The sequence below is a fragment of the Sciurus vulgaris genome (genome assembly GCF_902686455.1).
Source record: "Sciurus vulgaris genome assembly, chromosome: 4".
Classification (NCBI taxonomy): Eukaryota; Metazoa; Chordata; class Mammalia; order Rodentia; family Sciuridae; genus Sciurus; species Sciurus vulgaris.
This window is the reverse complement of record NC_136464.1, coordinates 142,143,840-142,288,018: the sequence shown is the minus strand read 5'-3', so window position 1 is coordinate 142,288,018 and position 144,179 is coordinate 142,143,840. Positions and strand designations below refer to the sequence as shown.

The following is a 144,179-nucleotide window of genomic DNA, read 5'->3' as shown; positions in this document are numbered from 1 at the left end:
GAGTGTACCTTTTTCCCCACATCCTCACCAACACCTGTTGTTGCTTGTATTCTTGATAATTGCCATTCTAATTGGGGTGAGATGGAATCTTAGGGTGGTTTTGATTTGCATTTCTCTTATTACTAGAGATGTTGAGCATTTTTCCATATGTTTGTTGATTGCTTGTAGATTTTCTTCTGTGAAGTGTCTATTCATTTCCTTAGCCCATTTGTCGACTGGATTATTTGAATTCTTGGAGTAGAGTTTTTTGAGTTCTTTATAGATTCTGGAGATTAGTGCTCTATCTGAAGTATGATTGGCAAAGATTTTCTCCCACTCTACGCTCTTTCTTCGCATTGCTGATAGTTTCCTTTGCTGAGAGAAAGCTTTTTAGTTTGAATCTATCCCAGTTATTGATTCTTGCTTTTATTTCTTGTGCTATGGGAGTCCTGTTAAGGAAGTCTGGTCCTAAGCCGACATGTTGAAGATCTGGACCTACTTTTTTTTCTATAATGTGCAGGGTCTCTGGTCTGATTCCGAGGTCCTTAATCCATTTTGAGTTTAGTTTCGTGCATGGTGAGAGATATGAGTTTAGTTTCATTCTGTTGCATATGGATTTCCAATTCTCTCAGCACCATTTGTTGAAGAGGCTATCTTTTCTCCATTGCATATTTTTGGCCCCTTTGTCTAGTATGAGAAAATTGTATTTATTTGGGTTTGTGTCCATGTCCTCTATTCTGTACCATTGATCTACCTTTCTATTTTGGTACCAATACCATGCCGTTTTTGTTACTATTGCTTTGTAGTAGAGTTGAAGATCTGGTATTGCAATACCCCCTGTTTCACTCTTCCTGCTAAGGATTGCTTTAGCAATTCTGGGTTTCTTATTCTTCCAGATGAATTTCATAATTGCCTGCTCTATTTCTGTAAGGTACGTCATTGGGATTTTAATTGGAATTGCATTGAATTTGTATAGCACTTTAGGTAGTATGGCCATTTTGACAATATTAATTCTTCCTATCCAAGAACATGGAAGATCTTTCCATCTTCTAAGGTGTTCTTTAATTTCTTTCTTTAGTGTTGTATAGTTCTCATTGTAGAGGTCTTTCACCTCTTTTGTGAGATTGATTCCCAAGTATTTTATTTTTTTCGAGGCTATTGTGAATGGGGTAGTTTTCCTAATTTCTCTTTCTGAAGATTCATCACTTATGTATAAAAATGCATTGGATTTATGAGCATTGATATTGTAACTTGCTACTTTACTGAATTCACTTATGAGTTCTAAGAGTTATAACACACTTTTTCAAACTGCCTCTCCACTATTGCTTGTGCAAGTGTTTGTTTCCCTATTCGCCAACTCATTTTGGTGGAAATAACAATGGAAGTGAAATGAGTTACACCCTGTAAATAACTGGACAATATTTGCATTCATCAGCTCCAAATCCAACATGTAAATATTTCCTCTGGGGGCTAAAAGCTGAAAGGCGGAGCTCCATTTTTGTTCAAGATATGTTAATCTTGTCATTGCTAAAGGTTGCTATGGTTCCTGTTTGAAATATTTTCTTGGTGCTTCTAGGACTTAAGCCTCTACTCTGAACCAGTGGAAATGACCCCCTTTGATTGAGACAGGGAGACAGGGAGGATGGGATTCTTGTGAGATAGACTGTGCTGGAGCTAGAAATACAAGCCAGGGTCTTTGTGTCTCAGTCACAAACTAATCCTTGCTATACCAACATTGCATATTTTCATCTTAATTTTTTTCCCTGGTAATTGGGAGCAATTTATTTTGCAAATGAGAGAAAAGGACACACAGAGCGAGAGAGAGAGAGAGAGAGAGAGAGAGAGAGAGAGAGAGAGAGATTGTCTTTTTTCTCTCCTGACCACAATTTAAATAAAAAAATTTAAAAAGCAAACATTTCTTTGTAGTTTTGCTTTAAAATAAAGGCTCTTGTCAGCAAATTATTAGAGGGCCAATTATTTTATTAGAGATGGAGAGACGTCATTAAAATATAAAGATAGGCAAATTTTAACCTATAAGTAAAGATTGAGCCAATGAAAATTAAGCTAATTAACTTTGACAATTCATATTCTTCTGTCAACTTTATAATCATTTTTAATTTCATAATGATAGAAGAGTTTCTTGAACAGAAATGAAAATTGTGCTTTTGGGAGACTCACTAACATCCTTTAATGACATCTGTGTCCCTAAGGCTCAACCTTGGTTTTTGTTCAGCTGTTAGGGACCAGACATAATATGGAAATTGTGTGAATTGCTCTTGATTGCTTAAAAATGATCACGAGATTTCATGATTTTATGCATTTCATAAATCATTTTAAAAGATTTTCTTTTGCAGAGTTAAAGAGAAAGGATACTATTATCTTTTTTTTAATCACTCTAAGTTGAATTCAGATAGACCATCTAGAAACACAAATTCATTGGTGCTTCATCATTTATTATCCTTGCCATCGGTATTTTATTGATACTCGTTGTCACTTTATAAATATCCCTAAGACGTATGATAATAAATCAACTGCTGTAAGGTGCACATTTGTATGTTTTAGGAATATTCTCTTTCCTCATGGGTAAATGATTTGTGAAGGGTTGTCCCATGTGAGCTGTGCTTTTCGATACCAAAAATAAATTGAGAGATGAGAACATTTTAATGTAAACTAGAAAATTTGGAGCCCCTTAGGTTAGGTTTTGAAAATTCTTATTCCCTTGGCTTTACGGAGGGTTAAACAGAAGGTATTTAGGTGAGAAGAGAGTCTCCAAAACACATAGTTTAGTTTCAACTGCTTAGTCCAGTCCCGTGTTCACCTCACCCAAATAAATACCATTGCTTAGGATTCATCTTCAGGAAGAATTAGAGCACAGCTCAGTTTCTCTTTTAGATAAATTCTTATGAACCAAATACTAATCCATGGCTAACCTGGATTTCCAGTTATTTTCCTGCTTATTGGTATCTTGGTTAATTTTAACATATTTGCCTGCTTATATCTTCATGGTACCAAAGTCTTGGATAGTAGACAAGGACATGTTGCCAATGAAAAGTTGCCAAATGCAGGTTGGGACTGTTCTTAAAATAAGAAGGTCATATCCAAAAAGGGACCATAAGCCAGTTCCCAGGACCCTCTAGTATGCACTGGATACAAGTGATTAAAAATAAAAGCACAACTGCTCCTCTCCTTTGCTCCTTTGATGCTCCTTGTCATGTCTTCTCACAAGACTTTCAAGATCAACCAATTGCTGGCCAAGAAACAAAAGCAAAATGGTTCCAATTTTTGGATGGAAACTGGCAATAAAATCAGGTCTAATTTCAATAGGACACCATGTTGGGTCTATGGGAAATTTACACGAGCTGGCACACATATTTATGCTGTTATCGAAGTCACTAATATCTTACCACATCAAGCTGAAAGTGTCACCAATGTCTGGACAGTTGGGCATGTTTAATTGGGAATATGATTTTTCTTTTTCTATGATCTGCACTAATGGGTTCATTCAGTAATAAATACATGAAACCTTTTGGAAAAAAATTAAACTAATACTGAATATCAGACTTCAGAGTTCAAAAATTTCATCTGATAATGGCACCTTCTGTGGGTTCAATACTACAATGACTGCAAGCACAGAAGCTGCCAACTCTTCAATTAAGAGATTGTTTGACGAATATATTGAAAAATTGGGCAGTTCTCAAGTGGTAATCCCACTAATGGATATTATGCTCGCTAAATTAATTCTAAGCCCTTAAATTTTACGCAGAGTGGAAAACAATTCGAAAATAAAAAGACGAGTGCAAGATACACTTTTCACAGAAATGGGCTATAGCCCTTCATACAGAAGGGCATGAGGAAAAACAGACATGGTGGAGACATGGCATGTGACAGAAGACCACCTCATTAGTTCACCTCAAGGGCTTAGTGGCAAGGAATGCTGCCTTAGGCCGGACTGTGCACGTGCTGTGAGTGCAAAAGCTTTTTGTTTGTGATTTTACTGCTGTCTATGCAGGACTCACTCAATGACATGTGATGACCACGTATTTTTTCCAAAGCAGTGTCTACAGGACTGTTTGATTTGGATGTTCCAGAACATCAGTGCAAGGTCCGGCGTGGCCTCACATTCCTTCCCACCAAGGCTGCCTGATTATGGTTGATAACTGACCTGTAGGTTTAATACTTCCCTAATTTCTTTACTTTTTCTTTTGCTACTTTCCTTCTCTTCCAGCTACTTGTTTTAATCCAGATTGGGGTTAATATGCTTCACAAATTATTTCTGGCCTAACATTTCTCATTTCCAAATGTGCTATTCAGATTTTAATTAAACTTAGTCTCCCTGAAGGCTGACAAGGAAGCACTGTATTTTTCTGTTTCAAGAAGGGGACAATGAAAGTGGAATAGTGAACACAGACACTAAGAGTGAAAAGGTATCATCAAAAGAAAAGCTTTCCTGACAACCTGAACTTAGACGCTTTCTTCCTTTCCTCAGACCTAAATTCACATTATGAAGCCCTTTGGGAAAATCTGTTACCTTGAGGAGGTTAAAGGTCATAGTATTCTATTTGAAAATACAAGAAAAAATTAATGAATTCTTTGGAAGCATGACATTATATATAGTCTCAAACACAAAACATAAGAGAAATGTTCTACTTTCAACTAATTTACTGAGATGAAAAAATTACTTATTATTAAATAAAATTATATTTTTAGGCAAAACTCATAATTTGTCCAAATGATCTTCCAGACAAATAACATGATAAGTTTACAGAATTATATTTTATTGAGACAACATTAGATAAAATGACTTTGTCTTTAAAATCCACACATAAGTAGATATGAGAGTTAAACAATGAGACCTCAGTGAGGTAGCCACTGGTTAGTTTTACCCACATTAAGCGAGGCCAAAGAGTGTATCCTATAGTGGTATACACAAAATAACCACAAGCAACACTTTTTAAGGGGGTAATGAAGTTGATCCTTGAGGTGGCACTTATCCTTTTTCCCAAATTCCACAGAAGGGCAAAGATTATCATTTCTAAAGGCAGATGTTGTGAGCCTGTGTTTTCAAAGAAGGCATTAAAATAGTTTCTTTCCTTGAAATTTTAGTGCTGCACAGATCTTTTAAACAGCTTATAGGAATAAGAAACTAGTTACAGAAGTCAAGTCACTAAAGATACTCTCACCTAAAGTTTGCATTTTTAATAAATGCAGACAAAGTAATGAGGATAATAGGACTTTCCACAGATATTAATGTGAGAAAGAAAACACGCCAGCCTGAGCCAGTTGGGAATGAGTGGAAGAGTAGAAATGACACAGAATGAAGGGGCAGAGGAAGCAGATATGGGCAAGAGCACCTGAGAAAGTTTCCTCTGCATACAATTCCCAAGTATGACATTCATGATGGTTGACTTCTCCTGATTCATTCCACCCACCATATGACCCATCTGAGCTAATTGTGGCAATCCCATATGGCTTGCCAGTAATTTGTTTAGGAATGGGCATGTGATCCAATGAGAAAAGTCTACCGGAGAGTTTTATGAAAGGCTTCCTTTATGAAAGAGAGGAAGAAAGGGACTCTTTCCTTCATTGGGTACTTACTGAACCAAACCTATAGTCAGAAGTTGGCAGAGTGGATGAACAGAAAGAACATTAGTATTTGATGGTACTATTGAAATTTTAAATCAACCAGTCTTGAATCCTGTCCTACCTCTGGAGTTCCATTTATGTGAAATAATGTTATCTATGTTTAAGCCAGTTTAAATTAGGACTCTCTATTAACTATTAACCAATACTATTCTTGGTATAGTTAATTGATACTATTAATGAGGAAGATTGGGAATTTGACCAAAACTCTCACATGGCTATATTTTAATTACAGTTTCCATAATATATTTATACTTAAAAACATTAACTGAGTCTAGTTCATTCCACAATATGAGCTCTTTTCTCAACTCTTTCTGAAGTTTTAGTTAAAGAATGTCTTTATATGTTTTTTTAGTAGGAAGGTACCTGAATAACAGACATTAAATGTCTTTGTGACCAAGATTTTGGTGTTCAGAATTGGAAAATAAGCAAGCATCATCACTTATATAGATGCTTGAAACATTTATGAATGTGTCATGTTATTCCTTCTATATTAAATAACAAAAGCTAACAAAGATAACACAAACTGACAAATTCAATGTTCCTAATAACATGACCAGAAAGAACATGTAGAATTTGAACAGAATTTACTTATTCTTTCTCTCACTTTTCCATAATCTGATGACCGTCTTATTTGTGGTTTAATATGTTCTTCATCCTATGATAGCAATTGGGAGATGAGCATTCACTATGGGTACCCATGTTCATGTTCTGGAACTAGGAATAATGAGTATTAAAGAAAAAGCCCTGGACTGGGGATGTAACTCAGTGGTAGAGCACTTGCCTAGGATTTATGAGGTCCTGGGTTCAATTCTCAACACTAAAAAAGTTGGATTATTTTAAGGATCTGCAAACCACTGCTTCTGAAACTGAATATGTGAATGACCTTTCAGAAAGAAAATCTTTGGGTTGAACTTTGACCTTTTAGAGTAACATGGTAACAGCACCACTACAGTGAGTACAGCCTGGGGGAGATTTGAATAGTAAAGTGAGATGCCTATAGCCTGAGGTATCTTACATTCTGTTGAGACCTTTTTCTATGAATCTTAGAAATCTGCCCTTTGCCAGAACTTATTTGTTCTTAATCTGACCCAATAATAACATATAGATAAAAGAAAAAGAGGGAAATATGGTGGAAGAGATTTTAATTCCTACACCTTGTATTGTTAGGAAAACTTATATTCCTTTTCTATTGATAATCTTTCTGTTGCTAATAACTGAATGCCACAGACTAATTTTGTAAAGAATAGAGGTGTATTTTATTTTATTTTAATTTTTTAATGCAAGAGATTTTATTAAGCAGACAGGCAGAGTGTCTCCCTGCAGGTTGAGAGAGAGAGAGAGAGAGAGAGAGAGACAGAGAGAGAGAGAGAGAGAGAGAGAGAGAGAGAGAGAGAGAGAGAGAGAGAGAGAGAGAGAGAGCGCAAGAGAGGAGGAGAGAGAGTGAAAGCAAGGAGGAGAGAGAATTCAGAGGCTTATTTTAGCTCACAGTTCTAAAGGTCTGAAGTCAAGGTGATTGTCTTTCTCACTGGCAGAGTCCCAGCGTGATCCAGGGCATCAGGTGGGAAAAGAGAGAGCACACATCTATATGTGTCCTGGTCTGTTGCCATTTACTTATAAAGTCACCAGGATTCAATCATGGGGCTTTGCTCTAATGACCTCCTCTAATCTTAATCACCTCCCAAAGGCCCCATTCTCTAAACATAGTTAGATTGAGTTTCTAACCTCTAATTACCTCACAATGGGGATTAAATTTCAACACATGAACATTTGGTAGGGGGACTTGGGGAAGGGCCTTTTGTGTTGGCTCCTTGTTTAATCTTTCTCCTCTGTCTTAAATAACATCCCCTTTAGGGTGACTTTGGGAGGGCTTAGTTTTGATAATCATTAAAGTGGTCTTTGGGGGACACACTCAAACCATATTCCAACCACAACATGCACCTAATAATGCATCTAAGTTATCACAATCTCTTCTTGGCTTTTGTTACTTCCTGTTTGAAATCAATGTCATGCTTCTGTCCAAGTTGCTGTTCTTGCTTGTAGTTCTGATTTATTAACCTTTTGACAAAATGATTCTTCAACATTTGCATGGTATATCATTTTCCATCATCTTACCTCAACCTTTCTGTGTCCTTATATTTAAGATATAATTCTTGTAAGTGGCATATAATTGGGATTTCCAGTTGAAGATTTTTTTTTGTCTTTTAATTAGAATATTTAGTCCACTTACATTTAGTATAATTGAGATATTCTGGGCTAAATCTACCATAGCAATATTTGCTTCCTATTTGCTTCTCCTGTTTTGTCTTGTTTTCTCTCACTTCCTGTCATCTTTTGCATGAATTTTATTAATATTCCAGTTCTCTTCCTGTTACCTTGTAAGTTATATACTCATTATTCTTTTACTGCAGAGATTATAACATTAACTTATCCATAATGACAATTTAGTTGTTATACTTTTCAGTTACATAATTCCTATTTGATTCATTTTTATATTTCTAGTTTGCTTCCAAAGCCTCAGTCTTTCTTTTATGACGTTAAGTATAGCTATTGTGAAGTCTGTGCTTGATGGAGTCACAGGGAGTCTGTTTCTATATTCTATTGCTTATCTGGGTTTACATTCATGTTGTCCTATCTCCTTGTGTATTTGGCTATTAAAGGTGCTACATATTTTTTGAGAAACCTGCTACTATAGGCAGCAAAGGGTTCTAGCAATTCAATTTCATGATTAGGATAACAGAAAGCTGGGATTCAGTTCCTGTGTAGGTCATGCAACTCCTTACTACTATACTGCCGTCTATTGGAGTATCAACCCAAAGCCTGGATAGTTTACTAGGCTTACTCCTTTGTGATTTCTATTTTTGTTCCTTAGCTCCATAAGCCTGTCAATATCATTAGTTTCTCAACTTTCGAGCCACTTCTTCCAGAGCTGGTAAATAGCCCTATAGGAAAAGTTCCCCAAAATGCCATGCTAACTTCTATAGGTTTTCTTTTCCTGGAGCTTGGCCCTGTAATTCTTATTTGACTTGTTAGTTATCTAATACATTTATGGATTTTTTTTAAAAAAAATTTCCCTTCCTTCCTTCCTTCCTTTCTTTCTTTTTTTTTGTCCAGGTTTGGTGTTCTTATTGTTGTTCTCTGTGGGAATGTTCATTCAAATTACCCATTCTACCATGTCAGAAGTAAAACAACCAATCTGTTAGAAATATAATCAACTTATGCCACTCGACTTCCCAAAAATTTCCACATGTGGAATAAAAACAATTTACAATGGTCCAGAAGATCCTGAGTGATCTGGCCCCAGGCTACTATTCCAATTTATCTCCTTCAATTCCTCCTTACCTCCAGCTGCACTGACTCCTTACTAGTCTATACGCATACCAGAGAGTCCTAAATCGGGTCGTTGGCATTTGTTACCACTACTTAGAATGCTTCCCCTGGCCAAATATCTACATGGCTCTCCAACTGCTCCCTTTAAATTTCCATTCAAATGTCCAATTATCACAGGTGACTTCTGTAGTCACTCTATATTAAATAGTAGCCACTTGCCCCATTACTTTCCATTTTCCTTATTCTGGTTCCTTGTCTCATTGAGGGTCTCTCCATACACACCCCCTTCTTGCTGTCTGTCTATCTCTCTCTTTCTCTCTCTTACACACACAAATAATTTGCTTTGGTTCACTCCACTTGAATATATGTCCCATAAAGACAATGACTTTGTTTTGGTTGGTACTATATCTGCTACATAGAACAGTGCTTTCCCTACAGCAAGTATTCAATAAATATTTGCTGAATGAATAAATAAAAATATAGTGATCATTATTTTCTTGTTAAAGTCCCTTAGTTTTAGAGACTTGGAATTGGTGAAGGTATCTCTAAGTGTCTTAGGATCCAAAAATTCTTTTACCATCATCAAATCTTCTGCAGATTAAAGGAGTTTTATGTCTTTTTACTTATATTTAGCAAATTATTTGGATGAGCATAGGGCATTACTTCAATAATCAATAATAAATAAGCAATAAATATTGCTTGGTAATGGGATATAACAATGAATATGACCATAGTCTCTGCCCTTGAGATCCTAGAGTGACTTTCCATGCCTAAGGATAAATATACACTTCTAGAATAAGGAGATCACATGCAATGTTTATTTTATAACCTCATGGCATTTAAATTATTATCAAAGCAACATGTTAATGATTAAATTGAACTACATGTTGAGAAGATCCCAGGAAACAGTGGCTTCGACTAGACATTTTTTTCTTGCTTATATGGAAGGAGTCTGGAGATTGGCAGTTGAGTGCTGATATGAAAGCAGCAAGTATCAAGACCCTAGGTTCTTTCTATCTTATTATTATAGTGGACATGGCTTCTACTCACAAAGTCACCTATGGTGAAAGTTAAAGCTCCTGCTAGCAGTAAGGAGGAAGAAGGCAGTAAAAGGGTGTTCTTCTTTTAGGAGACTTTTTAGCAGTATTACATAAATGTATGCTTTCTTCTCATTACTTAGTCACGTTCATGTAGCTGCAAGGGAAGCTGGGAGGTGTAGTATATTTTGCTGAGAAGCAGTGAGCCAAGCTAAAAAGTTGGGAGTACTTTTATTAAAGGGAAACTCAGGTTCTAGTATGCAAGTAGCAATCTGTCCTACAAACACTAAGCACTTTTTCTTGAGAGTGGGGTTTCTTATATTGTCTTTTTTCTTGCTCTAGGTTTCAGCTACTACTTATAGACTAATTCATCCAGTGCCTACATCATTCAGGTGCACTATTTCAATCTTCCAAAGGTTCTTCATGTAAACTTCTACAATTGAAAGTTTTCCAACAAGCAAAATGATGCCTCTTCTTTTTCTTACACAAATATGGAATATTATCTCTTTAATACAAACCTTGGACTAAGTGAGAGATGGGACAGGGCACCCAGAGTTGTCAGTCACATATCTCCAGTGAGTTCACTCTGTGAATACTTCCCTTAATTAATTCATATCTATATTTAATTTATTTAGTGTGATTGTCATTATCTGTGAACCTCTACATCTATAGGTTCCAGCACTTTCTATAATAGATTTTGACTAATGTGTCTTTCCCACTAGAATGTAACCTGTTTGCTCTCAATTTCCTTCTGTGTGGTTTAGTGTGGGGGATAAATAGGTGTTCTTTAAATATTAGAAGGAAGAATTTCAACCTTACCAAACATTCATTATGTGCTAGGCAGTAGGGTAAGTGCTTTGCAAATATAATTTGATTTTCTTTTCATAACTAAATAGCATAAGAATTATGCCCCCATTTTGCAGTTGAGGTAAATAAAGATGAGGGAATACAAATAATTTCACTAATAATTTATCATACAGAGTAGGAAAGAAGTATATCAGAGGTCAGACCTATACCTTCTACCCCCATAGTAAATACTGATTTTACTCTGCCACATTTATGGTGGCCAGGTGAGGTGCTCCCTGGCTTCTTGATAGTATAGGTAATGGATTTGTTTTAGTCAGCTATTTTGCTACTGTGACTAAATGATCTGACCAGCACAATTACAGAGGAGGAAAGGTTTATTTGAGGGCTCACGGTTTTAGAGGTCCATAGAAGTCCGGCTCCATTCCTAAGGGCTTGAGTGAGGCTGAACATCATGGTGGGAGAGGGTGTGGAAGGAAGCAGCTCATATCGTGGTGATCAGGAAGCAGAGAGAGACTCTACTCTCCAAATACAAAATATATACCCCATAGCCACGCCCCAGTTCCCACCTCCTCCAGCCACACCCTACCACTTCAATTAATCCCATCGGGAATTAATTCACTGAGTGGGTTAAGACCCTTACAACTCAATCATTTCTCCTCTGAACCTTCCTGCATTGTCTCACAGGTGAGCTTTTGGGGGACACCTCACATCCAAGCCATAACAGGATTAGTATCTTTCAGAGGTAAATTCCTTAGGTACCATTGTTTTAACCAAAGGAACTAATTTATAATGATTAAATTCTAGACATAATGCAAGGCAGTAAAGTGAGCTGGTAGTGGAAGGAATAAGTTCAGGAATATCTCTTCAAGAATCCTACCATGTAGACATTTACCTACCCAGCCAACACCAATGGTCCACAAAGATTAGTGCTACAATTTTGACATTAGGGTTTCTAGTAAACAAGCAGGAACGATGACAAGAACTCCAGTCAAGACAACAGATAAAATTTAAAGAAAATAGAATAGGCGAGGGAAACATATACAAAAGCAGAAGAAAGGGTGAAATGGAAAGGGGATGAAGTAATACCTACTGATTGTTTTATTACTTTTTGTTTATTCATTTAGCTGTTCAGCTCTTAGTTCACCTTTGTTCAGGGTAAATTCCCCCATTTACCTTTTGGGAATTACATCGCACTATTTGCATATTATCTGGTGGGACTGTTGATAGATACCCTGCCCTTCACTAGTTAATCCAATCTAATGCTCTCTTCCTCATTTGTTTTAAATTGGGCTGTTGAGAGGTTCATGCTGTGGAGAGCCATGTCAGGTGCCTGGTCTTGTTCTTTCCAACTTGGTTCTTCAACTTTCTTTCCTTAATACTTTGAATTTCCTGAAATTTGCCCAGTAAATTCCCTTTTTGTTTAAGTTTGCCAGGGACAACTAAAGAACTCCAACTCATACAGCCAAGGAAGAAGAATGTGAGTGGGACTCAATGCAAAATCAAGGACTGGAATGAGATCCATCAAGAACATATTTTCAGTTCTTAAAACAAACACTGGGAACAAACAATTTCAGTTTAAACCCAAACGAAAGTGCAAACTGGTGTTTAATCATCTCAGTACATCTCTAGGAGCAAACGCTATCACACCATCAGGAAGCAAAGGACTTCAAAAGACAAAAGCTATATTATTTTCCAAGAATGAACCATGGAGGATTGACAACACTATCCTGAATACTGAAAAGAAAATGTGCTTCCTGCAAGGCAGAGATTTTCCCCTGTTTTTACAACATAAAAACTTTGTTTCTTTGATAACTTCATATCTTTGGCTTGACTATGCGATTTTTTAATTCAAATTACACTCCTTCAACTCGACCAGTCCCTCCCCGCCCCCCCCACTGATTTGCCCCCTTGGGATTCTTTCTTTTCACTGCCAAGGATTAAGTTCTCTGTGAAAGCCTTGAAGGCAATAGACATATGCTGGAAATGAGATACAAAACTGTCCAAAAAGAGAGATGTAATCTCTTAGGTTACATGAGAAAATAACTGAACTCTTATTCATATTGGGGAAAATTCTGGTTGTAAGCCTTACTTTTTTATTGACATTTTTGGTCATTAAAAAAATCGTTTATATCTAACAAGAAACTGTGCTCCTTTGCCAAAGATGCCAAAGTTTGGCATGTTTTAAATACCAAACATCTCAATAGACAATGGCGTGGAGCCAATATCTGGTGTGTCCAGGAATCCTAAATGATCTCATATCTAAAGCTCATCCTCACATACCAGACTCTTCACTACTCCAGCAATAAACATGATTGGATCTAATGTCTAAATGTTTTTAAAAGGCAAAGTGCCTGTGATTTCACCAAATTATAATGTGAGAATGGAATGGCTCTTTTTTCTTTCATAGTCTACAACGTGATGTATCCTAAGCTGTCCCTATTAAGGGCAAGAGAGCAATTTTGAATAGAATGACCCTTCTTCATGCACATGGTGAGCTATTAGAACAGTTCTGTGCTGGTGGATGAGGGATTCAGTCCTAATCCTGTTTGGGGTGTTGGTTTTATTGGGTCATGTCTTAGTGTGACCCCAAGCTCACTCCTCAAATCACACACATGAATGGCCCTGTGTTGTTAGTAATGTGCAAACATCGGAAGTAATGAGTACAAATGAAGTATATGCTGTAGTTCTTAACTAGTATATTGTTATTTTATCAGCCCTTAATCTCTCTGCCCTCATATAAAAAATTCTTACAATAATTTTATATCCTGACAACTGTTGTATAGAGTCGTAGGTAGTACCAAATTTAATTGATGGCCAGTTTAGATGTAATGATAAGAGGGGGTCATATGAGAGTGATATAGCAATGGAACTGTATCATCTCAATTGTAGTGGACTGTTTGGTCTAATCCAAAAACTCATGAGGAGCCTGAGCATGGATTTGTGGGGCTGGGGGTTGTAGGGGCGGGGGTTATGATTCAATGGACACAAACCAAGTTCTAGCAATTAGCTCTTGTAATAGCACCTTGAAAACATCTTTTCTTTGTGTTTATTTGCCATGGGAAATGACATCAATTTTTGCTATGTGAGAAAATTTAGCTTGGGGGAAAATCACTTAGGTTATTGTGTTAGGACTCCCAAATGGGTAGATGACCCTTCAATGAAAGAAACTTAAGGGTCCTTTGCTTTTCTTATACTTGCTTGGGCTTTATTTCTATTAAAGGACTGGGAAAGTCATTCTATGAAATGACTCGTTAATATTTGATGAATGATTCAGTCTTATGGGCCTATATGGTCATAGACTGCCTCTGTTCACATGGGATGGTCATGAAGAAAACCTCTCAAGATGATGGGAATTCAGTTCTTTTGTCTCCTCTCCCAGAAAGAATAGGAATGGATACAATCTTCAGAGTTAAAAGGAAAAGGAGAGGGTGTGCACACAGACATAGGTGTGCATACATGCAGACACATATGTGCATGTATACGAGTCTTTATAACCTAGAAAGGCAACATAATTTAATGGCAAAAAAACACATTTAAGGTGCAAGATTAATAGTAAACACATATTCCAAAGTCCTCATGATACTTTCATGAGATAGAGAAAAATATTCTGAGGGCCTTTATATTTGCAAAACATTAAGGCAAAGGGATGTTGAAAAATAGGTTAAATATTGCACTATTAATTTGAACTAAAAGACCAGAAGTTGTTCAAATATCCTAGCTCAGAGAACTGAACCTCGAACTGGAAAGTAAAATGAACACAGATACTGGATATTGAGTGTCCCTCTGGATCCAGATGTTATTTCCAGTCTACCCATAATGAGATAGCACTGCTTTTAACCATAGACTTGGAAAGCTCTGGTCTCTCCCTAGAGAAGAGAGACTGTCAGACTCTTCCCAGGATTCCTCCTCCCCCACCACACTCCCACGCCCCAGGCCCTCCACACATACCTACCAGCTGCCTGCAACTACTAACTCCCACAACACAGGGCTGTCAAGGGAAGCCTTCCTATGGAAAGACAGAATTTGGCAAAAGCAGGAGCTTTTCAGCAAAACTGTCCCTTTGGCCTCTTATCTGGCTTTTGGCTCTAACCTAAGTCTGGCAGAAGATAACAAATATCCATTGTAGAAAACATGAAAAAAAAAAAAAAGATATATTTTTAAAAAATCACTCATAATTTCACCACCCAGATAACCAAAAAGTAAAAGTAAATTTTTAAAATCTAAATAAAACTTGTTTAGCTAGGTTCATGAAGTATATGGAATTTTGAATCCTGTTTTATTTCATGAGCATTTTTCCATGTTATAAAAACATTCTTCATAATCAGCACACACACTTTTCTATAAAAAAAATTATAGAGATCAAGAAGAAAAAAATGGAGAAGATACATGTATAATTTAAATATCGAAGATGGAAGGATGATCATGTCATCCCAATTATCAAATTGCAAATCCTAAAGATTAGAGGGGGAGAATGCTCAATTGAAAAACTAGCAACTCGTATAAGACCAAAGCTTTTTTTTGGGGGGGTACCTGGGATTGAACTTTGGGGTGCTATAAACTACTGAGCTATTCCTAGCCCTTTTTATTTTTTGAGATAGGGTCTTGTTAAGTTGCTGAGGTTGGCCTCAAACTTGTATCCTCCTGTTTTAGCTTCCTAAGGTCCTGGGATTACAGGCTGGTGTGCACCAGGCCTGGCCCAATGAAACTACTGTGATACATTTGCAAAATATGCAAAGATAGTTGCTAGCAAAGGTATAATATATAATATTTAAATACCAAGAAATCAATCGTCATTGTGCAACAAAAATATATTGGCAAGATTAATGTAGTTTTATTTAAATAATTAAAAAGGAAATCCCTAGATTTTTCAATGATGCCTGGAGAATATATGTCCATAGGCACTCATACTCACACTTAAGTAAGTATTGTATTTTAACATGGTACAGTATTGTACTTTCTGACATGAGATTCTTTATGTCAACAGTTTTAGTGAGGGCTTAGAAAAAGAGGTAAGCGATATGATAATGGTAGAATGGCAATTGCTTAGACAATTGTTCTCCCCTGACAGATTATTCTGAAGGACAAGAAAAATAATAGGTAGTACTTAACCTCTAGCAAATTATTTTGTTTATAGGAGGCTGATCCTGATACCACCAACCCCTCTCTTTGCTTTGGACCTATCTCCCAATTCCCAATTACAGTTATGGTGGGAGTGGATAGAGGGGCAGACCTGAGCTAGAGTGGGATGATAATGGCCCTGAGAGAACACGGTGATTTACTGCATGACGAAGGACTATGGAGTCAGAGGTTGCATTCCAATCCAAAGGTGATCGACTTTGCATCACCTGGCCAAGACAGCTTAGGTGCAAGGGGTCTGGGGTTCTCTTTAATTGTACAGTGACAAAACAAAACCTATTTCTCATAGGAGAGGTGTTCTAGGCAAGTTGGTTGTTAATATTTATAATTCATTTTTTGTTATTTCATATAGTTCTACTCCTTTCTTTTTTTGATCATAGAATTACAGTTCTCATTTCTTCCTTTCTGTCATTAATCTATGGAATTTGTGCCCCAATCATTCAAATATTCTTTTCATCTCAGTACTTGTCATTTGAAGTTTAATAAAACTCATATGGGCACTGATTTATACTCTATAAACATTCATTAAACAAAAATTCCCTCCATAGTTTTTTATTTTACTGAGAGTTTAATATGTGTTAAGCACCATGCCAAATGATATGTTTAGAAATTAGTAAATCCTGAATGAATAAGAAAGTCAAAAAGAAAACTTCCTCAGTATACTTAGGCTTAGGATATATTTAAGAGTGAGATAGAGCTAAGAAAAATACTGAATTCTAGGTGCAACATAAAGACAATGTTGGTTTAATTTAAAGAGTTGAATAGGGAAAGAATAAATTAAGAAATTAGAGGGGGCTAAGGATATAGCTTAGTTGGTAGAGAGTTTGTCTAGAGTACACAAGGTCCTGGGTTCAATCCCCAGTACCACCAGCACCAAAAAAAAAAAAAAAAAAAAAAAAAAGAAAAGGAAAGTCAGAGGGCAATAGTAATTAGGAGACAATTTTCAAGCCATGAGTTAGCAATACAATTTTAAGCAAGAATTTTTTTGGACTTTCTCTGTAAAACAGAATTCAGGGGTTACAATTTAAAAGGACAACAAACCCACTCTCCAACAGAATTAAGAGTTCAAGAGGAAATCACAATGAAAATTATAAACTATTTCTATATGTACAGCATATCAAACCTTGTGGGTAATTAGAAAGATAATAGTAATTATTGCTAATTAGAATGAAATGCATTCATTTAAATAAGTGAATTTATTTAAATATAAGACAAATTGAAAATAATGAGCTACATGTACAATGCAAAAGGCTATTAAAAAGCAAATTAAGTAGACTAAGAGAAATTATAGAATTAATAGTGGAAATTAAGGAAATAGAAAAATAATAATAAAAATACAGATAACCATCAAAACCAAAAGTTTACTTTTGGAAATAATCCAGAGAAGGCAATTTATGGAAAGAAAATTATGGACTGATTCACTTATGAATTGAAATGCACAGTTTCTAAATTAAGCACTAACAAAATCATTTAGTTCTGACTGTGTCAGACTACTCAATAGTGTATCAGGGTCATGGTCATTAGGAAATCTCCTTAGGCCTCAGTAAAAGATGATGGTGATGTAAGATGATGTTCAGGAGTCCAGATTCTATATGTCTTGGCTTTCTTTTTGTTGGAAGAAGGTGTGCCTGGCTCCAAAAGTTCAAATAAATAAAAATTAGAGAGTCAAGTCAAAGACAAAGGTGGATCTTTAAAATTCAAAAAAGGTTAGGCCAGTGGTAGGCCATTTGTTCTTTAAGAGACCTCTCCCAGCTGTTCTCCAACTAACCTCAGGCACCTGAGATTCCTGTGTTAATTTTTGATGTTATCCTTGGTGTAGCCTTTAAAGATTTTCGAACATTCCCTCAGTATCCTGAATAAAATAATGTTCTACAACTGACTTTATTGCCTTGCCTTTTGTGTTCTTTCTATAATGACTGGATATTCCAGATGACTGGGATTGCATAAGTACAATACAGTACTGAAATATATGGTTATAATCATTGTATAATGATCTGTTATTAGATAAATAGGAACAAACTGGGCTTTCTGCTTCATATTTAAAAAGTGCTACCTTTAGGTGAGTCCTTAGTAGAAGTTTGTGGGCAGAGCAGCCTCATTAAAACAACGGCAATCAATTCTTCGTTAACTTTGCTGTTAGAAGAAAGCATTGATGGATTTCTTCCAAAGTAGTGGATAAACTATAATAGACTTTGAATTAAATTTAATGGATTCTTCCCACTCAGTGGGTTTGCCTGCTTAAACTCTGTTCTTTTGGTCTAGACTGAATTTTGAATGATTTCACATCCTTTGTATACACAGGGTGGGGATGGGAGAACTGGTGTTGAGTGAGAGGTTCAAGGTGGCCAGGGAATGCAAACCACCCATGGGAAAAATTCGCATGCAGATAATAAAGTGGTGGTTATAATGAAAATGCTGATCAAAATGCAGTTCAATTTGTTCATGGGACTTCCACAGTCAAAGTCAATGTAAGAGAAGAAGCAAGTTTAAGTTTTATTTATTTATTTATTTTGGTACTTAAGATTGAAACTGAGGTACTTTACCACTGAACTACGTCCCACCCATTTCTGTAATTTATTTTGAGACAAGGTCTTATTGAGTTGCTGTGGCAATCCTTCTGCCTTTGTCTCCCCAGTTTTTGGGATTACAGGTATGATATTTAGGTTTTCAAGATCGTACCTATGTTCCTTGTTGACAATATGTTTAGGTTTACCAATAACTTATTATAGTTATTTATTTTTGAAATATAAAACCATTTTCTCCTTGTGGGCTATTCTGTTACTATATAGATAATGGCCTGCCATGGAATAAAATTGGTGAATACTAAATATATGAAATAGGGATATAATTTTATTCTTTGTACAGTTGTATGCTGTCATGTTAAGCAGCCTCAACTAGTCCTTTAGTGTGCTGTCACTGCTTTCTTCTAAGATTTGTATATTTTCCTGGTGTTACTAGTAATATTGTTAAGTTAGTTATACCATGAATATAATTTTTCTTTTGTTGGGATTTTCTCTTTCCAAACATCTGCCATCTACAAACAAACAGCAAAAATTCAACAACAAATTTATACAGCTAACAAAACTCATACACTTATTTAAAATCATTTGTCTTATTAAGAAATCAGGCACTAACCATATGCTCTTTCCCAGCAGATGTATGCATCATGAGGCCTTACCATCATGATTCCCAGACCATATTGTTGCCATTATTTCACATCAAACTGTTATCTAATTTCCGAAGATCTGTATGTTATTGGTAGATTAAAAAATTTGCAATGCTTTAAAAATCTCCGATTACCTTCAACCTGGAGGAAAAATGTCTTTTGGTGAAATATGAACCAAATTGTTCTACTGTTTTCCACCTGTCTTCTATTTTCAATAATGCTATGTAAAGACACCTTTGGAAATAGGGGGTTAGGAAGGCTGCCTCCTTTTGTGCCTTCATTGATAGTACACATATATAGATATATATAGTTATCTCTAGATATCTATATATTGATATAGATATCTCTATAGAGATATAGATATCTATTTATCTAGATATATTTTTCTCTATATAATAATTTAAATATTAATATATTTATTATATTTAATAAATATACGCTATATTTATCTGTATATATAATTTTTATCTCTATATAATTATCTATATAGACACATAGATATATCTATTTATCTATGTATAATTTTACCTCCTAAGTAGGTATTCAATTATTGACACTGAAATTGGATCAATTTTATCTTTCCTATTCCTAAGTTTTCCAAGGAGAAGAAAATCCCACATTTTCCATCTTATAGCCTTTATCACAAATTATTACATATTCTTTATTAATTCTACTTTCCTTTCAGGGAACAATGCATTTCAACCTAATGAAGAATATCTGCAATATGACTCAGAGGCGATCAGCCATTATTGTTAACATGTATTTGTGAAATGTGGAATGTTCTCTTTTTTTTTAATGAATAGATGTCCTTTTGCTTTTATCCCCTGTTTTTGTAGCAGTACTCTTCATGAAGTAGAACTCATTATGCAGTTGGAATGAACAGACTAGCAAATGGTGTCATAAGTTGACTTGCTGCACAACTGTCACAAAGAAGAAAATATTACAATTTTGGGGTTTCATCAAAGTAAGGATGCTTGCAATTTCACTTTCTGAGGAACAGTAAGGAGACTAGGAGAGGAGGGAGGGGTAGGGTTAGGTAGTGAATAGGAAGGGAAAAGGAGGGATGGGGATTGGTGTCCATCATAAAAATCTCTCTGGAATTCGAAAGACTGACTTGTGGATCAAGGCCATTTGAAAATATGTTAGGGCCCAAGTCTTACTCATCTGGTACAACTAGTCATAAGATGAATTCTAAATCAATGTCTTATTAGAACAGAATCATTGAAAACAATGCCAAAGGCTACATTCTCTTTGGACACTTCATTAATGCAGAGCTGGGTAGAAATGGCAGTTGCCTGCTTTGAAGATTCTACAGATCTGAGAAGCTCTAGGGTTAAAATCTTCCTGTTTTTCCAAAGAAAGAGGTGGCAATGAAGTTCTACTTTGAGTTAACTAATATATTCACTGGAAACATATTCAGACTATAGAATTATTAACAAAAATAATTGATGGGATACTTGTATACTCTTTTAAATATTATGTACTTAGTTTTGAAAACAAATCCATCATAATCAGCAAGACATCACCTTTATTTTAACCTGAGTTTGTAAAAGAAAGTGGTTTTTAATATACTGATAATCCAATGAGGAAAAAAATAAGAGTTTCATACCAAGAGCAATGCAAAATAATAGCAGAAACTTCATTTGATACTAATACTCTAAAATGGAAGTTTGACCCACTAAATATTTAATATTAACTAAGTCAGACTTTTAAAAATGGGTCATTATATCCATTACTCTATCAATAGGCTTTGTGTTAGCTTTGTGACTAGTCATGCCAAAGATCACCAAGTGAGTCTTAGAAAATAGTTTTGAAGCTCATCTGACTGGAAAACACACACGAATTCCCCATATCCTGAGGCTAGGACGTAAGGAATGCATTTCCAGAGTCCATAAAAACTAAGGATTCCAGGTCTAATCTTTATTTAAACTAATGCACTGTCTGTAAATGAGTGTAAAGCTATCAGGAAAGGAGAAACAAATTTGACTCCTATCTTACCATTTTCACTGAACTTTGTTTTTTACCAAAACAAACAAACAAACAAACAAACAAAAAATGCTTAGGGATGATATTCCATGAAAAAGAGTAGTAAGCAAGCTATTATGTTGTTAGGTTGGGCAAGGAGAATTTTACAGAGATCAAGTAAAGAACAGAGAAGGAAACTTAATACCATTGGATGTTCAGACCAAAATTTTAATAATGAGTTTGTTTTCTAATACTGTAATTTCCAGACTTGATGTACTCCAGAAACATCTGAAAAGTTTAGTAGTAAGGTTCATGTGATAAATTATGTTGACAATGTTACTACATAATGCAGGATTCAAGAAATTCTTCATAAGTACTTTAAAGTTTCTATCCTATGCCTGACAAAATGAAGAAAACTTGGTACCTTTCTCAAGAAGCTTTATTATTTATCAAATAATTTGGAATCGGCATTGGGGTAACAGTATTATTTCCTTCTCACTCAAAATAAACAATGAAATAGTTGCAATTTAATGACTTTTTGTGTCAGTTATGATTTGAATCAAGAAAGTCTTTTAAGATACTAAAGTTATACCACGGTCATGTGGTCCCAATTCTTATCTATAAATAACTGGGGCAAGAAAGCACCTGGATTTTCTCTTCCAGTTTTTGATGGAAAGCTCTGCTGGCATTTGCAATTAACTTTATATTTAACTCAGTGAAGAGGCAGAGGCAGTCACATATTGAATTTTCTCAGGTTTGATATGTAGGGTGTGTGTGTGTATTGCAGACAATAAAACAATCCATTTTGTTTGGCTTTTCCCCCTAAATCTCACCATAAATTTTTTCTCTGAAATTCCAATATTTCTTCTTGAATCATTCTAATTTGTCATTTTATAGAAAAATTCTATAAATATCCTCTATGTATAAATGGTAGTGTTACATTTATATTTTTTGTGAACGTATATTAACAGTTTCATTGAGTGTTTCTGAGTTCAAGTTAGCATGCATACATTAAGACTTTCTTCTTTTTTTAAAGGCACTAAAATCAGAAATGATTTTGGCCTTAAAGACTAGGGATTTTGTTTTTCTTATACAATGCAATTAATTTGAAATATCAATTTGAATATAAGCTACTAAATATTGATCTTTTTTTTCTCCTGAATGATAAGTTGGAGCAGAGGAGAAAAATGAATGACCAAAGGAAAATTTCATACTAAGGAATGACCTCAACAGGCATTCCTTTTTCCTTGAGCTTTGAGACTTGAGATACACTTTAGTGTTTGTGAATCTAATCTTTAAATACAAAGGGAAACTGGTTGCTTTGATTTGTTTGTGCTGCTCGATGGGAGTTCTTATTCACATTGGACAATTAAATACAACAAGTATGTTTATTTCTATAACTTTAAGTGTTCGAAAAGATGTACAAATGCAAATGAATCCTTAGAACATGTTAGAAAGACTGGTTATTATTCTCTTTATTCTGCAGGCTCTCGTGTTCAATAAATGCTAATTGCTCAAATAGGAAAGCATTTATCTCGTCCTATACAGATAACATTTCTCACTTAATGTGGGATTAATGCCTTTTTTTCAAGCATTTGGCACCTATTTTGATCAGTGAAGGATCATCCAACCTAGTCAAATTACTGTTCTATTTATTTACACCCAATTCCTATGTGGCCACAGTAGGGTTTCTAAAATGTACATTCTTTTTGAGAATGCATCTGCATCATGAGAAAATGGTGCTCATAAATTCTTTGGAGATTATCTATTCAGAAAAATTAAAAAGGGGGTCTTCTGTAGAAATTTAACTTGGGAGGCTGAGTTGGCAGGAACCTGAATTAACATGTTGGAGGTAGCTGTGAAGGGGTGGTTAGACTGCCAGTATTTCCCTCTTAGCCCCACCACTAGCCAGGCTGGAAGACCACAACCTCTCAGCGCCTGACTTCCCTCACTTATAACTCGGGACAATGATAGCTCCTGATTTACACAGTTGTGTGGATTAAGTGAGATAAAACAAAGCACTTAGAATGATGTGTATTACATAGTAGGCATTAAATAAACATTAGCTGTCATCAGAGAAACTTGGAGGGCTATTTGATTATAGCCTTTAAATAACTAAAATTAATAATTATTTTTTCAACGTCACTTCACAATTCCATTCAAGTTAGAAATGATTTTTTTAAGTTGTGAAAAAAGTCTCCAAATTAACACATTCCTAAGTCAGAAGAGACTACAGAAGAAAATCTATGACACGTACCTTGGTTCAAGTGGGTAAGTCTGATCCTCTTCATATAGAAATGATGCTTGCAAGTGGTATGTGTGTGGCATCATCCGTCTGACATTCAAAACCATTTAAAGAACATTTATTAATTTCAATACATTTTTGGAACATACTTGTCCTTAGAGTTCACTTTTTTCAGAAAAATCCCCCAACACAGAGGCACTTAATCTGAAGTTAAGATGTAGTACCCAGATTTAGGCATCAACTTGGAGCAAATTTTTTAACCTCTCTGTGATTACTTACTTCTAAAATGAGAATAATAATGTCATTTCCCTCAAAGGATAGAATTAAATGAATTATTTAAATTTCTGTGCTTTTCCATTTTATAAGCATTAGCTCCTTTGAGGATATAGAATTATCTAGCTTTACAGAAATATATTGAAAATATCACAAATGCTACACAAATAAATCAGTTATAAGCTAAACAACTTAGAATTAGTATTTTATGATATTTTTAATGGTCAAATCATACACTTCTGGTCTAGGAAATTTGAAATTTTTCTAGAGAACAAATTGATTAATATCATGCTGTAATATACTGGGACCCGCATACTTTTTTTTTTACATGTGAAAAAATATGATTTCTTTCATGTCTATAACTTATATTTAAACATTTGACTCTTGGGGCTGGGATTGTGGCTCAGTGGTAGAGCACTCACCTAGCATGTGTGAGGCACTGGGTTCGATCCTCAGCACTGCATAAAAATAAATAAATAAAGGTATTGTGTCCATCTACAACTAAAAAAAAAAAAAAGGATTATTTTTAGATGATAAAGTTACAAATAAGTAACCACAATAATTACTGAAATGGAATGCTGACATATTTTCTGCATACTTTTCTCTAATATCTACTTTTGCTGTCACTCAAAATTATTCTGGGTGTAGGTATTTCCTTCCTGCTCTTTGAGGGCATTATTATTGGCAAATTATTTGGTTTTAAATATTGACCCATTTTGCAGTTCTCACAAATAGGTAAACTGCATCACAAGATTCAGTAAATTTTCTATTTTATGGAAGAATATATATTAAAGATAGCAACAATTCTTATGTGAACACTGAAGTACAGCAAATCTTTTAGTTAATGGGAAAGTAACTTAGAGGTACATCTTCAGAATGAAAACAGATTAAATTGTCTTTCAAAAAGCAAAGGAGAACCAGGCATGGTGGGACATGTCTGTCATCCTAGTTACTAGAGAAGCTAAGGCAGGAAGACTGCAAGTTTGGAACCAGGCTGGGCAAACTCGATGAGACCCTGCCTCAAAATACAAAAAGAGCTGGGGACATAGCTCAATGATGAGTGCTTGCCTAGCATGAGTGAGGCCCTGGGTTCAATCCCTAGTACTGGGGGGAAGGAGGGGAGGGAGGCAAAGGACGGAAAGCTCTAAGCACATTGCATTCAAAGGCTTTAATGACTTTATACACATAGAACACATTTAATATTAATATAAAAAGAATCTGGGCCTTTTTAATTAAAAGTTGATAACATAATAAAACCTGGCTATTCAGAAGGTTTTTGTTTTTAATAACTTTTATTTACTTATTTATTTATGTGGTGCTGTGGATTGAACCCAGTGCCTCACATGTGCTGGGCAAGCACTCTACCACTGAGCCTAATGTACACTAAGCCCTCTACATTCATGGGTTCCATATCTCTAGATTCAACCAAGAACTGAAAACATTCAGAGAGAAATTGTATCTGTAGTGAACTGTTACAGATATCATTATTCCCCAAATGATACTATATAACAACTATTTACATATCATTTACAATATATTAGGTATTATAAGTAATTCTGAGATGATGGGAGAATTTGCCTAAATTATGTGCAGTACTGCACCATTTTATATGAGACTTGAGCATCTATGGATTCTTCCTAATTGAGGAGTGGCTTGGAACCAATGCCCCATGGAAATTGAGGGAGTACTGTATTCAAGTTCACGTATTGCGGGTTATAGAAATTAAGGTGAGAGAAAGAGACGGGGAAGAGAGACAAAGTTTTGAAATTCATATTTCCCTAATAACAGAATTGTTCGTAAGTTAGTGGAAACTGATGCAGCCTTAATAGGAGTTTGAAAGTTTTATGGCAGGCAAAAACTAAATATATTTGAAAAGACCAAATTTCTTATGTTATCCTGGAAGGATTTTTTTAAACTTTTCTTTTAAAAGGAGTAACAGGCTCTAAGCCTACTCTCTCACCAAAATAGCCCAAAACAATAAATATCTTTGGTACTGGTTATTGAAACAGTATACTTTTTTGGGCAGGGGCTGAAGGTTACCAGGGATTGAATTTAGTGGCACTTGACCACTAAGTCACATCCCCAGTCCTATTTTGTATTTTAATTGCTTAGTGCCTCTGCCTTTAAGCTTTCCATCCTCCTGGCTCAGCCTCCCAGCGGCTGGGATTACAGGTATGCCCCAACAATTATGCTTCTTAGAGGTTTATCTCAACAACTCCTTTTATTCTGCCAACTTTTGGTAAGACTATTTATTTTATATATTTCTTCATTCATAACAGTATGAATATTGTGGGGACTTAGGTGGCCCAAAGGATGGAAACTGCTATTTGGGGTAATTTAAAACTTGAACTTAAGGCAACATTTTGAGAGATCAATAGCATTTTCTTTCACTCTATATTCCACTGCATTTAATTTTTAAAATTTTAAATTTTTTTAAAGCCATTGCATTTTCATTTAAAATAGTGTCTATTTTTCATTCAGAATCTGTTGAAAAGTATGTCAGATTTGCATTTCAACAATGGTGGCAGTCATTATCCATGCATATCCCTTTCAACAAAAGTTGCTGGGGCATTAGAAAAGAAATATTTATTTTGACAAAATACACCAATGGACATTATTATTTAAAAACAGTCATTTGCATATTAATCAAATTGATATCACAAAACAAGAATTAAAATCTTCTCAAACGAATTTAATTTTTATTACTATACCAATCCAAATATTTTTGAGCACACTTTGTACTTAGCACTGAGCTCGACATTAGCAATTTAAAGTAAAAAAAAATACAGTTTTGCCTTTTCCGTTTCCTGGGGGAGACCACAGATAAAGCAACATGTACCAGAGTTTGATACAGGCTAGACAACGGATATCTAAGGCGGGTATTTCTATTCAATAAGTAAATGGTGACATTTTTAACTTTTTAAACATTTTTAACTTTTTGAGGGATGGAATGAGGGGAAAAGTTCAGAGAAAACCAAAGGTAACATGTTGAATGGACAACTAGAATTCTATCCAAATCCTACAACTTGTTTTTGTGTTAACCTCCTGAAATAGGATTGGAGATTTACCAAAATCAGAAGTCTCTATCTATAAACATTTATTCTCCCAACAATTTTAATAAAAAAAATTTTTTTTCCTACGGTCTTTCGGCTTCCTTTGTTGTTTTTTAACTCCTGCACAAGAAGTACATTCTCAGTAGTAAGGAATGTTTAGAACGAGGTTTTGTCAGGGAAGCAAATTCCGGTAAATTGGCTCCAATCAAAACTAAAATTGCTTTTGTAGAACTATGCTCAGAACTATAAAATATATGTTTAAACTAGAATTTCAGATGATCCTTTTTCTTTTCTAGCTAGCCCTAAAAGGAATTCTTCATTTACCATTTCACCTGTGTTGCCACCACGACCAGGCCACCTTGCCTCTTATGTCCAAGCTGCAGGGTCACAGCTTGGACAAAAAAGCCATCACTGCTAAGCTCCACCTGTTGAGGTCAGTCGGTTTACTGGACTAGCCTGCTCCAGGTACCTCCCTCCAGGTACTTAGGGATTGCAACAACTCCCTTTATAGAGAAGAGCCTACCCTGGAGGAGCTTAAGCAGTTAACTGCAAACATCTGCACCATCTGCTGGCTGCCTCGCCCCTGCCCGTCGAAGGGCGAGGGGACCGCATGGCTGCCATAACTGCACTGCACAAAAGGCAACACCTATCGCAGGAAGCCACCGCCTTTGATGGGGCTCCACAGCTCCCGGCGCTGGGGTATTCTCTGAAGGGGCGAGGGCAGCGCTCGCCCGAGGCGAGCCCAGGTGCAGCGACCGGGAGCAGGGCTCCGCCACGAGCCAAGGAAGAAAGCCTGACTCATGTCGTGGCAGCGGCGGGGCTCCTGGGAACTAAAACTCGTGATGCTGTTGCTGCGGAGAAAAGCCTCATTAGCCATTCCGCAGGCGGGGGACACCACCCAGGGCGCGCATACTCGAGACCCGCGCTCCGGCAGCCTGGCGGGCCCCTCCCGCCGCGCCCCCTCCTCGGCCCGCTGGTCGCGCGCGCCGGCCGCGTGTGAGAAAAGAGCGGACACACCTAACCGGCGCGCGCGGCCGCGGCCGCGGCCCCGCACCCTGCCCCACCAGGCAGAATCACACGGTGCGACCCGGATCCGCTCCCTCGGCGAAGTTCCCCACCCCCACCGCCCCCGGCGTCGGCGCCTCCGCTAGCCTTCGGCAATTTCCGTGGACAGACCCAAGCGCTCGGCAAGGTCCGAAGACCCGCCGCCTCCTTCCCTGCCAGACCGGGCTTTATGTCTGCGGCGCCGGAGCGCATGCGCAGACGCCATCTTCCCTCCGTCTCCTCCGGCTGCCCCCTCCCCCCTTCGCCGCCGCCGCCGCCGCCGCCGCCTCCTCCTCTCGCCGGCGGTCGCCCCTCCTCCTCCTGCGCTCGGGCGCTGGTCCCTCCTCTCCCGATGCCGCGAGAGGCTGGGGGGTACGGTGGAGCCGGAGAAGAGCACTAGTAACAACCACCACAGCCCCCACCCCGCCCGACACCCTCCCTCGGCACCCACCCACTCCCCCGCCCCGTGTGCCGACACCGACCAACCCCACCTCTCGTTCCTTTGAACGGCGTCGGCTGCAGTCGCTGCACCAGCCCGTCTGGCCACCAACGCCGCCGAGAAAGAAGCCGCCGCCGCCACCCGCGGCCCCCTCCCGCTCGGCCGCGGGAGCAGCGGGGTGACGAGCCGGCCGCGGTGAAGAGGACGAGAGAGGCTCGCACCGTCCGCTCCCGCGCACGTCCCGCCGCCCTCCGGGGAGGCTCGGGCGCCGGCCCCTTCCTCCCCGAGGACGAGTGCCGAGCTGAGGCGCCTGCCCTGAGGGAGGAAAATGCTCGGGCTCCATGGCTGCCAGTGATGGAGCGGTCCCTGGGCTCCCGCTGCCACTGCCGCCGCCGCGCCCCGGCCGTGCTCCGCGAGGACCCGGCGTCTCTGCGCGCCCGCCAGCGCCTCGTTGCTGGGCTCACCGTACTGGGCGCCCCGCCGCCGCCCCGCTCACAGCCGCGCCGCCCCGGCCCCAGCCGCGGCCAGCGTTTCCTCCCGGAGCAGCCGCTGCGAGCCCAGGGGGTTTGAAAGGGTCCGCGGGGCGCGGGGGGTGGGCCGAGCGGGGCCGGCCGGGCTGGCAGGGGAGGTTTGAGCGACACTGAGCTCGGGGCTCGCCGGCGGCAGCGGCGCCGGGGGTGGCGAGGGCAAGGCGACTCTCGCTCCGCTCTGCCTTCGTGCAGAGTGACCGGGAGGGCTTTGCAGCGGCCGCCGCCGCGGCGGGAGGAGGGGGCTGAGGTGGCTTCGGAGTTGGCCAAAGAAGGTGGGCATTTCTCGCTTTTCTCCCCCCGCCCTCCCCTCCCGGGCTCCCCCTCCCTCCTGCCCCGCACCCACGTGAAGCGGAATATAAAGGGGGGTGTGAGACTAGAGGGGAGAGTGAATGGCGAAGGACTGAAGGGGGCCCCCCTTCGGGTCCCCGGCCGCCCTGTTCACCCTCGTTCATCCTCCCTTCCCGAAGCTCGCCCTCGAAGGCAGGAGCGGCCGGCGCTTTCCGCCAAGCAGAAGGAGGAGGAGAAGGAGGAATCGCGCCGGGAAGAGCGTCAGGTCCCGTTTTCTTCTTCGGCGTTCCGAATACAAAGATTACGGTGCAGAAGGAAATTGCACTCACCGCCTCCGCCCCCCGGTACCCAACACAATGCACCAGCCGCCTGAGTCCACCGCCGCGGCGGCCGCCGCTGCAGACATTAGTGCTAGGAAGATGGCGCACCCGGCAATGTTCCCTCGAAGGGGCAGCGGTAGTGGCAGCGCCTCTGCTCTCAATGCAGCAGGTACCGGCGTTGGTAGCGCTGCCACCACTTGCGAGGATTTTCCGCCTCCGTCGCTGCTCCAGCCGCCGCCTCCTGCAGCATCTTCCACGTCGGGACCACAGCCTCCGCCTCCACAAAGCCTGAACCTCCTTTCTCAGGCTCAGCTTCAGGCACAGCCTCTTGCGCCAGGCGGAACTCAGATGAAAAAGAAAAGTGGCTTCCAGATAACTAGCGTTACTCCGGCTCAGATCTCTGCCAGTATCAGCTCTAACAACAGTATAGCAGAGGACACTGAGAGCTATGATGATCTGGATGAATCGCACACGGAAGATCTCTCTTCTTCCGAGATCCTTGATGTGTCACTTTCCAGGGCTACTGACTTAGGGGAGCCCGAACGCAGCTCCTCAGAAGAGACTCTGAATAACTTCCAGGAAGCTGAGACACCTGGGGCAGTCTCTCCTAACCAGCCCCACCTTCCCCAGCCTCATTTGCCTCACCTTCCACAACAGAATGTTGTGATCAATGGGAATGCTCATCCACACCACCTCCATCACCACCATCATATCCATCATGGGCACCACCTTCACCATGGGCACCATCATCCATCCCATGCTGCTGTGGCCAGTGCATCCATTCCTGGAGGGCCACCCTCAAGCCCAGTGTCCAGAAAACTCTCTACAACTGGAAGCTCTGATGGTGTTATGCCAGTTGCACCAGCTTCTGCTGTATCATCGAGTGGCTCACCTGCGTCTGTAATGACTAATATCCGTGCACCAAGTACTACAGGCGGTATAGGTATAAATTCTGTTACTGGCGCAAATACAGTGAATAATGTTAACATTGCTGCTGTGGGTAGTTTCAATCCTAATGTGACAAGCAGCATGCTTGGTAATACTAATATAAGTACAAGCAATATTCCTAGTGCTGCTAGTGTAAGTGTTGGGCCTGGAGTTTCCAGTGGTGTTAATGTGAGTATCTTGAGTGGCATGGGCAATGGTACTGTTTCTTCCTCCACTGTTGTTAACAGTGTTCCTAATGCAGCTGCAGGGATGACTGTGGGATTGGTTTCAAGTCAGCAGCAGCAACAACCAACAGTTAACACATCAAGGTTCAGAGTTGTGAAGTTAGATTCCACTTCTGAACCTTTTAAAAAAGGTAGATGGACTTGCACTGAATTCTATGAAAAAGAAAATGCTGTACCTGCTACAGAAGGTGTGGTGGTAAATAAAGTGGTGGAGACTGTAAAACAAAACCCGACAGAAGTGACTTCTGAGAGGGAGAGCACTAGTGGGAGTTCAGTGAGCAGTAGTGTCAGCACACTGAGTCACTACACGGAGAGTGTGGGAAGTGGAGAGATGGGAGCCCCTACTGTGGTGCAGCAGCAGCAGCAACAACATCAACCACCACAACCAGCTCTTCAAGGTGTGGCCCTCCAACAGATGGATTTCAGTAGCACTGGTCCACAGAGTATTTCAGCAGTTAGTATACCACAGAGTATTTCTCAGTCACAGATGTCACAAGTACAATTACAGTCTCAAGAACTGAGCTATCAGCAAAAGCAAGGTCTTCAACCAGTACCTCTGCAAGCCACTATCAGTGCTGCAACTGGTATCCAGCCATCACCTGTAAATGTGGTTGGTGTAACTTCAGCTTTAGGTCAGCAGCCTTCCATGTCCAGTTTGGCTCAACCCCAACTGCCATATTCTCAGACGGCTCCTTCAGTGCAAACTCCCCTTCCAGGGGCACCACCCCAACAGTTACAGTATGGACAACAGCAACCAATGGTTTCTACACAGATGGCCCCAGGCCATGTTCAATCAGTGACTCAAAATCCTACTTCAGAGTATGTACAGCAACAGCCAGTTCTTCAAACAGCAATGTCCTCTGGGCAGTCCAGTTCTGCAGGAGTGGGAACAGGAGCAGCAGTGATTCCTGTGGCTCAGCCACAGGGTATCCAACTGCCAGTCCAGTCCACAGCAGTCCAAGCACAACCTGCAGGGGCATCTGTCCAGCCTGTTGGCCAGGCTCAAACAGCAGTGTCTGCTGTACCTGCTGGCACTCAAATTGCAAATATTGGTCAACAGGCAAATATACCTACTGCAGTGCAGCAGCCCTCTACCCAAGTTACACCTTCAGTTATTCAGCAAGGTGCTCCTCCGTCTTCACAAGTAGTTCCACCTGCTCAAACTGGGATTCATCAGGGAGTTCAAACTAGCGCTTCAAGCCTTCCTCAACAATTGGTTATTGCACCCCAGAGTACCTTGTTAACTGTGCCTCCTCAGCCACAAGGAGTAGAACCAATAGCTCAAGGAGTGGTTTCTCAGCAGTTGCCCGCAGTTAGTCCTTTGCCCTCTGCTAGTGGTATTTCTGTTACGAATCAGGTTAGTTCAACTGGTCTTTCTGGAATGCCTTCTGCCCCAACAAACTTGGTTCCATCACAGAATATAGCACAAGCCCCTGCCACCCAAAATGGTAACTTGGTTCAAAGTGTTAGTCAACCTCCCTTGATAGCGACTAATATAAATTTGCCTTTGGCACAACAGATACCGCTAAGTTCTACTCAGTTCTCTACACAATCGTTAGCTCAGGCAATTGGAAGCCAAATCGAAGATGCCAGGCGCACAGCGGAGCCCTCCTTAGTTGGCTTACCTCAGACTATCAGTGGTGACAGTGGGGGAGTGTCAGCAGTTTCAGATGGGAGTAGCAGCAGCCTAGCAGCCTCTGCTTCTCTTTTCCCGTTGAAGGTGCTACCGCTGACGACACCCCTGGTGGATGGCGAGGATGAGAGGTAAGATGCCATATTTCTGCAGATGTTCAACAAACTCAAAGTTAATCTATTTGGTAGGAATATATAAGCACAAAGTTAATGTCTTAAATTGTTTTCAGTTTGGGTGAAAATGCATATTCATGGTAAGTTTTCTAAAGCATGAGTGTTATAGAATGATTTCAGGGGATAGAAGTAGTAATATATAAATAATAATCAGAATAGTTAGGTTGAGCATATATTTACATTAAAAATAGGTTTTGGGGACCAGGTGGTTTTTATTATTTATAAAATGCTTTTTAGAAGATTACTTATGAAGAAAAAGGCCTAAATTCTGCTAACCCACATAATTATTCTTTTGAGTCACTAAAGTCCTTGTGATCATCTCTTAGGTTGTTCCCACATTTGTTCTCCCTTACAAATGCAGCCCTTTTTTAGTTCCACTGTGTTTGATCTTAGGCTGTAAAAGATACTGTTACCTGCTTTTCTTAGTCAGACACTATAGGAAAGATGACCTAATCTGGGTTATATAGATTGCCCACATACTGTAATTGACCAGCTTTTGTAAACTTAATGGTTACTTTATCAGAACAAAAAACTAATGGGAATCTTAAAAAGTGTTTTTTGAAGGAGGAAGGCATACACTTCCAAAATAACTTGATTATCTTTGATGGTAGTATGCTGTTCATTTTTCCTTTTGCATAGTAGATCAAGGTGGTAGCCATTTTAAAGAGTAAGTCTTGCAGGGTTGAATTTGTACAGGCATGAAAATAAGATGTTCTGCTAAATCATCTGTTCCTTTACAAAAAATAAAAATACAGAAAACCTAAAATATATTACTAAACTAGCATTTTTTCAGTTAGATTGGAAATAATGTGCTACTGAATTTTACTGAATAAAATTTTATCTGAAGCTGACTGGCTAGAAAAGTCATGAAATCTTTCATGTTTCTACATTGCTTTAAGATTTACTTGATTTTTTTTTTTTTTAAGGGAATGTTCTTTTCACAAATGTGTCAGTCTGTGACTAACTTTGATCCAAATATCATAGGAGTTATGAAAAGACTATTCATTTTCACTGTGGAATTTTGAGTAAGCGTGCAAGATATTTAATTATTTTAGTATTAGTTGGAGATTTTTGAGATTGCAATTCCATCAAACCAGTTGAAGCATTTATATTATATACATTTATTTGTGGGGTTCACTTTGAAACAACCAAGCAATTAATTTAAGAAAAAGAAAACAAAGACCCAATGTTTGAGGTTTTCTTTCTTCTTTTTTCTTTTTTTTAGTTTAAAAAAGTTGTAAAGACATGGTTAATTGAAACAGGTTAAAAATCTTGTCTTTCAAAATTTTAATTCTTTCTGATAGTCATATAATTAGTCTTGTTACTAACCAAATATATTCTGCATCTTTGTACTTTAAAAGATAGATATTTCCCTAATAGTTCTCTTGAGTTATTGTTCAGTCTTCAGTTTTATCTTTATCATTCTGATTCTGATCATAATTTTAAATATTTACTCCAATTATTAATATTCAATAAATCAAAAGTGCCTGTAGAAACAGGTAGTTCGTATAAATGCTAAATTTAGAGAAATGAAAGACAAGGGTGACACATACAAGTGAAAACCACACATTGTGATTTCAGACCTCCCATAATTTTGTTAAATACCATTTGTGATCTCTTGCTTTGACTTTCTTCTCTTTCTCTACTGTTGATAGGGCAATGATAGGGATTTCCCAAACCTGATGTTCCACACCAAGTCAAAAGATGCTGCTTAAAACTAGGTTTTTTTGCTGTAGGGATACACTCCTGGTTTAAGGTATGAGCACAGAATTATTTTTTAGATGGTAACTGAGGTATAGATTAATTAGGGGCAAGTTATGTAGAAAAGTTTTGGAATTCTTGAAAGGGATAAGAAGAAATGTGAAATATTGGCCTAAAGTAACAAATTGTTTTCAGAATGTACTTATTTTGAATTTACTATGTATTTGAGGTTTTGTTAGTTGACATCAAAGTTGAATCATCAAACCTGGAAAACTTTTGATTCAAATTCTGTGAGATCAGTGTTTCACCCTTAAAAACCTATAAGGTCAGACAGGATTTTTTAAAGTGTGTGTGTGTGTGTGTGTGTATGCCTTTTTTATTATGTTACTCTAGATAATTTATTTTATCACTGTAGTTTGGAGAAACAAGTGTTATTTAAATTTGCCCTTGGAAGAGGATTCAAGGGAACAAATACCTATAAGAGAAAAAAAATCAATCTTCAAAAAATTTAGTTTTACCTATCTTCTCAGGTTAGCTTCTGTGTCACTGGCATCTTTTAGGCTTGGTCATTGTCAGTCAGTCACGGGATAAAAGGGTACATTATCATTTCAGTATTATAATGCTAACTGTAAATTTTTGGTGGTAGAACAAATGAGAGTGGTTATTCTCTAATCATCTTTTGTAATAACACCCTAACATTTTAGATGTTAAAATGTTTTAGTAGACAGGTAGAAAGTGCTTTCAGCTGGCTACTGTAGACTATAAAGATTAGAAAAATGAATGAAGGCATTAAGATTATATATCTTATTTTTAAAACATTATTATTATTATTTTATCTTGTGCTGGGAATTGACTGCAGGGGCACTCTACCACTGAGTGACATCTCCATCCCTTTTTATTTTTTGTTTTAAGACAGGATCTCACTAAATTGTTGAGACTGGCCTCAAACTTGGGATCCTCCTTCCTCAGCCTCCCAAGTCACCAGGATTACATGCTTGTACGAACACCTGATCTTCAAAAAATCATTCACATTGAAAAGCTCTTGACCTCTCTTAGCCTTTAATGTGAACCCATCTTCATAAGAATGGGAAAATGTAGTTACTTCACTCTGATATATAGGATATCAGAGTGTTTTGTGTTTTGTGATTGTTAGTGTAGCCTCTTATGTGAAATTGATCAAACCTATTCACCCTTCAAGACTCAACTCAGATGTTTTCTCTGAAGGATTCTTTTTCCCCAGGAGATGTTGTTTCCTTAGCACTTTTTAAATGTTCCTCTATTTAAACCCTATATACATTTGATAATTATGTTTACCAGTCTTTCCCATAAGAGTAGTTCCTTAAGGGCAGGCACTAAATATTTTTTGAACAAATTAATGAGCAAACCTTTCTCTGCGTTTTTTAAAATCATGATTTAAAGTTTATATTGTCTGTCATCTTAAGCACAGCTGTTAGAGATGTAATGTATAATAATTTATGCAGTATGGATTGAAATGATAAAATGACTCCCTAACCCCTCCATTATTCTTTGAGGTGAGTTGATGTCTATCTTCTAAATATAGTACTCATTTTATAGTAGGTCCTCAAATATTTATTAAAAAGGAATGAGTGTTTTCTTATCCATAAAATAAGGGTAATATGCATTTTGCTTACATAGCATCAGTTAAAACCCTTTGTTTAAAGGGTTTTTTTTTTAAGGTGTATATTTGCAATTTAAACAATGAAATAGTTTACATGGTTATCCAAAATAAACAAATGAAAAAGCTTCCTGCTTCCTTGCTTCCCAAATTTTCTTTCCTAGAAGCACTTTTACCTCTTTTAGATGATGATTGTGATATTACCTCCTAGTCTCCAATATGCTGGTCTAGTAGATGTGCAACATATCTTAATGGTTAGGAGCGTGGAGACTCTGGAATTAGACCTTCTAGGTTTGATCCTTCCTGTCATTGACTAGTTTTATGTAACTTTGGGTCTCTTAAGCTCCCTGTGGCTCCGTTTTCTTATTTTTTAAAATAGTATATCTCATAGGACTGTTATAAGAATTAAACGAATTTGGAAAACCCTTAGAATTTTTTCTGACTTACAGTGCCCTAAATAAATGTTTGTTAAATTAAATACTCCTTGCTTTGCTTTTGACTTTATTAACTTCTTGGATAGAAAATGAAGATATGCCCAGTTGGTAATCCTTATCAGTGCTGCTTCCTTCCAATAGGTACATGAATCTTGGTTCTTCATCATTCTTGTAAAAGATGATTACTTTTCTTATCGAGAAAATGTCCTGTGGTTGCCTCCCTCCTTCTGCCCATCCTCAGCTATCTTATGTAGAAATGTTGGGGAGGTCTTCCCTCCCAAGTTTTCATTTATCTGTATAGGTCCTTTTTCTCCAAGTTGCTCCACACCCCCATTTTTGTATGTTTTGGGCTCTACCTTGATAGAGATCTTCCTCAAACATCTGGTGTGTGCTTGCACTTAAGTGTAAGAGGACCTTAGAAATTTTCCATGCAGCTTGACTGTTAGCTTTAAACTACAGTGAAATGGCTGGAGGCAATTGCCTCTCCCCATTTAGTTTTTCTCTGTATTTATCACTAATTCTACATTTTATTAGGTGTCTTAATGTTGACATCAGGTATTATTACCAATTATATCTTCCTGAGGAAGTCTTTCTCATAACCTCCATTCTGGACTGATTGCTTTCTAGGCTTGGTTTACCACTCTTGTAGGATTCCCTTCACTTTCTCCTGGGTTGAATCCCTGTCTTCCAGGGATCAGTGTTCTTTCTTGATTTACTTGGTGTTTTAAAATGGCTTCTGTGTATTCTGACACTTGTTCAGTTCTTTGGTTAGATAAAGAGTATAGGTGGGGAAATTGTCTTCCAGTTTTGTACTGTTACTTTCCAAAACCATTTTGATTTCTCATATTGTATGTGACCTGTATGTTTGATTTTTCTTTCTCCTTTCTTTCTCTACCCTTATTTTAAAAAAATTTGTGAAAGCTCTTAAATCCTTGTTGTTCTGAAATTTTACCATGATGGGTCTTTTCGCAGGTCAGTTTTCATTCATGGTTTTGAGTATTTGGTGTGTGTTCTTTCAGTATGAGAACATCATTTAGCCCTGGGACTTCTTGTTGAGAATTGTTGATTACTTTCCATTTTTCCATCCCAAACTTATTTGTACAATGGACCTCTTTGACTAGTCTTCAAATTTTCTAGTTTCTGTCTTCTTCTCTCTTTATTTCTATTGAGTTCTCATTTTTCTTATCATATATTTAATTTCCAATAGCTTTTTTTGTTGGTGGTGGTCTTTGCGCCTTTTCGTGTATTGTTCTAGTTTAATAATGATAGTAATTTTCTCTTAGCTCTCTGAAAATATAAATGTTAGTTTTTTTGTTTTTAGTTTTCTGTGTGGTTTTTAGTTTTCTGTTTTCTCCAGATTTTCTTTTTTATTTTTGGCTTTGATCTTTATCTTCATGTTATAATCTTTGGATAGCTGGTAATTGTGTGTAAGAATGAAGAATTAAAATACTGATTAGAAATTCTTAGTGAGGCTTGTCAGTTGTTGACTTCACTCTATGGTAACCTGACTGGGCTATTTGGTTGGGAGCTCCTGATATCATGCATACATTTCCTCCTAATTGATTCGGTTGATGTATGAAGACTTTCCTGATCTTGCCTGAAGTGAAGGCCTGTCTTAAGCATTTTTGGTGGTGGTAGAGGGAGGGGTTGAAGGGGAAATGGAGTGAAAGGTCTTGGGGAGTCTTAGTATCCCCAGATATGTTTCTTCACTTAACCTTTTCATTACAATCTTCTATCTTGGTCAGGTTTTCTTAGCCCTGAGATCTTGCGTTTTATTTAGACAATATACTTTGGTCGGTTTTTTAATTTATTTATTTATTTGAGTTGGGAGAAGTAGTTGGGATCTGTGGGGCTGGTTACAATCTTCCTTATTTTAGGACCCCTTCCCCCACCCACATCCCATTTCCTGTGAATGTGGTACTGCCAATTCTTGAGCCTTTTGTGGATATTGCAGTTTAAATTGAGTTTGTTCTTGGCTTTCTCCACTGTTTGCTAAAGATTTGATTTTCTGGTGTTTGCTAAGTCATTTGTCACTCAACCATCTGTTTTCCAGCTTCCAAATTTTTGTTACTATTGCCCCCCCCCCCCCCAAAAGCTCCTTTTCTATTTTAGTGAAGCTTTTGGGGGGAAGCAGTAAAAAAAAAAAAAAAAAAAGAGAGAGATGTGTGTTTATTCTCGTTACATATCCATTTCAATGGTAGAATACTGTGCTATTAAATGTAAATAATAATCTAATGAAGCCATTGCACTAAGATATGATCTGTAATGAGTAGCATACATGAATTTTAACAGTGGAATTGCTTGGCTAACATCATTAATAAGGATAGTGTATAACTCAGTATTTCTATTCATACATGTGATTAACAATGTTAGATCAGTAAATATTTATTACATTGAAACACTCAACCTTGTAAATTAATTTTTTTTTTGTATTTTATTGGTGAATAAAGTGAAATTTACTGAGTTTATTAGTGAGGTCAAATGAGTTGTCTAAGGTTGAATACATAGCAATAAAGCAGAGCTAGGGTTCAAAGCCATCTTTCCAATTCAAAATCTAGTGCCATTTCTACACCTACTTATAAAGCCAACAAGAAGACTATTGCCCAGAAATAATATTAGAGTAGTTGAAAACTTGAAAAAAGGACAGGCTTGATTGCCTTGTATAAATGATGGAATTGTCATAGGACATAACATTTTCTTGTAAACCCTTGGTCAGAAAAAAGTTGGTGGGTAAAGTTATCACAGCCTGCAATAGACATGAAAATGTGGAGTTAATTTGGACATGTTTTTTCTTTTGAAATTTGTATGGAAATTGTCCTTTTAGGAAAATCATTTAAATTTTCTAGTAATTTAAATTCTTCTTTTTTTTTTTTTTTTGGTAACAATGGCTTCAGACTTTCAAAACAAGTAGGTGTTATTTCTTGTTTAGAAGGTTTAAAAATATGAAACTGGAAAGCATAACCTGTTCTGATGCTGTAATATCAGAACCCTGGTGGATGGTTTTTTTTTGTGTTACTATTGTTAAGGTTGAGTATGTCATGGTAAAAATATGTTTCAATGGCTCGTTAAAACAGCTGTATGAGGGGAAATATTGAAAGTATCTTTATACTATTTTAAAAGGTTAATTTATACTGAGTTTGAGAGTCTAAATTGAGCTGTTTCCTAGATTCACAAGTGGTTGAATGCCTTTCCCTCCACCAATTCTTCTTTTCCTGTTAGTTTGACCTAGAACTCTTGATTTTTCAGTAGAGTCATTAGGCCTAGTTGACTTTAGTTCCTCCTTGAAAATTCTTTCACTTTCTGTAATACCCTTCTTTGTTTTTTCCCCACCTTTTTGCCACTTCTCTTTAGTCCCTCTTTCAGCTTCTCTCTCACACTCTATTAGTTTCTTTGAATGTTTGAGTCCTCTTCCCACTTACTATCTTTTCCATGTGGACTCCTGAATGCATACCAGTCCAGCCTTTTCTTTTTATCCTTAGATTTTGTAGTCATCTGTCTTTTAAATATCTCAGCATTCTCCTTGTCCTCTCACTCTCAGTTAGTGAACTTATCCCTTCACTGCCTAACCCATTACATTTTCTACTTTAGTAGTCTTTATTGTGCGTGCACTCCCCCCACCCCCCACCCCGTCTTTTTTTCCATTTTATGTTGAGACAGGGTCTTGTGTTGTTCAGTCTGGCCTGGAACTTGCCTCAGTCTCTGGTGTAGCTGGGATTACAGTCATCTGCTGACGCACTGGACTAGTTGTCTTGATTTTGAACATCTGTTCTTCACTTTAGAAACCTGAGAGTCTTTCTTCATAAGTACTTTATGTCAACTTCCATATCCTGATCATTTCTTCAAATTCATCTTGAATTTACCTTTACCCCCATTCCTACTGCCACAACTCTAGTCTAAGATAATACTAGCTCTCACTTAAAGTACTGCATGCAAATATTTGTGCAATAATTTCCTCAAAAAGTCTTCTGCATACATTTTGCCTTTTTCTAACATGGTATTAGAAACGTTATAGTAATATAGTATGTTGCAGTCAGAATGATATAATTGGGAGATTGAATCCAGGGGTGCTTTACCACTGAACTATCCCCAGCTTTTTTTTTATATTCTGAGACAGCATCTTGCTAAGTTCCCTGGACTGCCCTCAGCCTCCTGAATCACTAGTATAGTTAGATGTGTGCCACCACACCTGGCTCAGAATGGTATTATGTGTGAAGTGGAAATCTCTTCATGTAACTCACTTGCCCAAGTCCCCTTGAAGGCTTGCCATTTATTTTAAGGCAATTATTTTCTATCTTTATTTCAGGCGTCATATTATGCTACTTTTCTCCATTCTATTGTTCAGTTGCACTTGACCTTTTTTCAGAAAGCTACTCACCTTGCCTGCTCCTCTGGATCTTTATACATGCTGTTCTTTAGCCAGAACATTCTTTGGCTCATGCCATCTCCCCTCCATTCATGCTTAAAGCTTAACTGTCACTTTTTGAGAGGACCTGCACATAGCAATCCAAACTTAGATTCATATTAAAAGTGCCTTGTTCTTTTGTTTTGTAGTGCTTATTACGGTTTGTAATTAGTTTTTGCTTTTTGTGATATCTGATTATTTAAACTTCATGAATTGGGGCGTTTGGAGGTCCAAAGCCTATCTGAGTGCTTAACCGATAGTAGATACTCAGCAAAACTCTGGTTAATGAAGAAAATTTATTGTTAATATTGGCATAAGAAAAGCAAGGGAAGCATCCTTTTAAAAAGATTATCAATGGTTTTTTGAAAGATGAGTTTTTTTATAAATGATCCTATGATACCATCATTTTCTCCTTTAATAGAGATACATTTATTTTTTCCTGTTGGCTATTTTTAACAAGCATTTTGTTTTGTTTTGTATTTATTTATGCTTATGCCAATACAAATTCTGTAACTTGAATGAAATTAGAAATTCTCCATTTATTTTAAGATTGGAATTAGTAATCTTTCTGCTTTGTACACAGCCACATAATGATTCTTTTTTTCATTACTATTTGTATTTATTAATATATTCTAAACATACAATGATTTGTAAATAAGTCTTACCTTGGAAGTCCTTTTCTGCAGTTTCAGCTGTTAAAAATAATGTTAAAATTTATTTAAAAAATTTTAACTTGTAAGATACAACTTTTAAAAAATTTATTAAACATTTTGTAAATATTGAGTAATTGTTTAAATTTTTTTGTAATATGTTTTACTTATGGTTATTTTAGTAACTTGTTAAACCAGTAAGTTAGGGATTTTACAGAGGTAGAGGTAAAGGTTTGACAGTGATCAGAATAACCACTAAACTTTATTGTCTTTGGGTACTAAATAAGAATAAGCATTAACAGAGAGGGCCTTCACTTTTAAGGTTGAAATAGTTAAAATAGAAAGGAAATGATATTGTCATGCAGTTATCATCAGAGGCTAGTTCTGAGAGTCTAGAGCTTTTCCCACCTTTTTGTGGACATAATAGTGTTAAACCAGATAGCCTGTTATAAAAATAAAATAGTTGATTGGAGAGGTTTACTATGATTTGATTTTTTTAAGTCTTAATTTTAGATCATGGTGCATGGTACTGGCCTCATCCATGGAACCAATAGAGTAAAGGGTTCCTCTGAACTTCATGTAGTTAAGACAGATGAGATAGCATCTTCTTTTTCCAGGCTTCCCAGATTATTTTTGTAATATCAGCTGTCTACTTAGGTTGAGAAACTTTTAATGTCCTGTGTACGTTCCTGTGTATTCATTTTTGAGTGAATTATAAATAACTTGATTCATAAAATTGCTTATTGTTGATAAAACTTAATTCTCTCTCACCTCATCTAGTTATCTGATTCCTCTGGCTACTAGACTTTGCGTATATTCACATTGGTAACATAGCATATTGATTAGTTAGGTATGCTTCAAAGGTATAAATATGTGGTTGAAATTCTCTCTCTCTCTCTCTCTCTATACACACACACACACACACACACACACACACACACACATATACACCCATGTAATTTCCCCTATGTGTATTTTAGTTCTGATAGTATTAACAATAGTTTTGCATGAATTCTTTGGATGGTTTTTAACAAAGCATTTTTTTAATTTATTTTTTTGTAGTGGTAGATGGACAGAATAACCTTATTTTGTTTTTTCTTCGTGGTGCTGAGGATCAGACCCAGTGCTTAGGCAAGCACTCTACCACTGAGCTATAGCCCCAGCCCTTAACAAAGCATTTTGAAATAGATTATGTTCTTGTGCCCAGCAGTCTTGAAGTTGATAGGATATTTTTGTTCAAGTTTGACAGAGGAAAAAACTGAGACAGAGGTTTGTTTATTCAGTCTATAATTAAATGACAAGTTCCTACTACATGTTTTGTGCTGTTTTGTTTGTAGACTATAACAATTTAGCAATAGTAAAAGTAGTAGGAATAGTGATAATAAAGAATAGAATAGTTGAAAGTCTCATTGCTTACTATTCTCCAAATTGTTCTAAGCATGTTATATGTATTAACTTACTTAATTTTCAGAGCATCCTTATAAGTTGTACCATTCATTATTATCACCATTTTTACAGGTGAGGAAACTGAGGATAGAGAGATTAAGAATCTTATTCAAGGTCACATGGCTGTTAAATAGGAGCTGGGATTTAAATCCGGGCAATCTGGTTCCAGAGTCTCATAATGACTTTGCTCTTTTGCCTCTGTAGCATGTGATCAGAACCAGGATGTTCTGTTTCCTCAAGTCAGTTTAAGTGCTCTGGGAAGCACTGGGAAGTGCGGTGGTGACTTAGACTATTCTCTGTTGGTAGAATACCTGACACTGGGTAATTAATAAAGAGAAGAGGTTTATTTTGTTTCATGGGCCAGAAGACTGGGAAATCTAAGATCAGCAACGGCATCTGTGAGGGCCTGGTGCCGCTTCAACTCATGGTGGAAAGCAAGGCAAGCAGGTAGAAGTCAGAAGAGGTAAAAAAACAGGAGGGGCAGCTTCACTTTGTAACAACCCATTCTTGTGATAATTAACCCAGAGAGTGCTAAGAGACTTAACCCAACCCAGAGATAAGGGCACTAATCTTTCTTAATGATCTGATCACTTCTTAAAGTTTCTGCTTCACAATACTGTCACAGTGGCCATCAGATTTCAGCATGAGTTTTGAAGGGGAAAAACCTATTCAAACTGTAGCATGTAGAAGTCATTATATTCTCAAAATACTTCTTATTTAGATTTTGGAGTCCAGAAGGTGATGCTACTCTTATTCCTATACTCAAGTATATAAACTAACAAGAACATGACCTTACCTGCTATATAATATGGCAACTATTTACATATCATTTACCTTTTATTAGGTATTATAAGTAAGCTAGACATGATTTGGAGTGTCCAGGAGGAGGTGTATGTGGGCTGAAGGCAAATACTCAGGTCTTGGTATCTGCAAGGTCCTGCAACCCCCATGGACACTGTGGGTGTAAACAGATTGTCATTGCCAGTCTTTTCTAGGAAGGGGAAAAGGGGAGGTGTTACTTCTTCCTATCCACTAGGGACTCCTAGGTCTACCAAAAAGGAAGTGGTGTAGACCTCCAATTATTTGAAATGTGGCAGTATTAAATTACCATAAAATGTGAGTTATATGATGATTTTATTGATACTTAAAGTGCCACAAAACTTTTAGTCATTTTGAAACATAAGGATCTATATGAACACATCTTAAGTGTATGTAAGCTGCTTTAAATATTTTAAGGAATGACGGGATAGAAATTCAATACATGGGAAAAGTACAAGTAGGGAGTGATATGTTAGGAGAGATACTAGTAAAGATACTAGTAAAGCAGTATTGAGAGTCAGAAAGTGTAGGATCACATGCTTGCGGAGGAGACATTCGAGAGTAGTTTGAGAGCACTGAGGGATTAGTAAATTACTGTAGTGAGAAAACAAAATATATAAGCAGAGTTTATAGGAAAGAATATAAGACATCATCTAAGTTGGTGGGAGATGGCATTTTTATAAGGCAACTTTGAAGAGCCTTATGTAGTTTTGTGGTAGAGCACTTGGTCAGCATGCATGAGGCTGTGGGTTCAGTTCTCAGCACTGGTGGGGAAAGGGAGGTAAAACAAAAGATTGAGAGGTTTGGACTTTATTGAACATGGAATCATGGAATGGAGGTTGGTTCCTTTGTTTCTGTGCTTTGCAACGGCCTGAGCAGTGCTGTGTTTTAGGAAAATTCTGACTTGGAATGCCTAGTTTGCTTCCTTTCTGGAATGGAGAATGGGATAAGAGAAACTCAGTAAATCCCTTTTCCTCAGTGATGGAATTCACTTTGTTGTTGCAATCTGAGATAATGGTTTGAATTAGTGACCTTGACTTCATCAGGGAAGGTAAAGGGTAAGGAACCAGTTCTTACATGGTAACATTACTTAACACTGTTAACCTAATCATTTGGAACATGACTCTGGAAAGTAAGGGTTTCAAAAACTGCTTAAGGGGCTAGGGATGTAGCTTAGTGGTAGAGTGCTGGTCTAGGATGGGTGAGGTCCTGGGTTCAGTCCCTAGCACTGCAAAAAAGGAAAATAAAACTGCTTGAAATTGCTATTATAAAATAAAGCTGTGTGGAACACCCCCTCTCCACAGTTTTGCATAGCATTTCTGATCCTTTTCTGAACTTCTTCCATCTCTTTTTTTGACAGTTGTCTTATATTTGCTAGCTTTATCATCTTAGATGAAAGTAGGGAGGGAAAAGAAATGAAATTCTGAGGTACTTCAGGTGACATCAAGAAACTAGTTGTATAGTCTGACATGAAGGTAGTTATTAGAAATTTTAAGGACACTTCAAATAACTATATGTTACTGAATGCTTGCTAGTTGAAAGGTGACATTTGGTTTATTCTTTCTAATATGTATGGATATCAAAAATGAATTCCAGAGCTGGGGTTGTGGCTCAGTGGTAAAGTGCTTGCCTGGTGCACATGGTTCGAGGCACTAGGTTCGATCCTCAGCACCACCTAACAATAAAATAAAGGAATTGTGTCTACCTACAACTAAAAAATATATATTAAAAATAATAAATTCCAATATTGTTAATTACCAAGCCATGCATAAGTATGAAGAAACTGTTTTAGTTGTATCTTCCTCCACAGTAGCATTTAAGGGGATGAATCACTTTACTTGTCTGTATTGTGTTTTTCCCATTCTAAATATGGGAAATACTTCACATTTTCCTAGCTTTTAGGGTAGTAAGGTGTTCCATAAGATATTTATAATATGTATTATAAATAAGAGCTAGATTTCTACATGTAGAAATTACAAAGAATATTTGTAGTAATATTCAGTAGTAAAATTAGACATCCCTAATAGGTGCAGTGATTTAAATATTTATTCCTTTTGAGATGTGGTCTTCCTTTGTTGCCCAGCCTGGCCTCAAATTCATAATATTCCTGTCCTAGCTTCCTGAGTTGCTGGGATTACATGTGTGTGACGCTGTACCCAGCTGTAGTTTTAAATAATTGTTAATCATGATTTTTACTTTTAGTTAAGTTACTGATGAATAAATGACCTATCATTTATTACCTATTCTGCATAGGATTTTTTAGTTTCCGATATAGATATTTTGTTATTTTTTTTTCCTTTGAAATTGCCATTTTCAACACATTAAATCAAATACTGTATCAAGGGGAACTGATTTCTCTCATGTTCTTAATCCTTTTTCAAGAATTGAACAACTCATTTTCTTTTGTAAGGAAGTTTTCATTTATGCTTAATACTACATTAATTTCGTTTTTTTTTTATAATTTTTGTTATGGTGTTTTTGACAGTTACAACTATTCTCTTTTTGTTGTGGAAATAGTCTCATGTTTTACAGGGACTGTTGCTTTTTGAAGATGGTGTTCAGCTACCCACGTCATGGTATATTTATTTTAAAAAATATGCTGCTTTGTAAGTTATCTTTTTTTCATTTGATTTTTATTTTTCTTCTAATGTCTTCCTATGATGAGGTATGTGAGTTAACAGAATTCCTGGTTTTGCTTGTTACAGTGCTGTGCACTGCTCAGGTGCTGGTAACCCATCCACTGACTCTTTCCTTTTCCTCTTTTAACAGATGGGTCCTTTTTTTTTTTTCTTTTTCTTTTTTTTTTTTTTTTGGCATGAGGGTTGGGGAGCTTTAGTTCACCATCATTTTTCTCTTAGAGTCAAGTGTAGTGCCATATCTTTTGTTGCTCTAGTTTTTTGTAGAATCTTGAAGTAATGGAGTGACTGACTCCCAAGCTGTTCCTCTCCATTGTGTATTTTCTTTCATGGGAATCCACCAAATATCAGTTATTCTCTAAGATGACAGCAGAATGTGTATGTTTGTTCAACTGGTATGTTCTTTCATTAGGAATTGGATGAATTTTGAGGTTCTGGGCAGGAAGGGTGGGTCCACAATGAATAGATGGTGATGAGAAATTTTAATATACCATACTGGTTTTCTACTTACATCTACTTCCATGGATCTCATAATAATAAAAGCCCATTTCACATACTGATTTTTTTAGGAACACATTTAATGCTTATTGAAGTTATTATAATATTTGAATTAGTAACCAGTTTGGCTCCTTTCTTTTGTAAATTTATATTAAGATGTAATAAATTCGTAGGGGACCTGAGATGCATAAGAGAGGGGATGCTTCTAAGATTTCTTTTACAGTATTAAAGTGAAGTTAAGATGCCTTGATCACATAACTACCAAGTAGAGCTGGTTAGTATTTCATTAGGCAGTTTGAGTCTGAAGCTTGCACTCTTAACCATCTTTTGGAGATTTCCCATGTCCTTACCCTATGAGTGTGGAGACATTTTGACCCTGTAGACTTGAGTAGTTCCTTGGTGTGCTACTATTTTTATAGAGTTCTATGGTGATTGATGTTTCTGATGATGATTTCTTAATCTCAATTGTAATTTGTTTTGTTAGTACATTTCTAGTCAGTTTCTACTCCATATGGTTACAGTTTCCAAATTTATTAAGTGTAAACTTTAACTTTGGAAAATTTGCTTAAGTAGAATCAAGTTTCAGAAGAATAGATAGCTATAGAGTCCCAAAGTTTTATGACACAGACATTCAATAAATCAGTTTAGTAGCTTTCTCTTGGTCTCACTTTTTACCATAAGCTGTCCATACTTAAGATATTTTCTTTAAGCTTAAAGTTGTCAAATTACATTAAAATATTTTAAAAAGCAGAAACCTCCCTTTAATTAGTTGAATCATAATAACACATTTTATGACTCAGATCTTTAATTTTGAGTTGTTACAGCTTATATTCACATCACATGCTTGTTATTGGAATAAGAAAGTGCTAATTTATATGAATGCTTTAATGTTCAGTTGAAAAATAGGATTTATCTTGACTTTTTGCTCATTATCCTGGAAAGGTAAATTTATTATTATTTTTTGTCTAAGATAATTACATTGGTATTTTAATGCAATTAAATGTTTATAGTAGAGCTCCTTCCCTTCATTTTCATTGTTTTTCCTGATTCATTTATAAACACTAGTTATTGAAAGAAGCAATTGGAATTTTTTTTTGTTTTTGCACTATAGTTGACAGTAAAGATCTGTCTTAAAAGATATAGTAGCTTGGTTTATCATTTAATAGTAATATAGTATATCTTATTTACATGTTTCATGATTTTTATTTTCTACTAATATGAAATAGCCAAAAGCTACTGAAAGCCAGTAATTTTTTTTAACCTATAAGACAAGTTGATTGCATTTCCAAACATTGTATTTATTGGTTATGTTTTTGACAACTTAAAATTGCTGTTCTCCCCAATACATTGGCAGTTGTAGAAAAGTGAGAATGTTTTAACTGTGTTTCCTTTTGCAAAATGGACAGGCTAAGACTCACTTTGACTTTTTTTCTTTATTTAGAGATTCAGTAATCTTTCTAGTTGTACTTGGATTCTTGGTCCATGAGGATCATCTACAAGTGGCTTATTAGAAGTTGATTGAATATGTAAAAACAAAAGCTTTTAACAGGTGGACACCTTGGTCTAAGAAAACCAAATTGTGCTGTATTCAAGCTTATGAATGTGGAACTTAAGTACCATTAGTCTCTGTGAAAGGTCGAACATCTGAGTAGTACAGAAAACCTAAGAGAAGTAGAAAGGGAGTAGAAGATCTTAAAAGGTGCAGAAAGGAAAGAAGTGAACTGATAATTTATTAAACTGTTGGTACAATCCATCAGGGAACACTGTGCCCTAATTGCCTACATCTATAAATTTATCAGTATAAATTGTTTTAGCAAAAGCATCTGCATTTTTCTGTTACTGTGATGGTGTATTTATTTCATATATTTTTATTGAATGAATGTTATTTACCCAGCACTTAACCAGAGGTACTAAGGATACCCACCCAAAAAAAGAGAGAGAGTTTTGACCTTCAAAAGTTTTGTTAAGTACCTTGAAGAAACATTATTTAAGATCTTGGTATGTCTTCTGAATAATGCAAATCAAGTTGTATCATTCACAGTTTTTACTCTGTATATATGGCATACATAATAGCTTTTCTATTCAGATTAGTTGATTGAACCAAGCTGTAGATTAATGAGTATAGCGCATAATGAGGTAGAATTTAATGAGCATTAGCCTTGCTGTCAGACCTGGTATAATCTTGTTTCTTCTACCTCTTCATTGTATGGCTTTTGTAAATGAGTTAAAATTTCTTGCCCAGTTTCCTTACCTGTTATGTGGGAGTACTAGCTGCCCTTGCACTGTTTGGGAGGATCAAGGGACAGAAGGTGTGTAATGCATTTAATTCAGTTGTTCTTGGTAGCTCCTGTAAATGGTATGGTTACTCTTACTGTGCTAAAGAAGAGTGGTTCCTTTCTTCAGCACCGTAAATTAAAATGGAAAGATTGCCTGCATGTCCAAAGACTATAGCCTCCTAAACCAGTGATTCTGTGTCTTTGTGACATTTTTAGTATAGCCTTTCTTAGCTGGAATTCCATAAGATACTTAATCTGTATAGAAAAAGAGTGGCTACTTTCTCACTTAAAAATAGATATATCTAGGACCATCATTCTAGATGCATAAAAGGAAAGTGAATTCATTATATACAATGGAGGCATTAGGAATTCTTTTGCCAAATTCTTTGCTGCTAGGGCTATGTTATATCTATTTGAAAATTATTTTGAAATTTCTAAATTCACAAAAACAAAGTTGTATACCTTTCCCTTTTTCTTAATGGGGAAAAGGGGACAGTTTGTTAATGTTCCAGAATAGAACCATTGCCTGAATCAAGTGATTTTCAAACTTTTTCATTCTAAAGATTGTTTTAGATGGGCATAATGCCTTGAAGACCATCTGTTCCATGCTCAGTCCCATATGGGACTGAAAACTATCTCCTTAGAATGAATGGGATTAATCAGTTTGTTTTTAATAAGATAATGAGTCAGTATCTGGTATTTTAAGTTTTAAAGATTCATTGAATTGGATTTTGAAATTGAGTATAAAGTTTCAAAACCAGTGCTTCTGTAATACTGGTTCTTCAAGTGGGGGAAAAATGTTTTAGAGCCCAGGAATTATCATACATGATCTTCGAGAAGACACATGAGTTTATTCAAGACTAAGGAATTCTTCAGAAGAAAGACAATTTTATTTTGTTGGCTCCTGCTTTTTTTCATCACTTAACAGCTATTTCTGACTTAGAGAACTAGTTCCTTGAAACACACACTGGAAAATGTTAATTTATTTCATTTTATGTCTGAGAGGTGTCCCAAGTCATGTAGTCAAGTGATGGCAGGCCTCAACTGTAAAGCCCATCTTTACATTTTTTATTCCACTATAACAATTCCCTTTCTGTGTACCTCCATTTTTCGTAAGTATATATAGTTCATATTAGAAATAAAAGTAAAATTGTTGTCATATGAGAGTGTACCAAGTAGACATCTGGCAGACATTTAGGAACATGTTTTGAGAAGTACAGCATTACCATATTTGCAGGCACAGTTAATTGGCCTTGTCTTTGTAGATGGTTTGTAGTTGTTAGGGAAAGACTTTGTATGTGATAGTATATTCCTGTGGGAAATCTGTAGAAGGAACTAGCGTAGAATGATAAACATTCTAAGATAGGGAAACGAAATCTAAGTTTGTTTTATGTTCCAATTGTCACCAATAGAGAACGTTTTACTAACTTTACTTTCTGTGTTTCTTATGTTGGAGAGTTAAATCTTGTTATTAACTAATAAAGGAGCCAGTTGAATCTTCTGATCTACTATTTATTTCCTATGAATGCTTATTTAAGACATGAAATATGAAAGGAGTACAAAAAGGTATGTCAAATTCTGAGGAGAAAAATTGAAAAAGTCTTGGGGACTAAGAGATTTATTACAGGTAAAAATGATGATTATTTGAGAGGTTTCTGCATATGTACTGAATTCTTGACTCATTTGGGAATGTCTTTTAAGATGGACCCCCCATAAAACTACAGAAGTTTTTAAAGTACTAGCAGAATTCAAGTTTTGAAAAGGATTGAAAAGAGTTTGTTTTTTCCTCATTAGAAGTACCATAAATATGGTATTACATTTGAATAATATGTAATCAGTGACTTAATAAAACATGGGGGAAGATACATTAGGCTCATTTTTTTAATGGAAGCATATCTGACTTGTTAAGAATGTGAGCTGGGCACGTGGCACACACCTGTAATCCCAGCAACTTGGTAGGCTGAGGCAGGAGAGTTGTGAGTTCAGAGCCAGCCTCAGCAACTTAGCAAGGCCCTAAGTAACTCAGTGAGACCCTGTCTCTAAATAAAATATGGAAAAAGGCTGGGGATGTGGCGCAGTAGTTAAGTACCCCTGTATTCACTCCCCAGTACCAAAGAAAAGAAAAGGTTGTGAGTTCTAGTTGTACTGGCATTTTGAAGAGCTTATACCATAACCGTTTTGGCTTTTACAGTTTTACTAATAGCCAGTGCAATGTTAACTGAACTCCACATCACTCTTACATTAAATCATATTTCTTAAATTATTAGTTTGGTGTGGTAATGATCTGTTCCCTTCAAACATTTTCCACCATTTTCTTTTTGGCAATATTTTCCCTTTCAGACATGGATTGTAACTGTCAACATTTTTTTCCCTGAAATATTTGGAAAGTGGGAAAAGCCATGAGACTATGACTAGTTAATTAAGACACCAGGATCAAATGTTTCTCCAGAGTTTAAATTTGGAATACGAAGTTGGACAATTCTAATAATTCTGGTTTGTAGACTCACTGTCATGTAGAAATAAACTACCCGTTAAGTAGTTGAGAGACCCAGACTTTCTTATAGTTTGCTGACATGGGCTCTAAGGTTCAGGATGCTCTCTCTCAACCTGACATTTTGACTTTCTTCTTTGTCGCCTGAGGCTCAATTGCTACAGAATTGCAATAGAATAGATTAAAAGATGTATTTATAAATAAATTTGTCATTTAAGAAATATGTCCTGTTTTATTTTAAAAGTACCGAGCAGAAAGCACCCTGTTCTTATTTAGTTGTGTTAATATCATTTATATTGATTTTCCCCCCCTTAGGCTCAAGTTGAGATGAGGAAAGGGATAACATTCTTTTGATCTTTATATACAGAATAACTTAAGTAGATATATAATAGACTATCTGTAAATAATAATCAATATATATTACAATTTAGATCAACCACAGTCTTCATCTGTAATATCTATTCTGTAACAAACTAAAGAATGTATTTTGGATGGCAGAGTTGATCTTCGAATTCAGTTTGTTATTGCCAGATTATTATTGTAATTATGATTACGTTTCTTATTATTATTCAATTATTCTAATTATAATAGAAATGATGACTAGTTATATTTACATTAAGACAATAAAATTTATTAATCTTTACATTTTCATATTTAAAAGTTTACTGTTTGTAAACAAACTAGAAATCCTAATTTAAAAAAAACATTCTGTATCTTTTTGTAGATATTTTTAAATGAGGCAGCTTTCTTACTACTATTTTCACATTCTTTCAGATACAAACTTTTCAGGTTCAATATAAACATCTATTCCTAGATTATTTATGTTGCTGAGTTGTTAAATTTTGCTGCATTTTATTTCCAAGTTTTATTGCCTTGTCAAATTTTCATAGGTTAATAGAAATGGCAAAGCAAGTAACTGTCAACTGATATGTTTCAATGAGATGGAAGGAAAGAATTTCAGATTCTACTTAAAACAATGTATTTATTCTAGCGTTTTCATCACATACTATTTAAAATGAAGTACTTAATTGTTAATCAAAATAATATGATTTGGAAAGGTATATATATTGATTATACTCAAGATCCTGTAGTCAAACTAGTTTTGAATTTCTTCATTTGTGATCTTCATTACTTTGTACCTTAGTTTTCCTTTTAGTGAAGTTGTGTGATGATGCTAATAATACTGCATATATTATGGGGTTATTGTGAGGATTGAGTGAGTCAGCATATATAAAATGTATACTCCATCACTTGGGATATACAGAGCTGTCAAATATTTTAAAATAAAGAGTTATGAATATTTAAACTAACTTCATGAGAAAATGTAAATTATTTATTTTTTGAATTTTAATTTAAAACAAAGTAAGGAATACCTATAGCACAAAACTATTTCCTGTGGAAATTTATAACAAAAAAGTTTTCTTTTTTAATAATGTGGAAATAAAAATGCATACATAATAATGTAAGTTGGAAAGACCCTTTAATTTTTATTTACCTGTCATATTCTTGCTATAGTCTAGTTAATTTCTACATTTGTTATTTAACATAAACATAATTTGGTTTTTCTTTTTGTGGAGGACATTTTCTCTTTTGATCTCTTACATAATTTCTTCTGAATAAAAGTTGTCTCCTATAGAGAAATTTACCAAAGAAAGAAAAAAATAAGCCTCGTAGCATATGATAAGTTTTCTAAAATTAATTTAGAACATGATGTAATGCTTTTCATTTCTATTAAGTTTTCATTTCTATTAAGATTAGTTTTTCAGGAGATTGGACTAAACTTTACATCTAAATAAAAAAATGATAGATATATGTTTCTTCTCAGTAGATGTTCTATAGGTGTGGAAATAGGGTATTTTGTTTTTTTTTTTATTTATAAAAAATAGAAAACATCTTGGGAGCTTATTCAGGAACTTTCATTCTATTTTTATTTTATTTTGGAATAATTTTAAGACTTACCAAAAAGTTACAAAAATATAGTACATAGACTTCCTTTAAACTGTCACCCAGCTTTGCCTGGTTTTCATATATCTTATATAACTATAGTACAAATGTAGAAATCAGGAAATTAATACTATCTAATTGATATACTTTTTTAAAAATTTTGACATTGTCTACTGAATGATCTTTTTCTAGTCTGGAATTCAGTCTAATATCTCATATTGTACAGTCATGTCCTGTCTCCTTAGCTTTTTTCAATTTTTAGGCCAGTTATTCATTCTTTCTTTGCCTTTCATGACCTTGACACTTTTGAAGAGTATTGATTTGTTAGGCTGACTTTCAATTTGTGTATGTCTGATGTTTTCTCATAATCAGATTGCAAATATGTATTTTTGGCAAGAATTCCATGGTAGGGATGTTGTATCCTTAGAGTGCATTGTATCAGGAGATACATGCTATTCATATGTCCAACGGTGTTGTCATCTTGATCATTTGGTTAAGAAGGTATCTCTCTGCTGGCTATCTCTTTCTGAACTGTCAAAATACTGGTTTTCCTTTTGTAATTAACAGGTGTGGATAGGGGAATATTTTGAGACTATGTAAACATTCTATCTCTCATTATACTTCCACACCTTAATTTTGGCATCCATTGATGATTCTTGGCTTGATCAGAACCTTTTAAATGTAATTCTTTTATGTCTGTTTGTTGACTGATAAATCATTTTTCTTGTCATATATGGATAGAGATCCCAGAAGAATTAGTGTAAAGGCTGTAGTCTTGTATTCACTTTTTCTGAGTATACTTATGAATGCAGCACAACCCATGAATAAAAAATACAGTAAAAAAAAGGAAAAAGTTATCTTTAAAAATAACATATATATGTCATGCTAGCCTTTATAAAAACAAAGCTATTTCATACTGGGAAAGTAAATAAGCAAAGAAAATGCTAGAGAAGTAAGAGATAATGAATAGGCCAATTATGAAAAATATTTGTCAGAGTAATTGAGAGATTTTCTTACTTTTAGTCTTTATGATATTGCCTTTTATCCTTTTTATATTGATAAAATTGATGATTGCTTTTTATCTTTTGTTCCATAGTAAAAATACATTGTTTTGTGGATTTTTAAAAAATCTGCTTTACTTTGCCTTATACTTTATGTGTGGAGCATGAAGATACATTTAGTTAGCTATTTATTGCTTTTATTTTAACAAAGTGTGACACTCAAGTCTAATATAGTAATTTGAATCCCAATAACATTTTGAATGGTATCTTATCCAAAAGGATGGAAAATGTATTTATAAGGGAATTTATTAGATGTTGGGCTCTTAAAACATTCTACTGGTTAGGTTTTTCCATTTATCATTACAACTTCCTTCTCTTTTAGGAAATCGCTTTCCCTGATGAAGTGTCCTCATAATGCTGAGCAGTCCTTTAAGTTCCAGGCTTTTGCCCCTATTTTTTTTTTTTTTAAGGTGTATTTCATTTGACAATACATACATTATTTGTGGTTTGAAGATCTTTTTATCCATATAATACCTTGGCTAACTAATTCTTGGGAAGCTCTGTTGGTTGTGGCAAGATCTCTTATTTTTTGAAATTGAAATTTTGAAACTGAGTGTTCTTGCAGTAATCTGGTTTATTTATTTATTTTTTAAGTCTCTGAAATAGAACATTAGAAACTCTTAATAGGTGGTGTGATTTTGCTGACACTTCAGTCATCTAAGGATAATACCTTTGAAGTTTCTGCTGACCATGCTCAAAAATTAATCCTAGAAGTGAATCCAAAAGAGATTGATCCATGAAAGTAATACTTTTGACAAAGTTTTTATTTCCTTTAGAATTAAAGTTGAACTTTTTGTGTCTGCTTTAGATAATGTCTACTGACAAAATTCTTTGTCTTCTCGTTTCTTGACCAGTATACTATATCCATCTGTAAAACATCTTACTGAATTATCTACTCAGCGTGACAAGAACTTTTCTAGGGAGCAGAGATACAGTAACTGCTTTTGCTGTTTACTTTTCTCTTCTTACTGCCAACTGTAGGACTGTTTTGGATACTCAGAGGAATTTGTGAGAAATTTGTTTTCTTTATAGAAATGCCTTAGAATCCAGTAAGAATGAGTGATAAGTAAGAGAAAGATATAATTATGCTTCCAATTCTTGTAGAATGTCTTGTTTTATGAATAATTTGTCTTTATAAACAAGCAAGTTTAACTTTAGAAGTGTAGCACAAGTAAATAGAAATCATGATCTTTATAGAATCATGTTGCCTTCTCTTTCATTACTTAAAAATAATTAGGTATAGCCTTTCCTCTTTCTTTGATATTAGGAATGCATAAAACTAGTAATCCAGATATGCTCTTTAATAATTTAGTATTGAAAGCACATGTTGCAAATAGTTTAATTTGATATATATCTCTCTCAAAAGAAATTCTCAGTGGTATTTATATAAAAATACTTAGCTTCATTATTTCTGATTCGAATGTGACTAGATTTTCAAAAAGAATCTTTAAAAATTTAAATATTTATGGAAAATGTTAAAACCTTTTTATTCATGTACTGGCAGATCAATAATCTGTGATACCCATTTGAGATGGCATCTTGGCATTGTTAGCTTTGGTTTGAAGTTTATCCTAGTTGTTGGAGTTTTAGTCCTCCAGGGCATAGTTTTTTGTTTTCTCCTCATCTTAAAATATCACACAGAAGAATGCTGCTTATTAAAATAGAATTAGGTAAGGTATTATTGTATCATTTTTATATCAGTGTTATTCTTACAGAAGCTGCCCTTTCTTGTTTGAATGATGATCTTGTTTTGAAAGTGCCTGTACATTTTTCTATATAAATGATACATTATCAAATTCAGTTTTCATAAATTATTAACTCTTGAAACAAGAGAAATGCCAACTCTCTTCAGTGATTTCAAATTTTTTTTTGCTTAGAAAAATCTGTGTGTTTGAGTATGTTGAAGTTTTGATACTTCATGCAAAATAAAAAAGTTATTATTAAAGTGTGATTTGAATTGGGAGTTTATAAATGGATCCATTTCTCTATCCAGCTTGCCCTATAATCTAACTGAAGGATATTTGCTTTTTAAATCTAAGGTGATTATATTTTAACATACATTCTGTGGAGTGTGATAAATAAATCAAAGGTTTGGAGGTGTTTAATGTGAAGTTTATGCTGAAGGAGAAGTTGTCAGTGTTAGCCTAATATTAATCTGAGCAAGATATTTCTTGGGAGTTGTTTTCAAAGTGAAAGTGGGCTTGTATACTTAAAAAAATTACCAAGTGTACTTCCTGTTTCAAAATAGACCTTTCCTATTTTCCCTTAGTTTTCAGTCAACTGTATGTTATTACTGATTAGTATTTAAGAACTAGAGGAAAACTGGGAAATTTGGAAGATCATATCTTATTTGTAATTTCTGAATAGGTTTTTAACTATCTTGATTACTGTAGTTAAGTTTTAATTTGGCTTCTTTAATTTGGAAATAAATAATTCTTATGGGTTATATATGAAAAGGAATGGTTCGTCAAGAAAATTGATTAGAAAAGACTAGAGGAAGCTTGTTTAATAATTTAAAGCATTTTTGTAGTGTCTGCATTGTGTAGGTGCAATGAAAATGTATGAAAGATAGCTCTGTTGTACTAATTTTAAACCTTTGTCATCTGTTAATCTGTTAAAGAGCTACCCCTTAAGATCTCCAACTGTGGAATACTTTGTTAATCTGTTTGGGGTTTTTATTTATTTATTTTTTGATTTCTTGAAACTATCTAATCGGAGTACATTTCTTGAGATATTCAGTATTCAGATCTTTTTTCTAATTTATGTTTCTTTCCTCTCATCCCTTATCTACTGCCTGTATGTGATAATACTGTAAAATACTTTTTTAAACCTACTGATCTAAAAATATAATCTCTTCAGAATTAGAAGACTTTAGAACTTAAAATCCATTGGAAACTTTAAATGAAAAAATAGCTGCCACTTAGGCTCATGAAGTACTTTCATATTTATTTGATACCTCTTGCCTAGATGGCAGTTTCACTTCTTTGACTCTTTCAAATATCCTTTTTCATTTCTTTCTTTTAATTTTTTGAAATTACAGATTCAGTAGTTAGATTCACAAGTTTTCTTAGACCAAAATGTTTTTATTTCTCGTTTGTACAGAGTTGGATATTCCTAAGCAAAAGGGTTAGCTTAGTCTTTTCATCTTCAGACTTTTAAAAAGTTTAGTCTAAATGTTGTTAGGTAATGGAATAACCATTCCTTTTCAGCTTTGGGTACATTTCCAAACTGGCTGCCAGAGTAAGGAGAAAGTGAAGGCATTAAAAAACTAACTTTGGTTGGTTGCTACCTTCTTAGTGCTGAGACTATAACCTTTCTTGGTTGGTTGATAGAGAACAAGAGAGCACAGTCCTCGTTCCACTAACAGGTAAGGAAACATTGTGATAACCAGTTGGTGTGAGAGGGAGGTTACTTGGTAGCGTTTTTTTTTTTCTTAATTAATCCCAAAATATAACATGTCCCAGAAATAGAACACGGTGTTACTAGGTTCCATAGAGTAGGGATATGCAGCACCTTTATATTTAGTATAAGATCTGAAATTTAATAGGGATGTATCACTCTGTACCACAAAGTATAATTGATCTGTTTTGCAGAGGCAACTCTGTTAACATTTATCCTGCAGTCCCCCATAGCTTTAAATGCATATCTGCCTGTCTTGTTCTCCTTTCAGCTTTTCCTTGATCAGATGCTATGTGCTTTGACCTTCCTTCTCTCCATTTACTTTATTCCTATAATAAAGCTGTTTTCCAATATCTTTACCATCATCTATTATTTGGATATGTCTTACTGCTTTAATTTCTACACTGTAGCCATTAATTATTATTCCTGATCCATCTTGATCCAAAATAAAATGATCAGGCATTTTAAAAAAGATTTTGAATCTGTTACCTGTGTCCACTATTCTGTCCTCCCAGTATTAAATATGAATGCTTGATGAATAAACCCTCTTCAGGGACAGTAGTGACAGCTTTTACAAAATGCAGGTTTAGCCTTGTTTTGCTATGATATTGGCCTGTACTGTGACTCTTTAAATTACTTAAGACTTGAAAACTGATAACGAATCCAGCTTCTTAGACATTCCTAAAAGTTTAGTAGCATTCCTATTAATATACTTGATTATTCTATTTCTACTTTTCAATCCATCTTCTTCTCTTTGACAGAAGAATTAACTGGAACTCCTTTGATATTTCCGAGGTTGAATGCTTTTTCCCTGTCCCTTTAAAGACAACTATGATCTTGTTTCCAGTCCTAATTTGTTATTTTTTTTGCTTCTATCTTCCACTCGAAGTTGAGTGGTTTGTCACAGAGTGTGTTATGGCTTAGACCAATACAGGTCCCTTCTTAATAGTTACCGAGGAATTAATCATTTGTGGTGACAGACTTCTAAAATTCAAATTAAGAAGGCGCTAAAGAAAGTATGCCCAAAGATAGCTCCTTTTTGTCCTGAGGATAAGCCATTACAAACTCAAATGACCAGAGAATGTAATTTCTTAATAAGAATTTTTTCTTAAATCTATATTCAGCTCTCTATTTCAGTGCTTCTCTCCTACCAGAGGTGCAAGGAGTGATCCTAGAACCACAGATACAGCCAAGACCACGGAGAGCTTTTGACGTCAGGGGTCCACTTTCTCTACTGAACCCTTGGAGACAGAATATCCAGCTTCTGGAGAGAGTGGGAAAGGATAATAAACAAGTGGGTGCTTTCCATTATTTACTTGGGTTTATTTATAGATTGGAGTGTCCTTCCATTGCCCATTTTATTCTATTGGGTTCATATTAAGAACCAGGTGGGGCTACAATCTGTTTGTTTTTCTGAGTGCAAAGTAGTGCCCATTCCAAAATAGAAAACTTAAGTTTATTTAATTTTCTCTCCAGATAATTAAAGCAGTGAATGATTTGGAGCACGTGATTTGGTGAATGCCTGTGTAGTCCACAGGAATTTAAAAAGGAGTATTTATACATTGTGGCCTTTATGGTAATAGTGAACTTCTAAGTGCTCTTTTATATTCTAGTAATTTAAAAATTTCTGTATTTCATCTTTGGGCAAGCTGGACATCTGAAATCTCTTAATTTATACTGTCAGATGTCTAGGTGTTATCCTACCCTGTTAGTGAGAACTTTCGGTCTTTTTTCTACCTTAAATGTTAGGACTTACTGTTAGATCATTTAGAAGATGCAATGATAGTACTGTTATGGTTTTACTGTCAAATCTAGGTTTCATTCTTTAATAAAATAAATATGAATAAGTTTCAGGATATAATACCACTGAAAACTGTATTTATTATACTCAAAAGCAGTTTTCTAGTTCCTAGGAATAATGTTATTTGTAGTAAAAGAACCTTTTGCTAGATTTTTCCCATGGCATTTAAGATGGTTTTCTCTTAGTTTCTTTGATGCCAAGGGTAGGATTTGATTCCAGGAAGTTCTTATTATCTACAGTGGGTAGAATGTGAACTTGGTGCCTTTAGCAAGTTTTCATTTTTCCTTGGTGGATTCCTTCTGTGACTCCAGGTATCTTGATAATGGGAGACCGGTTTATTTGTTCTCTAATTGCCCAGATTTCTTTCAACTGGTAAAACATCATACTTCTTCAGCAAAAGGAATTCTTCTAGCAGAGCCTTCATGGATGATATCTGTCACACATGCCAGCACCTGCAGTTTGGAAGGCAGTGGTGAATGGATCCATGCAATATGTGTAGAAGACACAAGGATGAGCGAGCAACCTGATCTTGTTATTTATAAACTTTTAAGATTTACTTTGGTTTACTCTTGGTCTGAAAATGAAAAGGCTCAAATAATGAAATAATCTTTTGAGATTGGAATTTTACATGGCCATGAAAATATTCCTTTCTATTCGGAAGACTGAAATAGAGGAAACTTGAGAGACTCCTTTCTTTAAAAGCAGCTCTCTGTATGTTTCAATTATAAGATTTTGTGGAAATGAAAATCACCTAAATGAAAGTAGGGACAGTTTTTAAAGTAGTATAGGAAATCCAAAAAACTTCATGAAATTTTTTTTTTTTTTTGGGTTATTGACACTGAAAGGCACAAGTAAACAAAGGTTGAACTTCTTAATTACTCCAGAATTACTTTCAATATTAGTTTTAATCTTTTAACTCATCTTTTTCTGATCTTGTCAAATCTTATTCTGATTTGTCAAATCAACAAAACTGTAGTATAGAAATGGAAGAGGCATTTTTGAGATCAGAGTAGCTTGGTCTGTCTGCTAAAGTAATAAATATCTGTTAAACTTTAGGTATTGTTCTGCACTGAAGGCATACTACAGTTTGAATGATGTTGTCACAAAGCAGTAGTTTACAGAGCAAAGGCAATTTTTGGTATTAGAATAAGCCAATAGGTATGAATACGTGTTGCAAAATAGTTATCCCAACTGTCAGTCGACAGAAATAGTTATCAAAATGTTTGTTTCTTTGGTCTATTAACTGGTCAGTCAAAAGCTATTAAAGAACTTTTTAAAAGTCATCTGATGCTGCTGGTTTGTTTTATTTTAATATGAATTTTTAAGAAGAGAAATTCTAGAGTTACTAATGTAGAAACAAATGAAATGTTTTAGGAATCCCAAAGAGTTTAGAAGCCACATTTGCTAAAATATAACCTGGCTTTTAGTCTTTCTTGGCTAACCGTGAAAACTCTTTTTTTTTTCCTCATTAATTATAAGTAAATTTTTATAAGTGTAGTACTTTACTTTAAAGTTTAAAAGCTCAATTTGAACTGAAATTTCCCCAGAGCTCTGAATTCCCATAAACGATTACAACCTTTTATTCCTGACTTTTTTTTGTTAAATGTTAATAAGACAGTTGATTCACAAACACATATAAACCAAGTAACAACTACCCAACATTTTTAGAATGAGCTCAGAAAACCAAAAGTGAAATTTGCTTCAGATTAAGTTAGTTGAATATTTTGAACCATGGTTCAAACCATTTTATGGCCTGCCTGTGAGATTATTAGTTTTTTTTGTTTCACCTTTGAAGATGAAAAGTAATTTAATCTCTTAATCTTATGCTTTAATTAAATTTTAGCTCTGTTCCTTAAAGTGTGCAAAAGAAATGTAAGTGCATTTCTATTTATCTCATGCCACTTCAAGCTATTTAAAAGTGAATTTTTTGTATATTAATGTGAACTGATTTGTTTAAACTCTTATTTTGATGCATTTTCCTTTTAGATTTTTAAAAATAATTTCTTGTGACAATATGCAGTCCTATATTTTTCAGTGTTTATGAATATTAATATAAGCTTATTTTTTCTAGAATGACTAATTGTAATATTTGTATTATGTGATCATTTGAAAACTAATAAATATTTTCTCCATGAAAAAAATGCACTTACTGACAAATGGCTTATTTCTGTTTCAGGAGTAGAAAGTGAAAACTGCTACAGTATTTTAAAGTGTATTTTAATTTTATGTGTCTTCCTCATACGTATTTTCTGAATATATATTCTATTCTGTGTGTTATAATTTTTTAAGGAAAAAAAACCCTTTGATCATTAAAACTCTTTTGAGTTAATACTGTAAGTAATCAGGAGTAATTTGGTCAAATTTTTAAAGACTAGATTGATCAAAATGTACCCTCTTACAAAATAGCATGTAGTCCCTCTACTCAAAAAAAGAACATCTGGAGATTGAATGGCTAAACTCATAAGAGTTGTTACCAAAAGAAGAAAAATGTATTTGAATGTTCTGCTTGAGCAAGTGACTGTAGAAGGAGGAGAAACCTTGACTTCAGAGTCTCTTGTTTTTAACCTTATCAAAACAGCATGGAGAGGGGTAAAATTTGTTTTAATGATTCTTACTTATATAGCTACATAAACCTCATTGAAATCATTAGAAAAATTTACTCGTTTTATATTAGGATCAGCTAGAAGCAAGAGGATTTCCTTTTAGATTTGAAGAAAAGTTACACAAGAAATGGACTCCCAACAATTTTAAATAAACATTAAGATGGAGTCCTAGTCAAGAAATAAAAATGGAATTAATGACAACCTGTGAATTAGGATGTGATAATTTGACTTCCCAAAGAAATTATACTCTGAAAAAATGAGAATTATAAAAAGTGACTTGGAATAGATGCTGTATTGGGGGCAGAGGAAAGGAAGGCAAAATTCTTGCCTTTATTAATCTGGTAAGTTTGGAAAAGATCAGTTAAAGATTCTGTGAACAAAGTTTTATTTTTAGAATGAAATCTTTTAAAAGGTTTATAGACATATTTCAATGAAAGGCTGTATTTTCTGTGAATACAAAAATTTTATAAGCCTTTCCTATATGTGTATAAAGGGTGGAACGGAGGTGGGGATGGAAAATATCCTGCATCAGAAAGTTCAGAAGTATTGCAAAGATAAGTAAATTTTCTTACATGAACTTTGCCCTATACTATCAATAGCCTTCAAAATAAAAATATTACAGAATGTTGGAACTTGCCTTACCATTGTGTCTTCGAGGTGTAAGTACATAAACTTACAGTGTCACCATGATTGATTAATGAACTATAGTATAAAGGTCTGTTTGGATTACTTTTTAGTGAGGAAACAAAGGTGGTTTTATTTATTTTTTGGTAGCTTCTGTTTAAAAAAGTCACAAGCCTGCAAAGTACTGACCTTAGAGCTTCTTATAAATTTGTGCACAGATCTTATTCTCCTTTGCTATATTGAAACAATTGAGCAAAATGTCAGTGCTTAGATGTCCTAAGCAAGTTCTTATTTTCATTCAGTGTTGTTTCCTATTAAAATATTCCATATTAATCCTAAAATGTGAATGTTTCAGAAAGAAGCTCATAGTTTCTCTGAAATTTTTCCCACTAATATGTGCATCTAAGGTGATTAGATTACTGCAGTTAGTGTTAGGGAACTGTGAAGTATGCATTGGAGTTTTCAGAAATAATGATCAAAGGGATCTCTGCTCAAGAGGTAAGGTATGGCCTAGGTAGAAAAATGTTCAAAATATGTTCAATATAATGTCTGATGACAAAGTAAACTACAACAGATATCCTTGCTATTTCAGACAGATGTAGAACTTAGTAAATGATTTCTTCTTAAAATTCCTGGAGAATAGAAAGGGGCAAACCACAGATTTGTTTTTGCATGGGTATGGAGTGCATTTAGAAACATGTTCTTGGGGTGTACATAGCCTCCACTAATACAAGGCATCACCTACCTTTGCTCTTGTAGTGCTTATAATCTGTATTTAACTTGGTGTTTCTTAAGCCTTGAGCACTATAAAAATATTGTGCTTTGCAAGGAAATTTGAGTATGTATTCCTTGAGATTATTGCCTTTCTTCATTTTGGCTATGTGTGCCATTTTTTTTACTAAATGATACCTATAATTTAAAAAACAATTGCTTGACTAATTTTTATTTTGACTTGAGACATTAAGGAATTTTATAAATATTAATTTACACTAAATTGGGAATTTTACTGAAACTTGAAGAGCAAAATCATTAAAAGAAGAACGTTTTATATTATTTTCTAAAAAATATTAAGTAGGTTCAAAGAGTTGTGTGTTAATATAAAATTTAGTAATAAAAATAAAGGAAGCAGCAGTATTGAATGTGGATGAAATAGAAAGATAGATTAGGATTTTTTCCTAGAATTACATTACTGATAAAATTTACTAAATGGATGGTAGTGTAGAAAACACAGTAATCTTCCACCATGTTTGAGTTCTTTTGATAAGAACTGCAGCTTGTGGACATTTGGTTTTCACTTAAAACAATTTGCTATTTATTTCACTTTTCCCTCTATCTAGCACAGAATAATAATGTTGGTGTGAATTAGTGGTACAACCCACCATTTCATGAGGTAGCTGGCTCCATGTTCAGGATGGTCTGAGGGTAAGAAGTTGATCCAGAATTTGCACCTATGTCTTTTTTAATTTGAAAAGTGCTTGGAAATTATCCAATTTAGCACACTTATTTTACATATAAGATGATTGATATCCAGAAGCATCACATATGTATAGCAGTATACTACATAAATAATAAATCTTCTATAGGACTTAAGTCTTTTTTGACTTTGCAGCTCAGAGATAGGTACTGCTTTACTACCTCCTCTTGTTGATCCTAGTTCTAAATGACAGAACAATTCTGATCGCTTTCAGATACAACAGTCTCAAGATAACTATTAATTCCCCATCAGTTTCAAACCCAAACTTTCTTTTCTACAGATTCTATATCCCTGTGTTCTTATCTCTTATTTGTGAAATTGAGATCTTAAAAGTTTTGTAGGTCTTTGAATGTACTTCAGTTTCTTATTGTTTCTCTTAGTGTGCAACCCTGAACCAGCATTGTACAGATATGCTCTTTCAGGCTGTTAGAATATATGACCTTATATTTGTTCATGGAATTCTCATATCACTTTGTTCTTACATATTTATTCAGTAAGATGCATAATTTTCTGCACCTTCTAATTTTATGATTCACCTAGGCAGAGAAATTATATAGTGCTAAAACAAAATATTTTATATGTAAAATAAGGCGCTAGTAGTCTGTTTATGGAAAGACTTAAAATATGCATAGTTTTGTAAAAGAATAATGACTCAAGATAATAGCTAAGATCTTGGGAAATCATAGATAAAAGTATAATCTCCATTTAAGGTATTTTTGCTTTTCTTAATTCTGACTTAAATATAAATTTTATATTACATGACTTGTGCAATATGAAGTGTTATTTTTCAGATTGTCTTTGCAAATTTAAGGGTAATTAGGGCTGTTGGAGCCACACTTATTATGTGACTGGCATTGAGAAGAAAATGAACTTGTGTTTAGTAAAATAACTTGGGAATGAAAGGCAATTTAGACTGACTTCTATGGAAATATTTGGAAAATATAACAGCAAAAGATGGTGAAGAAACAGCCCTAGAGTCTGAGAATGTGGCTTAAATCCCAAGGCAAACATAGTCTTGTGTTGCATTTTGAAATATAATGCAAACACTACCATAGCAACATTCTGCATGACACCATTGTTTAATTACTACTTAGAATATTTAGCTCTTTCCCCAAATATTAAAAGGACATCCATGAAGAAAGACATGAGGTAGTTAGTGGTTGAAAGTGCATCTGAGGGTACTAATACCCCTGTTTGAAAAATACTCATTGGGATAGGATATACAGTTGTACCTTGGTATCCTCAGGGGATTGGTTCCAGGACGACCCTGTGGTTATAAAAATTTACAAATGCTCAAGTCCCTTTTATAAAACATCATAGTATCTACTGTAACACATGCACATTCCTCCCATATACTTTATTTATTTTTTGGGCCTGAGGGTTGAACCAAGGAGTGCTCTACTACTGAATATATCCCCGGTCCTTTTTTTGAGACAGGTTCTTGCTAAGTTGCTGAGACTGCTTGAACTTTTGATCCTCTTGCCTCAGGCTCGTGAGTTGCTGGGATCAAAGTCATGTGCCACCACACCCATCTTCCTCATGTGAAATCCTCTCTAGATTGCTTATAATACCTAATAAGACGTGTAGACGTGTAGCTCAGTGGTAAGATTGCATGTATAACATGCACAAGGCCTGGGTTTCAATCTCAGAACTGCAAAAATAATAAAAGCTGAATACAGTGTAAGTACTAGGTAAATAGTTGTGCTGTTCAGGGAATAATGAAAAGGAAAAAAGGTCTGTACATGTTTAATACAGAAACAGCTTTTTTCCCCCCGATAGTTTTGATCCGCTATAGATTGAATTTATGGATTCAGAACTCATGGATGTGGAGAACTGACTATTCTCTCTTAATTGAAATAGAATTTGGGGTAAAACAAGAAAAGAAGCATTTACAGGCCTACTCTATGCACCTTTCCTAGGCACTTTACATATATTTAACCTAATTCAGCCAACCTATGAGAAAGGTACAATTTTTCCATTTTACACACAGATGCTAAGCTCATAGGTTCCAAAACCTGACCAAGAGAGCACATAGTCAATAGGCAGTGAAGATGCCAGTTGAAAGCGGATCTGTTAATCTAAAATTTCTATTACACCATTGTCAAATATCTTTGCAAAAAGAACACATGTTCTCAGGAAAATTTCACGTAGAACCTTCGTATCTAAAGTATTCTAAAAGCATAAAGGGTTATTCTACTTAGTGTGCATTAATAAGCTTTTGAAGAGTTTTAGGTTTATAGAATTGACCACAAAGTGCAGAGTTCTGGCATATCTCCTCCCTCCCTTATCTTGCCTTGTTCTTACCATTTTGCATCAGGGTACATTTGTTAAAATTGATGAACCAATACTGATACATTATTAACTACAGTCCATAGTTGAGGGTTAACTCTTGTCATAGTTTATAGGTTTGACAAATAATGTCTTGAATTCATCATTTGCAGTATCATACAAAATAGTTTAACTGCCATAGAAATATCCTTGTTCTTATTCATGCTATTGCTGTGTCATGTGGTAAGCCTGTGCTTAGCTGAGTAACGTAGAGTCTACCAAACTCTTCAAAAATGCCTGTTGCATTTTACATTTCCACCAGCAATGAACATGAGTTCTGTGCTCCATTTTCTCCTCAGCATTTAGCATGTCAGTGTTTGATATTGGCTACTATAATAGGTATGTAGAAATATCTCATTGTTCTAATTTGCATTTCTCTAATGATCTATGACATTGGACATCTTTTTTATATGCTTGTTTTTCATCTCTATTAATCATTGCTGAGGTGCTGCTCAGATCTTTTGCCCATTTTTAAAACGACTTGCTTAGTGTTGAGCTTTAAGAGTTCTTGGTATATTTTGTTTGGTAAATATTCAAATATGTGTTTGGTAAATATTCTCTCCTGTTGCTTTTGTTTTCATACTTTCAACAGTGTCTCTTGCAGAGGAGAATTTTTTATTTTAATGAAGTCCATCTTAACCAGTTTTTTCTTTAGTTCTGATTTGGTAGTTTAAAAACTCATTACCAAACCCAAAATCACCTAGATTTTTTTTTTTTTTTCTGTGTTCTATTTTCTTCTCTCCCTTGCACCCTCCCTCCCCTTTTCTTTCTTTTTTACAGCGTCACACTTAGGTCTGTAATTGGTTTTGAGTTCATTTTTGTGGACGTTATAAGGTTTGTATTTATAATGATTTGGGGTTTTTTTTGCCCAGGGATAGCATGTGATGTCCAGTTCTTCTAGCACCATTTGTTGGAAAGATACTTTTTTCTCCACTGAATTGTCTTTGCTTCCTTTTCAAAAATAAGTTGTCTCTATCCGTGTGGTTTTATTTCTGTACACTATTCGGTTCTATGGATTTGTTCTTTAGCCAGTAACACACTGTCCTGAATACTGAAGCTTTTTAGTAAGTCTTAAAGTCACCCTGTGTCAATCATCTGATTTTGTTGTCCTTCCAATATTGTGCTGGCTTTTTTGGAGCTTTTTATTTTTCCATATAAACGTTTAGGTCTCTTTGTATCCACAAAATAGTTTGGGATTGCATTGAATCTAAAAGTCATTTTGGGAAGAAATTGATAATTTTAAATCTTCCTGTCCATGATGATGGAATAATTTTTAAAAATTTTTAATCTTTGACTTTCATGAGCATGTTTTTGTTTTTTTTCTCATATAGATCTTACATGAGGTCATTTTGTTTTTTAGATTTATACCCAAGTTTTTCACTTTTTTGGTTTTTATGTAAATAATATTGTGTTTTTATCTTCAGTTCCAGTTCATTGCTGGTGTACATGAAAGGAGTGAGCCTTTTGTATATTAATCTTGCATCCTGCAACCTTGCAATAGTAACTAATAGTTTCAGGTTTTTTTTTTTTTTCTTTGATTCCTAGGTATTTTCAACATACACACTTGTTTGTGAACAAAGATCCTCTTACTTACTCCTTTTCAATCTGTATTCCTTTCATTTCCTTTTTTATTGGATTAGCTAGGACTTGAGAAGTCAAATAGGAGGAGACGGCCTTATCCTGTGCCTAGAATTAGATTGCATTAAATTTCTTACCAATAAATAAGATATTAGGTGTAGTTTTTTTGGTAGTAGTCGTTATTTTGTGGAAGTTCACCACGGTTCCTAGTTTGCTTGAATTTTTAATTGTGAACGTTCAGTTTCTTCTTTCTTTTTTTTTTTCAGGTCGGTGGGGGGTACTGGGAATTGAACTCAGCGGCACTCAACCACTGAGCCACATCCCCAGCCCTATTTTGTATTTTATTTAGAGACAGGGTCTTACTGAGTTGCTTAGCGCCTTGTTGTTGCTGAGACTGGCTTTGTACTCGCTATCTTCCAGTTTCAGCCTCGGGAGCTGCTGGGATTACAGGCATGTGCTATTGTACCTCGCTAAATGCTGTTTTCTTTTATAAAACACATTTATTGATATGATCATGTGGTTTTTCTTGAAGAATCACGTGATTATTCTGTAGATTATATTAATTGATTTCTGAATATTGAATCAACCTCGCATACATGGAATAAATTTCATTTGCTCATGCTTCATATTTCTTTTTATACATTATTAGATTTCACTTGCGAATATTTTGTCAAGGATTTGTGCATCAATGTTCATAAGGGATGTTGGTCTGTATGAGTTAGGAATTTTTTCTTTTTTTTTACTTTATCAAGATATAGAGAATTGATTAAATATTTGGTTGATTTATAGGTGCAACCATCAAAGTCTAGTGCCTTCTGTTTGGGAAGGTTACTAATTATTGACTTACTTTCTTCAATACAGGCCTATTTTGATTATTTTTCTGTGAGTTTTGATTGTAGCATTTGAAGAATTGGTTTGTTTCATCTAGGTTAACAAATTTGTGGACCTAAAGTTTCTCATAATACTTAGTATCCTTTAAATGTCTGTGGAATCAGTAGTTAGGACCCCTCTCTCAATTGCGTTACTAGTTTTTTGGTGGCTGCTTTTATTGTTTAGCTTGGCACAGTTTTTGTCAGTTTTATTAAAGAAATTGATTTTGGCTTTGTAGACTTTTCTGTATTTTCCTGTTTTCAGTGTCACTGATTTCTGTTATTTTTCTTTCTTCTTTTTGCTTTAGGTTTATATTGCTCTTCTGTTTCTGGTTTTCCTAAAAATTAAATTAGTGCTTTTAGTCTTTTTCTTCTGCAATATATGCATTCAGTGCTATAAATTTCCCTCTCAACACTGTTTTTGCTGCATCCCCAAAATTCTAATAAACTGTTTTAGTTTTATTTAGCTTGAAATATTTTAAAATTTCCCTAGAGACTATTTTGACCCAATTGATCTTCAGAGATTTGTTGTTGAATTTCTAGGACTTGGGAGGTTTTACAGGCATCTGTAAATATTTGACATGTGTAATTGATTTTTAGTTAAACTCCATTATAGTCTGAAAGCATGATTTGTGCTTAAAAATTTGTTATATGTTTTTTATTGCCTAGAATGTCTGTCTGTGTAACTGTTCCTTGTGGGCTTGAGAAGAGCATGTATTTTGATGTTGGATGAAGTAGCCTACAGTTGTCAATCAAATTCTGTTGATTGATGGTGCTGTTAGGTTCAATTATGTCTTGCTGATTTTCTGCCTGCTGGGTCTGTTACTGATAGAGGATATTTAAAAGTTTGTAACAGTGGATTTGTCTAATTCTCCTTTTTTAAAAAAAATTGTTTAGTTGTAGATGGACAACAATACCTTTGTTTATTTATTTTATGTGGTACTGAGGCTTGAACCCAGTGCCTCACATGTGCTAGGCCAGAGCTCTACCATGGAGCCACAACCCGAGCCCCTGTTGCTGTCACTTTTGCCTCACATATTTAGATAGTCTTTTGTTAGGCACATACACAATAAGGACGGTTTATGTCTTTTTGGAGTATTGACCTTTGTATCATTATTTGATACTCTATCCCTGATGATTTTCCTTGTTCTGAAGTTGGCTTTGTCTGAAGTGCACAGAACTACTTTCTTTAGATTACTGTTGGTATGTTGTATCTGTCTCTAGCCCTCTGCTTTTAATCTTTATGTGTTCTTGTATTTGAAGTGAATGTCTTATAGACAACATATCCTCGAATCTTGTCTTCCTTGATAATCTGTCTTTTGACATTTAAATAGTGCACATATAAGCTGATTATTGATATAGCTTATTAATATCTGTCTTGTCTTCCTTGTTTATAACTTTCCTTTGCTCTTGTTATTTTTAGAAAATTTTGTTTCTCTGCCTTCTCTACTATTAATTGAACATTTTGTATAATTTCATTTTATCTCTTCTATCAGTGTATGAGTTATACATTAGAATTTGCTTTAGTCTTCAAGTTTGCCATATACATTTATGACTTGTCTACCATCTCTCAACACTACACTGCTTCATAGGTAGTGTAAGTACTTGATAAGAGTATTCTCAGTTTCTCCCTGACATCCTTTGTCATTTCACTTTTCTATAAGCTGTAATTATCCATATTATTGCTGTCATTTTTTTGAACATCTATGTTAGATCAGTTAAGATTTTAAAAATAAAAGCGTTTATTTTACCTTTTTTATTTTTCTGTAATGCTCTGCCTTGCTTGTGTAGCTCTATGACCTTTATCATTTTTCTTCTCTCAGAAGAATTTTACTGAAAAATTTACTGAAAAATTTTATTACTGAAAAATTTTCTACATTTTTGTCTTTGAAAATCTTTTTATTCTTTTACTTTTCAGGGATAATCTTTGCTGGATAGAGAAATATAGATTGGTGAAGTTTTGTTTTTTTTTCTTTGAATACTTTACATATTTCACAGCAATCACCTTGCTTGTATGACTTTTGAAGAAATATTCGATATAATTCTTATCCTTGTTCCTCTATAGTTAAGGTTCCCCTCTATCGCTCCTCATATCTTCTTTCAGTATTTAGCCTTTGATTTTCTGCAGCTTGAAAATCATGGATAAGTGTAGAATATTGGTATTTATCCTTCTTGGTGTTTTCTGAGCTTCTTGCATCTGTAGTTTGGTGTCTGTTGTAAATAAAATTGTCAGTTATTATTCTTTCAAATAGTGTTTCTTCTCCTTTTGGATTCCCAGTATGTGTGTGTTATACCCTTTTAAACCTCCCACAGTTTTGGTATAGTCTCTTATTTTCCTTATGTCTTTGCTTTTCCGTTTAGGCAATTTCTGTTAAAAACTGACTTGTTCTTAGGCTTTGTCCAGTCACTGATGATCCTGTAAAGTGCATTCTTCCTCTGGCAACCATTGATCTTTTTACTGTCTCCCTAGTTCTGCCTTTCCCAGAATATCATAGAGTAGGAATCATATAGTATATAGCCTTTTCAGACAGGCTTCTTTCACTAGTAATATGCAGTTGACCTGATAGCTTATTATTTTTTTTTTTATTGTACAAATCCACCATAGCTTATCACTTATTGAAGGTTGTTTGCAATTTTTAGCAAGTATGAATAAAGCTGCTACAGGCTTTCATATATTGGTTTTTATGTGAACATGAGTTTTCAGTTTGCTTAGGAAAATACGTATTCTTGTGATTGGTAGGTCATGTGGTAAACCTGTGCTTTGCTCTGTAGTGCAGCCTGCCAGACTCTGCCAAGTGGCTGCCATTTTGCATTCCCACCAGCAATGAACATGAGTTCTGTTATTATCCATTTTTTTTTCTCCCCAGCATTTGGTATTGTCAGTAATTGATATTGCCTATTTTACTAGGTGTATAGTGATATCTTATTGTTTTAATTTGCATTTCTCTGTGATGTTAAACTTTTTATATGCTTATTTTTCATCTCTATTAATCTTGGCTGAGGTGGCTGCTGAGCTCTTGACCATTTTAAAATCAGTTGCTAATAGTTGAATTTTAAGAGTTCTTGGTATATTTTGAATACCAGACGTTTATCAGACATGTGTTTGGCAAATGTTTGCTCCTATTCTATGGCTTATGTTTCCCTTCTCTTAACAGTGTCTTACAGAAGAGAAAATTTTGTTGAATTTTACTGAAATCCATCTTACTCGTTTTTCTTTAGTGGGTCATAATTTTGGTGGTGCTTTTAAAAACTCATTTCCAAACCCTATGTTTGCTCCTATATTATTTTCTACAAGTTTTATAGTTTGGATTTCAATATTTGTGAAAAGTATAAGGTCAGTGTTTAGTTAGATTTTCTGTTTGTTTTGGCATAAGGATGTCTATTTAGCACCATTTATTGAAAAGATTGTTTTTTTTTTTCTCTCCAGTGAATTGTCATTGCTTCATTGTCAAAGATCAGATTTGCCCAAGTCTCACACCTTTCCATTTTTCAACATCTCCACCTGCCAACCTCTTCTCCACCATCATCTTGCCCCAACTGCTACCATAGCCCTTACTGGTCTTTTTTTTTTTTATCATTTTTCCTCTATTTTCTTCACGGAATATGGCTTATGATGCTTTTAAAGCATAAGTAAAATAGCTGTCTCCTGCTTACTCTACTCTATTGATTTCCTTTTTACAGACAACAACATGCCTATGATCTGGCCCTACCTTTTCCTCCAGCTTTGCCTTCACTCATGCTCTCCAGCCATCTTGGGCTTCTTTGATTGAGTCTGTAAATTTCTTACTGTAAGCTACCTTAGGGGATTTCTAATGACTGGAATGTCCCTTATCCCATTTTTAGATCTTAACTTAAATATTTCCTCCTTTGAGATTCCTTTTCTAGTTACCATATCTAAACATACAGTTTTTCTACTTGACTTTCATTCTTTAACATTAGATTTGATTCCCTCTTTATATTTTTCTTAATGTTAAAGCATACATTGGTCTATTTATGCTTGACCTCCTAAACCCTAGAATCCTGTCTTGTTTGCTGTTGCCTTTTAGCACCTGACTGCCTCATAATTGGTACCAAATAAATGTTTTAATAAAAAAAAAAAAATGGAGGAAGTCTTTGAGATACCCAAATGTAGTAAGGGAGATCCATACATAAATAGGTACATTTTAGTGCTTTAATACCATTAGAAAGCTGTTTTGGTCCTGGAAAACAAGCAATGAAGGATTAAAAAGAAATAAATACTTTGAAATCTTACTAGTGTGAACTGGTCATGTTGCTTAAATGTCTTTGGTACTTATTATTTGATAATGTGGGTTTAACACAACTCTTACACTAGCAGTCTCAGACTTAGGGACTCAAGTGTCCTTAGAAACCGCACAGCTGTTGTAACTGTGTATTATGGGGAAGTCTCAAGCTTACTAAGAGGTCATGCAGCACACTGAATTTTGGCTCTCTAGAATCAGTGTTGCTGATCTTGAATATCTGGCACTGCCATTTTTCTCGGGCAAGTCATTTAAACTGTGTGCCTCAGTTTCCACTTCTGTAAAGAGGCTAATGAACCTATTCCCAGGGGTGTTTTAAGGAGTAAATGGGCTAATATATGTAAAGTTATTTACTATGTGTCAGGCACTGCAATAAACAAAGTGTTTTCTGTTACTGTATAAGGTGACTAAAATTGCAAGGTAGCTTTCTCAACAGATGTCACACTTTGACTTTACAAAGAAATTAGAAGGCATGGAATGCTTTTTTTCATTCTCCAGATACCAAACAAATCTGTCTTTAGCACCCATTTTTATTAACCTTATCTGTGCTCTATATCTCATCACCTCTTACATTTTTAATTTTAACCATATCCTTAATATGCACAGAAACATGAACTCTCTCCAATTAAACAAAAAATCTTTCATGGATTTACATTTAATTCTAGCTATTGCCTCACCCTTTCTGTGTGTTCCCCAGCTTAAAAACTATCTGTAGCTGGGTGTGGTGGCACATGTCTATAATCCCAGCTATCTGGGAGGCTGAGGCAGGAGGCTCACAAGTTCAAGGCCAGCCTTAGGAATTTAGTGAGACACTCTTAAAAAATGTCCATTTCTTCTTCCCTCCCTCACTCCTCAGCCCACTTGTTCTTGCTTCCACCTCCAGTAACATCACTGAAATAGTGCTATTGAGGTTATTAGTGAGTTGGTCAATCATTCTACCCAGGCTTTTGTATATGGGAGTTTCTCAGCCTGGTTCTTTCAATACTGTCAGTTCTTTGAACATTTGTACCAATGCTCTAGGTTAATACCTTCATACGGATGGCTCAAGTTTATAATACTGTCCAACTGGATGGGTGTACTGTCTTCTTGACATCGCTTTGACTATCCTGAGAGCTCTTCAAACATGTATATGATCTTAGCCTGTCCTACCCACTCAAATGTGGGTTTTCTTTAGCGTTTCTCATCTTACTAAATGTTACTCTCATGCATTTAGTTATGCATGCTGGGAAAGTGGGTGTCATACTAAGTATCTCTATTTTGTGTACTCTACCATCATCCAGTCCTGGTGTGTTTTGTTTTTGTCCAAAATACCCCAACATTTTGTTTCTTTTCCTTGTTAAAACCCTGGCTCAACCCATTATCTGTTGGCTTAAAGTGTAACAGTTCTAATTGGTCTTCTTGTGTATATCTTTGTGCCAAACAAATTCATTCTCCACAATGTGGCCTGAGTGATGTTTCTTAAGACAGGGGTGTTATTCCTATAGTTAAAATATTCGATTGGCCTTCCCTTATTTTTCGGGTCCATGGGTAGAACAGAGACAAAAATTCCTCATAAAGTTTGTGAAACTTTTGAGGTCAGGTCCTTTTTATCTCTAGCAGGCTTACCTTTGTCCACTTTTCAGTGTGTCCCTCTTTTTGTAGCTTGTTTTCTTACCTCAGAAGGCCTTTGGTGAAATTCTTGAACAGGTTAGATCACCTCCCTGTCTGCTCTCACTGTGCCAAGTACATATCGTATCATTCCTTGTAATCATTTCAGTTTTATAATTTTGTTTGCCATTTCTCCTTCTAGCTAAAACCCCTGAAACCTAGGGGTTTTCATTTGCTTTCTATTTGCCAGTGCTTATTAGCCCAGTAACTGGCTTATTCCCTCATCAAATCTTAAGATGCCATTCATTCTTACTAAGTAGAAGTGACCAAAAAAAAAAAAAAAAAAAACAACCACCAAGAGAAGAAACCTAATTTGAGAGATGTAAAATGTACTTAGAGTCAGAGAAAGATAAGATCACAGTATTGTTGAGAGATTTCTTTAAAAGCTGAATGAAACCTAGCATGCTGGCCCATGCCTATAATCCCAGCTACTCAGGAGGCTGAGGCAGGAGGATTGCAAATTCAAGGCCAGCCTGGGCAACTTAGTGAGGTCCTGTCTCAAAATCAAATCAAAAGGGCTGGGGTTATAGCTCAGTGGTATAACACCCCTGGTTTGATACCTAGTACTACCAACATTCCCTAGCTTCCTGTTTTTTACTGGTAGCAAAGAATGTATTGAGGAAAAATTCAGAATATTTCCCATTTGTAGAGTCTTGACATCTTGAGAAAATTATTGTCCCTTATTTATTCTACTCTTCAGGACTTCCAAAAATGAAAAATAAGACTTGTTTCTAACTTTCCAAAGGAAATATCCTAGCTAATTTTATTTAATTTGACTTTACCGTAGTGGGTTTAATGACTTTCTGAACTTTCCAAAATTCAAATGATAGTTACTTGGGATACCACTTGGAGAGATTCTTGATTAAAGATATCACAAGGATTTTTAAATTTAGAGTAATGAATAGTGAATTACTACTTGTTTGCCTATCTTGCTCTTTCCTTCATTAACTTTTATTCTCATATGTCTGCTTTAGGAAAATTACCCACGGTGAGATTTCCATTTTCATTCCTGGGTTGAGGGGCTGTCCTCTGCACCATTCCTGTGGGCGGGAAGAAGCCACTTCTGTAACAGATTCAATTTTCATCTTGACTCAGTTTGTGCCTACAAAAGAGAAATTTAGAGTGGAAAGTCAAAAGTCAGCTTGCCATTTAACATTGGATAATTTCTCAGAGAAGACTTTAAAAATTCTATTTTAAAAACACTTGTAATTATAGGGCCTGTTTTGTTAGGGTTTGAATAATAAACTCCTAGTAGTCTGGCATTTGATAGTTGGAATAAACTAATCAATTTTTTTTTTTTTTACAATCATCTAAAATACTCATTAACTGTGAGTCATCATTTTGAAATCATGTACATTTTAGCTCTTTTTGTTTGAATGATCTGTTCTTCAGAGCACTTCTGTGGCAATTATGAGCTTAATGTCCATTTTTATTCTGCCTAGGTTAGTGCCAAAATACATTGCTGGATAACAAACTATTGTAAGTAATCAAATAGTAAAATGTCCTTTCATAGAGCAAAAAGTACACTCAAGTATAGAACTTGCCTTTTTTTTTTCCTTCCTCCCCTCATTGAGGTACTGGTAAATTTATTTTGAGAAAACGTGTATGTTTGAATGAATAGAGAATCACCTTTAGCACATTTGAAAACTAAAACATGTTTCTTTGCTAAAGTTGGAAGTGCATTTTTCATTTTTCCAATTAGGTTTATAGTATTTGAGAGCAGAGGATAGCCTTCATATTTATTTAGTAAAGTTCAGTGAGTTGGTATTATCATATTGGTGAAAATTTCTGTACAAAATAACTTATTAAATGTTTCCTAAAACTTCTAAAGATTTAATAATAGACTAATTTGTTCATAAGTAGTGTTTATTAAACATTTTAAGTGGACAGTTTACCACATTTTAAGTTAGTGGCATTCTATCAGTGCTTGTGTGTCCCAAGACTTTTCTTCATGGAAAATGTAACTTAGTAGTGAACTTGTGTTTTCCAGTAATCTTTTAAAAGACAATAAAAACAATCTTATAATAAGTGTCACATTTTTAAAAATAGCAGTTCTGCGTCTATCTTTCATATGAACTGTTATGATACCAGAACTTTGGTATCTTAGTTGCAAGATTTTGTGCATTAAAAACAATCCTTCAGCCTGCTCCTAGCAATCACTTTTTTAGTGTGAACCCTTCATGTTGGTGGTGGGTATAGGACTATAAAAGGAGACATGGCTTATGCACATTTTCTAACTAGTCTAAATTCCAAAGCCTTTAAACAGGTGGCATTTATTTTCCTATAATACAGTTTTTAATAGTTCTGGCAAATTCAGATCTCCTTTTTCTGCCTAGTCCACTAAAAGCATCATATTACTTGTAACCAATAAGTTATCCAAAAGATTGAACTCTTATACATTCTTTTGTAACATTTAGAGCTCTAGTAGGAATAAAGAGGTTTGTGTGTAAGTTCTAATTTTTTTCTCTGAAAAATTACCTACTCTTTATTGGCTATGCTTTAGACCCTATCCTATTTTTTCGTACATTTGACTGCTTGATAAGAAAACTAGAATTCATAGGAGAGCATTTGTTATAACATTTGTTATAGAAATTATTTTATTGCTTACCTTTATAAGTCAAAAGTAGTTGTTTTTAGCTCACTGCTTCATATTTTGGTGCAGATACAAGAAGTCTTTTAGATTACTCTTAACATTTCAGCATAAAACAAAATGGATTTCTAAATATGCATCTATAACATACATGCTTTATTATTTTTAAAAATCTTTGTTGAATACTTTATGGCAGTAATAGGATTTTTATTCCAAGGTCAATTTAGTTTGACACATTTCATGGTTGTCAGAGCTGTCAGTTCACAAAGAGATGCACTCAAATGGGCCTGCTTCTATAATTTATGGTCCTGATGTTTTAAATACAGATATGCAGAGACTTTTGGTGGTACACAACCAGGGAATTTCTACCTTTCCTCAGTCAGTCTGACTTGCTACTGATTGGAAGGTTTTAAATTTGTCATTATAGATTAAAAACCTACTGAATATGTCTTTGGGGAGATTTTGAAATAGGCTAAAAACTCTAAAGTTTTTGAGTGTGCAAATGAGGTTTTAAAAAATTGCTCTTTCAGAATTTTTAGATCAAGGCTCAAATAGATGGAGATGTTTTTAAACATTAGCTTTAAAATTCCTTTCTCATAAGGAGTTCCTCTAGAGAAGTAGTTAACTCTTATGAACTTTTCAGACCTTCCCTTTATAGGGAAGGTAGAAATTCAGTGTGCTGTTGTTTAGAAGAGTTTTGCTTTGTGAAAGATAAATCCATAGCCTGTTTTTAAAGTCAAACAACTTTTTCAAGATTTTCACAATGGGAGAACTAATAAACTGTATAAGGGAAAAGACTTTTTAGCCATACCCCTCTCTCAAAATATCCTAATTCTTCCATCAATTAGCCATGTTGATGATATCCTGGAACATTAAATGCATACTTATTTAGTTTTTCTGCTTTCAATAACTTGCCTGTGACAGAATGATTTCATTGAGTAGTTTTCATGAGTTGTTACTTCTTTTAAGTTTGAGAATTCCTTTACAGTTAAAGTAACTGCTTCATCAGAAGTTACATATAAGCAACTTTTTTAAAGGAGAAATTTGCTGTTGAGTTTAACCTCTTCAATGAAACTTTTTATCTTTCATATCCATGCACACATTGTTTTATTTCAGAACACTCTAGCAAAAGCCGTAGGCCAAGACATAAAAAAAATGTGTCTTTATGTCTACCATTAGGTATTACACAATTTTCAGTCTTTCTTTTAATACTGCCAACAGTATTCACTTGTAAATAGTTGAAATTTGGTTTCACTATCCTGTTTTTTTTAATCATGTCATCTATTTTTAGAAAGAAGAAAGACTTAAGTCCTTTCCCATTGTAATGCACCTATTTATTGTTAGTAATATACAGCAAGTTTTGCAAAATGTTGGAAGAACTGGATTGGTTATTGCATAGCTTTAAATATTTTAACTTGAAAAAAAATAGAGATGTTTGTCTTTATGTTCTGGATGTTTAATTTTTAGATGTCTTGCTAATGATTTCATATTCTCAATTTTTTAAATATATATTTAGGACTAGGAAGATCAAGAAAACTTCTTTTAGTAACATGAATGTTAAAGTTCTGCAGATAAAATAACGTATTACTCCAGGATTATTACATACTGGCTAAAGCATTTAGAAACTGCTTTTGGGAATGGGGCCATAATTTCACTAAAATCAATTTCACTTTCTATTCAACCATTTATTTCAAGAAGTATTATAGAGGACAACATGAAAAGTGTTTATTCTTAGAATATAAGAGGTGTGGGGTTTATTCATATTAATGTTCTTATTTTTCCTTCTGTGAAACTATTTGAAGTAAGGTGTTTTTCTTTTTTAAAGAAAATTGCAATGGTACATGTTGCAAAGTTTTGCTCTTACCTCAGTTTCAGATTCACCAAATACTATTCACCACCCTAACCCTAGACAGCTATGGTTAAGATTTTTAATATGTTCATTTAGGCATTCTATATACCTATTCAAACAATTAAGAATTTGCATTATTTTTCATTTTTAAAATATTTTACACAAATGATAGCATACTGCACACATTGCCTGCCCTTCTCTTAATATTTCTTGGCAGTCTTAACATTGTTAATAGACAACCTCTTGATTTATACTTTTTTCACAGTTGTATGTATGTACCATGGTTCCCTTAGTCTAATGAGATGTAGGTCATTTTGTTGTTACAGAAAATAGTATAATCAGTAATCTTGTACATATGTCATTTCCTATCTGTAAATGTATTTTCAAGAGTTAAATTCTCAAGTATAGAATTCATGAATATTGTCAAATTGTCCTCCATGAGGGTCGTACCAATTTAACATAATACTAGCAGTGAATGAGAATGCCTCTTTTTCTATTGTCTTGTCATTAAAGTATGCTATTGAAGATGAAAACTGTACCTAGAGTAGTTTGCATTTTTAAGTAACGTTAAGCATATATGTGTATGTGTATATGTATTTTATTTTTTATTTCCATGTGTTGCCAGGTTTTGTTTTGCTTGAATTAGTCCTTTGTTAATGATGTGAAGAGTAGTAATACTTTTCAAGTTTGACATTCTGATTTTGTTCATGGTGGAGTTTTTTGCCCATGCAGAGGCTTTTGATTTTTTATGTAGTCAGATTCAACAGGTTTCTTTCATGATTAGGATATTGAGTCAGGAAGATCTTCTTCACTCCAAGGTTATAAAGAAACAATCATATATTTACTTTAAATATATGATATTAAATATCATATATTTACTTTAAATATACTTGGTTTTGCTTTTTCTGTATATTTCTTTGACCCTTTGAGGGTTTATTTTGGTGTACTGAATTGATCCAACTTTCTTTGTTTCCACATGACTCCTAGTTGTTCTAACATTTAATGAATAATTTATATTATCTCCAGATGATCAGATCATATTCAGAATGAGTTATAATTAAAATGTCCTCGAAATGTTTTTAATGTAAACATTATGGAATTAATGAGTAATAAAAAGTGTAGTATTTTTCTCAGTTACCTTGAGTTGCTAAAAACTCAACTTAGTTAACTATAGCCACTCACAAATTGAAAGGAACTTCCAATTTTCTACTATATTAATATTATATTTTCTATATACAATATTGATATATATTTTACACTAAATTGATAGAATTTAGTGAAGGTCATCTCAAGGGTCATCTATCAAAACTTTTTAATTGGTGTTTGGGATTATTCATGCTTATGGAAGTAATTTGTCATCTGAATTTTCTTCTTCCAAAGGCCTTAACTAGCTCACTCAAGAACAAAGAAGAGACTGGAAGAGATAAGACAAGTCTGTCCTGTGGTTCATCATAGCATTAGTCGCTGGTGCTTATGATGCTTATAGTTGGATATGTCTCCTGTTAGTTATTAGCGGTTCCCATGGTTTGCACATATTCAGAATAAAAATGAAAAAAATACAGCCAGGGTTTATAAGGTGATCTCTGTTCTAGTCAATTCATGTTATTTCTAGAGTAATTTTTATTGTTAAGTATTTCATTCTGTTTTGTTAGGCAAACAAAATAACTGAGAATAAAAATGCTAGTTTCTGTTACTCATTAGTTCTTCTATCATCCTTACATTCAAAACATTCCTAATCCAAATATCTCTACATTTTCACAAGTGAAGACCTATTTCTCATATCAGAAAAAGTCACAGATCTTTGTGTATTTTACATATGGTGAGTAATAAGATGCACGATAAGTATCACTATTGGCGACGAGATTTCAGTTAATTCCAATACACAAGATGAATCTATACAAAGTTGAAAAAGCAAATATGTTTATGTTTGCAATACATAGAGTAGAGGCAATCATTACAGTCAGTCTCATGTTAGGTCCTATACAGTAAGCTATTTTAATCAAGTCCTAGAGGAAGTAAATCAAACATTATGATAGAGTCCCTTCTTTCATGAAGAAGCTGACTTAATAGGGCAGAAAATCATATTACAAGAACATAAGTTATAATTATAGTTATAACATGTTATATAATTATAAGTTATATTACAAGAACATTACGTAAGTGTTAGGACAGGAGAGGTAGAGGAGTTCTATGTGCTTCATTACTGTTAAGACTGACCTGGTCCAGAGAACAGGGAAGGACCTACCTGCGAAGTGACACTGTAGATGGTTTCTGAAGAGGGCTGATGAGAGTTATAAGACTGGAGGCAAGAAAATCAACTAGGAAGCAATTTCAGAATTTAGAGAAGAACAAATGTGGACCTGAGTTAGGATAGAGGCTTTAGAGATAGAAGGGAAGAAGTCCATTTAAGAAATACTAAGGAATTTCTAAGTCTTGTTTATTGATACAGACGTAGGGAAAAGGGATATGGATGACCTGGTTTTCTAGGTGGGAAATGGTTCTGGTTCCAGAAATAGGGAATATAAAAGGAATAAATTTAATAGGAACATTAACATTTAAATATGTTGTGTTTGGGACAAATATTCAAGTAGAGATGGCCAGTAGACATTCAGATTTGAGCCTGAGGGTTGGGATTAAATTCTGAAATGAATGTATTGATTTGAGAGCTGTCATCTTAATGGTGATAATTAATGCTATGAGAGTAGACCTGATTGCCTAGAAGGTATGTGTTGAACAACAGGAGCAGAAAACGGAAGGCAGAACTTTGAGAATATCAGTGTTAAGGATGGAAGCTTCTAATTTTGGTCTTTGTTTGGGCAGCTCCTCTTTACCTAGATTGATTGCCAAGCTCTTTGCCCAGTCTAATCAGTTCTTTAGTGTTTGAATCAAAACCCATCTTTATCATGAAACTGTTTCTACTACTGTATCTAAAAACTTTTAAAAAGGCATTTATTGGTGGTAGCATTTATTTTTAGTCATCAAATACTACTACATAGAAGCTTGGGTTTTTTTTTTTTTTTTTTTTCAAATTTGGTTGGTTCCTGGTTGGTTTTTAAAAATGTATATGTGTACATTTCTTTTTGTTTAGAAAACTGGTCGTTTAGATGAATGGGTATTTTCAAATTGTCATTAAACAACTATTATATGACAACCAGTTATTTTCTAAATTTTAAAAATAAATAAGATTTAGTTCCTGATCCAAAAAGTACCAACAGCTAAATAGTAAAAATAGACAGCTGGGTGAATGTTATTATGAAGTTCATAGCTTCCTTTATTCTCCCCCCACAAACATAAATTTTTTGTTATAAGTACTGGTTTATTGTTAAATTGACCTTATTGTAGTGCCTTCGTCCATTATGGTGACATGATGTAGAAAAGCAGGTCAGTTCCAGGCAAAGACTTGTTCATGTTGTTTGGAAATGTTTGAAATTATACCTGGAATATACAACTTTTTAACTTAACATTTTTCCACATTATCTTAGTTCTTCAGAAACATTTTTACTTATTATAGAAAAATATACAGAGGTATGAGAGTTTTATTTTCTTATTGCCAGACATTAATTTTATTTTCCCATTACTTTATTATACATAGCACTTTAATGAATGTTCATATTTATACATTAGTCTCTTTATGCATTCAAGATTGTTTTCTTCAGGTTAATTCGCAAAAGTGAAATTACTGGGCAAAATATGCACTTTTTAAAAAAAGACTCTTAATGTATATTGACAAGTTCTTTTTTCAAAGGGCCTTGACTATACTTTTACTTGCAATGTATGAGAGTACTTATTTCCCTTGCCCAGATTTCCTCTTTTTCTTTCTTTCCAAATTTTCTAGTTTGACAAGTAAAAAATAATTCCTTATTTTAGTAGTGCAGGTTTTATTAGTGAAAATAAAAGTATAATTAATTCTTCTTTCAACTTTCTTTTTCTGCTCCTTTAGTTCTAATATCTAATTTAGTAATTGTATATTTTTAGTGTATCTTCATTTTATTGTAGGTGTAGATCATGCCCTTCTTAAATTTTTCAGGGTAAGGAGACCCAGGTTTTTAGTTATAAACTGTATCAAAACTTTCCTACTCTTTTTTTAAATTAAGGATAAAATAAGTATAACAGAGTTTACCATCCTGTTTTTAAGTGTACAGTTCAGTGGCCATGAGTGTACTCACATCCAGCCATTGTCACCATCCTGCCTTCTGATAATTTTGATTCCTCCTCCTGCATACGAATGTTGGCTTCAGGATTCACCCATGCTGCCTGTAGCATTGTGGTAGTGAGCCATTCTTTTGATTACTGTTTTGTTTGATAATTTTGTTGACTTGTCTGGGTATAGAAGCACACTGCCTGGGTATGAAATCTGAGATTTCTCAGTTATATTTCATCTGGAGCTGTTACTAATAATTTAGAATTCTTTGTTCGATGAATATAACTCTCCTTTTTATTTTTCCCTGAACTTATTATCTTGTCAAGATTGATGTTTGTCTGGCACTTCATATTTGTAACGTGGTACCTCATGAGCTTTCTATAGGACTTTTTGTTGTTGTTTTTGAGAAGATAGGTCACACCTCAAAAGTGTTTATCTATGGGGATGTGGGTTGTGTCTTCCTCTAGCTCTTTGTACTAAAAGAGCTTCCTGGAGGTGCTGAAGGGAAGCCTGGGTGGCTGGAAAAAGGAGAGGGAAGGGGAAGTGGTATTATAAGAATAAGCAGAGGCCAATGATAGAGAGTGCACTATGAGAGGTGGATTCCTATTGAATAGAGCTGTGAATATAGAACACTATGGAACGATTTTAATTGGAGCTTAGAGTTGGCAGTATAGTTGTTTGTTTTTAAAAAGGTCACTCTGACCATTGAGTGCATAAACAAATTAGAGGGGTTAGAGTGGAATCTGGGAGATGTGTTGACAAGTGACTTCTTACCCAGGTAACAGTGTTGTACTGATTCATTTTCTCTCTCTTTTTTCTTACTGAATTCTTCTTGTGACCCTCATGGAAGAGTGAAGCTTGTCAGAACATATGAGAACCAGGTGTTCATTAATATCTTTCTTAACAAGCTAACTAACCTCAGGTTTAATATGGTATGTGTGTGAATCTCAAAGGTTCACTATCAACTACCTTTTAAAATCCCCATGAAGTTAACTGAACTTTAAGTGATTTAGTGAACTCAGAAAGATATTCATATTCCTTTTTTATATATGAAGAGTAGGAAGTTCTAGTTATTTATAGTTCTGAAATAAAAAGCAAACCATATGTCAGTTTCTCCTAATTGCAAGTGCTGTTTATCACCATCATGCTGTTAAGTTTAATTCATTACAAATCTATTATAACTTAGGTGTGTAGATCAGATCCAAGTGCTTTATGTACATTTTGGGCATACATTATTTTGGTCCATATTATTCATACATTTAAGTGACGTCCTAAGTTAAAAGTTGGGTAATTTCTCTGCGAAGCTTCTTCTGATGTGCTCTGGGCTCTCTGCTGTCATCATGGCACCTTTACCTTCTGCTGCGATAAGAAAAAAGATGAAGGTAGGGGAGAATAAATGCAAATGCAGAGGTAACTGGAGAAGCAGATCTGAAGGGACAAGATTGACATTTCTTTGAAGTCTTGTGAATCTTTATTTCATTGAGGGATGCATTTCTGTTTTGCTATGAATTCCTTTACCTAATAAAAACAGGCATGACAGGGAACTGTGCATTTTGTTTACATTGTGGCTATTTTCAGCATACTGTTTCCTTCTCCAGGGTGAGGAGTTTTAGTTCTGGAGTACCTCGTGACTTCAAATTAGCTTCCTGCGCTGACTTTAGGGGATGACAGTTGATATGTACATAATTAGACTTTGTAAGTTTGAAAAAAATAATTTCATGTAAGATAAATACTTTTTGAGTATAAAGATTTGAAAAAAAATTCAGTTATTTTCTGAATTCAGCGTAAAATGTTATTGTGACTCCTTTCCTTCCTCATGCTCTCTAAACCTGGTCTTTTTACTTCCTCATTTTGACTATACTAATTGTGGTTTTCTTCTTACCTATTCTATTTTATCTTCTTCCTTGGCTATTTACACTTTCTACCATGAACTGTGTATTGGTAGAAGGTCATCTCTTAGTTCTGTTCCTTTCTTTCCTTACCCTGAACCCTGCACTTGACCTTGAGTACTCATCTTCACACTGGGTCTCTTCCATTGCCCTGACCTAAGTAGCTCAACTGCCTCAGAGTTTCTGTGAGCTCCTTCTTCCTAAGCTTCTAGCTTCTATTTATGATTGTCCCGATTTTCTAGTCTTCAGGCTCAACAGCCTCATCACTCTGACTTCATTTTCTCATGCCTCCCACATGCTTGTCCCTAAACCCCCAGACCCTAGGACACTGCAGGAACTGCGTACACAGGCTTTCCAGCTTTGTAATTATCAAATTCTCTAAGTCTGTCTTCCCTTTTTTGTTCTTCTCTCCTTTACCCCATTGTCTCCTCCATAGTTCAGGCTGTGAAGACTGGATTATTAGTGAGAAATCTTACCAGTCACCCTGTGTCCAAACCTACCTACCTCCTTCCCAGTCATTTGATTAGTCTTATTAAAACAGACTCTCTCAGTAACCAGCTCAGAAATCTTCAATGGCTCCCTAGTGTTCCCTCTGAGCTGACTTTTTACCAAATTTCTAACATAACTACTTAACCCCTTTTTCTTGCATATCCCCTTTACCCAGAATTGTTCTACTCTTCCCCTGAAATTCACCTACCCTTTTGGGACCATATTTCACATTCTACCTGATGGGATATGTTCTTCTTTTGGAAACTTACTGCATTTTCTTTTTTGTTCTTTTAAAAAACTGCTGTTCATTGTTACTTTGCCCTACCTTCATCATTGCTGGAGAGTCCGCAGGGCAGAATAGTTCAGAGTGTGGACTCTGCTGCCAGACTGCCTGCATTTCACACCCTGGTTCCACCTCTTGCTAGTGCTGGGCCTTAAGCTGGTTATGTATGTAAATTGGGAGCAGTAATAATACCTATATCACAGGGCTGTTGTGAGGAATAAATTCATTTATTTTTAAAATACTTAAGATGCTGCTCAGTCCTATAGAGATGTTGGCTGTTATTACTGCATGTTAATAAAAGATTTCTGCTGTTCCATAAGTTCCTTAAGAGCAGGGATTGTCTTATTTTTCTTTGGATCCCCTCACAGAATCTGGCATGGTGCCTAATACATAGTTAGCATTCCTTAAGTATTTATTGAATGCAGTAGAAGTTTATTGAGCAGCCCAGTTATTCAATAACAGCTACTTTGGGTTTGGAATACGGTCATTTAAACTTGTACAGAGTAATTTAGCAGTCATAAAGTGAGGTCACTGAGTTTTTCTGGGATAATTTAATAGTAGAGTATACTGTTTCTTTGTCTAATTATATGGTTTTGATAGAAAAACATCTGTGTAGTTTTAAAAAATATATATTTTAAACAAAATTATACAAAGATGATGAAATAGTGAACTTCTGAACACTAAAACATAAGACAGAAACTTTGGTGTTTACAAAAATGTCCCAAAAAACTAAGAATCATATTGGGCAACAATTGTCATGTAATGGAGACAATCTTCTAAGTGAACACATTACAGAGCAGAACTATCCAGATACTTGTGTAATTTTTCTTTCAAGCACACTCATTCTATGCTCCATTCTGGGATTTTAAACATATATGCGTTTAGCTTTTCTATCATATACTTAATAGAGTTTTTTAGTAACTCAGAATGGAATAAGAGATGTCCAGGATTAAAATTTGCTATTGATCTTGGTATATTAAACTTGAATACATTGTGAATTATGGTACTAATATTTTAATCTTAAATATTTTAAATTAGTTTGGGTATTAGTTTTATTTATATGATTTTGAAAAAAATGATAAACATCATTGGACTGGACATTTCACTTAAATTGTTTTTATCAATCTGCTCAAAATTTTTAATAGGGACTTAAGAAATCACTAAAACTAGACAGTAAGTGAAATATTGAATAATGATTGGTTTCCATGGGGAAAAGGGGAAGAAATAGCCATTAAATACAGGGTCAATTTTTATGTCTGTAAGAGAAGAAAAATTGAGTTTTCACCAGTAAGCAAAAACTTGACTAAATGTGCTAAAATATTTTATCCCATTTGGTAATATCAAATACAGTAGCTTCCCTTTTCCCTGGAGGTTTTAAAAGGCTTTGAAGCATTTAACAGAACCAATCCCAATTCTGAGGTTTATGTTTTGTCAATTAACCCATAGATCAGATTTTCACATTACTTTAGATAAACTCCAGTATGCTATCTTCCATATTTAACATAGCTGAAAACTAAATTTAACATCTTTCTGTGTTAATATACCATATTAAGATTTAATTTATATGTTCAATTTTGTTATGAACTCAAAGATTTTTTAATATTAAAGTATTCTCATTATTTCTGGATGAAATAAAAAGTAGATATGTCCAAGAATCTAGAAAGTTGGTTTTGCAATGGATTGGAATTTAAGTAAGAGAAGAGACAGTATCAAGTAATTGTGATGAAATATTCACACATGACCTACTCATCAACTTGCCAAGTCTTCTATTTCTGTTTCGTTTGTCTTTACAACCTTCATGTTGAAACACTGAGAAGTTTTTACTGTAAACTTCTCTGTTTTCACTGCTTTAGAGTTGGAAATATGACAGATTTTATACTGTAGATTATACTTGCTCTCCCTATATCCCAAATTGAAGAAAACTCTTGAGGCAAGTGGATGATTTGCAAACCTATTAACAATGGCAACTATATGAATAGTCAATGGTATTTATATATGGTATCCTTGAGTTTCGGTGAAAATAATTTGTTTTCTCTTTTGCCATATTAACTTAATCTAGGTTTATAGATTCCAAGATAGAGCCCCAGCAGATTTCTAGAGACTTTGATCTTCATCATCTTTCTGTCTTGTGGTTTCTCTTTGTACTTTAGGATATCTGCAAAAGAACATTAGAAATTTTTAGAAGGAATTAGAAAGTAAAATTACTGAAATAACCTTCATATTAATACTCTGTAACTTGAAAATGATCAATTATAGATTTTTGTTGTGTAAATCTTATCCATATTTTATCTTCACATTTCAAGCTATTCAGTGTGCTCATATTAGCATGTCTCTAATGATTGATGACTATATTTTGGCTAGAGGTTTTTATTAAATAAGATAGACATACCTATTTGAAATCACTGTTTCTCAATTATTATTATTAGTTACAATGATCAATTAAACAAATTCCAAATGCCTTTTGTAATCCTAGCACTGAAAATATAAGGGAAGTTTATTGTGATCCCTATTTTAAATAGCTGGCAGTTTTATTGTAATGACAAATTTATGCATGTTAAATAATTGCAGAGTTTTTAAAAGAGCAGATCTTTAAAGATTAGGTCATAAGGTATAAATGGAAGAAAAGCTAAGTAATTCGGAGTAACAGGGTTGGACTTCTTGTAGTTTAAGGACTTGATTTGACTCCTTGTCCCCATGTGCTAGCTATATGAGCTTGGTCAAGTAACTCAACCTCTGTCCCAGTTTGCTCAGCTCTCAAATGGGGATGATAACCTAACCCACCTCCTGCAATTGTTGTGACTTGTGACCTTTCTTAACTGGGGTTTCTTGGGGAGATGAAGTCCCAGTGACCTGAGGCATCTGTTGTATGAATATACTGACTTCTCCTGTCACTCTGGAATGGCACCAGTAATGGACCATTCTTAGGAAATTTGAGAAAACAGCCACTCAGATAATTCCTGTGTGCTGTGATTCCATTGAAGAACCCTAGTGAAAAATTAGATGAGATAACATATAAAAGATCACACAGAACAAGATCTGAAAGTTTAGCTATTATTGGATTCTGAAAAAAAAAAAAAAAGAATTTAATCAAAGTGAAGGGGTTTTCAGGCAAGAAACCAAATAAAGACTGACTGCAAGTGTTTTCCATCTCAAGCAAGTATTCAGTTACTCTGTCTCTGGGACCAAATGGGGCCAGAAAAAAATTAACAACTTATTCATCAATCAGAAAGGCAGTGAACATTTGAAAGAAGAATTACACAGAAAAAAAAAAAAAGTGCTTCTTAGTAAGGATGTAAATTGTATCAAAGTCATCTGAATCTACAAATATATTGAAGCATTTTTTCTGATCATGAGATGACAATTGGAAATATACTAATTTATACATGAGGTGCATAAATTGACACATCTTTACTGTTGCATATAAAAGCAAGTTGTGGGGAGACACTTATTTCATTTGCCCTACAGTGCTATGTGAGTGCAATTTTAGGTAGACTGTGTTGAAAATTGGCTGTTGAGTATAAAGATCATTGGTGACTTTGTGAATGAGCCATTTTAGTGGAATATTAGTTCATATATTAGCATTCATTTACACACACATACTTTCAATATATTTGCAAATTTTTGTGACTTTGGTACACGTAATATACTTATTAAGCTTACTTAATTTTTATTTTATTATTTTTCTAACTGTAGCAAACTCTTATCATTTGTCATCCTGTATTCAGGGTCTCTGCCCTGCAGTTCATCCTGCATGTCACTGCCATGGATCATTTTCATCTGATCCCCGTGACCTCACTAGTATGCTTACTCCTCCCCCAGCCCAGCCTCTGGGACTAACTCTGATCTTAGGGAGGACTTGAGGAGTTCCAGTCCAGTACCATGGGGTTCAGCAGTATGGGTAGTTGTTGCTGGTTTGATGCTCTGTATTTCAGTATTTATAATTTGTACACTGCTATATTGCAGTCATCAGTTCCCCATCTTACAGTCCAATTCAGGTACCTGGGCTACTTTTATTCCTCTGAGAAGTCCTTATTTTGTTAACTCCAAGTCTTTGGACTGACTCTCTCTGATGGGTGGGTGATATTTGCAAGGTCCCATCTGTTGGTCTATCTGTTAATTCATGCTGAAACTTCCTCATGCCAACTACTTGCCTAATTATTAACTGTGGCCTGTCACTGTTTTCTGTTTTTCTACCTACTTAATTTCTCCCCCACTGCCTTCTGTGTGTTTGCGATCCTTTTCCCTTTGATTCCCACTGCAGGAACCTCAGGGTGAGTAAGGGAGTTTAACTGATTGCCTCTGTCATTTCTGTATTCTGGTAGAGACGTTACCTATTTACAGTGAAATAAATTGTGATGATTCAAAGAGAAAGAAAAAATTGTTCATAATGGTTTATATAGGGAATGGATATATAGTCAACAGAATGAATAGGATTGTTGAACAGCTGTGAAATAAGTTAATTGGGTCTGGATTCTGTAACACTTGGAAGCTCAGAAGCAGACTGGGTAATAACTAGTCAAATATATATGTGAGGTTTTTTAAAGGATTATTTTCCAGAAGAGGTGAAAAGCAACTTACCAAAATACATCCAGCATGACAAAATTAAATATATTTTGTGGCAAAAGAATAAAAAAGGGGCTGGGGAGGTAGCTCAGTCGGTAGAGCGCTTGCCTTGCAAGCACAGGGCCCTGGGTTCGATCCCCAGCACCACAAAAAAAAAAAAAAAAAAAAAAAAAAAAGGTTTGAAACGTTTGAAAGCATAATACAGAGCTCAAAATGAGAATAATATACTGAAAATGAGGAAGTCTAGAAATGACTGTAAATTAGTCATGAGCTTTCTAGCAGCCAATGCAGGATGGAAATAATAATTAACTGATTCTAAGCCTGTAAGATATAAAAACAAATGAATTATGTAGGCAAATCACAAGAATTTCTGGTATTAAGAACATATTTCCCTGAAAGAAAAAGGGGAGAGTGCTTTGAGTCCAACAGAAATAGCCACAGGAAGAATATGTCTTGATTATAAGAAAATAGGTTAATAGTTGTGCTTCAGTCTTTCAGGTGTATAAAATCTATAGATATTGTAAAGTGGGCAGGATTAGATTGGATTCAAACAATTGAAGACAAACCCCACAAATAATGAAAACAATGTAACTAAGGTTTGTCTTAGAAGCACAGTTGTAGGAAATATTTGTAAATTTTATATTTTTCAAAATATCAACATATTCCTGGCCATCAAGGAAGTCTAGAGATACATTCTAGCTCACATCCAGCTCACTTGGGTACATTCAAATTCAGACTGTCGAAACCTTTGCAGATGAAAGAGTAAAGAATACTTTCTTGGAAAAATATCCTGAAAGTATCTAGTTTCTAGCATATTGTCTAATACCAACTAGAAGATTTGGTGAGCTGAGGAACACAGGTGGTATGTCCCAGGGGTTGGTAGATAATGTGGTACAGAAGTGTTTGTTGCTGTATATCTAACTCTTAAAAACTGAAGCTGAATTTTATGTCCAGCAAGGGAGAAAATGTTACATTTTTATATTTTTCATCTCAAAACAGGATTTTTACCTTGACTGGTTTTATTTAACATTTTAAAAACATTTCCTTAACACTTAGACCCGTTTTCAGCTTTTTAATAAGAACAACTAGGAAATACTTTCATATATTAAATGCATTAATTAAATTAAGACCTCTTAATTAGTTTGAAGATAGACGACTGGGCAGAAACTTTGTTGTTAATTACTCTTAGATATTGGCCAGGCATGAAGACATAATGATCACTTAGCACAGGATGAACAGATCTCTGAAGTATTTTACATTTGATTCACTGAGAGAATGACTGAATGGATGAACATCTGTTGAGCTAGGTTTATGTGATATAATGATCAAGTTGTGTCCCCTGCTTTCTGAGTTACTAGGGGATTATAAAACTAGGAAAGTATATATATTATAGTGTGAAAAGTACTCTCAGAAGTGGTTGGTATGGGTGAAAATAAAGAATTGGAAACTTGGAAATAATTCCTTGTGAAGGATGAGACGTTTAGTTGAATATTTAGTACAGTTACTTGGGAAAGGGTCACTCAGAAAGAGGATGTACAGAGACCTTAACATAGATCTTTGAGGTAGGAAGAGTTAAACCTATGTATAGTAGGGGAAATGGGAAGAAATGACAGGAATTCCTACAAAGGGGTAGGAAGGGGTTAGGATAGCACAGGGAGGATTTTGTGCATGTGTGTGCAGTGATAAGGAGCTTTGCTTTGTCCTGAAAATTGTAGGGAAACATGGAACGATTTTGAATTGGGACTTTATATCATTAGATTTGCACTGGAAACTTGTAATTAGTAGGCTAACGTGATGATATTTGAATGGGTGGATTATGAGAGGGACAGTCACAAGGAAAAGGAGTGGGAGAGAATTACTTTCTTCCGTGGAGATAGAATCAGCTTTGGTGCATTGTCCATTGGGATGTAAGGGATGATAATTTGTGGTTTTCTGATTCAGGCAACAGAGTTTGTGTTTGTTTTCTTTTCAGATTGAGGTGAAATTCAACTTCACATAAACTACATAAAATTAACCATTTTAAGCTGTATAATTTAGTGGTGTTTAGGGCATTCACAGTGTTGTGTAACTACCACTTTTTCAAGTTCCTAAATATTTTCATCACCTCAAAAGAAAACTTCATACCCATTAAGCAGCAATTCTCCACTTGCCCTGACTGACCCCAGACCCTGGCAAACAATAATCTGCTTTCTGTCTCTGAATTTACCTATTCTGCATATTTCATGTGAATGGAACCATGTAACATGTGACTAGCTTCTTTCATTTAGATGAGTTCAGGGGTCATCCACATCACTCTGTCTTCATTCGTTTATATAGTGGTCTAATATTCCATGTGGGAATATACTACATTTTGTTTATTCATCCATGATGAACATTTGAGTTATTTCCACTTTTTGGCTATTGTGAATAATGAATGCAGTTATGAACATTTGTGTATAAATGTTTGACTGCCTATCACATGGTAATTCTGTGTTTTAACTTTTTCAGGAACTACCAAATTGTGGTCCACAGTGGCTCTACCACTTTACAGAGCAACCATTTGTGAAGGTTGTAATTTCTCCACATCTTCACCAACACTTTTTGTTTGCTATATTTTTAATTATGGCCATCCCAGTGGACATAAAGTGGTATTACGTGGTTTTGATCATATTTTCCTAATAACTGATGATGAGTGAGCATCCTTCATGTGCTTGTTAACGATTTGTGTATCATCTTAGTTCTATGCCTAGGGATATACCGAAGAGATCTGTTTAGATCATTTGCCCCATATTTCAACTGGGCTATGTTTTTGTTATTGAGTTGTTAGAGTTCTTTATGTATTCTAGGTACAAGTCCCTTATCAGGTATATAATTCAAAAATATTGGTTATCTCTTCATTTTCTTGATAGAGTCCTTCAATGCACAGTTTTAATTTTGATGATGTTAAATTTATCTATTTTTCCTTTGCCATGCTTTTGGTATTTTATCTAGGGATTCAGTGCTAAATCCAAAGTCATGAAGACCTTTTGCAGTAAGAATTTTATAGTGGTAGTAGCTCTGGTATTTAGATTATTGGTCTATTTCAAGTTTGTGTATGTTGTGAGATTGGGATCCAACTTTATTCTTTTGCATGTGAATATCTAGTTATGCTGTCATCATTTGTTGAAGAAACTGTTCTTTCCTCATTGATAGGTATTGACACCCTTTTCTGAAATGAGTTTTCCATGGATATATAGCTCTATTTCTAGATTCTCAATTTTATTCCACTAGGTTTTTTATGTTGTTATCACAGAATATATCTGTTACATTGTATATTCATTAACAGATTTATAATTTTTTATACATGTATCTTTTCATTCTTATAGAAAAAAACTATAAATCAAAAATATAATATTGACTTATCCATATTAGTTACCTTTACCAGTGGTGATGTTGTTCTTTTTCTTCTCCCTCCTCGTCTTCCTTTTCTTCATTTTGTAAATGTGGTTCTGGAGATCAAACCAGAACCTCATGCATGCTAAGCACATGTTTGGCAACTGAGCTATACTCCTAGCCTAAACAGTGTTCTTAATTTCTTTATATGCCTTTGTGCTATTTTCTAGAGCCCTTTTATTTCTTCCTAAGGGACTTTCAAAACATTACATGCATGGCAGATCTACTAGCAATAGAATTCCTTCAACTTTTATTTATACAGGTATTTCTTAATTTCTCTTTCATTTTTGAAGAAGTTGTTTTGCCAAGTGTAGAGTTTTCGTTTGAGGGGATTTTTTGTTTGGTTTTGGTTTTGGTTTTGGTTTTGGTTTGGCAGTGCCTCGGAATGAACTCAGGGGCTTACACATGCTAGGCAACAAGCACTCTACCACTGAGTTTCATCTCCAGCCTTTATTTTATTTTGAGATAGGGTCTTGCTAAATTGTCCAGGCTGGCCTTGATCTGTTCATCCTCCTGCCTCAACCTCCCAGGTAGCTGGGATTATAGGCATGTGCCACTGTACCTGGCTTCCTTTTAGTACTTTGAATGTATCACTCTCTGCCTTTTATCCTCCATGGGTTTTGCTGAGAAATTGTCTATTGGCTATTAATGTCATTGAGGATCCCTTGTATGTAACAAGTTGCTCTTTTTTGTTGCTTTTAAGAGTCTGTTTTCGAAGGTGTAATTATAATGTGTCCTAATATGGGTCTCTGTGGTTTTTTGGATTTCACTGAACTTCTTGAATTTACAGATTCATGTCTCATAAAATTTGGGATGTTGTTGGCCATTGCTTTTTCTAATATTCTTTCTGTTTCTTCTTTTCTTTTGAGTCTCTCATTATGAGTATGTTGGTGTGCTTGGTGGTGTTCCACAGGTCTCTTAGGCTCTGTTCATTTTTCTTCTTTCTTTCTGATCCTCAAACTTAATAATTTCATTTGACCTAATTTCAAGGTCACTTTTTTCCCCCAGTGCTAGGGATTGAACCAGGGCCTCACACATGTCAGGCAAGTGCTCTACCACTGAGCCACATGCCCATCCCTCAAGATTTCTGATTATTTCTTCTGCCTGGTGTTCCACAGATCTCTCAGACTCTGTTTATTTTTCTTCATTCTTTCTGTTACTGAGAACTTGATCATTTTAATTGACCTATTTTCAAGCTCACTGATTGTTTCTGCTGCCTGCTCAAATTTGCTGTTAAAGTTCTCTAGTGAAATTTTCATTTCAGTAATTGTATTTCTGAATTACAGAACTTCTGTTTGGTTTCTTTTTATAGTCTCTCTCTCTCTCTCTCTCTCTCTCTCTCTCTCTCTCTATATATATATATATATATATATATATATAGTATAGATAGATAGATACCTCCCTCTGTAATTTCTCTTTACTGCTGTTCTGTATTTGTCATTTCTGTAGTTTCCTTTAGTTCTTTGTCCATAGTTCCTTTAGCTCTGTCAGCATACTTAAGACATTTGATTTAAAGTCTTTGATTCATAAGTTCAGTGCCACAGAATAAAAGTTTATTCTGTGAATGGGCCATACTTTTTAGTTTCTTTGCACTCCTTTTACATTTTTGTTGAAAACTGGACATTTTGATTTTTTTAGTGTGTGTAACTCTGGAAATCAGATTCTTCCCCTTTCTTGGGGCTTAGATCCCCTTCCCCAAAACAACAACAACAAAAATGTTTTTTCCATATCTTTTGTGTTCATTCATTAAATGTAATCTTTTGCCTCTGGTGACAGTGGGTTGTTCATTTGTTCATTTGCCTTTTCAGTGTTTTTGAAGGGTGTCTTCTGCTTAGCTACTTTTCTGCCTTGAGAGTCTAAGTTGGGTGAAACAAAGGCAAACACCTTTCCTCAGTCCTTTGGGTTGTCCCCAGATAGGTTAAAACAGACACAGTTGTTTGAGAAAGTCTGCTCTGCTCCCTACAGAACCAGAAACTAGGACATTTTTTTCTTTTAAAAAAATTTGATGGGGCCAGACATGGTGGTGTATGCCTGTAATTCCAGCAGCTTGGGAAGCTGAGGCAGGAGGATCACAAGTTCAAAACCACCTCAGCAACTTAGTGAGACAGTATCTCAACATTAAAACAATAAATAAAAAGGGCTGGGGATGTGACTCAGTGGTTAACCTCCCTTGGGTTCAGTCCTTGGTACCAAAGACAAAACAATAACAAAAAAATTTCTTTGGAGAGATGAAGAGTGTCTGAGCTAGAGAGATGATGGGAGTTGGGGAGGACTGAGAATTATCAGATGAGGCTAGCTACCAGGGAAATACATAACTATTAGGAAAATTATATATATACCTGTGATTTACTACCAACATAACAAAGCTGAGATATTAGGGTGTTTTCAAAACTATATTGTGTTTCTTCTAGTACTGTCCTCCTGTTCCCCTCCAGAGGTAAATACTAAAGTGATTGAGGGGTAGGTTGAAGGAGAACTAATATTCCATTATTTTAAAACAGACCCCCAAAGCAGTATGACTAGATATGCATGTATCCCTAAACAAAGTGTTATTTAGTTTGGTTTGTTTTTAAGCTTTATAAAAATGGAATACTCTATGAAGTCTTTTTATGTTTTACATTTTTCATTCAATTTTGTTTTAAGAGTAATCGTGCTGTGTAGAGCTGTATGTTATTTATTTTTATGAATGCACAAAATTAGATGTGTGACTATACCACAGTTTATTCGTCCTTTTCTTCTTTAGGTTTGTTTTGAGGTTGTTTCATTTTGTTTTTGTTTTGCTTGGCAGGATGAACAGTTCTACTGTGAACATTTTTATACATGTGCACAAGATACACATAGTGTTTCCTGTGGAGTGGAGTAACTGAATCATGGCAGATTCACATGTTCATTTTTACAACAGGATGTCACATTGTTTTCCACAATAATTGTGCTAATTTACTCTCCCACTAGGAACGCATTTTTAAAAATGTATAAACACATTTATGAAAGATTGGTATTTTTGCCAACACATTTGTTACCTAACTTCTTTAATTTTGCCAAGATAGTGCACATAAATATTAGTTCCTCATGGTTTTGAGGTTAAGCACTTTGTGTGCATGTTTATTAATCACTTGTTTCTTCTTTTGTAAAATTCCTTTTCCTATTTTTCTTTTGGACTTTTTGGATTGCCTGGTTTGTGATATGCCTTTTCACTTTCTTTATGCTGTCCTTTAAACATGTTCTTAATTTTAGAAATGTAGTTAGATATATGAAAATATTCTTTATTTACAGCTAGTGACTTTTAGGTTTAAGAAATCTATTATTACCTCAAATTCATCAAAACAGTTTCTAAATTTCTTCAAAAATATTAGCATTTTGCCTTGCACATTTATATCTTTAGTCATCCAGAATTAATTAAGATGGAAACATAGAGAAAAAGGTATCAATAGCTTGTTCTTTACAAAGATACGCACTCTACAGACTTCTAACATTGGTTGTTTTTTTGACATTACATAAATGAAATTTTATACTCTACAGTATATTCTTTCTTATTTTTCTTGCTCAGTATTATACTTGTTAGATTCATCCATATCATGGAGTTTAGTGGAGTTTGTTCATTTTCATAGTTATATACCACTTCATTGTAGGAGTATATTTTTCTTGTCTGTTGATAGATATTTGGGTTGTTTCCACTCTGGGACCCTTATGAGTAATGCAGCTGTGCTTATTCTTGTGCATGTCTTTAGGTGCACTTTTGCAGACGTGGGACAACTGCCTAAGTGGCTTGATGTTAGATGTGTGAATGCCCCTCCCCTAATAATATTGTACTGTTATTCTGATGCTGTAAAAGCCTATAATTAGATTGACTTCTAGGATTTGAGTGTATTTTTAAATTCTAATTAGTTATACATGACATGAATGTACTTTGATTCATTGTACACAAATGGGGCACAACTTTTCATTTCTCTGGTTGTACACAATGTAGAGTCACAGCATTTGTGAAATCATACATGTGCATAGGGTAATGATGTCCGTCTCATTCCACTCTTTCTAAACCCCATACCTCCTCCCTTCCCCTCACTTCCCTCTGCTTGATCCAAAGTTCCTCCAATCTTTCCTTACCCCCTTGCCCCCCATTATGGATCAGCATTATCAGAGAAAACATTTGGTCTTTGGTTTTTTGGGGGTTGGCTTATCTCACTTAGCATAATATTGAGAGAGTGACTTTATGCCACAGATCGTCAATGTTTATCATGATTATTTGCACATTTAACAATTTCTGCCATTATCTGCCTTCCTCAGCCCCAATTACCATCCTAGGCTAGCATAAAAAGTACTAATAAATAGCTATGCATTCTTCCTCTTCTAGACTATTAAAGTAACTTCTGTACCCACATGCAGAAACATTTTCTTCTGGACTGGGAAGCACTTAAGATGGGCTAGTGTGGAAGGGGTCAAGGACTGTGTTCCCTTGCCTGTAAATAGAAAATTAGCATATTCTGTATGGCCTTAAAGAGTTTCACAGTAAGAAATAGAAATCCTGTTGTTTGGAGAGACTAGAGATTTTTAAAGGATTTTTTTTTTAAACATTCCCATACTTAACTATAGAAATAATTTCAAACTCTCAGACAAACCATACCTCAAAATGTTCAGATACTATTTGTTTTGAATTTTTTTCTCTTTCCTATTTTTTTTGTTTCACACTTTGTGACAATATGTTTCTTGTATTTATTAACATTTTGTAATTTGTATTCTGTATTAAAATGATGCATTTTTAAAAATGGCCAAGATCTGCATGGATGCCTATGTGATCAACTTAGGAAAATGAGGTTAGAAATTAAATTATACGTACTATTATGTAAATAAAATTATTTTTAAGGTATCCTAGGTTGTATATGTAAAAAACATTTTTCTAGAGGGATATGGACTATTTTAATAGGATGTGGTGTGTTAGCGCCATCTACTGTGAAGTAGGAATAATCATTTCTTGTTTTACATTTTGGATTTTTCCAAAAAGATATATTCCAAGTCCTGCAAATACTACAGGTCTTCTCACTTATCTACCACTCTAGAATTTGCATATTTTGGCTGTTCAGATGATATACTGTATGTGTTCAAGGTTGACCAATTTTGGAATATCTTCATAATCCTTGTTGAAATAGCAATGGCAAATTTCCTACAATGTTCAGGATTTTAAAATAAGGCTAACTGATTATGCTAGTTTTCCATATAGCATCTTTGTTTTAATTGAACATCCAGTGATATAAAGACTAGTGGATTAAAATTGGGGTTTAAATTGAATCTTCCGTTTGTAGCTCAAAAACTATCCATGGAAAACAGTCTCAGTCAATGCATTGCTTGTTATTAATTACTTGAATGTCCAGATCTGCACAGTTTTGAGTGAATTGGTAATCTGGGGAAAAGCAGTGTCAAAATAATATTGTTACTATCTGGAGTTTAATTTCTTCATGGAAAGGATATGCAAAAATAGTTTCATATTGTGTACTCAGCAAGAGCATGAATTTTAAAGTCAGTCTCCCTGAGTTTAAATGTTAGCTTTACCACTTATTCCATTTGTGATCTTGAGACTATTGACCTTAACTTCTCTGAGCCTCACTTTTCTCATCTGTAAATCAGAATAGTAATAATATTGTCTATGTTTGGGGATATTGGGAAGTATAAATAAAATTAGCCTTCTAAAGCACTTGGCAGAATGCCTGGCACATTGCGAGCACCCAATAACTGTTAGTTGCTAACTTATTGTCAGTATTTAATATTTGTATCAATGTTCATGTATTCAAAGTGAATATAATTTTTCAATAACTATATCTGTTTTGGTAACTACTACCTTTTTGGCTGTGAAACCTATAATGCTTGACATAAAGTATGTACTTTAACAATATAATGCTCAAAACGTTTCCCGTTTGTTTCTGTGAATCCTTTAGGGTACAGGGTATGATGGCAGAGTGGAAAGAACATGGTTGAGCCTCCACTCTGGACTCCATCGTTTACTAGCAGTGGAACTTGCAGTAAATTAACCTTTCAAAGCTTGATTTCTTCATGACTTGTTTTGAGGATTAAATCATGGTGTATGTATGAAGCCATCATCCTTGGCATTTAGTAGACTAACAGCATAAATCCTCCTTTTAAATAACATACTACAAAATCTACCAACACGTATTTCAGTAATTTTGCTTTCTAGAACTTGTACTAAAATAAAACTAAACTATTATATTTAAATTTGAAGCACCCTTTATATTTGACAGACTGCTGGAGTTTGAGAAGCATACAAGTAATTCTTATATTCACAAGAAATATAATTAAGAGATGATATATAAACACATGAAAGTTTCTTAATTTGAATAATGGTTCAAGCAATACTATTTGTATGTGATTACTAAGTGAATTATACAGAAATGTTTTGGTGGGATTTCAAAACGAAGAAGCTTTTTACATTGACCTAGATTCCATGTCCCCCACCATCCTAACTGTTAACAAAAGTTTGAATAGTATGGTCTATTGGGCATTCTAAGAGGACATAAAGCAGATACATCCTTTCATGGATTGCTAGGAGTATTTATTGATTTCCTGTTATCTCATGGACCAAGACTGTGGATACATCTAGACTTCAAGGTGGGTGGAAGGGGTTTGGCTGTAAAAGATGAGCACTGAGTATTGGTATTGAGCAGAGTAGATGCTCAGAGACATTTGAATGAATGGTGTCTCCATCTCAGATATGCTGCTGAACGTTTTACCACACGTTAACTTAAATTGCTCTGTGGAATTATAAATAGGTAATTCTCTCCTGTGGCCTCTGGTACTTTGCTTCATCAGGATGCATCATCTCTTGTTATCTTTAGTCTGGCCACCAGTGTGAACTAGAAACTCCCAACGCCTCCTCCATCCTCTGTCTTCCTCATCACTGGTTCATCCTTACTACTAAGTTGTGGCTGTTCCTCCTTCCTCAGCATCCTGTAACCCAAGTGTCTGAAATTGTTCAGCAGATATCACTTGTAACCTCCTAGCTGCCCAAGTTCAAACAGTGCTTCCCATTGTCTTCTCATTTGGTCTCCCCATCTGGCATTGCTCACTTCTTATATCCTGAAGTTCTTCTCCCTTGGCTTCAGTGCACCAGTGTCTCCTTGGTCTCCTTCCCCCTCTTGATCTCTCCAGTCTATTGGCTGTTGGCTTCTTGTTACCTCTGTAGCCCTCCTAAATGTCAGTGTTTTCTTAGGTTCTGTCGTTTGCCCTCCCTTCTTTTTGCTCCAGTTGTCTTCGCATTCTAGGGACCCAATCTATATGCAGCTGATGATTGGATGCCTCCATTTCAGATTTATCTATGGAATGCAAGTTCAGCCACTGACAGTACAGGGGAAAACTATGGACTTTCACCCTCATATTCCCCATCACCTGTTATTGAACATGCCATCTGTGTAAAACAACCAAAAGTCACAAACTTATGTGAAAGTAGTGTGTTTGGAATGGAAATTCAGCCTCAGAAAGTATCTTCTAATCCCTGCTGTGACCTTCTCTGTAGAATTCTGGAGTTGCCCCTGAAAGTTCCCCATTTCCGTGTGAACATATCTACTTGATGTCCTTCAAACCAGGCTCTCAGTTATTGCTCTTTTCATGCAATCTGCCGTTCTTGTATTCTTTCACATTTGATGGTACCAAGATATATTCTAGACCCTAAGCCCAAACTGCAAGTCTCTTAAACTCTACATTTTTATTCTCAACAACTCCTGGGATCCCTACTGCCTTAATCTCTTTCATCTGTGATTGAATTTAGTACGTTATGTTGTAATTATTTGATTAATATCTGTTTCATTAGAATCTTTATGTCCCAAGTACTTACCATAATTTTTATTTAATATCCATGTGCTCAACGAATTTTTATATGTAGAAGTGGGCTTATCAATCATCAGTTCCCAAGAAGATAATAGCATTACTATATTTACTTAAAAAATGACAAAGCTCCATAAAATAACAGGTTTTATAACCTTAATTTTAATGTCATATTAATGGAAGTTAAATTGATGTTATAGTAAAGTGAAATACTTTCAAACCTTCTTTTATAGTTCAGTTGAAGTTTGTTTTTTTAATGTTTTATTTATACATTTTGGAACTTGTCCACTTTTAGCCCCTTCAATTACAAAAAAAAAAAATGAAATCCAAATTTTTCAGTTTTGTATCATTAATCCCACTTTAAATATTTCTCTGTAGTCTATTTCTTCATTGGATGCTTTTAAATGATTTAATAGTTCATGCTAATTATAAAACTATATAATTTAACTATATTTTCCTTTTGTTGCTTTTTTTTTTTTTTTTTTTTTTTAAAATACTGGGGATTAAACCCAGGGGTGCACTGAGCTACATTCCCAGCCCTTCTCACTGAGTTACTTAGGGCCTTGGTAATTACTGAGGCTGGCCTCAAACTTGCTATCCTCCTACCCCAGCCTCACATATCACTGGAATTACAGGTATACAACACCTCGATTGGTTTATTTGTTGTCATTTTTTAAAATAAATTGTTTTTTGTAGCAGCCCTTGACAGGGCCAGCCTTTTCCATTTCAGTCCTAAATAATTAGTAAGATGGTGGGTTCTAGATTCTGAGTGATTTTCTAATGGTTTGAATATTTGACATAAGAAAAATATTTGGAAGACTATAATGTAAGCTTTTAACCTTCTGAGATCATGGGTTGATGATGACCCCGGTTCAGTGTAAGGGTGATTAGCTGTCTCAGATGAAGCTGATACTTATTTCTTATTAGTTTGAAATCTTAGTGTCTCAACTGTTGCATTGTACTGTGAGCCACAATTTACTATGTTTGTTTGCTTTTATTCTCCTGAAGCCCAACAAGCTAGATAATGAAGTTTAAAGTAATGTATAATGAACAAGCTCTCAAGCAAGACCTTAGGTGCAGAGCATTTTGCTTTGGTATAGTGGCTAAAAGAGTTTTTGAACTGTCCAGAGATCCCTTTCCATTCTTTCAGTTTCTAGACTGCATCCTAAAGGTTAAGGTTGCTGATTCTGTATACATAAATGCATTTTCCCACTTAGTAATGGTTCATCTAGTTCTGGTGCTTTCTGTAATCAGTCAATCTAATGTAGTTCCTTTCATTCCATCTGTTCATAGAGCCATCTGGAACTGAGTAAAAGACTTTAATATTTTTCTTTCAGTACTATTCAGAGGCTTTTACTTTTTGGTTATGGTTATGGAAAGCCTGACTGAAAATCTACACACACACACACACACACACACACACACACACACACACACATGCATGCAGAGTACAGTGCATCTGTGTTTATATGCACACATAGCACATATACAGTAGTCTTGTTCCTGTCACTGTCCTTGACAGTGATAGTCCTTGCCTGTCACTGTTTATGAAGAGTGTTTATCAATGTTCTTTGTGCATACTGGGCTCTCCTGCTGGGTGGTGTTCGTGTAGGAAGGACTAGATAGTATGCTAGAATGTGTGAAACAAACTAAGCATGGATTTTGCATAAAGTTTGATGTTTCATTTATTTATAGAATATGTTTTAAATTTACTATAATTGGCTTAGTTCTATAATTGTTATGCATGAAAAATGTGATAAATCCCAATATTCCATTATTCATGAAATTATTTGACCTTCTACATAAGGATTTTTAAAAGATTGTTGAGCTTCATGTGAATTTTATTTCTTGTAGAGGCAATAAATCATGTGTATTCTGACATCAGACTGTCAGGTTCCAAACCTGGCTCAAAAATTTATTCACAGTGCCCTTTGGCCTGTTACTTAAGTCCTTTCATGCCTCAGTTTTCCTGCCTAAAATATATATATAAGAGAGTTATTGTGAGGATTACACATATAACCCTTACCTGGGTATTAAGTATTAGATAATATGTATTAATCATGGCATTCAATATTGGTGGTATGATTATTCTACATGTCTATATTATTTTCTTGTGGAAAACAGGTGAAATGTAAGCATATTTTAATAATCTTCAAATTTAGGACTTACAGAATTCTCTAGCATTTCCAAGAGAATGTTGTGCTTTAACCATTTAAACAACTTTAAAAAGTTTAGATTTTAAGTCCTGCCCTACCTTTCCTAAGAAGTCTGGTAAAATTATTTTACCTTTTACATAAGGACCTTATTTTAAGATACGAATGATACCTCTTGTGTTCTTTGTTCTCCCTTTTCTCTCCTTCAAACACCTCTGACTTCAGGCATCATGTCAGGCACTGGGAATACAACAGTGAAAAAAAATACAGGTGCTCCTTGCCTTGCACACAGGGATATAGTGGGGGAGTCAGGACTGTCTTACCTTTAATCATTCTGGTGATTTATTTCTACGAAGGCACAGTGTTGATCTATGACAGCATTTGACAGGGAGACCTCACCAGGTCCAAGGTTCATGAAGGACTCCCTTCAGAGGGTAACATCAGTTGAGATCCAAAGAATGATCCAAATTATTAGAAAAGGAGTAGGAATGTCAGGGCATGCATTTCAGGCAGAGCTAGATATTTAAATGCCCAGAGATGGATAAGAGCCATTGTTGTGTATGAAGGATGTATAAAAAATGATAGATTTTTATATTTTGCAGTGATGTATTCCTGTTAAATATATTCTATCTAGGAAGATCCATGTAACATTCTTAAATTTTTTTTATTAATCAGTAACTAGAGTGTTCCAATATTTTCTTAAGAAAATGTTTATGCTTAAGAAAATATAAAAAGAAATTTGATTTTAAATGTAAATTGTAATTACTAATTTAAAAATTACCTTTAAATTTTCCAGTGATTCAAAATTAACTATGATTTTAAATTAGTGACTTCAAGCATAAGCATTTATTCTTAATAATTTAGGGATGAGAGCATACAGTTTATGAATGCTGCTTTTTTAAAAAAATAGACTATATATCTCTTTTTTGTCTACTGACACCCTTTAGATGATATTCAACAAAAAGGAAACAATCACTTTGTTAGTTATTCTACATTTATTTCAAGTTACAAATGATTTGTATTCCTATTGACTGATACAGAACTAATGCTTTCATTTTATAACAATTCCAATGTATTTTTGTACTTATATTCCTGGAAATAAGTTATATAAATTATTCTACAGTTTCTATATAGCTTATATAATTGTTGGATAATAATACTTAGTTTGCATATTATGTCAGTAATTCACATTACAGCTAATTTTTGAAAACTTTATTTCCCTTATGAATTAAACATTTAGTTAGAGTATTAATTTTCAGTGGGTTCATGTTTCAGAGGCAGTTGCCCCCACCTATTAATATGAGATACCAATCTCTTAATCCTTCCCTCCTTCCTCTTTTCCTATCTCCATCCTTTCCTTCATTCTTTCCCATCCTCAAGTCTTCTTCCTTCCATTCTTGATTTTTTTTATTGGGCTTTTTTTCCTCTCACATATAAATATTTTTCAAAACTTGGAAAAATCCCCACTAAATGCTGAGTTTTAGATCAAGGAAAAATGATCAGCAGAGAGCATACATGATTAACTTGTTATACTAAGGAAACCCAAAGAAAATCTATACCCTTTTAAATCTTTGAAGCATAGCAAATCACTGTATTGTTGGTATTTTTATTCCCCTTGAAGTGATGAGTCATCATAAATAAATTAGATCACTGCCCCTTAAATAGAAACTGCCTTGAGGGACCCTTGGAACTTTGGGACTTCTTCCTGGAGCACTTGATGGTTCACCAGGAGTGTCAGTTGGGCCTGGTGGGAAGAGAGGCCCAGGACAGCCACCAGTGTGTCTGTATATGACACCTTTTTTGTAGTCTAGTGAAAAACCTGCTGTGAGTACTTAACTGTAATTCAAGTAATTTTGGAAGGAATTGTCTCTTTCTTGTTCTAAGCACTTTTTATACCTTGAAAAGGCAGTTGGCTTCTAGATACCTATTTTGGGGAATGAAATTAAGTTCAGCCATTTTGGGCTTTTGTTTGTTTCCTTGTTAGAAAAATTTAAAAGCTATTGTTAAAGTCACTGAGAGGATTATTTGGAAATGGGAATTTTTTTTTCTTCAGTTGTTAGATGAATTGTTTAAATTCTTTTTTAGTTTAAGATTCTCCAAAAATTTAGCTGCATAACAGTGTTATTAGCTTTTTAATCTGATTCTCCAGTTGAAGCCATTATAAAGGGACTTAAACTATAAATGATTTAGTTTTACGCTGAGCCTTTCATCAGAAAATATCTTAATTTTTCTTACCTATTCATGAAAAATGATGTATACTGAACTTTAGTATGTCTTAGAAAAAGACACACTTTGTGAAAAATATCAGCTACACAATTCTTTAATGTTCAAATTTTTTGTTAATACTTTTTAGACTGGCTACTTCTACTTTAATGATTTATCAGTTTGAAATCAGTGGTTGGCCCTCTGTATCTTCAGGTTCTTCAGATTCAACCAATCTCAAATCAAAAATATTTGTGAAAACAAAACTGTCATCTCTAATGAAAATGTTAGATTTTTTCCTTGTCATTATTCCCTAAATGATATAGTATAATGGCTATTTACGTAGCATTTGTATTAGGTATCCAGAGTTGATTTAAAAGTATGTGGGACAGCCTGGTGTGGTGGAGCATGCCTGTAATCCCAGTGGCTCAGGAGGCTGAGGAGGATATTAAGTTCAAAGCTAGCCTCAGCAACTTACCGAGGACCCAAACAACTTAGCGAAACCCTCTCTATAAATAAAATATAAAAAGGGCTGGTGATGTGGCTCAGCAGTTGAGTACCCTTGGGTTCAGTCCCCAGTACCAAAAAAAAAAAATATATATATATATATATATGGGACAGTGTTTGTAGATTACATGCAAATACCGTGCCATTATATATAAGGGACTAGAGAATCCTCCCATTTTGGTATTTGCTGGGAAAAAAAAGCAATGTCCTAAAAGAATCCCCTGCAGATGCCAAGGGTTGACTGTATACTAATAAAAAATATACATGCTTGTTATATTTATCTGTTTTTATAACTTAAATAAAAGTTCAAAGCCAGCCTCAGCAACAGCAAGACCCTAAACAACTTAGCTAGACCCTGTCTCTAAATAAAAATACAAAATAGGACTAGGGATGTGGCCCAGTGTTTGAGTGATCCTGAGCTCAATTCCTGGTACCAAAACCAAAAAGAGGGAGGGAGGGAGGGAGAAAAACAGAGAGAGAGAGAAAATCAATTTAAATAAAAGATATATATTCAGTTTATAAATTGCAAATGAGAAATTTTCTGCTTAGTATAAATTAAGATTCTTGACTCTTAAAGGAGAAATAAACTTTTTGCCTAAAGCCTTACAATTGATGGCAAAGTTTTCAAGTTATTTTTAGTGGAAAAACTAATGAGTTTATTACTTAAACATTCTAATTTTTTTTTATTTGTGTGTTTCCAGAGTATATAAGCATACAACTAAAATGATTTTAGACCAGGAAGGGAACTTTTAAAGTCATTTAATATTTGAGTACTAATGGACAAATAGTGTTTCTTTATGACATTATAGATATAGATGACAAGATTGTTTTTGTTAAAGATCATTAAAATAAGTTAGATTTTAGTTGTTGATCTTAGTAGAAAACTAGGAGTTAATTTTTTTAGAACTGGCTGTGGTGATTTTAAGACACATTTTTGTTAAACCTAGTAGAACTTAAGATTCACAGATAAATAACTGAAGTCAATGGCTAATTGCAAATATTTTAAATACACAGGATAAACTTCATCTCAATTATAGCACTAAATATCTTATTTGTCTACATGTTTTGTAATATGACTTGCCTTTCTTAATTATTGGTTTTATAAATTGTCTTATTTGGATCCTAGGACTAATGCATGAATGAGATAAGGCAAATATTTTTGTCCTTATTCTACAAGTGAGGAAACTGAAGTCAAGAGACCATTACTTATGGAAGTCCCACTAGTCTGTCAGACTAGGTCTCCATCTTTTAAGTCCATATTTTGTACCTTATGTTTGTAGCACATAGAAATTTTGCTCAATAAATACTTGGTGAATGAATGAGCATAAATAGTTTTTATCACAAAAGCAAGGTGTGTTCATTAAAGATTTAACTGGAAGTTTCTTTAATAAGAAATTTGGAAGATAATAAGAAATTAGAATGGATAGTTTCTTACAAATCTCTCTACCAAAGGTCCTGGATGAGGGAGGATAAAAATATATCAGATGTATGTGATTATAATATATAAATATAGTTTTATATCTTAATGTGCCCTTAATATATATAGTTACAGTAATAAAATGTGTGTAATAGATATGTGTATATATGTATACGTGTGTATGTTATTTAAACTGGAATTGTTTTGGGGGGGTTTGAAATCTGATAGTAAAACCCTGTCTGAGTGAAGATTTTCTAGGGTAATTTATATCTTATTGCAGGAATGTTTATGGAGAAAACTAAGAAAAGCTGTTTATGTACCAAAAAAGTTGAAAGGGGTTATGGGGTTAATTGTAAAAAGGAGGGCTGTGATGGGGCCTTAAACCATAGTGCATAATTAAACATTAGAGTTCAGAGCAAATCAACCTGCAGTTTTTTCTTGAATGTTCTTTAATCTTAAAACTTTTCTGAGCTTACTTATGGAATTTTTAGGATATACTCATGCCCTTATTCCTCCTTTAGTAGATTATTTGGACATTTTAACTTATGAACAGAAAAGAAAGATATTATTTTTAAAAGTTATTTGCATAATCATTATCCCTGATTTAAAAAAATTGGTTTTGCTTCATACTTTTCTCTGGTAATGTCAATCTCAATTCTTTGTAGTACAAGACTATCCTGCAAAAATAAACACTGGGCAAAGTTGCACAATTAATGTGGAACTTATTGGAGAATGACTTAGGGGATAGAAGGAATAGACAATAATAGATATCACAAAACAAAATTACTTCTTTTCCTTCAAGATTCATTGTACTCTGTACACGTGTTGAAGTACTTAACATCATGCTGTCTCTTGTGTCTCCTCTGCTAAAATTATGAGGGTGAACCATGCCTTTTTTAAAAAGGCAGGTTTAAAAAGGCAGGTGCTCAAATATTTGTTGAGTGGATACATGGGTGAGAGGAAGAGAGAAAGAGATATACCAAATCTGAGGGATTGATACCAGCAAAGTAAAATATGTTGTCTCATTTAGAAAAAAAATAATAAGGCAGTTCTGGAAGGGATGAGCAGTGTTTGTTAAACTGAGAAACAAAATGCCAAATGATACTATAGACTAAAAATCAACACTCTACCTTCCCCCCTCCTAAAAGTTTTATAGTAAAGAAGGAAACATAAAGAAGAAAATATTTAGAGGCATCATTACAGAAAGACCAAAAAAAAAAAAAAAAAAAAAAAGAGCCAAAAAATTGAATTAATTTTCTTTAACATTTTAAACAGATGTTCCATTTTCATCACTATAGGTATCTGTCTTTTTGGATCTGGTAGCTAAAACTGTGAAACCAGAAGCAAACAGGCTGTCTCCTAGATCAGGTTATTGACCTCTAAACCCCAGTGAAATGGGGATAATAATAATAACCTCCTCCACGAGGTTGACATGAGCGTTATTAAAGAAGACAGATCAGGAAAAGCACATAGCACCGATTCTTAGGAAACTCTTGTAAGTTATTACACTAAGTAGTGTTCAACCATTTTTGACCTGTATAATAGTTTCATATAGTTCAGCCTAATATTATAATAACTTTTTTCTGTAATTGGTAGTTTTTATTCACAGGATCAACTTCCAGTCCTTTATAGGTTAAAGGAGACTTTGTCATCATTTCATATTTTTCTAAAATTATTGCAGATGGTGCTTTGAAAATGTCAGTGGTTCTGTGTTTTGTCCACTGTTTTAGAACTAACTTGTTTTATGTCTATGTGATATTAAGAAACAATAGTTCTTTAGATTCATTGAAGAACCTGAACAATCTAAAAATTATAAAAGTTATTTAGTAGGGATACTATAGAAATTTCTCACACTTGGTTTGAATCTACTTCATAGTTTAAAATTGATTAAGCAATGCTATCCAGTGGGTGGTTAATTTTTGCAGTTTTGTTTAACATTATGGAAAGTTTGCTAAGAGTTTATTGAGAGTTACAAGTACTACTCAATTGTATTTCTACGTCTTGTGTTTGAAGAGGGAATTTAGTTTTGATCTTAAGTAATTTCTTAAAACGATTTAATAAATTTCAGTGAATTTAGTATTGACATCAGTAATTAATATTTTAAAATAATTGTTATGTTATCTTGGTGTTTTTTTTTCAAACATTAAAATGTTTTTTAAAAATTGGCAAAGTCATTTTAAGGATGAAATGTAGTGCTTTGAAATAGGTACCACAAGGTGGCAGGGTTGTGTTTTTGTAGATTGTTTTTGCTTTGATGCACAGCAAACATTTGGTTATCTAAAATCTAAGTTTTCTATGTGGTTAAATGTTAAGCATTTTATATGCCAGAACTTTAAAATTTTAACTTTTCCTATGGGAAGCTTTCTAAACTATGTTTCATGCTTTATTGATTTCTTAAGCAGTAGAACATGACTTAACTGTTATCAGTGAGCCCTTTGAATACCAGTGACTGGGTATGCTTAAGATGAAGCAGCAGATAACTGTGGAATGGAGGGAGTGAAGACTGGTCCTGGCAGAGACTGTGGGCCTTTGCTCTTAACAACTGTCTGATGTCAGCTTGCTTTTTGCTTAACTGCATTTTTTTCCTTCTGTTAACCATGAAGTGAATCATGTTAATTGTTTGGCTCTGGTGTGTGAGAACAGGGCTGCTTTCTGTAAAATTAAACGAAGGCTGACACTGCCTTCCTTCAGGGGGTTTTGTGAAGGAAAGTAAACTATGAGACCTTCAGATGTCTTTAGCAAAGGCCACTGTGGTAAAGGTGGCACATCACGGCCTATGAGGAATAGGTTTTTGTAGTTATGAGGAATATCTGACTTGGGCAGTTAAGAAGTCTTTCCTATAACAACCTTTTAGCCTCTGAGCTGTGCATGATTTGTCTAGAGGAGAAATACTGATTTTAAAGGACATGGCCAGACACGGATCTTATTTCCCTGTTCTGGTCATCCAAGATCTGTTAAGGCAGTCTGTGCCCTTACTGGTGACAGTGTTACGTAAAATCTTTAGTCTCTTAGACTTCTTAGTTTGCTCATTTGTGGATATGCTTTTTGCCAGAGCTGTTCTCCCCACTGCCATGCACTTCCAGGCCTGTGGTTGTTCTGTGAATCTGTTATGAAAGACTGGATGGACTATAGGGAATTTTTTTTCTTCTTTGTTTCTTTCATTATTTGCACATTTTTCTAATTTTTTTAAGGTTATGATATATAAATTTGGTCACTGGACCAAATTTCAGAATGAATCAATTTAACCTCATAGGAGGACTAAGAAAGCAGTAGTTAAACTCTACTGATTAAAGACAGAGGAGGATGACACGGTTTCCAATAGCAATCCCACACTTCTCTGGCTCTCTGCCATTTCCATCTGTCTGCATTTTCTCTCTCGTATGGATTTTGCATAATGGCTTCAGAAACCATCAACCTAACAGAATTTTTTTTTCCCCTCATCTTTCATTTAGACCCTTCTCAGGTAATGGGAGAATTTTCATTTAGTGCTCCAGAGAAGCCACGGGTCATAACTGATAAATTAGCTTTACCTGAAATGAATATTATGTCATAGACACCTGGTCCTTTATCTCAGCTCTTCCTGGTAGTAGAACTGTTTTCTTAACCTCATAATAGATGAGTAAGTGAAACTGTCATGACAAAATATGTAGATAAATTTCCTTAGCTTATAGCTATAAAATGTATGTATTTTCCTCTTGGCCAGGTACTGTATGCATTTAAGTAAAATAATCCTATTCAAGATTCACACACTGGTTTAGTGGATTATATAAAAGATGTATGCTTTAAGACACAGCCCAAACCCTCTGTGTTGCCCTGGGGCAGAGTTTTTGTGTAACTGTACACTCTGAAATGAAATGAACTCTTCCCTTTGAGATTACCAGAAAGATCAGATGCAAGAGCTTAGCTTATGTTAAGAACATCCTCCTACATGTTCTGCCAAAAGCGTTTAAGAGCTATTAGCAGGAACAGCTCATTTGAAGTAGTATGAAATTTGAACATTTAACTCCCAAGATAAAGCTAGAATATTGTGAAAATGATTTAAAGAATTAGCCCATTATTTATTTTTCTCATTTTGAATGCAGATTAAGGTATTTACTGCTTGTTTTCATGAAGGAATTTTGGATTAAAATGTGTGTGTGTGTGTGTGTGCGCGCGCGCATTATATAAAACAAAGAAGTTGGAGATCAGTAGGGGCCAATTAGTTACAGACCTTGAATGCAAAGCTCCAGACTGGAAGTTTTTTCTGTACACAGCCTATACTTGTTAAAGGACTTGTAATTGAAAGGACAAAGGGAAAAAAAAAAAATGTTTTAAGAAAATTAGTCTGGAGGCAGTATACAGGTGAATTAGCTTGAATTCAGCTATAGAGAGATTGGAGCCAAATTGACCAGCTGGGGGATATTGCAGTCAGTAATCTAGAAATCTTACAATATGAGGATCATGGTGGTAGTAGTAGGAATAATGAAGTAAAAGGCAGAGATATTATTAGGGCAGAATTGATAAGACACAGTAACTTGCCTTGAGGTTAAGAAAAAAGTATGCTATATAAAATTTCTATTTTTGACAGAAACACACACCTTAAATACAAGCCCATCTTCTACAGGAAAATAATTTATGCATTTAGCATGTTGTAAATTCTTCATAGTAAAAGAGATAGTGCTAATCTATTTAAAGCCCAGCAATGGAAGGCATTGTTGACTTTGAGTCTGATTTTACAGGATGATTTGGCTAACATGGCTTTGAAAGAGCACACAGTGTAGTGGTTCCCAAATACTGGGTAAATGCTTAGCTACTTCAGGATAACTTGGTTGTTGGGGATTGAGGGTATCTTAATGCCCCTCCTGCCAATCTGATTGCCAAGTAGTTGCCACCTCCTTTTCTACTTCCATATAATAAAATTGTATTTAAAGCACTCTACACTTTTTATCCTTTCTTTTGACATCCCAAGATAACCATGTTTTTAAATGGTCTGCTATTGTTTGAACATGCCAACTCATTGAATTGAGCAGCTTACTTAAATCTCCCTGGAACTTGCACTAAGTTTCCATACCCTGCCCCCATCTCCATCCTCTATCTTCCCAGTGAACTGAGGATCAAGGTCCTAAGCCCCAGGTACTTGCCCTATAGGCTGCCTGATAAGGAAGCCTACACTTGTGCTTTTTTTCTGCTTATTTCCAGACCTACCTGTGTCCTAAGAAATATCCTTGTGAACTTTGCTGGTGGAAAATGAATATAGTCTTGTTTATTAATTAAAAGTGCCAAGTTTTTGTATATGAATAATATCAGATGTGGGTTTCTGTTCATTTGCATTTGTTTTATTTTGTTTTAAAATTCTCCCTAAGACCTATTATCCCATCCTCCGATCCTTGTTGCTGTGCCCTACTGCAGTCTAGTGGTTTGTAGTCACAGTGAAATCACCTGGGAAACTGACCCACACAAGACCAATTAAATTGGAAGCGCTGAGGGATGGATGGGCTTGAGCATCTATATTTTTGAAAAGCTTCCAAACTGATTATAAAGTTTAGCCCAAGGTGAGAACCACTGAATTCACCCATCATTGCCATCCCTCACCACACAGTCCTGTTAGGCACAGCAGTGTTTCATCCATCTGAGATGAATACGGCTTTCCTGGTCTGGCAAAAACTTAGTGGATAAAGAGAAAACTCACATCAGCCTGCACGTTTCCTGGGAGGCACTCCTCAGACTCCCATCCCTGCTTGAAACCTTCACTTGTGCGAGTCCCATGCTGGGTTGAGAATCCTCTGTTACATACTGCCCTAGTATTTTGGAAGTTCCATTAAGAGCACAGGCATTTCTTCTAAGCCATGATAAGTATGTTTCTAAAAACCTTATTCTGCAGAATCATATAAAAATAAGAGCTTAGTGAGAAAGCAGGATGGGGCCATCCACTCGAAACCTATGCACCTTTGTAACCAGAGCATTGAGGGAAAAAAATGGTGCCAGCTGAACATAGCTGCATACTCTAATGGTAGATATTAAAAATACACCAAAAAGTGGAGTGAAATGCCAGCAGCATTTTAATTGGAGCCGGTGCTGAGATGACACAGAAGAAAGTGGGGCTCCAAGCCAGTGGGCTGCGGCGAGGTTGGGTACAGGCTGCAGCAGTGTTCCTGGCAGGGATTCCTGGTAGCAGCACTTACTTTTAAGTTTAGTTAAATACAAATGAAAGGGCTCTTGCTGCTGCTGCTATAACAGCATAGGTGAGAGTTCTGTCCTTTCTTGCTGACTTTACTTTAGAAGGAAAAACCCCTGTAAACCAATATAATTTTTGTGTTATACTGATACCATTGGAATTCCCATTTACTAATCAGTTAATTTGCCTTTGGAAGGAATTAATTTACCTTCCAGAAACAATTGTTGTAGCAAAAAAAAAAAAAAAAAAAAAAAATTGTGTATTGAAATTTGTTATCCTAGATAAATTTGTGACATTTAATTTGGGTCTTTCTTTCCTACTAGACTGTAAGCTTCATGAAGGTCAGGGGTAGTGACTGTTTTTGGTTTAACATCCTAGTAGGTGTTTGTTCAGTGAATGAATGACTTAGGTAAAACTTTTCTAAAGAAAATGATGGGAGTAATGAGCAGAAATATACTTTGTAAAAATGGAGTGATAAAAGGGACATATCCTAACAAAGTTGAGAAGTAGAGACGGGTCACGCTTGATCTTCTTCTATCACAGTCACTGTCTAAATCTATTAGTATTTTTGCATGTCTTTTTGAAATATATATTACTTCTTCATTGCTATGTAGCAATTACCCTGAAATTTAGTAGTTTAAAACAGCAACAGACATTATTATTTTTGTTTCTGAGGGTCAGGAATTAGGGAGTGGCTAAGCTGGATAGTTCTTACTCAGGGTGTCTCACAGGCAACAGTCACCAGGTCAGCCAGGGCTACATCATCTGAAGGCTGGACACCAGGTTTGGAGTTGATGCTGGCTGTTGGCAGGAAGCCCCTCAGTTCCTTGCCATGTGGTACTCTCCACTGGGCTGTGTGGTGCTTCAGGACATGACAACTGGCTTCTCCCAGAGTGCCGCTTGACCTTAGAAGTGTATCATTTGTGCAGCACTGCTAACTGTGGGAGGGGGCCATAAAAGGATGTAAGCAGGAGGGAGGATGGTGGAAGGCCATCCTGGAGGCTGGCTGCCACACATGTGTATTCACAATTAGAGTTGTCCTCCAAGGGTCTGTACAGTCCTGCGTCTTTTTGTTCACTTCACATTGTGTGTTTTCCGTGTTGCCTCATGTCTATTATTTTACTCCCTGGTTTCTTTTGTTTCTAAACATGAAATAATATAATAGGTATAAACATGAAATTATAATATACAATAGGTACATGTAATTTTCTCTAAAATTCAATTCAGGTTTTGAGTACTCTTTATGTTCATAGCAAAGCATTTTAAATTTTGCCAATATTCCTGAATATGAAAGTGTAAGTTAGGTATGTACATGTAAAATAACTTAATGGGTATAGTAAAGAGTATAGGAAATGTTTGATTTTCTTTGCTTTTTTTTCTTCCATGATTTGATTTACTGTTCTGGTATTCTTTGATAATTACCACAATTATATTGTAGGTAGAGATCTTTTAACCTTTTTCTCCTTTATTCTTAAAAGTGAATGGGTATTAATTAGCAAATATTTTTTCATGAAATCCTCTAAACAAAAGCCACACGCTTAAAAATTTAGAAATTTGTTTTAGAAGGTCATCTTGAAAGAGAACTCCTCTTTTCATACAAATCCTGATGACATTGAGTAGTTAGTCTGATTTTATTTGCACTGAACCATTTCAGGGCCCCAGTGCTTGGTGCTTTTCATGTGGGCTGTTTGGCCACTCTAACTTCCAAGTCAGAACCAGGTGCAATTAGCAGAGCTGCTGCTTTTAAAATCCTGGATAGATTGAAGAGTGACACAGGTATGTGAGAAATTTGCAAATATGGCAAGTCAAATGTGATATATAAATGTTAGGTCATTACAACACTTAAAAGAAGTTTCTATGGACATTTTACTGAAAATCTATAATTTCAGGGAATCTTGTGTGCTTTTGTATCCATTTATACCTTTTTTCCTTTATGCTTATACACAGATAGTAATATCTGTTTTTATTACTGTGTTAATTAAAAATTGACCCCTTTGGCCAAAAATACAAGAAACTCATGTGCAATATTTTCTTATATGATCAATATAATTTTTTGTTTCAGAATTAGGATGCAGATTAATTGAGATGAGAGAGGACTAAAAGTCATGAAGTCATCTCTTTCATTGAAAAGAATGGCAGGATATAAATATTTTTTTAAGTTTCTCAAACTCTTAACAAGTGTAACCAGCATGCATCGAAAATCTTGCTTATAGTTATTCATTGGCTCATAGCTCACTTTCACAGACAGTTCTTAAAATTTTCCACATTCACCATCTTAATGGATCTGACATTGTTCTTTTCCCGTTTCTTATTTTCTCCTACTCTTGTTTTATAATATCTTAAGCTGTGTTTTTGTTCTTTTGGAGTTCTCTCAAAATTATTTGTATGTTCTTTTTGATTTGGAAACAGAATCCATATCATGTTGTTTTAGTAGCTGGATAGATACCATAAGTAACTTCTAACATAACTAATAATAATGAACTTTTCATGTGTCTTAATATTATATAAGATTTGGTTTTGTTTAGATTTTTGTGCTATACTTGTGCTCATTGTTATTTGCAGACTTGTAAATGATTGATTGGACTAGATATTCCCTCTAATTGAATGTCATGTGGGCCAGAATATATTTTGGACATTTACTATAAAATTATCACAAAGGATTCAGAAGGCTTATTAGAAATGTGTGCTTGCTGCTTATTTTGTTGGATAAACTGCTTTTTCCATAAAGATTAAATGAGGCCATCATGATGTAGAGTTTGTGAAAATATATTTTCTATTGTCCTGTATACTTCTAAAAATAAGTATATGTAAAATAGTTGTTTGATGTTGAACAAAATAGGTGCTTCATTAAGTGGTAGCAACTGTTCCTGTTATTCTGCTGATCTTGTTATTCATATGTATGGGGGAGTAATCTAGGAATCATCAGTCTGAATTATCATATAATGATTTCTGTATATTTTATATTCTTATTCATTAAAGCGATTGACTCATTGAAATGATGATTATATTTTGATTATCTGGTTACTTTTAAACTGCTTCTCTTTCTCCTTTCCCCAGCAGAAGACACTTAAGCAGAATTTATTACTGGTCTCTGCTTTTGTCCTCCCTCCATTCAGTCTCTATACTGTATTCAGAATTACCTTTCTAAAATTACCATAGTGGGCAGGCCAACCCCTACATTAAACCTCTTACTTACTGCTCCCACTTCCTAGAGGCAATTTTGGTATTTTTAACTGGTTTGTATCAATTAGGGTGAACTGGCAATTTTTTTGTTTGTTCGTTTGTTTGTTTTTTAATCTTGTTTTGGACACTTTATATACGTATATATGAAATAGCTAGAACAAGGAGAAGTCCCTTATGAGAAGGCTGGGGACAACTATTTCCTTCATCTTTTTTTTTTTTTTTTTTTTTTTACAGACTGCATTTAGATTCATTGTACACAAATGGGGTACATCTTTTTATTTCTATGATTGTGCACAATGTAGATTCATAGCATTCGTGTGACCCGACAGTTTTTAACCAGAATCTTTTTTAATTGCCTGGGCTCATGTGCTGTTGAGTACCTCTCCAACTCCTTACCAAAAAGTGTTTTTGAGATTTGAGGGGATCGGCAGATGTCTGAATGAATATGTCTCTGTCTTCATTTACTGCCATTCTGTAACCTTCTCAGATGTCCTTACTTTTCAGTCATCTTCCAAAAGATTCTTTGACCTCCTGCCTCTAAACATGTTCTTCATGTCCCTGGATATGTTCATTCTGGTCCAAATAATGATTTTTAAGGTTATCCTGAGTAATTTAATTTAGGAGAAAATTCCTTCATGAAGCCTTTCCTGCTATCCCCTTTCACTCAGTTTATGTCCTCCTCTGTCTTGTGGCACCTGCTTATAGATCCACCTTCTGAACTATAGGCTGTCACAGTGCTTCACACAGGTAGGCACAAATATGTAAGTGTATCAGAAGAAGTTAGGTTTTTTTAAAAATTTATTTTTATTGTAAACAAATGGGATACATGTTGTTTCTGTTTGTACATGGAGTAACAGCATACCATTTGCATATTCATACATTTACATAGAGTAATGATGTTTGATTCATTCCGCTATTTTTTTCCTTCCCCCCCACCCCTCCCACCTTGCTTTTCCCTAGAAGTTAGGTTTTTGAGTCAGCTCTGCCACTCATCAGCAGTGTGAGAGTGAAGAAATTAATATTGCATCATCTTAGTGTCTTATTCATATATGCAATGATAACAGAGGTGAGTTGAATAGTTAGTGAGATAAGGTGGGGCATTGCTGAGTACACAGCCATTCAACACATGTTCTAACCTGCTAGTTAAATTTGGTTTAAAAGTTTTGTTTTTCCTTCTCTTTGAACTTTGTAACAAGAAACATTTTTATCTGAAAATATTTCTCTTCTAGTGCTCTTTGATGAAATTGAATGATAAGTTCTGTCATTCCTGCTACAAAGAAAAACTATTCCTCACAAGTTTCTACTAACAGAATTTCTGATATGAAAGCATTTTTTAGAGGAAAGACTGCTTCACTCTTCAGAGGTCCCCAGTGACTAGCACCATCCAGGCTCAAAGTGTTTGTGAAATAAATATTTGTAGGAGGGAGCTCTGGTGGCAAAGAAAGACTATTTTCCCTTATTGTTTGGGCAGAAGGTCACTGCCAGAGCAGCAGACACCAAAATCACAGGAGGGGCAGGTTAGAGGCTGATAGGGAGTCTCCTTCCTTAGCCTTTCCTGGAGGAGAAGCCAAGGTGCCAGAGCCAGTTCTGGAGAGAGAACAAGAACGGCAGCACAGTTTGGGACATCCAATAAATGGGTGAGGAAAAAGAAGAGTTTCTCTTTAAAGACATAAACAAAATATATTGGGAATTACTTTCTGATCTAATTAATCATTAGATTAAAGCAAACCTTGAGTTGGTCTTTTACCAAACAATGGGATCACTTATGAGTTGGATACTTATTCTGTGTTAGGGAAAAGGGCAATAAATTGTTAGAAATGTGATTTTAATAGTTAAAAATTTCTTTTGCAAATAATCTATAATAATAGTTTTATTTTAGGATGTTCTCAAGAAACTTTAATTTAAAAAGTATATGGAGAAATATGTGGATCCCTTTTGATTAACTCTAATTATGGCCAAGACCAAGTAGTTTAGAACACAACCTTAATTACTGTGGAAAATGCCAAGTTTATAACAATATTATAAAAAGGGTATTATCCCCATTGTACATATGAAGAAATGATTTTGGAAATTTGAGTTAGGATTCAACTTGAGAGCTCAGTTTTACTCTTTAAAGCTGCATGGAACAGTCAGTACTGATCAGGAAGTTACAATTGCATTTCTGAATTTAAATAACTAAAATAAGAAAATCATATATGCTTTTAAGGTTTGTTTAGAAGTGATACTGTAATTGAAATTAAAAAGAAGTCAGCATCATTTTAGCTTACTTCACTTGCCTAGCATGCATAAGGCCCTGCATTCAATCCCTAGCACTGCAAAAAGAGAATATGAATACATTTTGTTTACATCAGAAACAGATTGAGAAATTAAGAGGATCAAATTCAATAGATACAGTGACTCAGAACTAATCAGGCTTTACTGATCTGTTAGAAAAGTGAAAGAAGATTCTAGAACTTTTTCTAATTTGATATAAGTGGACCTCAAAATCCTTGGAAACTTAGTTCATCCAATAATATAAAACAGTGTCAGGAGCTTTAGATCTTGGCCTTAGATAAGATGCATGTACTTATAGTCAGTACCTGTTTTATTATAATTAAAAATTTGATCCGATGTGTAGCCAACTTCTTCAATTAATTTCTAAATCACTGCTGGAAATTCTTTTGCATGTTTCTTACCTGTGCTCTTTTGTTTCCTCCTATAGTTGGAGGCTTAGGAAATGACAGAGATATTTGAAACTACTAAACTAGCCACTACAGGCACCAAAAGAAGCAACTTTTGTAGGATTTGACAATTTCCATTTAGTCTTTAGATAGAGCTTTCTCTTTGTGGTAGTTTATTCCTGATTTTTTTTTTTTTTTTTCTGTTCGCATTTCAATACATTTTCTCAACATTGTTCTTTCCCGTTTCTCCTGTTTCTCTGGGCAGTTCTTATTGACTTTGAAATTGCCAGCAATAGGTATTCATTTATTTTAATTCATTGTTTTTGATGGCAGGCATCCTGGATTCCTTTATGCCTCTTCCACTGGAGATATCGCATGTTCTTTCATATCTTTCAAAATGATTCATTTCTGGCTTCTCAATACTTAAAAGCTTTTGTTTGCATGCATCACTTGATGTTTTGAAACAAGGAAATTAGCCATGTTTGGGATGTTGAATGAGTTAACATTTTCTTTGCATGCATCACTTGATGTTTTCAAACAGGGAAATTAGCCATGTTTGGGATGTTGAAAGAGTTAACATTTGTAGAAGAGCAAAGCATAATCTTGTGAGATTAATGTAGTAAGCTGAGGTAGATGGTGTATATTCCATGTGTGTGTTTCTACAGGCCTATGTGTGGTTTCTGTCGCTCATCTAGTTCTTGGAGCTGAAATCATACATAAGCAAATGGGAAATGTACATTATGATCATATTGTTTTCTAACATATAAATTGTGTTAGAACAAATTGTATTTTCCAAACAGGCTTTTTAATGAACAATTTGCACTAGATTGGCTCTATTAATTTAAAAAAATGTGATGCTCTGTAGTTCCAGGAAATTTCTTGAATTATTTTATTTTACCCCCCTCCATATTTTCTTCTGTTTCTGACGCTTTCATTATTAAAACGTTAGCCCTTCTAAACAACTCTTCTTTCTTACTTTTTCCCTTTTTGACATTTTATTCCAGTTTCTGAAATATTTTGGTTTTACTTTCCATTCATCCTAGTGAAATTTCACTGGTGCTCTCAGAATATCAAATTTTTCTATACCCAGGAGCTCTGAATGTTGTCCTTCTCCTCCTCCTTCATTTTATTTATATACTCTCAGTACTTTAAAAGTTTTTTTCAGTTTCCTGCACTGTGCCTGTTTCCTCCATCATTAGCTATTGTTTATTTAGTTCCAAAAGGCTGGGGCTCTCATCTCACCTACACTAGCACTTTGAGAAGCACATGCATTAAAAGTATTGGGTTCTTCAATACATTTCAGCCATCTTCTGGACTTTCTTTATTGCTTGCCTAGATTACAACTTGGAAAACTGCTAAGATTGACATCTCTCCTATATTTACTCTATCCTCGTTTGTTTAAAACTGGATTCTCTTATCTTTTTAGTGTGTGTACATAAAATCAGATAAATGTGTTTTCAATCTACCATATATAGTTAGAAGTAGCTTTAAACAGCCTTGTAATAAAGCAAATTCTCTTTGAGTGTCGCATGGCCTTACAAAACTATTCAAACCAAGACTCAGAAAAGAACTATAGTTGCATATCTGGTACTTAAACTTTGTAGGCAGATGATTCTACAGAGGAGTATTACTCATATGTACTTCCAGACAGGAAAAGATTTTGAATTCTCATTGGAAGGTAAAAAGCACCCAGAATAATTTTTGAAGAAGTTAGTTTATAATAAAAGGTATTTGTTTTTTATCTATAATGCCTACTACTATTAAGTGCACATAGTACTACCTAGATGCACTGTGGACCATGACTATGGTCTCAGTGACCAGAATATTGTGACAGTAAAGCCAGAGAGATCTCTTGCCTCATACATTGGTTACAGTACATTCCCATGATGCTTCATCTCTGCTTGTCCTTCTTGGGGCCCCCAATTATCAGAGGAGCATCTCATCCTGCTCATTTGAAAAGTATTTTCATGACTCATCTATCATTCTTGCTTTCTCATGGAGGACTTCCTTGAAGACTATCTAAAGTTGTCGTCTTCTCTGATCTTGCAAATCCCTGCTTCTACTCTTCATTTCCCCAGTACTCCTCACTATCTCACATACTCTGTATGTACTTACTGGCCTTGTTTACTTTTTCAACCCCACTTGAATGTAAGTTCCCCCAGAACAGAGACTTCTGTCCATTTTGTTCACTACTGAATCCTTAGTGCCTAGAATAGTGCTTGGCCAAAAAGGGGTGCTCAATGCATATTTCTTGGACTTTCAGCCCTTTTTAAAAACAATTTTAAATATTGAATGATAACAGTCTTTCAAAAGCCTATTAACAAAATGTGTGGCCTCTGTTTTCTTGGACTATGGAACTGTATTTATTTTTCTTTGAGTTGAGGTCTTAACTATGTTGCCCAGACTGGCTTTGAACTCATGCGCTCAAGTGATCCTCCCACCTCAGCCACCCAGTAGCTGGGACTAGAGGTATTGCAGAAGTATTTATTTATTATTATTATTTTGCTTTTCATAATGGTGATGAATATGGGCATGCTGAAGTCACAAAACTTCTTTATACATTGGTTTACTTGTCTATGTAAATGGGATAATAATCCTAGAATGATGGTGAAGAGGATTAAATGAGTTGATATGTGTAATAGGCTTAGAATAGCAGCTGGCAAGTAATAAGGATAACTAGGTGTTTTTTATTATTACCATCACGATCATTATTACTGTCTGACACTTACTGTTTGGGACACATTGATAAATAAAACAGTAGGATAACTCCTGCCCTTGTCTAGTACTTTATAGTGAAAGAAGGCAGACAATAACAGGGACTAAGCAAATGGCAGTGACTTTTAACAATTTCAGTTTAAAGAGGTTGCCTCTTATCCAGTGGTAGAGTCAGGAGGACCATAAAGGGTTTCAATGATACTGATCACATTCTTAGTTTGGTGATAAGTTCAGGGATGTTTGTTCTACCACTATGCTTCCTGACTTACATATATGTTACAAATATTTTGTGTGCTTTAAGTACTTCACTTAAAATGACATTTTCTGTCCAAAGTGTAATTCAGTATTAAAACAGGCTTATCACTTATTTTATTTAGTTGTCCCCTGCTTAGGCTGGGGATATAGCTCAGTTGGTAGAGTGTTTGCCTCGCAAGCACAAGGCCCTGGATTCAATCCCCAGTACCGCAAAAAAAATAAAATATCATATCTAACTGATCTCTCTTCCTCCCATCATACCTTAAAGGAAGTTAAAGTTTTTCTTATAATTAATTCTGTTTTTACTAATAGTATGTATTTGAGGTATTCAGTTTTAGGTAATTTATGCAGAATTATCCTAACTCAGGGTAAGTAGTAGATATGCCTTACCACTGAAGCCAACCTGATGACCTTTGCAAACAACTTGATTTATTCAAAATAATGTGATTGAAATTTTAAATATTTAATTTGTGTAATGGAACAAAGGATTTAATTTGCTTTTTGTCAGAGTACACTAGATTAATCATTTTGTGCTTTAACTTTACCTTCAAGCTAATTACAAAGATATTAAGTCAAATCAAAGCAGTCAATTAAATGCATTTTATTAGAAACAGTTCTAATAGTCTGATAAATCAGTATGTTTAAGATATTAATTGTCCAAAAGTGGCTAGCCATAACGACTGTACATAACATGCACCATGTTAAGGATGTGCATAATTTTTTTACTAAATAGATTGAGTCATGCATGTCTGGGTTATCTGTAAACAGCCTGACTTGGTTGATAGTCCAGCCATGCTCTGTACCACCACTGCCTGTCTCAAGTTTGGATCTTGACTATGCCATTTATTAAGCATTTTGTTTCCTTGGGTAAGTTGTCTGATCACTCTTAAGCCTCAGTTTTGTCTTAATTTTAAGATGAAGAAAATAATGGTACTTACCTCAGAGTTGTGAGAGTTAGATGAGATAATGTATGTATAACCAGTTTATTGAGAAGTCTCAACTTTTAGGGATATGAATGTGTAGCACTTTTATTTTTCTAATAATTACCACCAACTTTGCCCCTTGGAAACCTCTCCTTTTTGCTAAGGCTGTTACACAATATCTTGGTTTAGTCCTGTAACTTTTCAGATACTCTTGGTTACTTAGAAAGGCTCCTTTGGATACATAAGCCTGAGTTCTATAACATAATAACTTTTTAATATCATATTTGCTTCAAAGCTCTCCTGCCCACTCAGGCAAAACTTATCTCTAGCACTTTGGAATAGACACGGTGAGACCTGGGTCTGTTCCCTATGTATCTGCCTCCTGCCCCGCATTCTGGACAAGCACCCTTGGGGTGGCCTGGGATGTCAGAAGAGGAGAAAAGCAGAGGTGTCCCAGTACTCTCCATGGTCAACCACAAGTGCTATTTAACTTGTGATATGTGAGCTGAAGATGGACTTGGTGCCCCCAGTGGTCCCCACAAGTAATAGACTGTGTCCTTACAGCTCACTGGGGTCTTGCCAGTACCCTCTATGACCTGGCTTCATCATCTAAGTGACTGATGCTACTACATTCTCCTGTGTGTCCCTCCAGGACTGTTTACTTAGTGTCTTAACTGGGAAAATCAAACATTTTATAGTTTGATTTATTTCTTCTAATAAGCGTTACTAATCATGCTCTTTGAATCTCCCTGTCATCCTGGTGGCAGGCTTCCATACTGGCATGTCAGTTCATTTCTATAACTTCCCAGTAAATTTCGGTCTTTTTTCAGATGTTGATAGGCCTTTATTTTATTCATTTATTTATATGTGGTGCTGAGAATTGAACCCAGTACTTTACACATGCTAGGCAAGCGCTCTACCACTGAGCCACAACCCCAGCCCCACATTTCAGTCTTTTTAATAATCAGTTGCAGCTAAAAACAAACAGGCGAAAACTTCTTTTCATTCTGAAACTTGATTCTCATATCAGAGTCAAAGGTCTCTTCTCCGTCCACTCTAGCCCTATATAGGAAAACAACTCAGTGTGGACCCTGGCCCTGGGAGTGGGGTCCTTGCTTCGTTCTCACCTGCCTCCCCACTCTTCTCATCATGGTGCTAGTCAGCATTAGGGTAGGTAGGAAGAATGGGATGTGCCTCTGGGTGCCACGCTGCAGCCTTCTACTTCTTTGGGTTTGTTGCAGCTACTTTTCTGTCTACCTCTGTCTGACTGATCATTGGCTCTTTCTGTGAAGCAGCCATCCTATGTGGCCTCTAACAGGACACATTTGGTGGTTTTCTGAGAACCTCTTAGGTCATGTGGCACTGGAGATCTGACCTGATCTCTTTGTTCACTGCACCGCCAAATCACCTCCATCATCTTGGTCTCCTCATCCAAAAGTGTACTTTCCAGACAAAGTTCTTGAAAAAAAGCTCAAGCCCAGTCACCTTTGGTGGTGTCCTCTAGACCCACCATGTGTCTCTGCCATGCCTCATGGCTTCCCCAAAAGCATGCAACCACTTGGCTTCACTATCTCTTATTTCTTATTTTCTTATTTCTTATTTCTCACATACATTCCTGAAGTAATCTCATCCACTCCAATAGATGTGTATTGCTACTATTTAACAACATGCAAATATTTTTCTGATGCCCAGTCTCTCCCCTCAGTTCCACCATATTTCCCATGGCCTCATGTATACAATCAGTGTCATTTTCGAAAATTAGTTCCTACCCCTAGCTGTTCCATATGTTTGGTTAATCACGTCACCCTCTACTCACTTGTGTGATTACTTTCTAAAGCCAGTCTTCTCAGTTCTACCTCCTAAACATTTCCTTTCCCTCATTGCTCACTTCATTTGACCTCCAGTTCCATCCCCTCTAGTCTTGTATATTGTGGTCAGAGTGCCTTGCTAACACACAAGTCCCAGATTGTCACCTGCCAGCTTTTAAACCCTTTCGTGTGGACTCCACTCTCAAACTAAAGTTCCAGTTGTCATCACAGGGCCTATGAGGCCAAAACCTCTTCGATGTTTCTCCTTTTACTGCTTCTCTCTCTCTACACCTCCCAGCACTAACCCCCAACTCCTTTCTCCCCAGCCACGTCCACCTGATGCACGTGTCCAAACTGCATGCTCATGCCCCAGGCTTTTGCCTGGCCCTTCCCTCGTCATGGAGTGTTCTCATTCTCCTTGTCCTTATAGTTCAACTAAACAACTCCTTGCTTTGTAAGGCCGGAAGGGTAGGTCTTCAGCTTGGAGAAACATCCTTTGACTTCTTTCATTTCTTTTCTTTTTACAATTTTTTACCTTTTATTTGCTTTTTTTTTCTTTCCACATTTTTTACAGTCATACATAATGATAGGATTTGTTATTACATATTCATTCATGCATACAACGTAACAATATAATTTGGCATATAATATTATAATTTGGCCAACTACTGCTGCTGGTTTCATCATCTGTAAAATGGGTGGTTTTACGTTATTTCTCTGGTTCCATGGCAGAGATTGGCAGGAAGAAGCTCCACCTTATTATTTTTTACTCTTCCAGCTCTGATAATATTCTTTGGTTTAGATTTACATCTGGAATTTCTTGCCTGTGTTCTTAAAACACCATATATTGAATAAGAAGTTGTCTCTCTGCCCCATCCTGTAATTAATTAGGTAAACCCTGGACAAAATGCATAATGTCTTTAAGTCTCCATTTCTAAACCTACAGAATACGGATATTAGAACTAAATGATCTCTAAGGTCCATTTTATCCCTAAGTTTCTGAATAGATCAGAGTTAAAACCGTCAGGCACCATCTAAGTCATAGAGCTGGTGTTCAGAGAGACCATAATATAGAAATGTGTCACTTGATAAACAGAAGTGTTTACTAAACACCCTGAGATGATGCCAAGTTATCTTTTCCAGTGTTATTGCTTACCTTAGCCTGCCTACATTGAACATTCAGTAGCTATGTAATACCCTCAAATTTTTCTTCACCTTTTTAAATAAAATTGTTCAATTGAGCTTCATCTGATTATTTTAGGATCACTGAGGACTGATTATAATGGCCCCAAGTGGTTCTGTATGCATAGAAAAACAGTCTAGTTTCTACTGTCTCCCCCTCCCCCCCCCCCCGCACCTATACGGCTTATCATTGTTATTCTGAAATTTTCATGAGAAATTAGCTCAAGTAACAATTTTTAAAGTATAAAAAGAGCTCAAAAGCATCTATTTTCCATTGCTCTGCAGAAGTAAGATGGAAATAATATTCATTTCGATAGACTTACATGAGATTCTTGAAATAGAAAACCATAATCAGGACAACTTTTCACTTCTTCAGATGTTTTATATAGAATATCTAAATCTGCAGTGCCTTTTTTGTTGGTGCCTCCTGATTTTCATAATCTACCACTATTTAGCAGAAGTGGTATTTGGCTTTGAAATTATTATTTTCATGAAGTTGAAAAGAAAGCATTAACTGTTTGAGTCCTGCTGCTTAAAGACATTGAGGAGAGTTGAGTTTCATCTCTTGTCCTTACTGCAGAACTCCCGTGACAGCCATTCCTCATAGACAAGTCTCTACCATGTATAAAAGAGAGGGGGGAGTGTTGAATATTCTTTTAGAATAAGGCAAAGAAAATAGAGGCATGTGCAGATAGCCATGGGAGAGCTATGAATTATTCCCAGAATTGTAATAATTTAAAAGTAATCATAAACATTTAGAGAGAAAATATGTAAAGAGTCATGTTTACGGAGAACCTTATGTGCCATACATAGGTATGTATAAATAAGTACAAGATTAAACTTAAATTTGTTAGCATATTATTAGGGTTTTTTAAGTTGTCACACTTAAAGCAAATATTTATTTTTTAATAAGTCTTTTAAAACTTAGGGAATTTAGGGAAATCCCTTATGGGATTTAGGGAAACATCTATATCTAAGTTAAATCTTTTGCAGATTAATCACTAAACACTTTAGAAATGAAACAACTGCAGTTCAAATTTCTAGCCTAATAATTCATATCATATGATCATATAATAATTGGTTATAAAATAGGCATTATTAGGCCACTTCAATTAATATATGCAAGTCTTTGATTTGTAGCTTTTAATAGTTTTTTTTTTTTTTTTGCCTTTACTTTAGAATATTTTTAATCAAAATAATACAGATATCTAAAGTAGTCAAAATCATGGGAACAGAAAGTTTAAAATGGTGGTTTCCAGGGGCTGGGAGAAAGGGGAAATGGGGAATTGTTTAATGGGTAGTTCTATAAGATGAGAAAGTTCTGGAGATCTGTTTCATAACAACGTGAGTATACTTAGCCCTACTTAACTTAAAGATGGTAAGTTTTATGGTATGTTTTTACTTACAATAAAAATAATACATGTGTATACATGAAGATCAGATAGAATTAATAGAAAAAAATATTAGCAGTTTTTTTTTCCCATTCTTCCCAGTCTGCTACTTAAAGGAAGCTATTAAAATATATTTATATTATTTATATATTTTATAAATATATACATATATTTTATATATACATATATTTTCAATACAATAAAATTTCCCTTTTTTAATATATAGTTATATATAGTAGATTTTGAAAAACACAGTATGTATACCATCAACACAGTCAAAATAGAAATAGTTCAATCACCCACAAAAACCTTCGTTCCCCTCCCTGCAAAGTTCTGGCAACTTCTATCTTCTGTCACTACCATTTTGTCTTTCCTTCATATAATGGAATCATATACCGTATATGATATATCTTAGGATGTTTTATCCTTTTTATATATAGTTGTATTTAATTTGCTAAAGTTGTATACTCATTAGAGCTATTTGTAGATTTCATTTTTCTTTTATTCTATATTTGATTTTTGTATTAGGGGAATGCTGGTTTAATGGATTGAGTTGTGAAGTGTTCTCAAAGCCTTTTGAGTCTTGCTGCTTTTACTTACTGTGATGTATTCATATGTTATGTGTATTGGTAGTCATTTCTTTTTATTGCTGAATAGTAGTACTCTTATATAGATGTACGGTTGGTTTATCCATTTTTACATTGAGTGACATTTGAGTTTCGAGTTTCTAGTTTTGAGTGATTATGAAAAAGTCACTGTAAACATTTATGTACAGATTTTGATGATAACATGTTTTTAATTCTCTTAAGGAAGTAACCTGAATTAGGATTGCTAGGTTTTATGGAAAGTATGTGTCTAACTTTGTGAGCCACTGCAAAAACTTCTGCAAAGTAATTGTTAACATTTTGCATTCCCACTATCAATATGAGTGTTCCACTTGTTCTGCCTTCTTGTCAACACCTGGTATCTAAAGGTTTAAAATTGCTTTTCGGATCTTCATGTTAGCCATTCTAATAGGCACGTTGTGTAATGATATCTCATTGTGGTTTAGTTTGCATTCTAGTATTGATTAATGATGTTTAACATTTTTTTCCATTTGCTTATTTACAGTCCATGTATCTCTGATAAAACTATCTGTTCAAGAATTTTGACCATTTCTTTTATTGAACTGTTCATTTTCTTGCAGTTGAGTTTTGAGTTATTTATGTCTTTTGTCAGATACGAGACTTGCAATATTTATGTATCATTGTCTTTCAAAGAACAGATGTTCTTTGTTTTGATAAGTCAAATTTATCATTTTTTTTTTCTTTCATGGATTGTGCTTTTTGTGTCCTATGAAATCTTTATTAATCCAGGGACTGAAAGATTTCTCCTATGTTTTCATATTAAAGTTTTATAGTTTGGGATTTTACATTTAGATCTGTGATCAATGTGAAGTTACGTGGATCAAGTTGAGGGGGATTGTTATTACTATTAGTTTTTGCTATAGTTATTCAGTTGTTTCTGCAAAACTATTTGAAAACTACCTCTTCTGCCTTGAGCTATCTTTACATATTTGTTGAAAATCAATTTGCCATGTATGTGTGGATCTATTTCTGATATCTCTCTAGTCTGTTCCATTGCTCTGTATGTCTGTCCTTTGGCCAATACCATACTTATTTGATGAGTCCTTTACAAAAAACCTTGAGGTCAGGTGGCAGGAGTCCTTTAGCCTTGTTCTTTTTCCAAAAGTGTTTTCGTTATTCTAATTTCTTTGCCTGTAACCCTAGAACCACTACAACTTTTCAACACAATTTTGATTAAGATTACATGGAATCAATACAATAGTTTTAGGATAAGGAAATGACAATTTAATAATAGTGAGTCTTTCAACCTGCAAGCACAGCATCTAGCTCAACATTTATTTGGTTCTGAATTTTATAGTTTTCAGCATACAGATCTTATACATACTTGGTTCGATATATACCTATTTCATGTATTTTCATGCTAATATGAAACTTTAAATTTTAAATTGTTCATTACTAATAAATAGAAATGCCATTTATTTTTTTATCTTGAACTTATATCTTGTGACCTTGAGAAACTTGCTTCTTGGTAGTTATTTGTGGATCCTTTGGGATTTTCCTCTAGACAACGTGTTATCTGTGAATCCAGATGATTTTATTTTATTTTATTCATTGTAATATGGTGTTTTGTTTTCTTCTTTGTCTTAACTTATTACCTGGCTATTATCTTTGGTATGATGCTGAAGCACTGAGAGTGGATATGATTCCCTTCTAATCTCAAGGGGGGAAAACATTAATTCTTTTACCTTTAAGTATGATACCTGTTGGATTTCTGTTTTACTGAAAGATTTTATCTTAAGTGGATGATGAATTTTGTCAAATGCTTTTTCTGTGTCTATTGAAATGATTCAATAATTCTTCTCGAGTCTGTTTGTAAGGTGAATTGTATTGATTTTCATGTTTATCTTGCATTCCCAGGATAAATGGCACTTGGTCACAATATACTATTCTTTTTATACGTATTTGGATTTAATTTGCTAAAATTTTCTTAAGAATTTTTGCATCTGTATTCATTAGGGCTATAGATCTGCAGATTTCTTTTATAATGTCTTTATCTGATTTTAAAATCAGATGAAATTTAACATCAGATAAAATCAGGAATTCTGGCCTTACATGATGAATTGTGAAGATTTTTCTCCAATTTTCTGGAAAGTTTGTGTAAAATTGGTATTATTTTTTCTTTAAATCTTTAGTGGAATTTACCAGTGAACTCATCTGGACCTGAATTTTTCTTTATAGAAAAATTTTAAACTACAAATTCAGTTTTGTAAATAGATATAATACTCCTAAGTATTTGGAGATTTTTCAGGTAATCTTATGTTAGTTATTTCTAATTTAATGCCATTATGGTCAGAAGGCATTTGTATAATTTGAATCCCTTTAAATTTATTGAGATTTGTTTAATGGTTTAGAATATTATCTCACTTGGTAAGTTTAATATGTACTTGAAAAGAATGTGTATCCTGTTAATGTTAGATAAAATGTTCTACAGAAGTCAAGTGGTGATAATGTTATTCTGTTTGTTATTTCTGTTACTTGTTCTTTCAATTACTGAGAGGATTGATGAACTATCCAACTATGCTTGTGGGGGTTTTTGTGTATCCTTACAATTCTATCAATATTTGCTCCATTAGTTTTGAAGTTCAGTTATTAGTACATAAACATTTGGGATTTTTATGACCTTTTGATGAATTGACACTTTATTATTATGAAATACCCTTTGTTCCTGGTAATGCTCTTTGTTTTACAACCTACTTTGTTTAAATAATATCATCAATCCTACTTGTTTGTTTACTGTTAACATGGCATATCTTCTTCCATTCTCTTATTGTACCTATTTGTGCCTTTATGTTTAAAGTACATTTCCTATAGGTAGCATAGTTGTGTCCTTTTCATCCAATTTAGCAGTCTCTGCCTTTTAATTGGGAAGCTTAATTTATACCATTTACATTTAATATAATTATTGATATAAATGGTTTAAATCTATCTTGATATTTTTATTGTTTTTTCTTCCTCTCATTCTGTCTTCCTTGAGTTTGTACTTTTTCTTGATTCCATGTTGTCCTTCTATATTGACTTATTACCTTTGGAGTTCATAGTATACATCTCTAACTCACCACCATCTACTTGAGTAATATAAAGAACCTTACAGCAATATACTTCCCTTTCTCCCTTCCTAGACTTCTATGTATGTTAGACATTGTTATTTTTTCTACTTTAACCAGTCAGTTATCTCTTAAAAGAGATTTAATAATGGGGGGGGGAAGATTTTATATTTAACCATATGATAGTCATTTCAGACACTCTTCATTCTTTTGTGTAGATCGAGATTTTCATCTAGTATCATTTTCTTTCTATTTGAACAACGTACTTTAAACTTTCTTGTGTGCAGGTCCATCTGTGAAAAATACTTCTAGCTTTTGTGCATCTGGAAAAGTCTTAATTTTGCCTTAAAATCTTTAAAGATATCTTTATGGGGCATATAATTATAGATTGACAAGTTTGTCTTTTTTCTTTCTTTAACAATGTTACTGTACTGTCTTCTCTCTAGCATTGTTTCCAATCAGAAGTCCACTGTCATTCCTATTTTTGTTGCATTGTATATAACATAATTCTCTTCTCCGTTTCCAAGATTTTCTCTATCACTGTTTTAAGCAATTTGGGCCATATGCCTTGCTATGGTTTTCTTGATGATTCTCTTGCCTGGGAATTTATTTAATTCTTACATATGTGAGTTATTGTTTTTAAAAATTTTGAGATAAATCATCATTATTTCTTGAAATATCTCTTTTTTCTTTCCCTCTTCTATTCTTCATAGAATTTACCACAGATATATTTGGTTTCTTGAAATTGTACCACAATTGATGCTTTGTTCCTTTTTGTTTTGTTCTTCTTTTTCCATTTTTTTTTGTTTAATTTGAATACTTTCTATTGTTAATATATCAATAATGCTTCTGCCCTATTTAATCTGCTGCTATAATCCTATAAGCTATATTTTATTCTTAAACATTGTATTTTCCATTTTGATTTATTTGTGTTTTCATGCCTGCCTTTTAGTATGCTAATGTCTCATCTACCTTCTGGAACACACAAAATATAGACAAAACAACTGTTTTGAAATCTTTGTTTACAAATTTTGTCATCTCTGTCATATCTGGGTCATTTTGATTAATTGTTTTTCTCATTATGAGTCATATTTCCCTACTTGTTCCTTTCTCTGCCTAGTACCTTTTATCAGGTGTCAGATATTGTGAATAATTGGATGCTAGAGATTTTATTTTATTAAATATACTTTGGCTTTGTCTGGGGACAAAATTAAATTACTTGGGAACAGTTTGATTTATCAAGGCTTCCTTTAAACTGCTTTCCACAGGAATAAACCCGCTTCAGCCTAGGACTGAGCTCCCCCACTATTTAGGCAGTACCTTCTGAGTACTGAATGCTGTTTACAGGGTTCTTTTTATTCAACTTTGTGGTAGCGCCGCCTATTTCCCACACTGAGATTTCTGAAAATTGTTTGGACTGCTGCTTTTGGGTGATTCTTTCCCTAACCTGGGGTAGTACTGTTGCAGAGCCTGAAGTGGGAGGTACCCAGCAGATCTCTTCTGTGTATCTGTGAACCTCTTTCTGTAAAAGTGTTTTATTTAATTCAGGCAATACAGGTACATATTTAAATATCAAATAGAGTGAATAGAAGAAAATTAACAGGTTCCTTTATTCACTACTCCCAAATCTGTTCTTCAGATGGGACCTTTTTTTTTTTTTTGGTGATGGGGATCGAACCCAGGGCCCAAGGCAAGCACTCTACCGACTGAGCTATCTCCCCACTCCCCTGATGCGACCATTTTGAATTATTTATTTTTTCCTCCTCATTTACTTCCACGTTTTTGTGTTAATATTATTTATCCTTATATTATGCCCAATAGAGTTAACTTTTTAAAGTTAAATCAGTTTTAAAAATCTAAAAATATGGACACGTAGTTTTTATTTGAGCATTCTGTTATATTTATTTATTTTGAAAAACTGCCCTTGACTCTAGCCAGGGGTTCTTTAGCACTGTCACGTACGCGTCAGTGCTGCGCCGCCCCTACCGGCCAGCCCGCTTCTCTGCCGTCCACCCCGCTCTGCAGGGCAGGCCCGCTACTGCCCTGGCTCCCTTGGCCATGTCACCTGCCCCTTCCCTCGTTCTCCAGCCCCATGATCCCCGTCATTCTCCTTAGCGTGTGATCCTCCGGTTCCTATTTCTCAGGCCTTTTTATTTTCTTGGTTTGCTCTCCTCCATTGTGGTGTGTGAAACGTCTAAAAATGTGTTTACCATTGCACTCAAATGATGATTTAGCCAGGTAAGGAATTCTCAAAGTTTTTTTTTTAAACACCCTTTTCTCTCAGAATTTTAAGACATTTTCTCTATTGTTTTGTGAAAGCTGGCAAAACCATTCTGATGGTAGTTCCTGTGTTTGTCTTTTTTTTTTTTTTTCCCCATTTGGAAGCTTTAGTAATTTTTTTCTGCCCCTAACGAGCTGAAGTTTCACGATGATAATGTGCTTTTCGTATAAGACTTTTTTCATTTATTGTGGTGGGCATTTAATCATCTCATTTAATCTGGATTTTTGTGCCCTTTAGTTCTGGATAAATTCTTAAATGATTTTTGTGATAATTCCCTTCCCTCTATTTTTGGAACTCACAGTTTTGATGTTGGATATACAATTCATTCTCTCTCTCTCCCTCTCCCCCTCCTCCCTCCCTCCCTCCCCCATTTTTTGGAAGATTTTTTTCCCACTTCATCTTTTAACCAAAATCAAGGACATTTAAAATATGGTTGAGTTTAACAGCTTCTTCCTTTTTTGATTTCTTTGGCATTATTTCTTGTTCCGACAATGTGGACGGGGAATCAACAGTAAAGCATTATTCATTATTAATCATATTTCTCTTAATGCATTTCAGTTTTTAGATATTTCTCAAATTGACAGATAAAATTGTGGATATTCATTGTATATAGTATTACATCTTGAATTATATGTATGTTGTAGAATAGTTATTCTAGCCAATTAGCAAATGTATTCATGTGGTTATCGTTTTTGTGATGAAAATACTTAACATCCACTCTTTGCATTTTTTAAACCTACAATATATCATCATTAACTAGCCATCATGTCATACAACAGATCTCTTAAACTTTATTTCTTCCATCTGTAATTATATATCTTTGACCAACATCTTCTCATTTCACGCCCTTCCTCCCCGCAACACCATATGACCTTTCCAGCTCCTGGTAACTACTTTCTACTCTGCTTTAATGAGATCAACTTTTTTAGATTCCACATATGAATGAGACCATATGGTATTTGTCTTTCTGTGCCTGGCCTGTGTCACTTAATAAAATCTTGAGATCCATCCATGTTGTTGCAAATTATAGGATTTTATTTTTTTATGACTGAGTATATTTCCTTGTACATATATACCACATTTTCTTTAGCTGAGAGTCCTGTGGTTTTATTTGCTAAACCTGATAACCCTGCTTCCAGTGCCTAATGAGAGTTAACTAGAAAAGTGGAGGTGACCTGCAAGTCACTAGACAACAGCGATTTGGTTAGTTGCAGGGCCATGTGCCTTACCTGCTTCCTTGGCAGTCATTTCAGATTTGCAAGGAATTTTGGACAGGGGGAGGAAGAGATTATCCTGGTTGAGTGGTGGATCCCTACCTGTGTTGATATTGACCACGGTCAGATCAGATTTAGAGAAAAGCATGTTACTCAGAAATACAGTACAAGCCATGCCTCTGCTCCTCTTCTATGGTTTCCCCATGCTTCAGACCAAGATGCAGAGGTGGTTGAACTGGAATCCATGCAAAAGGGCTCAAGGCAGACGACAATAGCAAAACACCCCAGTCACCAGTGTCCAGTCTGTTCGCTGTGTTTCAGATTACTCGGGAGTGAGAGCGCCTGGTCTCTCTGCCCAGAGCCTTAAGCTGACTTGGATATCCACGTCTCTGCAGCTTCCTTCTGAAGGCTGTGTGGTGTTTTCTCTGTCCTATCAGCAAGTCTTTGATGAGCTATGACTAGGCACAAGACTCACAGACAAACGGAAGAACCTTTGAATGTAATTCTAGCCATTTGTGCCCCAGATATTTCTGATTCAGTTGTCTTCCTCCATGAACCTTTCCTCCACTTCCTTTGCCTTCTTTTTCAAAAATTATATCTTTTCAGGTTTCAGATAAAAATCCAGTTTCAAGGAAAAGTAGCATGATTGTATGAAAGGTTTGAAAAAACTAGATTTCTAATCATTCTTTTGGTTGCATATCTCAGCAAATTCTCCAGAAATGTTTGTTCTCACATTTCTCTCCCTCTTTATCCCTCTCTCTCTCCCCCACCCCTCTCTCTGTCAAGGATGTATGTACAAAGATGTTTCTTGCATTTTTTAAAAAATAGAAAGTGTTGGAGATGACCAAAATGTCCCTCAGGAGGCATGTGGGTTAGATAGACTACAGGTATTTATATTTGCTTCTATGGCTCAATTGAAATGACTGAAATAAAAACATAGTCAACTGATCTCTGTTTATGTTCAAGAACAACTTGATTAAATAAAGTTCAGTTAATTCAGTAATATTTTTAGACTCCAGCTGGGAATTTTAAGTTCATTTCTTTATGTGAATGTAGAAGATTTTTAAAGTTCTTTTATAGCTTTTCCTTTGAAGTTGGTATCCATTTGAATTATGTAAATGGACCTTATCACAGATAGTTTTAGTCAAAACTTTAACTTTCAAAATATAGAATCTATCCTGTAGTAAATAATAATTCTGTTTAGCATTTGTAGACATAGGGATTACATGCCTGTTTTCCAGGTTGTTATAAGTTTTGAGTTCCTACTTATTGTTTCCTTTTATTGAAAATGTGTGCCACCTTTAAAAATGTATAATATAGTTAATTTTGATAAATTCGTAAATGTTTTATTCAAAAGCAAAGCCTAATGTGAACCTTATTATAAAAAGGAATCTTCCTGTCTTATAGTCACCCTTTGGTTTTTAACCCAAAAAAGAGTTACACTCCTCTTCATTTGCTGCATTCACTGTATTTGGTTCCTAATTGCTTTAGACAGTTTCAAAAACCAAATGTCCCTCTACCAGCCTTGGGTCAACTTCAAATTTTGTCTAAAAGGCTCTGATAGAAATTTTAGGAAAGGATGCTCCTTGAGGGAGAATGCTTGTTTGGAAGAGATTTGTGTATGTGTGTGTGTGTGTGTGTGTGTGTAAAATATACGTTTACATTCTATGGTCAAATTTTATGTTGGAATTATTTGTGGTGATGCAACTTGCTTGTAGATTAGGTCTCAAATACTTTGTAGTGGTTTTTTCCCCTTTCTGTTTTTATAGTATTATGCCATGAGAGGGCAGTATTGTAGAGGTTAATGTTCCCTTCTCAAATGTACTGCAAACTGTTTATATTGTGTAATAAGCAAACTTTTTAGATTTACAGTATACTAAATTGTAATCTTAACTGATGCATCCTTGTAGATATCTTAAATTGATAGAGGCAGTTTTGTCACAGGTTAAAGGCATTTTACCCCCAGATCTCTTGATTTTGGTTTGAAGTGAATTACTTGTTCATTGTGACCATAGAGTGAAATAGAGGTGAACCTGCAGTACTTCTTGGCTACTTAACTATTTTTAACCATCAGATGCCTTTTTTGGCTGATTCTGGACACTGCAGATGGGCAGACTACCTCCAAGGAGTTGTGTGCTTTGAAACAGTACTGGATTATTTCAATCCCTCTGATAATAAGGCGACTCAGGATTGAGTCTTGGAAGAATTGTTGCTTTTCCTCTAAAAACTTGCCTTAGGGACTTGCTGAAAATGGATCTCTTCAGGATCCAACCCGTGGATTGACTTTTCTAGTTATAAATGGAAGAAGGCATATTTAATTCCTGGTGCTGTTGGGAAGATATGATTTTAAGGCTGATGGCTCTGGGGACATTTGGGCAATATCCCCTGGATTGCATCTTATGGATTCCTTTGACCCATTTTTTTTACACCTAGCAAGGAAACTAGTGTTAGTTTCTAAAAGTAATTGATAAATTCATGTAAAAGTAGTATTTCTCAAAAAGCAAATGTAATTTTCCCTCTAAAATTCATTGGCATTTGAAAAATACTCTTACAGTAGGGTTATTATTCTTATAAATAAAATCGCCTATAAAATCATCCCATAACTGCTGCCTGTAAGAACCAGATAATTGAAATAGAGATGCTCCAGCTCCTGCAAGTATTTAGTGGTGGGACTGGGCATGCCCAGTAGATCAGACGGTTCTTGTTGCAAAAAGGAAGCGTTGTTGGTTGAGCAGTCGCTGGGACCTGCGGCTCCAGGGACCAGGGTCTGACTCCCTTAAACGTAAGCAATGGGGGGGGGGGGGGGGCATCGATCATGTCTTCAGGGACCTTGACACTTTCTGTCCAAGCCATGGCTGGGCATTCCCAGGCCGCGGGGCCCTTAGTGGCCCGCGCCCCAGCTGCTCCCAGCACCGCCTGGCCAGCCCACCAGAGGAGCTGGGCAGGAGCGCAGGCGGGGGAGGCAGCTGGGGGAGCTGGGCGGGGAAGAGCCGAGGGGCGGTGCGACCTGGAACTGGCCAATCGGCGCGTCCCTGCGCTGAATATATGTTGCACTTAGACCGGGAGACCTGGTCTAGAGCCGAGTGGAGCCGCGCAGCCGGTCCCTGAGGCTTCACACAGCTCTGGGATCTGAATCTTCCCGGTTCGCCAAGCCCCAGAAGCCGGGTTTCTTTAAACTGGCGTTGCTGTTTTCTCTCTCCTTGGGCTGTAGAAAGCCGGAAGACTCTATCTAGCTCAAACAAGGCTGCTGGTGTTCCCTCTTTTTATTTTTTTTCCACGAGGGTGTTTTTGGCTGCAATTGCATGAAATCCCAATGGTGTAGACCAGTGGCGATGGATCTAGGAGTTTACCAACTGAGACATTTCTCAATTTCTTTCTTGTCATCTTTGTTGGGGACTGAAAACGCCTCTGTGAGACTTGACAATAGGTAAATGTTGACTGGAGTAGTTTCATTAAATTTACTCGAGGTATTTGTAATAATGCAGGTAAAAGATAGCCGGGCGAATTCCTTTGTCCATTGCTTGAGAGATTACTGTGACATGGATGTTGCCTTTTGAAATGTTCAGAATAGCGTTATTTTCGCAGATCTGGCCAAAGAGAACAGGCTTTCCCACATTATGTAATTTAGCCCTTTGTGGCTGACTAAAATAGGGGAATGCCTGGATAGTCATTAGTAAGAGAGTGGCTGGTATTTTCTGGAGGATGATAAATTTCATAGCGTTTGAGAATATTCAAAATATGATGCTAGTTACATCACAGAATTGAGAGGTTCATCTTTATCTTGGATATTTAACATAAATTCCATTTGTTGATGATCTCTTTTATCCTCTTTTTTTCAGCTCCTCTGGTGCAAGTGTGGTAGCTATCGACAACAAAATCGAGCAAGCTATGGTATGTACTGATAAAAAAAAATCATTTGTACTAAAACGTGGGCACAGCACATCTAGAAAACTAGATGTCTTGGTGGAACCAGTGCATCCCTTTGGATCAGATGATGTAGATTGTTCTTCATACATTTAGAAATGCCGGTGCTCTATTCTGCCAGCATGGGGCCAAGGCTGCTGTGGACTGAGAAAGAGGCCCTGAGGGTATTAAATGTTCTCTCCTGTCTGATTTTATACGTTAGGATTTTTTCAGTGTCCCCTTTTGCTAGGAAAACGCTGGCTCAGCGTCTCCTTCCGTTTGTCTTGGGTACATCTTTAAGGATGTGGCTTTACTAGTAATCCTAAAATTTTACCAGGGAGCTAGGAGCGGGGAGGGCTCCAGAAGTGGGGATCTTGGTGAAGAGCCTTCTAGACCATGCACATATGGATCCCCAGCAGTGCATGCTACTGCAGAATGAAGGAGAATGGGAGAAAAGTTTTGTTTTCTCAGCCTGCGCTTGGATTTCTCCTATTTTTTATTTCCGCCTTGGCCGTTCTTTGTTATTGGAGCAGCGCCTGTGGCTCTTCTCACGGGATTCTCTGCCCACTGTTGCTAGGCAAACTCCGAACCTTTAATTCGGAGCTATAAATAACTCGGGCTCCCATTGGCTGCGACGTCGGCCCAGGTTTCTGTGATGTCAGCTTAATCACGAAAAGAAGGGGGGTTAGGGGTGGAGGGAAGAAAATGCGGCAACATGCTCTGTAGGAACTGGCTGCAGCCGGTGCTGAGGGAGGCGGCCCTGGCCGGCTGGGGAGGGACTTGGGGGCGGGGAAGCAGTCACTGGGCTGCGGGCCTGAACATCCCAGAGGCCGGGCTCCAGGAACCCTGCGCCGGGCGGAGGAGCCCAGTGCTTTTTGCCATCTCAAATAGGAAACCCGACTGTATGCATCCCTGCTAACGTCTGCAGAGGAACCATAGAATTTTAGAAGGCCTGAACACTTACGTGTTAAACTTTTAAGTATTGTGCAGTTGTGATTGTATTCAGATTTCCCCAAGTCTGGTTTATTGAACTTCAAAGGCAAAATATGTGAAATATTAAGGAAAACTATGCAAAGTAATTCTTCAGAGTCCAGAAAATGGTAGATTCAACCCTTTTCTCCCCCTCTTTATTTTAGGATCTGGTGAAAAGCCATTTGATGTATGCGGTTAGAGAGGAAGTGGAGGTCCTCAAAGAGCAAATCAAAGAACTAATAGAAAAAAATTCCCAGCTGGAGCAGGAAAACAATCTGCTGAAGACACTGGCCAGTCCTGAGCAACTCGCTCAGTTTCAGGCCCAGCTGCAGACTGGCTCCCCTCCTGCCACCACGCAGCCACAGGGGACCACACAGCCCCCGGCTCAGCCAGCATCCCAGGGCTCAGGACCAACCGCATAGCCTCCTATGCCCCCGCAGAACTGGCTGCTGCTGCTGTCTGAACTGAACTGAACACACCCGGAAGATGTACTAGGGAGAGTCTGCCTCCACAGTCACCCATTTCATTGCTCGCTGCAAAAGAGACGTGAGACTGACATATGCCATTATCTTTTTTTTTTTTTTTTTCCAGTATTAAACACTCATTTGCTTTTGGCTTGAAGAAATTTATTAGTTGGGTGAATTAAACAGAGAATTAGCATGGATGTACCCTGTGCAGCTTGGCAGATATCTGAGGAATGGTTTAATTTTTGCTGAGGAGCTGTGTGCCTTTCCATCCCTTCTTGCTGCCCACCCCACTTTCAAGAGTTCTGCTGGCTGGTAGTGTACTCCTTGGGGTTAGGAAGCAGTGGAGCTCCTCGCTGGACTTTGCACTCTCCTCTCCTCCCCATGAGGAACTTGAAAGGGAGGCAAGAAACAAGACTAAAATGAGGGGGAATGCAGTTCATTGTACACATTGACGACTGTCACCAAAACCTATAAAAAAAAATAGTACTGTGCCTCTTTTCTTAAACAGTGGATGACACAAAACTATTAGTGATAAAACGGTGACAGGTAGCTGGGACCTAGGCTATCTTACTATGAAGGTTGTTTTGCTTATTGTATATTTGTGTATGTAGTGTAACTATTTTGTACATTAGAGGACTGGAACTACTATTTAGGTTGTACAGATTGAAATTTAGATGTTTCATTGGCTGTCTGAAGAGGTGTGGATTGTCTTTTATATAGAGATTACGTAAAAACTGCTACATGACAAAAACCACACCTGAAGAAATTTTAAGAATTTGGCACAGTTAGTCACTTTGTATAATCAGAAATCTAGCTGCTGAATATTCTGAAGTATATCCTTGTTCATTGAAGTCTTTGGATTGAGCTGGTTGATGACTTTGAAAAATGATCAGTGCTAGCTAATGAATTGGAGTTCCCAGTAGGGGTTTCTGCATATCACCTGTATAGTAGTTATGCAAATGTTCCTGTGCATGTTCTCTACACAGTTGTAAGGTGTCACTGTATTTAACTGTTGTACTTGTCAACTTTCAATAAAGCATATAAAATGTTGATAAACAAGTGTTTCCATATTACAGTGTGAACATAATTGCAGGCATTTCCACGACTGTTTCCAGGTTAAGCTAAACAATTTGTCTAGCAAAATCCTGACAGGGAGTGGAAGGGCTGGACAAAGTAGGGGTGTCAGTAGTTTTACTACCTAAGTGGAAGGAATTTGACATGGCGTTGTTGGGCTAGTAAGAGAAGAGACAGTGGAGAAGATGGCTCAGTTCTTCCAGCAAATAGCATGCCTTGGACAAGTCACTTCACCCCTGTAGGCCTATGAGAAGGATTGAAAGATAAATGTCTTAAATTTTCCTATGGCTTTAAAATTCTGGAAGTCCATGAAGATGTTCATCTTCCAGTGTTTGCTGAAGCAGATGGGAAATGAGCCTCATTCTGTCTAATTCCAATAAACTTGTTTAGGATCAAAAAAATGGAAGTTAGAGAATCTCATTTCCACTTTAAGGACTCTTCACCTTGACTTGGGGTGTCTCTTCTAGAGTGGTCTGAAATTCTAGCTCCTTGGGCAGTCATTTATTTTGTCCGAGCAAAAGAGCTGACTCCAGGGGTTGCCTGTACTGGATTTGAGGTAGAACCTGATGATCAAGGGAGTCCTTCCCAGTTGATTCTATAAGAGTGTAAAATAAGTCAAAATTTAAAATACTCTGGAGTCCTAAAGCTAACTGTCTGTAGAGGCAACGTCAATGAGCAAGTGAACAGGGTGGGCTTAGCTATAGTCTGCCTGAGGACCTTAGCAACAGCCCTTTGCCCTATGGGAATTGGAGCATGCACAAGCTCTAAAGTCCTTGTAGGACAAGGACTTAACTTTCTGAATCTGTTACTTCTCCATTGGTAGCAGATTGACAGGTGAATGGGTCATGAGACTCCTGAAAAGACTCAGACGGCCTGCATGAGTTAGAAAATGGAAGTATTGAAACAGTGAACTAGCTGTCCATCATAGCCTGCTGGCAGTTGCCCAAAGATGTGGGGGAATTTGAGGAGGACTCAATCTTTGTCATATTAGTTTGAAGATCAGATAATTTTGACTTAAATTAAAGGATACTCAGGTAGTAATTCTATTTCCTTGAAAAAGGAAAACTACAGTAAGTAGCCATTTCATCTTTTATGGTTTTAATGAAGTTTCCTAATATTATAGGTGGAAATTGTGGAAGATTTGGAAATGCTTAATCTGTTCTCCATTATTTGAGGTTTTTGATTCCTTCTATTAAAAATGTGAAACTCTGAACCTGGGCACAGTGTTGCACACCTGTAATACCCGCTGCTTGGGAGTCCGAGGCAGGAGGATCACAAGTTCCAGGCCCACCTGGTCAACTTGGTGAGACCCTGTCTCAAAAACTAAATAAAAAGGACTGGGGTTGTAACTCAGTGGCAGAGTACCCCTGTGTTCAATCCCCAGTTCCTTCCCCACAAAAAAATAAAATAAAATTCCCTAGAAATTTTGGTAGCTGAATATTGTATGCAAAGTCAGGATGAATTATTAAATTCAAAAGATGTTTCCATACCTGCCTTTCATTTATTAAATTATTTTAGGTGATTGACTTACATTTAAGCAAATTCAAAGTGATTTAAAAAGGTGATTTTGCTACTCCAGATCTAAGTAGGCCTTATTGGCCTATGGGTTATTATATAATTGATTATATCACATTTATGTTCTGTGGGGCAGGAAAGATTTCTAAGGGGAATAGAATGCTGTATGAGCAGTGGGTGTTTATGACATCAATAACTGCAGCAGGACAGACTGCCATTCAGTGAAGAAAAAGCAGAAGAATTTTACATGATTTTAATGAATGTCTGCATTGTTTCAAATTAGCAATGTTCAGAATTCAGTAACTGCTTTTTTGCATATTTTAAGAGCAAAAATTTACTCTTCATTTTGTGATGAATATACGATGCCAGAATCAAGTTTTAAAATTATGCACGGAATGTATAAGAGTTAATTATAACTAAGATTAGAAATGAAAATGAATTTCAATACAGACACCGCTGGTCCTTACGTGTGTAAAATGTGTAAAATAAGTAGTGGAAGCTGCCGAGAACTGACAACATGACTGCTTTTAGATGTTAACTTCAGATCCATTCAGACAGCAATGGTGGCAGAATTAGAAACAGAGCCAGAGAAAATGAAGTTTCCTCTCCCTCTTAGGTAACATGGTTTGAAAATGGAGGACTGTGTCCACCAATAGAAACCTGTGCCATAAGGTGCCCGTGCTGG

At 35.5% G+C, this 144,179-nt stretch overlaps 1 protein-coding gene and 1 long non-coding RNA gene across 15 annotated transcripts; one reads left to right on the top strand and one right to left on the bottom strand.

Annotated features, from left to right (window-relative positions):
- Positions 1 to 28,714: 28,714 nt before the first annotated feature.
- On the top strand, positions 28,715 to 141,964 carry TSC22D1 (TSC22 domain family member 1). 14 transcript variants are annotated; one of them, XM_079136975.1, is made up of 4 exons: positions 28,715 to 28,916; positions 29,112 to 32,188; positions 139,403 to 139,454; positions 140,603 to 141,964. In XM_079136975.1, the coding sequence occupies exons 2-4, from the start codon at positions 29,289 to 29,291 to the stop codon at positions 140,858 to 140,860; spliced, it is 3,210 nt and encodes a 1,069-aa protein (XP_078993101.1). In that variant the 5' UTR covers positions 28,715 to 28,916; positions 29,112 to 29,288; the 3' UTR covers positions 140,861 to 141,964. The 14 variants fall into 14 exon arrangements, 10 of the variants coding, with proteins under 10 accessions (XP_078993101.1, XP_078993098.1, XP_078993103.1 ...); XR_013763298.1 differs by lacking the exons at positions 28,715 to 28,916; positions 139,403 to 139,454; positions 140,603 to 141,964 and adding exons at positions 58,748 to 58,917; positions 59,783 to 68,249 and having other exon boundaries at positions 28,923 to 31,781; positions 32,145 to 32,188; XM_079136971.1 differs by lacking the exon at positions 28,715 to 28,916 and having other exon boundaries at positions 28,940 to 31,781; positions 32,145 to 32,188.
- On the bottom strand, positions 118,250 to 122,105 carry LOC306659465. Its single transcript, XR_013763308.1, has 2 exons — positions 120,629 to 122,105; positions 118,250 to 120,554 (listed from the first exon to the last, which is right to left on the bottom strand). It is a non-coding gene; the product is annotated as an uncharacterized lncRNA (long non-coding RNA).
- Positions 141,965 to 144,179: the final 2,215 nt, after the last annotated feature.

Coding starts and splice junctions, on each gene's coding strand:
- TSC22D1 (XM_079136975.1), top strand. CDS start 29,289: ATGCACCAGCCGCCTGAGTCCACCGCCGCGGCGGCCGCCGCTGCAGAC. Junction 32,189..139,402: donor GTGGATGGCGAGGATGAGAG/GTAAGATGCCAT, acceptor TCTTTTTTTCAG/CTCCTCTGGTGCAAGTGTGG. Junction 139,455..140,602: donor ACAAAATCGAGCAAGCTATG/GTATGTACTGAT, acceptor TCTTTATTTTAG/GATCTGGTGAAAAGCCATTT.